Genomic DNA, 121,896 nt, shown 5'->3' on the forward strand with positions numbered 1-121,896 from the left:
TCTTTGAGATTTTACGGCAGTTGGCATCGTTGACGTTGAATTACTGCCATCATCTGGAGTAAGTGAACTCCTACAGTTGTCTCCCATCATTGAGTGTTCCTCGAGGAGTCTCACGTCCTCTTGTCCTCACCCGACTCGTGGAGGCGATGCTTTATAATATCAAGTCTGGAAAGAATAACGATAGAGCGGAGTGCCGTGTCCATATTTGTTTTATTGGCAAAGTTGTCTAATCAGATTTGTTGCAACAAAAAGAACATTATATTTCTTTTCTTTTTTTTTTGTTTAAGGGCAGATTAGATGACTGAAACAAAGACTACCATAAGCAGCATTTGACAGGGTTCAAGCACAATGCACTGTTTCAGGGAAGAAGACAGCCTGAGAAGGAGACTTGAGCCCTGGACATTTGTATCATCGGGTGTGTTGACTGACACACTGACTGTGTGGCATTGGGCCCTATTTAAAAAAGAGGACATATTCTCAACTCTGATTTCAGAAACAGACCCCTGAATCCATGTTTTCATGCGCCTTCTGACATGGCTCAATTAAGGCTATTTAAATTTATGATGCTTCTTCAGCGCCACCCTTTGTTCAAATACTGACTGTTCACAATCATGGCTAGACTAATGAATTGAACATGACCACAGAACATGTGAAAAGATTTTTTTTTAACTCAAATCATTGTTATTGCCCCTTCGGGGTTAGAACCCTTCTAAAATTGTGCCGGTTTATTATTATTATTATTATTTGTTGTCTACCGCTTGAGCCCAAATTTCTGTGAGCTGGAATGGGCCAGAAACTTGAAACTTGGCCCAGTGATTGGAATGATATGCATCAACTTTTACTCAAATATGAGCCCAGTCAGCCACATGGTGGCGCTGTAATTAAGGTTTGAAAATGCGTTTTTAGGTAGGCCACGCCCCTCACACCGTAAGCCTGATAGATTTGAAATTTGACACACAAGTCCAGCTCCATGTGCTCTACAAAAAATCCTCTTGGACCATAAAACTCCACCTACTTAGATTTTTTGCCAATTAGAATAATGTGAAAAACAGTACAATGAATAGAACTTCTGAAAGGTTTACTCTATCAACACTAAATTTGATATACGGCTTTGGGGTATGAAAAGACACATTTATACAATAAATGGGCCAGATTGGTCAAAAAACATGGCCGCCACGAACCAATGTATTTTTCGCAACAGGCGGGGCTTAGAAATGATTGGCCATAACTCCCACACCCTTTGCCCTATAATCACAAAACGTGGTGGGTAGGTTCACAACTGTACTGGGAATCTGCCTACTAAAGCACGTTGAGCTCAACCTATAGAGGGTGCTATAAATGCTACACATGCGTATCTCAAAGACCATTGGATGGAATTTCACCAAATTTGGTATGCATGCTCTAGGCACAAGTATTAAGTAATGTCTTGAGTGCCATGTTGATAGGTGAAAGTGGACATGGCCAGTTTGTCATTAGCCAGCATTGTTTGCGTTTTATTAATTTATGGTGAGCTGGAAGGACCCAGAGACAGGAAACTTGGTACGTTGAGTATAAATGACGTCCAAATGCTGCTCAAAACATTTGATCCCAATACGTCAGATGGGGGCGCTATAACATAGGGTGTGAACTTCAAAACGCTTTCCCCACAAAGCCATAAGTGCCATTGACTAATTTTTCATACACGTCTTCCTGATAGTCCTCTACAAAAAAGCCTCTTGCACCATGAAAGCCACTATTACAGATTTTTGCTAATTTGCATAACGTTAAAAACAGTAAAATGAATAGAAGTTTTGAAAGATTGACTCTATCAACACCAAATTTGTGGTTTCTTTTATTAATGAGCACATTCAGTCAAAAAACATGGCCGCCATCAAGCAAAATATCCTCACAAAGGGTGGGGCTTAGCAGATATTGGCCCCAAATCATTAACCTTTTTTCCGATTGTCACGAAACTTGGTTGACATCGTCATATCTTCAGAAGGGGACTAGGAATACACCCACTAAAACATTTTGAGCTCATCCAGTGGGGGCAGATTGAAGGCACACGCTGCTGTGTGCATGAGTGAATGTGAAAAACCTTACACCCCCTTCGCAGAAGTTTTAATATCTTGTTTTTTCTTTTCTTTCTATTTTTCTTTCTGGCTGGAACTACACAGTACATATATCAATACAGCAGATTTCAGGACTACAGTTGGTCATGACAACCACTACAATGCAACGTGGAACAAGAGATGACATACGGCTCAGGCAATCTCTGCCAGTTCTAGCACACACAACAGACAGAGACAGGTAGTTTTCAGCATCGTCACTGGTCTCACATGGATTTCTTTTGACAAAACAGTAATGCAAGCTGAAAAAAAACATTTACAAAAAAATACATTTGTTCTCTCTAAAAAGAATTTGTATTACAAGCCATGGCAGACAGGAAGGACATATCTGCACTCAGAGGCTTACTGTGCAAATTCTCTCTTCTCATTTGACGACATTTCACGAGAGAGATCGGGTTTGTCTAAATTATGTAGATAAAATTGTACACTCACATTTGCTTCTGTGAAGCCTTACAGAGAATAGATTTTACTGCCTCTCACATACACATCCATTATTATCTCCACATTTCTCCCAGAATTATCATGATCATGGAACTGTGATTACTTAAACATTATAATACCTATTGAAACTTTGAAATATTATCTTTTGAAAGATTGACTCTATCAACACCAAATTTGCTGTATAGCCTTGGGGCATGAAAAGACACATTTCTACAATAAATGAGCCAGATTGATCAAAAAACATGGCCGCCATGGACCAATGTCTTTTCGTAATGGGCAGAGCTTAGAAATGATAAGCCATAACTCCCACACCCTTTGCCCTATCGTCACAAAACTTGGTCGGTAGGTTCACAACTGGACTGGGAATCTGCCTACCAAAACATGTTCAGCTCAACCTATAGAGGGTGCTATAAATGCCATTAGCATGTAGCTGAAAAACCAATTTGGAGAAATCTGGGGCTTGTAATAGGTTAGAACCCGCGGATTGCCGCTTGTGGCCATATTGTTATTGTTTGTTTGTGATTCACTTATGAATTGTGAATGAAACCTGACCATTTGTGGTGACTATTGGTTAATAAAAAAAAGAATAAAACAGAGAGAAAAGGGTCTAATCAGTAGACCACTTTTTCAGCCTTTTTTGGACAGATTGGGAGCATCTGTGTATATTTTCAATAACCTCGACTGAGTGCTGGCCTTTTTGGGGATCCAACTGGAATATTTGTGTCTGTTTAACTTCAAAACACTTGCAACACTCAAAATGTTGGTGAAAAAACTTTGAAAATCAACACATTCTGCTGGTTCCAACATTGAGCAACACAGTACAATTTACAGAAAGATCATCATATTATACACTGCTCAAAAACAAGGGAAAGGGAACACCTGATCATTACAGTGTAAACTGGTGCAGATTAAAGTGACAATAGGTGCAATGCAGACCGCCAAAAAGAGAAGTTTGAGAGTTTTGCATGTGGTGGCAATTCAGACAATTCAAATCCAGTCAGTTTGTTCAGGAATGACATCCTCTCTTGTTAGACCCTCCATAAAAGTGAGGAAAAACTTGAAGCAGAAAACAAAAACATGAATTAGAGAAATGCATTGTTAATCAGAATAAACATAAGATTGTTTCTTGTCAGCAGGACAATGCAAATTCTAATACCTACAGGTAAGAGACTGAGACCAACCCACTGAAGAAACTAGCAATCGAAGGCAAGGACTTAAAGGTTAACCCTCATGCCCCCTTCCGGCATTTCTGTAAATTGTTCTCAACTTTTTTAAAATTATTTGGTGATCATTTTGGCTGTGTTACAGCTTGTGGCATGAATTTTTGCAAGAACAGGTCTTTTTTGTCAATTTTTTTGAAATCCAATGTATTTAACTCTTACATGTCTTTTATACTCTTTTCACGCATTTTGCACCTTCTGGACACCTTTGTGGCAAAAATGTGCATGTGCAAAACTTGAACAACTTCGATGTTCAAAACTACCAAACATTAAATAATTTTTCAGGATTTTAACCCTTTTTAAAGTTTAATTATTTATTTTAAAAAATGAAAAAAAAAATAAAATTCCATGATAAGTAGGAGGGGGGTGGAACTTGATTTGATTGTATTAGTATTTTTTATGTAGTAACAGATACTCCCTCTGGAAATCTTCATGGATAAGAATGCCTCATTGACTGCCATTAAAACCACATTTTGCATTGTGTTTGCATAATGTCAGCATTTAATTTTTAAGAAAGGTAGTGATATTTGACGTTTTAACTGTATTCCACCAGATTCGATCTTTTTCCCATTTTAGGTCCATGCATGAAATTCTTGTATTTTTGGCAGTAATATTATGGAGCCATGCAACTATATATATAATACCATAGTACAGGACATGTACCTATGCAAAGGCTACACCATAAGCATAGATGTAGATTTAACACAGAGGCATAAATCAAGCTTTACTATGGGTGTGTACTTTATGCCAACATTAGCTGCTACAGGAGTGTGAGTTGCTACAGCAGCTCTTATATTTGGCTCGGAGTCTGTGCTTTGTGGTATTCTGTTAGTGGTTGAAAAACAGTCTGTTAAATTGGCATGCTTGTTCTTTGGGCCAGGGACTGTGTGCTTTGTGCTACTGAGTTAGCAAGCTGCTGAAAAGGAGGCTTAGTGGCTCTGCACGGTGAGTGAAGCACAGCGCTGTCATAGCCAAGCATACCCAGCTTCTGTTATGAAATGTCCAAATTTAAGAAAACACCTGACATTTTCAAAGCAAACTTAAAAAAATACCATGGCTATTCTTAGAATGGTGAATCTCTCTGTCAACTCTGAATTCACATTGTCAAACACTGGGAAGACTTTGATAATATAATGAGTGCAAAAGGCAGGCATTACGTAGGTAGGTAGACAGACAGGTAGCCTGTCTTTTCATATGGACTGAATGAGAAGATTGGATGGGTTTATAAGGGCCCTGCAAAAGCCTGAGAAGATTGGATGGGCTTATAAGGGCCCTGCGAAAGCCTCAGTACTATTTTCTTTCTTTTATTTGTTGGAGAATTTGATTTATTGATCAATGTAACCATGTTTAGAGATTATCCACAAATATACCACAAAAGCTTCTAGAATAACTTGCCAACCCTAGCTTTAAACTAACATCACAGTTTGGTTAGTGCACGGACCGCACTCACTTCACAGTAAAGAGCCTTCACTGAAACTGGCTGACCACGCCAGCCTTTTGAAGAGGGACCTTGTTCTCACAAGTTCCCCAAGGAACCCCAACATGGCATGGAAGATGAGGATATTCCTAAACAAGATTCATCTTATGCTCAACACTGGACATGCTGAACCCAACGAATAAGCCACCTCTCATGCTTGATTATGTGGAGGTTGAGCACATGCCTGTGCCTCATGGTTGGGCTATATGGGTAAAAAAATTACCCCAGGTCAAACGGGAAATCAACCTTGATTTTTTTTAAATTAAACATTTAATTTATGTAACATTTCAATAAGTTCTGTATATGATACTAGTCTGATAGTATCAGTGGTGCAGTGAACTAGCGTGAATGGATGAGCCGGATGCGCGTATGGAGGGCGTGTCCATCGTACAGTCTGATAACTGCACAGGTTAGAGGTAGTGGCTGCATATGTTGTGTCCTGCAATATTTATGTGGAGATAACGAGGGCATTCAGGAAAGTTATTTGTATACTAGGTGCTTTAACACTGACTTAATGCAGCTGTGATCATCATGTCCTGGTGAAATAAATTATTTACGACAATATGAAATAAATGAAGCAGAAACTTGAATAATAAAATGAACTGGGTGAAATGGAACCTGTGCAGCAATGATAAAAGCAGTTGTATGGACTTGTCAGTCTATTACAATAATAAAAAATATATGTAGTTTCCAATGTATGATAACCACTGATATAACGTATCACAAAACACAACCACTTAGTTAGCTTATTGCTTGGGCTGTCCCTGCTTATAGAGCAAGTCAGCCCATCCTTGAAATCTAACTGGCCAGCACCAGAAGCCCCATTCACAGTGCCGTTTGGAAGCGGGGATCCTGTGCCAGTTCTCTGCCTCTGCCTCTGTGTGAATGTCTCAGAGGCAGTGAGGGGTGAAATTTTGCTCCGGTGCCGATACACCTCTGGAGGTAGTATCAGGGGTGTAGTATTGGTGAACCGAGCCCGTGTGAACGGATAAGCCTGAGGCGCGGAGCGGGGACGTGTCCAGCTCCCTCCCTACATGCCCTCCCTATACACAGAACACACACTGTGCGTAGGGCCCCACAATTCATGGGAGGCCCCATTTTGAGCAAGGGGAGCATTCTTTGCAAATGGGCAAAGGAAGAGCAGAGCTGCCATGAGGCGCACATTGACCACCAAGTCAGCCTGAGGCAGGAGAGAAAAAATAAAGGAGACGGGTAATCTGACACTGTGGTCAGATGCACTGACAGGCAAGTTGGATGCAGGTGGAGAGATGGCCTCCAAATGGCAAAATGAATCATGAGCAAGCAAAAGACAGCAAAAGAGGGGGCTCGTGCTTCACTTGAGGGTGGGTATGTTGTTGAAATAAAAAGAAAACCTTTGTGGCATAAACATCCCAGCTGCTAGACTGCTAATCATGAAACAGAAGATAGGATATCCAACTTGCTTTGATAGTCTAGATATGGACTGGAGATTACATTTCCAGCAGACATGATTATCATTTATTGAATGTCTTGTTAACTGCATGTACATTCACCTCTGTTGAAAAAGGAGTGGTTAATTGACTAGTTGGTTTTCATATGTTGGCTCAGGTTTATAGCCCATCAAACTATGCTATCAATTGGGTTAGGGTAAGTATTGCGCAATTTTTATGGAAGTAAAATGTTGGCATCTCTTGGTGAATTTAATTCATAACAGTCATAAAAGATTAGATAAATTAAGATAATCCTTTACTTGACACACAGTGGAGAAATCTAAAGCATTGCAGCAGCAAACAGCAGTGTAGGAATACAGAACCTAAGTACAAAATGTAGAAAAAAGTATATAAAAACATTTAAATATAGAAATATCATCAAATCATAATGAATATTATTATTAGTTTTAGTCATATTTGCATTAATTGCATTTTAATCTTTGTGAGGCTAGTATTTACATTAATTCCATTGTGTAATTTACCATTAAGACCAAAACAAATCTTTTATCTTATTATTATTATTTCTTTAATTGATGTTTTGGTCATACAGATACAAAACAATAACTCTTACATTTGTAGTAGTTACATGAATGGGAGTTACATTGTGTCTTTTATCAGTATCTGCCCAGTCTTTTATTTACTTCACAAACCAAAAAGATAATCAATCAAATCAAAAATCGAGGTTCAAGTTTCAATCAAATTAAAAAAAATAAGGCGTTTGCAATCCAGCAAGAATGTACAACTCCAGCCAGATCTCCAACACAGAACATAGATCCACAAAACAAAAAACAGAGAAAAAACACAACACACTACTGAGCCAACATATGAAAACCAACTAGTCAATTAACCACTCCTTTTTCAACAGAGGTGAATGTACATGCAGTTAACAAGACATTCAATAAATGATAATCATGTCTGCTGGAAATGTAATCTCCAGTCCATATCTAGACTATCAAAGCAAGTTGGATATCCTATCTTCTGTTTCATGATTAGCAGTCTAGCAGCTGGGATGTTTATGCCACAAAGGTTTTCTTTTTATTTCAACAACATACCCACCCTCAAGTGAAGCACGAGCCCCCTCTTTTGCTGTCTTTTGCTTGCTCATGATTCATTTTGCCATTTGGAGGCCATCTCTCCACCTGCATCCAACTTGCCTGTCAGTGCATCTGACCACAGTGTCAGATTACCCGTCTCCTTTATTTTTTCTCTCCTGCCTCAGGCTGACTTGGTGGTCAATGTTACACACTCTGTACCTTTACCAAATAAAAGATTATGCAGAGGTAGGTAGCATCATCCTTTCATATCCAGCAATTGCGCTAGGAATGGATCCCAAACTTAAATAAATAGATCTCCCAGCTTCTCTATAGGTGACCCGCTCATAGCCTGCCATTGAGCTTAGCACTTCTATCCATTCCTTAAAAGTGGACAAAATGGGAGATATCCATCCATCCATCCGTACACATTATATGTACGCCGCTTAATCCTCTGCAGGGTCGCGGGGGGGCTGGAGCCTATCCCAGCTGACTTAGGGCGAAGGCAGGGGACACCCTGGACAGGTCGCCAGTCTATCGCAGGGCTACACATAGAGACGAACAACCACACTCTCATTCACACCTACGGACAATTTAGAATGATCAATTAACCTCAGTATGTTTTTGGACTGTGGGAGGAAGCCGGTGAAAACACAGAAAGATCCCAGGCGTCCCAACCGGGACGCGAACCGGCGATCTTCTAGCTGTGAGGCAGCAGTGCTAGCCACTGGGCCACTGTGCAGCCCGCTGGGAGATATCCAGTGGCATAAAGTTATCCTGCACCCAGTTATCATCACGAAATGACACCATGATTTTTGGCGATTTGACATTTGAACATTATCTGGTAATAATCCCAAAAGACATAATTATTGCATTCCACATGTCAATAGTTTTATCACACTCATAACATATGCACCAGAGTGCTCCTTTCTATTACATCTCCGGCATATATCACTGTTTCTGAGTTTTAGTCTTCCTAATTTGGAAGGAATCCAGTAGGATCTATTTAATATCTCATAACAAATGAGTTGTGATAGTGCTTCATGTGACTAACAGTACCATGATTTTTGTAGTGCACATGCACGAAAAGCTGTAGGCTACATGTTACGTTGCTCCAGCCTTTAAGTTCACTTTTTTAACTTTAACTTTTTTAACTCTTATTGTTCATTACTGTTTCTTCACTGTAACTCTGTTAAGTCCTGCCGTCTCTAACCAGGTTGTTTTAGAGAGTTTTTTATGCTTTTTTTTGTCAGGCTTGGGCAGAAAAACAGGACTCAGATGAAGAATGGCAGAAGTAATGACAGGCTTTATTTCCTGAATTGCAACTCTTCAGATAGAATGGTAAATCAAATGCTATGAAACTCTATGGAAGTACAGACAAGATGAACAAGACAAACAACACAGACAAGTAACAAAAGGCGCTCCCAAAGGAGGAAAGACTACACTATTCTTAATTCTAGATTTATGAAACTTTAACAAACAAAAAACACTCCAAAGAGGAAAGCGCACAGGCTATGAAAATTATCTACTTTATATATACATACAAAATTACAACAGAAAGCGCTCCAAAAGGAGGAAAACAAAGACTATGAAAAAGGCTAAACTGAAAATCAAAATCCAAAAAAACCCCCCAAAACTTCATAAACTCAAAATCACTCCTCTCAAGAGGATACAAGACAGCAACTAAAACTTGACAATACTTAACTCTATGGTAATCAAGGCTGTAAACAGGGCTGGATGTACTCGACAAGACGACGAAATACTCTGACAATGCAGACAGGGGAAGTTTGTTGTTTTTCCATGCCCTCATGTGTCCTTTAAGTTTCCCTGTTTATTTCCCTTGTTGAATTTCCATGCCCTCTTGTGTCTTTTGTCCTTTAAGTGTCTCCTTGTTCTCCCCTCTGGATCCCTCTGTCTGTCAGCCTTGTTCCCTCCTGGTCTGCTCCTCCCCTTTGTTATCACACCTGGCTTCCCTCCCCCTCTCTCTCCTCACCTGTTCCTCCTCTTGTAATCAGTGTCTGTGTACTTAGTCTGTGTGTTTCCCTTCACTCCTCGTCCGGTCATTGTTTGTATTCTGTCTTTGGTTGTCCATGCTCTTGTCCATGTTCTTCCTGTCTGGTATGTTTTGGATTTTTTGCATTTTGATTTGAACTTTGCTATTTGGTTTGTACTTTGTCTTGCTTTCTTTTAGTTGCTACTTTGCCTCTTGCCCCCTTTTTGTCTGCCTTTGGTTTTTGTAATCAGCTTTTAAATAAAGCTCGCCTTTTGTTTGTCCCCCTGATCTTGCCTCATGTGTAACTGCATTTGGGTCCACCTCTCCTTTCCATAGTTTTCACCTCTAAACCCCCAACCTGACAAATGCCAGTGTTTCAGATTAACACAGATCTATGTTAACTGGCGACTGTCAGCTGAATGCATCTGTGGTCACCGTAGCTACAACAGATGTTGAAAACGGGAAGAGAAGACATAGCTGTCCTCAGATCTGCCTCTTTGTTCAGGTTTTCTCTGGTCAAAACACTGATGCCTGATACCTGATGTGTGTTCAGGCTGCTGTTTAAATGTGTCTCCAGTCACTGTATCAAAGTTGCTGGTTGTTACGGAAGACGTTGTAAACAGGAAAATGGAGAGTTGCTCTTCCTGTAAACGTGTATCTCTAATAAACCTTTATTAAAAACATGTACTCTTGACTTCTCCCTGTTTGAGTAAACATGCATCACATAGGGGAACTATATAACCCTTCTAAAACAAAAAACAATTAGCCTACAGGACTTGAACTCACATTCACTGAGGGGAAAAAAACACCAGCCTGGTAATCAATCCACTATGCCAATCAAATCATGCAGATGACTTGTGGTATTGTAGTGGGAGACTACCTTCCTTATCTGTCCAATTATTCCACTATCAGACCCTGTGACTCCGCTCAAAAGTTAAAGTCCAAATCTGAGGAGAAACAGCTCTGAGACTAAGTCCAAAACCACAGGCACGACAGCTCAGAGACTAAGTCCAAATTAGAAACAAGACAGCTCAGAGACTAAGTCCAAATCAGAGGTGAGGCAGCAAGTCTTCAGTCCAAAAAGGTGTTTATTCCAAGAGAAGAAGTTATAAATCCATGAGGTACCCCGGGGCAACTGAGAAATCTTCCCTGATCACCCTCTTTTATACTCGGGGTCAAGGTCACCAGTGCCCTCCTGGACCACCCCCCTCGTCATGATCACGTGAGACTGTCATCTTACTATTCTCATTTTTGTCTGACTTTCTTAAGGCCTACAAAGTGTCTCACCCAGGCCCCTATCTGTGGCCTTGGGTGAGCTGTAGCTGCACCTGCTGCTCCCCCACTCCAGCCTTTTTATTATAAAGGGAGCATCAAACCTTGGTCTTTCATCAGGCTCAAATTCCCTGTTAACACAGAACTGCAAGGTGTATTCTCAAATCAATGTATATGCATGATCATGACCCTGTTTATATTTGCCACTACAGTCCCCCCTTTGGTCCTTCTAAAAAGGACCATCACCTCAAACTTCAACATCAGGGAGTACAGTTGTCTTATCATCAAAACAGAAACAACAGCATGAGTATACTGTAAATAAAACACAATATATAGTTTCAAACAGCGTAAATGCAACCCCATCCTACGAGACTGATAATGAGTATCAACCCACAGGGAAGTGCTTCAACTATCAAGACGATAGTTGAGAGCTCTCCCTGAGCCAGAAGATGGCTCAGGGAGAGCTCTCAACTATCGTACCAGCCCTCAAACAGATGACCCAGTGATATTCATTGACAGGTTTCTATTCTGACCTGGCAACATGACAGGGGAAACGTCCTCTCCAATTAGCTGTTTATGAGAGGTAAAATGCCCCACCATGTGGCCCACCAACTGATCTGTTCTGTTGGTGCAAACATAATATGTGTACATACAGCATTAAATCACACATTGTGGTTAACTCTTTGAAGGCACTTGTGACTGTAACACAAGTGAATCAAACTATTGATGAATTACACCATTCAACACCTCAAGGTTTGTTTTTAAGCATGCATAACTAGGTAACTCATGCTCATGTGAATATATCATAGGTTGAAGAATTCTTTTATTTATTTATTTTTTTTCAGAAAAGCATAAGATTACATAGACAAATTCTTAAACCTTTTAGAATTAGAATATTATCTAGACACACTTTGTAAAGATAATCCCTCTTTGGTCAGTTCAGCAAACATTAGATCAGTAATTATTAGATCATTGACGTAAAACACTCATACCACCTTTTGTTTTTGTAAAAAAATTTTCTTCTGGTATTTTTCCAATTACATAAAGACAGGTAAGAGCTCTATCCAATCTTAGCACCTGGACTTAAATGACACGCTTGGGTTATTTGTTAGCCTTGGTGACATATTACCCGTGGTGTTGCCTTGGTTAGTGTGGCGGCCCTAAGGCCAACATTACACCAGAGTCCCTATGAACTTACTGGTTTCCTGTAAACCACACTGGTTTAATACATTTCTTGTGCTTTTTATGGCACTCAGCTTTCTGACGTGACCTTCACAAATGAGTGCCCGCTTTTCTTCATCAACACATTTACAACATTTGACTCTACATAACTATGTTGAATACAAGGGATCGTTGTACAATTGTCGGAACATAATTTATAAACCTGTCAGCCTGTCTCTCTCCTTGTACAGTAGTCTCTGTGTTGATAGCTCACCCTTCTTCCCGGAGGGTGCAGGTACTGACAGATACCTCTGCTCTGTTGTATCCATTTGGATTGTTCCTCTGCAGGAGTGGACAGCAACTTCAGCCAGGCTCACAGCCTTGCTGGCACATTTGTCTAAATTACATTTTGACCTCCATCCATGATGTTGATGTCTTCCTAGCTGATTATCCACGGAGAGCTCATCCTATAGTTGTGGTTGGGCTAATTGTTGAAGGGCTGGATTCACACATTTTTATGGTGGTAGCATTGCCCCCATTGGTGGCCGGATACCAGGTCTCATTGCTGCGCTTCATTAGCCTCACCACGTCAGGTTGGTTGTGTTTCTCCAGGTTACATACTCCAACTCCTCCTCGTGCTACACAGAAAAGGAAGATTAGTTTATCAAGTTTACATAGCTGTCATTCTTTTTAATTTTTCATTGGCATATTTGAGAGTTGGAACTCCATCCATCCAATTTCACTGCCATGTGCACTGCACAACAAGCAAGACATTCAGTTATGTCTGAACAGTCACCTCTGTGACTTCCTGGCAGTGGTATTCTTTGGACGTTTGTAACGTACAATACACTCTTGTTGGTCTTTTTCTGTGCTTCTTAGTTTGGCCAAATCTCTTTTTTCTCAGTTACTCTTTAGCCGAATCCATCTACTGGCTTCCAAAAGTTTCATTTTCTGATTGTTTCTGTGTCCTAACATGATGTGTTTGTGCGTATTACCTGTAATGTCACCATCCATTCTCTTGGCAGTCAGTGGTGTGGGGTAGTCCTACCCAATGTTTACCTGGAGCGTTAGCTATTGTGCCATCGGTGGTTAGTGAACAACCATATATGTCAGCTTTTACATACAGGAGATGTAGTAGTTCTCCCATTTTCACTATGCCCTTGTAATTGTGGCTAAGGTGACCATGGTAAGTGCACAATTAACATGTGGTGTGTTAATAGTGGCACATGTCATTAGGACTTCTCTTTCTACCTCCCCCCTTGCGAAACCTGAAAGGGTTAGCACAAAGAGAAAGAAAACAAACAAATTAATCTGAGTCAGAGAACACTCTGACTCTGGCCAGAATTCAGGCGTGGACGGGTGGTGTATATCTTGCAGGCCGGACGGTCCTGCACGTGCACTTTCCAGGGTGTCACTGCCCGTGGTTGTGCTGGTGGCATCATCCTCAGCAGCCTCTCCGACACTATAGGTCTTTCACCTGTTGGAGGACACATCTGTAGATTTGAGTTAAACCCCGTAAATAGTGCTGCTGAAGCGGTCCCTCTATAGGGCCCCTGCACTGTGGCAGTGGCATTGGGCATCCAGTGAGCATTTCATGCAGGGTTAGATGGGTTAGTCTGTTAGTTTGTGAGTGCATAGACATTAGTGCTAATGGCAAAGCATCTTCTCAGGTGAGTTTACCATTACCATCAGCTATGATTTTGGCTATTTTAGTTTTTGATACACCATTGGCATGTTCTACTGAACCTTGTGACTGTGGACATGTTATATGTATATTTTTATTAGATGCTTGATGTTTCTGTAGTTCAAATGATGATTTTACTTCTTCTGTAACAGGTATGTGAACTTTGATGTGAAAATCATGATGCAATCAACACAGACACTTTATATATATGCTTTTTTTTAAAGGATCTCAGTATTTTCAATATCATTTTATATCAAATTGTATATATCACTTGCATATAGGTATTCACTTCAGACAACAACCACTAATGAGACAGCATGCTGAAAGGAGCTTGAAAAACAACAAAAAAAACCACAACAAAACCTTGATGTACTAAAAAAGGAAAAGTTCACTGAGCTTAGACCCAGTCGACAGCGAGGAGAGAGAGGGAGGGTGATTACGTCACACCGGATGTGCAGTAGAGCGGGGGCGCTAGCATCCCCCTTCTCACACACACCAGGGGAGGAGCAATGGAGCTGCAGTTTGAAACACAACTTTTCAGCACACAACTCCCTCAGCCATCAGCAAGATAGGAACCCGCTCTTAAAATAATATAAAACCTGCCCGGGGATGTGTCTCCTCGGCTGTAACCTCAACTGACCGTCACTTGGATTCCTTATCTCAACGACACTTTACACATGCATTTATAAACTCTTAGCCTGCACGAATAGTATTCATAAGTCAAAAACAACACACAAGAACAACCATCTCATAAATCACATTCAATACTAATATATCTATTAGCCCACACATTTTAGACCAGAACTATCAAGTTTGTCTAATAACCTTCACACCGTTTGAGTACTGCAACAGGCTTAACCACTTATTAACAGTAATACAAAGCTCTTTAGAACAGCAAAAATGTCTCCAATGTCTGACAGTTACATCAGCACCAAATCACACAATACTGCAAAATAGCACAATTTATTTTAGGAAACACTAATTTTTCCAGTAGATTCTTCAACACACAGTCAAGACAGGTGGTTGACAAAACACAGTCAACAACCTCATACACTACTTTTTTACTTTATTAAACCCCCATAAGAATGTTCGAACATTTATTGTTGGTTTAACTGAAACTTTTTGTTGGTCTTCGATTTTTGTTAACAACTATTATCGTTGTTTATTTTCAGTTCAGATTGTTTTTTTTTTTTTTTTGCAGTTTTGGTTCTCGCATGCATTATTCTCACATTTCCTTTAATTTAGACTTTAATTTACTTTGCTTTTTGATTATTTATCCGATGTTTGCCATCCATGGACTTAAGGCTGTATTTTAATCTGCATTTCTCTGTCTTACAAATACCTTTTTCTTTTCTCTTAGCCCAAATTGAAGAGTGCTCTTTTTTTTCCCACCCTGGATAGTCTCTACCCTTTTTAGCCTGAATTGTCTTTATTTTCAGAAGTCCATGGTCTCAAACTCCTAGTTTAATCTTTATCTCTATCAAAAAATGACTCGTTATCAGAATTCATGCACTCCGGCAAACCAAACCACTTTCTTTTGCAGCAGGAAAGGCTTTCCTCACAGTATGGTTTGCACAAAAATTCTGCTAAAGTTTTATCTACTGTGCTTTGCGCATCATGAATGGCATTTACGCCATAAACCTTTCTGGTGGTCTTCTTGAGTGGTTTTAATATCACCACGTTTTAACCACACTAACTGTACGTATGTCAGCCTCCTTCTGGGCTGCTATTAAGGATGGTAAAGTGGTGAGTGGTTCACAGTTTTCGGCTGCCTTAAACCGTCCAACACATGTACCGGTTTCAGCTTGTTTAGCGGCCTCGTCAGCCAGGCTATTGCTTTTGGCTATTAGGGAACTGCTTTTTTGGTGAGCAGCACACTTGATAATAGCTGATACACTTGATAGATGAATGCTTGAATTAGTGTTAAGATGGCTGCTCCATGTATTACTGGTGTGCCATTCCGCTCTGAGAAAACCTCTCTGTTTCCAGATATTTCCATATATATGACACACTGCGTATGCATAGCCCACTGTGAGTATACATTTAACCGCTTGCCTTCTGATAATTTGCTTTGCGGCAGTTAAAAGCTTTAATTTCTGCAAACTGTGCTGAGCATGGTTGGGCAAGATAGATTGCTTGGACTGTGGTAAATGTATCATCTGGCAGCAACTGTACAATTTCTTAACCTGTGTTGTTGCTTGTCACGTCTCTGAAGCAGGACCCATCTACAAAAAGAGAGAGATATGTTGTTATTGGCTGATTATGCATATCTTCACGTGGTTTCAGAAACACATTTGTGGCTTGAAGGCAGTCATGTTGCATTCTATCTATCGGTATCATCATCCATGTTGTGGGATTAACTGTATTGCAGCGTTGGATGTTCAGTTGTTGCTGAGAGCACAACTTCATAACCTAGCTTGTGTAAGCACAAACCTTGGACTGGTGAGGTGGGCATGTATCTGGTGAGATGTATACAGTATTGTTGGGTGTCCTATGGTTCCTGTTGAGGCTCTCTCAAAGCAAAAGCTGCTGCTGCAAGTCCCTGGCAACTGGGATGCAGACCAGCCTCAGAGTTATCTAACTTGGTGCTATAGTATGCTAAATGTTGCTTACCAGTTGGAGCGTCTTGCATCAAAATTCGACAGGCAAACTGCGCCCTATCTGCAACATATTTACTTATCTGTTCTTTCTGGTTTTCTGAGGTTAAATGAAACAGCATGCAGAACACAAACAGTTAGAGGACACATAATTATATCAGCTATGGTCATAACGTTAAAGTTACGGAAAGTTAAAAATAATGATCTATTAATCACTTTTCGTCACCGTGGGGCTACATTTTTTTAAAAAAAATAAACACCTCATTTCAGAAATGTCTTATTTTCATGATTGTTTTCTTTAAGGGACGTCTATGGTCTGGGAGGCCTAAAAGAATAAAAAATGAATGAGAAAAAGCTTAATCTATGGACAACAACAGCCTGCTAAATCCAATAAGGCAATCATTTGTTTTCATTTGCAGTTTTGGAACAAAGTTGGACTGGAGAAGAAAACTATGGCATCCAAATCCATGAACAAAGTTTACCATTGATAGTGAAAGTAACCTTGAACTGTGAGTCAGGATAAACAGGAATGCTAGAATATGCATTTGTTAAATCAGTAACTGAAAACCCACAGTCATTACAACATCTTAATTTATGACCCTAAAGTATTTTAAAAATCTCCACCACCCCCCTTTTTTGGGTTTCTTTTTCGGGCAAGATGGGGGAGGTACATGGGGAAATGAGAGATTCAACAATGGCACCCTGATAAATGAGCAATGACCTTGACAGCCCTAGGGCTGAGTGGATATTTTCTTTAACCTAGTCTAACAGTCAACAACAGGATAACAACAGAATGTGCATCTTTTATATTTCTAAAAATCAAACTTGCTTAGAGCCCTAAAGCTATGAAATACTACCAGAAAGCAAAGCTTAGACTTTAATATTCAATCAGTGTTTCCCTCTTTGTGTGTGTGTGTGTGTGTGTGTGTGTGTGTGTGTGTGTGTGTGTGTGTCTTGTCTATGTGCTGCTAAAAGTCCAGACCTCTGACCTCTGCTGTCTCCTTTGGCTGTGTCAAGGTGAATCCTGGGAAATGAACAGACACCTTTAGCTGGTGCATGTGGTCAGGATTCCTCTGGATCTCTCCCTTCTTGATGATTAAGCTCGGGGTTCCCATAACCTTACTTCTGCAGCGTAGCTCATCTGGTCAGTGCTGTTGCACTTTCCTTGATAATTTGATACGGGCCCAGTCTCCTTTTCCTCTGGCTGTTGTGCAGTGCCTGCCATCTTTGTCCAGGACTCTGTGGCCCACCCGACTCCAGTCTTTGTGTCAGGTAATACCTCTGTAGCCTCCTTCAATTTGTTTGGCTGACATGGCCTGTGTATAAAACACTTCTGGATCTCAATGACAGTCTGCTTCCTTGTTTGCCTCAGCACGGGGGCGGGGAACATCATCCCCTCAGTGATCTCGACTCCGCAGCCAGTAGTCAGTAGAAGCTGGCTGGTGGAGAAAAAGGCTTTTTTGGAGAAGCAAGGTTAATGTGTGACTCATTTTAGAAGAGAGAAAGAGGGCTGAAAAGACAGGGTGTATTGGTTATCCTCCTCCCTCCTTCAGAGAGTCATCCTGGGATGCCTGACCTTGTGTGGAGAAGGTATTGTTTAAAGGAGGGTTGTAGGTGTGGAGACAGCATGGAGGAGGTCCATTCCTAATTCTGGCCCTACATTGTTTCTTCTTTATGTTACTCAAACTCTATTTTCCCATTACTGTTTCAGTCCCATGAAAAAAACTTGTCAGTCTACCTTTTTTTCTTTCCTGCTTTCCTGTTACCTTTTCTTTTAACATATTTTACACTATCTTAAACATTCTGTGCTTAATGTGCCTTTTACTGGAAGCACCCCATGGGTGACATAGTGCCAAAGTTGAACATTTTTAACCACATTATTTCCCCATTTGTCTGCCATTATTTCAGCAGAGCCTGTAAGAGGGTTAGATAGAGCTTATAAATTTCCGGTTTTGTTCCTTATGTTTTCAGCTGACTCACTGGGACAGATGTGCTTAAACTTTCAATGGACTTATCATTCAAACAAATTTCACAATCACTCTGCTCTTCCCATACAGCGTATGGATGGATCTCATCAAAGCACACACTAACTTTGGGTAACTTACTCAGCCAGGTGGTTTGTATGACACATTCGTTCCAAGCAACGCACCCCTGTAGTATACAGGCTGTATACTAGTCACTGAATGTCACCACAAAGTTTATTCTTTATACTTATTTCATATATATATTTTCACTCATACATCCATTTTATTGTAGTTGGGCCTCATGTAATACTGTACTGTATCATATCATTATTACAGTATCTCATATTGGTTCATATTATATTTTCTTCCTATCATATGCTATTATTTTCATTATATTACCCTTTATCAGGTTTGCATAAGTCACTTCCTTTCAATTTTTTTACTCACCTATAAGGATTATCTTGAACTCCTTTGTGGGCTAATTCTCTGAAGAATGTTAGACTCAGTGTGATGAATCAGATCTCTTTAATGCATGCTGCATGTAGGGAAGGTCCAGACTGTTCTCTCCAGTCTTCCAAATGTTACTGACTTAAATATAAGAGTGGAGGTCACATACTTTCACGGCACTTCATATCTTACTCCCTCTCAAAACGATGACCCCTGATGTTTTATTAGGACAGTAAGTGTCATCTAATCTACCTTCATGTAACCCCTCATGTAGAGATAATTGCCTCTCATATGACTTTCTGACACTCCAAACGGGAGTCTCTCCTCCTCCTCTCACATCCTGATCATATTCTTTACAGCACATTGATTACTAACCAGAAGAGTCTGTATTACCAACTTTCGTCAAATGCCACAATGTTTGACTGATTTCTTGCTCAGTTTCCAATGTCCAATTTCCTCCTCATCAAAATATGTTTGTTCAAGCCAAAAATGCGTTCCGACACCTTGATTTTCCATGTCCCGTTTAGTGGCACGATAGTCATCAGTAATTATTTTATTTTAATTTTTATGCTTGTATCTGTGTTATCACCCACCACTTTATCCTCATCATTCAATTTATTATCATATCATATTACTTTATTTTGCCTATAATTATCAGTTATTTTAATTACACTTCTCTTATTACTTACTATTCTTCTATTATTTACTATTCTGTTATTATTTACTATTTTCTTATTGTTTATTAAATATTATTATTACTATTATTATTAGCATCATTATTATTGTCTGTCACCACTTCATCCCTTTTATGGGGTCGCAGGGTTTGTTACTGGAGCCAGTCGCAGTTATCTGTCTGGGCAAAGGCAAGGCACTCCCTGGACGAGTCATCAGCTCATCGCAGGGCCCTCACTGATGGCAGAGGCCGCCATGCAAGGTGCCAACTGCACATCAGGAGCAATTTGGGGTTCAGTATCTTGTTCCGATGACGAGCCTACCTGCTCTACCTGCCGCCTATATTATTATTATTTATTACTTATTTGTCACAGCATCGATTTTAATGCTTGCTCTCTACTCCAAGTCTAAGTTCTCTGCTAAATGCAGAAGGTTTGGCTGAAGTCTAAATTGCAGCTGCCCTGACAGTGTCTCATTGTTTTCTGTGCTGGGCGCTGGCTGGTTTTCAAGGTCTCCCCTGATCTATTTTTGATTGTATGTGTGTGTTCTGCTTCTGGCCCTCTCTCTCTCTCACCTCTACTGTAATTTTTCCCACTATTCTCCCATCTACTTCTCACAGTGGAAATTGTCATGTTTCCTTCTACTTATCCTTATCATTTATTATCATCATTCTTTAGGTCTTTTCTCTGTAATTCAGCCTCTATTCAGTCCCAATAATTCAGGTCAAAGGTCCCGGTTAATGGCTACTTATTGGCTCCAGGGGATACTCTGTGCCACCTCTTCATGCAACGGGTCTGCTGCTTACTGTGCGTTATGCCCATTTTGTTAGACACTAACTGGCACAGCTGGCGCTGCGTTAGTTTTCTCTTCTATTCTTTCTTCCTTGCTGCCGTTATCTTTTTGGATTAGACTGCTCTTCTGGACCTTCCATTATTATTCTCTTTTTCTCTTAAACAATTCCACTGTTTACTTACATATTTTTGTCAAAAACAATTTCTTCTACTACAATTATCTATTTCTTTTAATTTGTCCTGCCTCAATTGTTCTCTTTATAATTTACATGGTACTCCTCTTTTATTTTAAGACATATATTCATGCATATTTCAATTTTCACACTTTATGTACATATATTTACAAAGGCCTTATATTGTTTTCTTCTCTTCTACTCTACAGCTGTTTCACTATAACAGCCCTCTTTCATAGGCGCTATTCTTGGATCCGCTTTATCTCTTTATCGCTCCAGAGAGGGCACAGCGATTTTGGCTTCCCCGCCAAACAGAACTTCTTGCGCGTCTTCTTGCATTCCTGAGAGGGCACAATGATTATTCGTAAGACCGCCAGTTCTCTTGACCCTTCCCCCGGGTCGAATGAGCTCTTTGTTCAAATCTCACAACACAACAACACCTTATTTAACGACTTCCAACAACAACAACAACTACAGATTAGACTTGTAGTTCTTTCGACCCTCTTCACGGGCCGCTACAACCTATAGTCTCAAACCACAGTAACAATTTATATTTCTTCATATTTTTAAACAATAACAACTGATAAGACTTAGTTTCTTCCGACCCTCTACTGGGTCGCAACAAGCTCCTATTCAAAACCACGATAATGATTTACAACAACTTCTCCGGATTTTTTACACAATAATAACAGCTGATGAGACACTTAGACAACAATAACAACTTGTTCTGACATCAACACGCATTTCATCCTCAACTGATCTGTCCCGTCGCCTTACTCCTCACAGCTCAAGCTATTTGTTTCAACAGATAACGGCTTAGTGCCGTTTTCTTGTGCCATTATTCTCAGTACTGCCACATATTTTACAATATACCATTCCACTTCCAAGACTCAGACACATACAAATCCACATGCAAATTAACATGTTAAAAAGCACTCTTTCACATTTGTTTTATCATTAAAAGGTGGTTAGTGCAGGCTATGCATGAACATTAATTATCAGACATAATTCGCGTGCGTACATGAACTGACTTGACTAAATCATACTTTTACATAATATGGCTGAAACATACATATATAATTATCAATCACACATACTCACGATTTTGACCTGAAAGCTGCTGCCATGCCTCTTAAATACCTCAATTCAGGTTATTACTTTTTTTTTTTTTTTTTTTATAAAACCAAAACTAATAATGATAACAATACTTAAAATTATTTTATTTTTATAAAGAACAAAATTACAAGAATAATTTAATTAAATTTACCTTAATTTAATTTTTATTTTTCATAATTATTAGTTTTAGGTTCTTTTGGAGAGGTTTTAGGACAGTACCTGAGACTTATGGGCTGGGAAGGAGTTGACGGCATCACTCGTAAATGAAGAAAAAATACACATATATCCCTTAATGGTGTATGTGGGGCGCGCCTGAGATCCGCTGTCCTGTCCCTCCCGGTCCGCTGCCGCAGGCTGTGTACTGGGCCACCCCTCCTGGCTAGCTCGCCAAAATGTAGTGGGAGACTACCTTCCTTATCCGTCCAATTATTCCACTATCAGACCCTGTGACTCCACTCAAAAGTTAAAGTCCAAATCTGAGGAGAAACGGCTCTGAGACTAAGTCCAAAACCAGAGGCACGACAGCTCAGAGACTAAGCCCAAATTAGAAACAAGACAGCTCAGAGACTAAGTCCAAATCAGAGGCGAGGCAGCAAGTCTTCAGTCCAAAAAGGTGTTTATTCCAAGAGAAGAAGTTATAAATCCATGAGGTACCCCAGGGCAACTGAGAAATCTTCCCCGATCATACTCGGGGTCAAGGTCACCAGTGCCCTCCTGGACCACCCCCCTCGTCATGATCATGCGAGACTGTCATCTTACTATTCTCATTTTTGTCTGACTTCCTGAAGGCCTACAAAGTGTCTCACCCAGGCCCCTATCTATGGCCTTGGGTGAGCTGTAGCTGCACCTGCTGCTCCCCCACTCCAGCCTTTTTATTATAAAGGGAGCATCAAACCTTGGTCTTTCATCAGGCTCAAATTCCCTGTTAACACAGAACTGCAAGGTGTATTCTCAAATCAATGTATATGCATGATCATGACCCTGTTTATATTTGCCACTACAGTATAACCTATTTCACTCCTCACAGCAGACACACAGCCACCTCTGGGTCGCAGAAGAACGCCAGATCAAGTTATGACCGCAGTGTCTGTTCACCGTGTCTGTACGGTGATGATTTATAACACATAAGATTTTCCAAAAGAATATGGTCTCTCTTGGTAAAAACATTCTGTATTGTATAGAACGTGAAAATAAAATGCTTGAATGATGAAAAATAACTGAGTCTATCTTAGATTTTGAGTAGACTCAGTAGTTATTTTCCGTCATTCAAGCATTTTATTTCATAAGCAAGACTTCAGAAGGTCGCCAATTAACATGGACCCGTGTTAATCTGAAACACCGGCCGGCATTGTGGCCAGACCAGCTGACATACCACCTGAACTCTGGAGAAAAACACACCGGGGATGCAGAGGAAGGAGGCAACGTCGGGGGATGAGAGGAGGTTCGAGGCTTATGGAGAGGAGAAGATTTAAGCCGTGTCTTTCCTCTGTTGTTATGGGAAATGTATGGTCCCTTAGCAACAAAATGGACAAGCTAACGGCGCTAACGCAGAGCCACATGGTGTACCAGGAGTGCAGTCTGATGTGTTTTACTGAGACATAGCTGCACAGGGACATTTTGGACCAGAACATCTCCGTGGATGGTTTCCATACTGTCTGGGCTGACCGGGATTGTACTGAAAGTGAGTTAAGCGGAAAGGCGCGGGGCTTGCCATTCTAGTGAATAGCAGATGGTGTAATCCTGATCACATCACAATTAAAGAACAGCTCTGAAGCCCGGAAGTTGAACTGCTGGCCGTTGGACTCCGTCCATACCATCTGCCTAGAGAGATCCCGCATGTCACCATCGCTGATGGTGGACATTGACATTGATGGGCTCACAGAGTGCATCACAGACTACATTAACTTCTGTGTGGGCTGCAATGTCCCTTCCCCCTACTGTTACCCGTTACGCTAATAATAAACCTTCGATCACAACATGAAGGAAGGACATGAAGGCCATCCTGAATGAAAAGAAGAGAGCGTTCAGAGAGGGCAACCGTGATGAGGTGAGGAGAGTGCAGGGGGTACTCAAACTTGAAATCAGGGAGGCTAAAGACAATTACATGAGAAAGCTGGAGAATAAACTTATGCGGAACAACATGAGGGATGTGTAGAGTGTCATGAGAACCATCACCGGGTTCCAGAGGACTGGTAGCATGGGGTTGGAGGGCCATGCGGACCGAGCCAATGAACTGAACCTTTTTTTCAATAGGTTTGATACTGCGGCCCCTCTCCCACTAGACTCTGCTGCTGGCTGCCCAACAACAACTGCAGCTTTACCTCCCCCTACTCCTCCTCCTTACAGACCCCTTGTCTGCCCCCCCACCACCTCAATTTACACCCACCTACTCCACCCCTCTCCCCTGCTCTGCATTACTGTATGTCCTCCACAACCTGAGGACCTCACCTCTCCCCCAAGTGTCACCTCCACAGTGTTCTCCACGCCTGACCTGGTGAGAAGACAGCTAACGAGACTCTACTCTGGCAAAGCTGCAGGCCCCGAAGGTTTTCCTCCCAGGGTGCTTAAAGCATGTGCCTCCCAGCTGTGTGGAGTACTCAGTCAAATTTTCAACCTGAGCTTGCACCCACAGAGGGTCCCTGTGGTGTGGAAGACGTCCTGCCTCGTTCCTGTGCCAAAGACCCCGTGTCCCACCGGCCCTCAGGACTACAGACCGGTGGCCCTGACATCCCACATCATGAAGACCCTGGAGAGGCTGGTCCTGGAGCAGCTAAGGCCTATGATCAGGCCCTTCACTGATCCACTACATTTCGCCTACCAGCCCCGCCTGGGAGTCGAGGATGGCATCATCTACCTGCTGAACAGAGTCTACACTCATCTGGACAAGCCGACGTGCACTGTGGGAGTCATGTTCTTTGACTTCTCCAGTGCTTTCAACATCATCCGTCCAGCCCTACTGGGTGAGAAGATGGCTGCGATGCAGGTGTTGCTCTCTCCCTTCCTCTTCACCCTATACACCTCTGACTTCAACTATTGCAATTTTTGCATTGAGTCCTGCCACCTTCAGAAATTTTCTGATGATTAGACTGCATCGAGGAGGGTGATAAGAATGAATACAGGACTGTTGTGGGTAACTTTGTCACTTGGTGTGAACTGAATCACCTGCAGCTCAACGTGACAAAGACAAAAGAGCTCATAGTGGATCTGGGGAGGGCGAAAACACCAGTAACCCCTGTTTCCATCCTTGGGGTCCCTGTGGACACTGTTGAGGAGTACAAGTACCTGGGGGTGTACTTTGATACTAAATTGGACTGGACTAAAAACACTGAGGCGGTCTATAAAAAAGGCCAAAGCAGACTTTTTCCTAAGGAGGCTGAGGTCCTTTAACATCTGCCAGACAATGCTGAGGATGTTCTACGAGTTTATTGTAGCCAGTGCGATCTTCTTCGCTGTCACCTGCTGGGGCAGTGGGCTGAAGGTCGCAGACAACAACAGACTTAACAAATTGATCAGGAGGGCTGGTGATGTTGTGGGGGAGGAGCTGGACACTAATGATTGTGGCAGAGAGGAGGATGCTGTCCAAGCTTCAGTCCATCTTGGAAAATGTCACACACCCTCTCTTTGACACACTGGCCCAGCAGATGACCACATTCAGTGGAAGACTCCTCTCACCCAGATGCACCACTGAGCGCCTCAGGAAATCATTCCTGCCTGTGGTCATTAAACTTTATAAAACCTCCCTAAGAGAGTCAGACACCCTTCCTTCTGTAACCTGACTCCAACACGGACAGTCATTTTCTTTTTTTGCACTTCTTTCACATTATTTATCTGTATATATAGTGTGTAACAAAATAATTTCCCCCTGGATTCATTAAAGTATTTCTGATTCCGATTCTGATGATGCACATAATTTTTTCCAGTCATTTTCCGGTATCTCCTGGGCCAGGTCCCTATCCCAGCATACTTTTAGACCCTCCAGTTTTGGCACTTGTGTACTCCTAATAAGTTCATAGAATTTTGATGCTACCTTATGTGATATTTTCTGAATTTCAGTGACTAAAAAAATCTTAATAATCTGCTTGTATGATGCATTTCTTGTCATAAAAGGGTCAATGCTGAAGTTTGTTACCAAGGATGACATGGAGCCAGCGCCCAGCACGTCACCAGAGCCATCAAGCAACATCTCTTCAGCTTCACATGCTACTATCACCTGTTAAGGTTGTGTCAGACTTCACTTCCATTGAGAAAAGAGGCTGTTCATTTGATTTGTTCCTACTAATAAAGGTTGTAAACCTAAATGGCATGGCGTGATACAGTCATTTTGTAATGGGGGGAGGGCCTAAAAATAGGATTCTGCTTAGGGCCCCAATTTGGCAAGGGGCGGCCCTGGGCGTGTTGGTCTGACTAGTCTGATAACTGCACAAGTCCTTCACTGAACTAAATACAGAGAAATGTCCCACAAAGCAGCGTTATAGGTCAAAACAAAAGTGACTTAGTAACTGTAACTTTCTTTGGCAACTTATATGAGGAAAAAAATACCGCAGATATATGTGGAGAAGAGTCTGTCCTCCCGCCTGTCCTACCGACTCCTCGTCACATTTCTGCCTAAAAAACACCACCTGTCTCATCCCCAAGCCGCTAAAAGATAGGGAATTCTGCCAAAATTATAGACCCATATCAGTATTAAACGTTGACTACAAAATATATACCTCAATTATATCAAAGAGAATTCAAACATTTATACCGGATTTGATAGATGAAGATCAGAGTGGGTTTGTTAGAAACAGACAAACACAGGATAATATTAGAAGGACATTGCATATTATACATAAAATACATAAAGACAATATACCAGCAGCTTTGATCAGCTTAGACGCTGAAAAAGCATTTGATCGAGTCGATTGGGAATTTTTATATCTTACGCTGGAAAAGTTCGGATTTAGTACCAATTCTATTCAGTTTATCAAGTCAATCTATAATAAGCCCACGGCTAGGGTCAAGGTCAATGGCTCTTTGTCAGAAAGATTTGCTTTGGGGAGAGGAACCAGACAGGGCTGCTGCCTAAGTCCCACGCTATTTGCTCTTTACATAGAGCCTTTAGCTCAAATGATTAGACAAGACATTTCAATACAAGGAATAGAAATTAATAAACAAAAGCATGTAATAAGCCTATTTGCTGATGATATCATGATTTATTTAAAAGAACCATTATATTCATTTACAAAGCTCACCCAGATCCTTGAAAAATTTAGTCTATACTCTGGTTATAAAGTAAATATACTCAAAACTCAAGTTCTGATGTTTAACTCCCCGCCTAATCAGGAACTACGGGAATGGAAAATTGATTGGGATGCAAAATCAATTAAATATTTAGGCATAAATATAACTAAAGACCTTAATCAGTTATATAAATATAACTATGACGATATAAACAGAAATATAAGGGAAGATATTGAGAGATGGAGCACCTATCCACTGGGACTAAATGATAGAGTTAATGTGATAAAAATGATTGATATTGATATGATATTTTGCCACGTCTGTTATATGTGTTTCAATCTTTACCCGTGAATGTACCAAAACACCAATTTTCTAAATGGGATAAATGTATATCTAGGTTTTTATGGGAGGGTAAACGGCCCAGGGTGCGATACACAACATTACAAATTTCCAAAGATAAAGGAGGGCTGGCACTTCCGAATCTGAGGGAGTATTTTCATGCAGCACAACTGCGCCATCTAATCTTCTGGTGCAATGAGGGCTACGTAGCCAGGTGGAAGGACATTGAAGTTACGACACCAAAGAGTCCACTCCAGACGTATATTGGAGAGACGGCGATATCCACGTATGAACAAAATGAAAATGACACTAACCCCGTGGTATTATTTACGCTAGATGTATGGTATTCCACAGTCAAAAGGTTAAAAATAGGAAAAGAAATCGGGCTACTAAAATGGATCGCTTTTGATGACAGATTTATACCAGGTAAATATGATAGTAGCTTTAAACATTGGACGGGGAAGGGGATTACAGCAGTATGCACTGCCACTGAAAAGGGTGAAATGAAGAGCTTTCAACAACTAAAAAACAAACATGATCTAACCAACCAAGACCTATTTAGGTATCTACAAGTGAGAGATTACTTTATTAAACAAATTAAAACCAACGAGGATGAAACCCACCCAATTGTCAAATTAATTGCACAAGCCTATAACAAGAATATTCAGAAACCAGTGTCAGTTTTGTACCATTGTTTGATGACTTCCAAAAGGGACTCAACATTATATTTGAAATCCAAATGGGAAAGGGAGTTGGGCGAAGGAATCCCGGATGGGATGTGGTATGAAATGGTGAAAACACACCAGACTACATCACAATCATTGATTTGGAGAGAATTTAACTGGAAGAACCTGATTCGCTATTTTATAACACCTAATATTAAGAGCAAACAGATGAAGGTTCAACAGCCATGTTGGAGACTATGTAACCATGTAAACCCTGATCATACGCATGTTTTCTGGAAATGTACAAATATACAGCCCTTTTGGAGGAATGTTTATTCTGTTCTCTGTGAGGTTCTGGGATATAAGATCCCCAATTCTTGTCTTGTTTTGTATCTTGGACACTTGGAAGGACTCGTGCATAAGGAAGATCAGTATCTGGTTAAGATTCTTCTGGCAGCAGGGAAAAAGGCCATTACTAAGAACTGGCTGAGGACTGACACTCCAAATGACAAACAATGGATGTTAATAATTGACGGTATACTTGAGATGGAACGCTTAACATATAAGTTGAGATTGAAGGAACATTTATTTTTGAGAGACTGGGGTAAATGGTTGACATACAGAGGGAGACATAATCAGTGAGGTAACCTGAACGGTGCAGGCTTTGTTCTATATTTCTTAATTGTTTACTGTTTGTTTTGTGTTTTGTGTTTTTTTTGTATGTTTTTGTTTTCATATTGTATGTACCTTAAATTGGATCCGAGTGAAATGATCCTACTGTCTGTCATTTATGAAAATATAATAAAAAAAGATTGGGAAAAAAAAACACCACCTGTCACCGGAAAAATTTTTTAACTCACCATGGGTTTGTGATGAAAAAAAAAACAAAAAAACCCCACTGCAACTGTCAGCCCTCTAGACCAAGACTTAAGTGAACTTTCCCCCAGAAAACAGCTTCTGACCCCGCAAGTGGCAGAGCCAGACAGCGTCCAGTTTACTGATGACAATTATGTAATTACATAATTTAGAGCAGAAAAACATAACTTTGTCACCAGGGCCGCTTCTGTCTTTTTGGGGGCCCTATGCAAGATGCTGTTTGGGGGCCCTTATTTTGTCAAAGTTCAATGGAAGGATTCCTAACCTTTCCACAAAGATTCAACAGTCTATTACATTTTAAGAGGAAAACAGGCTAGAGGCGTAAAACCTCTCTCAAATTAAAATCAAACCAAAATCAAATCAAGTTGACCCACCAAAGAAAGTTGAACTGAAAATGATAATACAAGGTAAACAATGGGGATTCTCTGTATGCCAATAAATGTAGCTGATGCAGTGTCCCTCAAGAATGTTTATTTTACATTGTAAAATGAGGGTTCTTAAACATTAAACATATATATTATATATGTTTAAGATTTCCAATTTGAAACATTGTCACATCTATGACAGAACAACAAGCAACAGAGTGCTCACTAAGAGTGGTGTGGATTTTGGGTAAGCACAAGAAGCCATTCTCGGATGCAGAAATAATAAAAGAATGCATGACTGAAGTGATGGACACAATGTTCATAGGCAAACAAAAAGAGAAAATATTCAACCATGTTAATTTTAACTAATCTTAATTTATGTCAAAATGGAAATTACATTTTATTTTATTTCGTATTTTTGTTGTTTTGAATGAAAATGACATTTTGATTTGAATATTTCAGTATTATTGCATGTGGCCTGACTGACCTCAATACATGGACCTTTGAGTCACTGAAAAAAATCTTATCTTTGCCTCTGTGTCTATATATGATTAGCAGTGATTAAGTAAGTAACCCACGAATAGGAGCACTACAATAGTCAACATAACATAAAGCTACAACATGGGTACCAGGATAAATGATGCTGGTTCAACAATGTCAAATTTCATCAGGCCACTCAAAACGCACTCAGATCAGTCACCTACTAACGTGAGAGACATTTAATGTAGGATATATTGTCACAGGTAAAAAGCCAAATATTGCAAAATATTGTGCTAATGCTGGGAACAGCCAGATTGCATTTTTTATAGTTGGCCATATAATGTGACAGACTAGGTTAATATTTCACCAGTCCGAGGGCATTTTATGGCGAGGTTATATTTTAGGAACCAAATGCAGACAGAGACCGGAAGTAGTGCAGTGAAGATTTAATTAACAAACGGTGATGTGGACGAGATGATGGGGGTTGGAGGTACGCAGGCAGAGCAGAACCTTGCTGGAGATCTAGAAGGCAATAAAGAGAAAAGCATGAGCGCAAAGGCACGAGATACAGAATACATGAGATAGCATCACATGAGAGGAACAGGAACCAGTCTTGGTCTGGCCGCAGACTGGGCGCCACTGCCAGGTGTCAACTGGACCACTGATAGTAGCAGGAACAGGCATGGATGGATCACCAACAGAGAACCACTGGCAGATGTGGCAAGAACTGGACTTGGCCGGGCCTCAGACAGAGGGACAGGAACCAGTGTCAGTCGGGTTGCTGATTGGGGGCCACGGGCAGGTGCCGGCTGGTCCGCCGACAAAGGGGACACTGGCAGATGTCAGCCTGGGAGCCAACAGAGGGATACTGGCAGGTGTCAGCCTGGGAGCCGATGAAGGACCAATGGCTGGAAAACCTCTAGTAGGAACTGGACTCCCTTTACCAAGGGACTGGAACCGGGTTCTGCCAGGCCTCCAACCAAGTAACAGGAACCGGTGTCGGTCGGGCCGCCAAATGGGAGCTATTGTCAGGTGTCGGCTGGACCCCCAACAGAGGAGCAGGAACAGGTACTGGCTGGACTGCCGACAGAACCACTGGCAGACGTGGACCGGGTTGCCGACCGGGAACCACTGGCAGATGTCGGCCTGGGAGTTGACGGGGGACCACCAGCAGATATCTGCCAGGCCGCTGTCAAAGGAGCAGGAACAGTTGTCAGCTGGGGTGTCAGCCATGACATTAACAGAGATGACATGGCAGTTGAGCTGGGGCTCTGGGCAGGCATGGTTCTTAGGTGCTGAACAGCAGTGAAGATGAAGCCCAAGGCTGCGGCGAGGAACAGCAGAACAACACCTTGTAGGCAAGGTGGGTTCCCCAAAAAGGGTCCACTGAGGGCATGTCTGGGGTTGAGACCGAGGCATGGGCTAGTAGTAGGGCTGGCGCCGAGGCGTAGGCCTGAGATGGTGGCTGGGTTTGGGCTGAGGTGTCGGCCAGGGGCCTGAGGCCCGGGGCTAGCAGGCATCTGACCAGCCCTACTAGAGTGATTCACCAATAAGTCCTGAAACCAGTAAATCATCTGAAGGCCGGTCACTGCTGGGTCCATGTTCTGTTATGATTATATTTAAGGACCCAAATGCAGACAATGGAGACAGGAAGTAGAGTAGTTAAGATTTCATCAACAAATGATGCTGGGGGGTGATGTGGATGAGATGACGGGGGTTGCCAGTAGCCAGACAGCCAGGCAGGAAGGCAGGCAGGGAAGGAGGGTTGAATCGAGCTAACGTGGAGGGACTCAAGTGAACAAGAGCAGAGCAGAACTACGCTGGAAATCTCTGTGGAAGCAAATAAAGAAAAAAGCATGAGTACAAGGGCACAAGATACAGAATACACAAGATAGTATCACCTTGAAGTCACTATATAGGACGCACATCTAGCACCAAAATGGTGGCGAGTCCAGGTAGATATAGGCAGTGGATGACGAGTTGATTCTCCTCAGGTGTGCCACTGTTCTGCTGCTGCTTCTGCCATGCCCACACACACACACACACACACAGAAGGAGCAGGTGAGGGAGAAAGGAGGGAGAAAAGGCAGAACACAAAAAAGTAGCAGGAGATTAGACTATACGATGTTCTAAATTGAAGACCCAATCAAAATTAAGCTAGCTCTATTAAAACATATGTGGCATTTTCCTGTCACAGGTTTGTATCCACTTTCTCACGCTTCAGCTCAGGTCCTTTGGAGTGCAGGGGGCACTCCTGACCTCTTTCTATGACTCTGTGGTGGCATCAGCCATTTTCTATGGAGTAGTCTGCTGGAGCCGCAGCATCTCGGCAGCAGACAGGAAGAGACTTGATAAAGTCTGTGGCCCAGACTCAAACCAACAGCCGTGGGGGCCTTAAGAGTGGTGTAGCCCTTTTCAGGAATAGGGCGGTGCATGAGGTGTGTGTGCGTAAGGTGTGAGTGGGCAAGCGAGAGTGAGGGAGCGTGCGGACAGTGGGAGGAGAAGCGAAAGTAGTAGCAGTAGTAGTGACAGCAATAAAGTGTACTATATAGTCTGCAGTTTGTCTGTGAATAAAGGCGACGGTTCCTCCAGATACAGCAAAGCTCCCTGATATTATTTCCCAACCAGCTTAACACTTGTAAGGGGATTCACCCCAAAGGTAAACACAAACTTTTCCCCTGTGCTTCCTGACCATGGTCCGGGAGTCGATCAGGAATGGTGTAACACCATGCTATTGTTTGGCTGGCTGTAGCTAATAGCTACTGGCTTAGCTAGTAGCTAAGCTAGAGGAGGTTGATTTCCGGCACTTAAACACATGTTTTTTTCCGCTTGGCAAGCTGACCAGACGTGACGTGGCATCCACGATCCCGTTTTTAAATTCAAAGTTCGAGATTGTGATTTAAGTTCAGACGATTTCGATTTAAAGTTGAAATCATGACACCCTTACTTATAATGTAAATATAAATTGTTGTTTGCTAAATTTGTGCATCAGTTTCTGAAATTTACAAAGTTACATGTAACTATTTACATTTAAGTGTAGGCAATGCCTTAGGCTCAGGGATGAAGCTCAACATTCAGCAGTTTCCTCATTGTTTTGACTCAAAACACAAAAAAACGACTCCATTACACACTGAACACACTACACCAAACACTACATTACATACTAACTGTGATGTTTCTCATAAATTAAGAAACCGGGTCTCACTCAGTGTGCCGTTTATTTCCATTCACACACACTAACACATACAGCAACCACTTCTTCTTCTTATCATACATCCATAGCATACCCAAAACAATTAGTACAGCTTACTGATGTTACTGAACTCACTACTGACCTCTAATGGTCGGAGTATAAACAACTCTTATCATTACATCCCCTTTTCTTCAGATGTAAGCTGTACACAACAAAATGTTTTGTTGTATGTTTTTAACATATCAAACAAACATCACTGTGTGATAGTGTAGTATTCTTGTCAACCAAAGATATGAACAACAAGTCCCTTAGTTCTAAACTGTACAACAAAATTCCTTACAGTCTTGTTTTATACTTCCTTTTTTTTTTAACAAAATATATATCCTTCTCTTGCTATATCTTTTAACAAAATAAACAAACCTTTCCTTTGTTTTGTTTTAACAATAGTAACAACAAACCGTTTCCTTTGGTATGAGGTAGAATTATGTCCATTTAGTTGAACTCATTTTTTTTTTTTTAAACAAAAGAATACATTTGGTCTTAGAGGTTCAGTCTGTCAGGTGCTTTGACGTTACGTGTAGACCTTCTAAGAACAGGTGACTCAGTCTGCTCAGCTGACGTGATGTCCTCTGGTACTAGTGGTGGCTCAGCTGATTTGGGGTCAGCTGGATTTTCTTGTGTTGTACGTTCTCGGAGTGTCTCTCTTGTTTTCAGCAAGCTCCTACGATTCCTCCTCAGGATTTGTCCATCCTCTGTTTTGACTGTATAGGATCTTGGACTTACTTCCTCCAGAACCGTGGCCTTTTTGCTCCAAATGTTGGAATCCTCAACTCTTACTGTGTCATGTCTTGCCAGTGGCGCCAGGCTTCGTGATGCCTTGTCATAGTTCATCTTTTGTCTCATTTGTAGATGTTTTTGTTTCTGTCTCACCTTGCTGTGCCACTGTTGTTTTTCAACATGGGGAAGGGTGGTGCGTATCCTTCGTCCCATCAGGAGCTCAGCAGGAGACATGCCATGTTCAAGAGGTGAAGCTCGGTAGCTTAACAATGCCAAATATGGATCTGAGTTACTGTCTTTTGCTTTCTTGAGCAGTTGTTTGACAATGTGAACTCCTTTCTCTGCTTTGCCGTTTGACTGGGCATAAAGGGGGCTTGAAGTCACATGTTGAAAGTCATACTCTTCAGCAAAGCTCTGGAATTCTTTGCAACTGTAACATGGTCCATTGTCACTGTAAACAATCTGAGGGATGCCATGTCTTGCGAAGACTGACTTCATGTGTGTGATTACACAGGTAGCAGACATGTTTTGCAGGAGCGCCATCTCTGGGTAGTTTGAGAAGTAGTTAATCACCAGCAAGTAATCCTTTCCATCCAAGTGAAACACGTCCATTCCAACTTTCTGCCATGGCTCCTTTGGAAGGTCTGTGATTGACATGGGCTCCTTTGGCTGTTTTGTTTGATGCTTCAAACAGGTCTCACAGCTTGAAACTACTCTGTCAATGTCTGCATTAATTCCTGGCCAATAAACTGCCATTCTGGCCCTCCTCTTACATTTCTCCATCCCGAGGTGCCCCTCGTGCAGCCGCTTCAGCATTTCTGGTCTCAGTGACTGAGGGATGACGATTCTGTTCTTTCTGAGTAGAAGGCCATTAACAACACTCAGCTCTGCTCTGATGTTGTAGTACTGCTGGCAGTCCCCTCTTGACCAGCCCTCATTCAGATTCTTAATGACTCTCTGTAAGACTGTGTCTTTCTGTGTTTCAGCTGCAATCTGCTTGGATTTCATGTCAGACACAGGTAGTGACTCTGCTATCAAATTCACATGGAGATTCACATCAGTCTCTGTTGAGCTCTCCCTGGGTGCTTCGCTCAGAGTTGTCGCTCTGGACAGGGCATCCGCCAGCACAATGTGTTTACCTGGCGTGTAGATCAGTTCAAAATCATAGCGCTGTAGCTTCATCATCAGTCTTTGGATTCGTGGTGACATCTCACTGAGGTTTTTCTTGATGATGGCTACAAGTGGCTTGTGGTCTGTCTCTGCCACAAATGTTGGTAAGCCGTAGACATAGCTGTGGAATTTCTCGAACCCATACACTAGGCCCAGGCACTCCTTTTCGATTTGTGCGTACCGACATTCTGCGGCGGTCATTGTTCTTGACGCATATGCGACTGGTCTCCAGTTCTCCCCGTCAGACTGTAGTAGCACAGCTCCAATGCCGTTCTTTGATGAGTCTGTGGAGATCTTTGTCTCTCTGGATGGGTCAAAGAACATCAGCACCGGTTCAGTTGTGAGTGTGGTTTTCATTCTTGTCCATTCCTGCTCATGGTCACCAGTCCACTTGAACTCACACTTATCATGCAACAGCTGTCTCAGGTGCACTGTTTTTGAGGACAGGTTGGGTATGAATTTTCCAATGAAGTTAATCATTCCCAGCACTCTCAAAACACCTTTTTTATCTTTGGGCCGAGGCATTTCCAGTATCGCTTTCACTTTACTTTTGTCTGGCTCAACACCTGCCCTGGAGAGCTTATCACCCAGAAATGTGATTTCAGTCACACCAAACTGACATTTTGCTCTGTTCAGCTTTAGTCCATATTTCTGAATTCTCTGCAGCACTTTGAGGAGCCTCTCGTTGTGCTGCGCCAGTGTGGATCCCCACAGCACAATGTCATCTATGTACACACGTACCCCTTCAATGCCTTCTATGATGTGCTCCATGGTCCGGTGGAACGCTTCAGGAGCAGATGAGATTCCAAAAGGCATCCTTTGGAAAGAGTAACGGCCAAAAGGAGTGTTGAATGTGCAGTACTTTGTGCTGTCTTCATGCAGTTTCATCTGCCAAAATCCCTGAGATGCATCCAACTTACTGAAGAACTGAGCACCTGCCATCTCACTTGTTATTTCATCTCTAGTGGGAATCTGGTAGTGTTCTCTCTTTATGTTGGCATTCAGGTCTTTAGGATCCAAACACACACGTAGGTCTCCTGACTGCTTTGTGACACATACCATGGAATTCACCCACTCTGTAGGCTCCTCTACCTTTTTTATTACTCCCAGTGACGTCATTCGGTCAAGTTCCTGCTTCAGTTTATCTCGTAGTGGTGCTGGGACACGCCTTGGAGCATGGACGACAGGCTGTGCATCATCTTTTAGCTGTATCTTGTAGGTGAAAGGTAAAACACCAAATCCTTTGAATATGTCTGGATACTGATCCACTACTGACTCTATGCTCTTCTGTGCATTTGTGTTGACGCAGTAGACCCTCTTGACTAAACCTAGTCTGTCACAAGCATCATCACCTAGCAGTGATTCATGTACATCTGGAACAACTACAAACATGAGGTTGTGTTCTTTTCCTTTAACTTTCACCTTGAGCCTGCACTTGCCTCTGGTTTCTATGGGCTGTCCATTGTAGGCTTTGAGTGAACCAATATATGCACGAATTCGTGGCTTTATTTTCATTGCTCTGATGTCCTGCTCACTCACCAAATTAGCCTTTGCTCCTGTGTCGAGCTTGAGAGGAATGACAGCTCCATTTACATGTAGGGGGACAGTCCACTTGTCCTCCTTCACTTTGTTCACACTTGACTGTTTGGTCTCTTTATGTTTGGACTCGTCCCGTGTTACCATGCCCACGAAGAATGTGTCGGAGAAAGCAGTTTCTTCCACAGTGTGCACACGTTCACCTTTGCCCTGTTTCCCTTTTGAAAAGCATTGCTTTGCAAAATGATTCTGTCCTTTACACTTGTTGCACACTTTGCCATATGCCGGGCACTGTTTTGGTGCGTGTTGAGTGCCACATCTTTTGCAGTTAAAAGTCTCTGAATCCTTGTGGCGTTTAGGTTGCCATATTTTCTGTTTCTGTGGCCTTGTAGATACTGTGGCGATTGCTGTGCTGTTCTTGTCAGCTCCATTTGCACCATTGCTGAAGGTTTTTGCATGCTGCAGGGCTAGTTCACTAGCGTGGCATATCCTCACTGCTGCAGCTAATGTAAGGTCAGTCTCTCTTAGCAACCTCTCTCTCACTTTCTTATCCTCAATTCCAAACACAAGCTGATCACGAATCAGTGAATCTTGCAGTACTCCGAAGTTACACGTTTTTGCTTTGAGTTTCAAGTCAGTCAAGAAAGCATCAAAACTCTCACCAGGTTGTTGCATGCGTGAGCGAAACACATAACGCTCAAGTGTTTCATTTTTCTTTGGTGAACAGTGTTCATCAAACTTCTCCACGACAGTGTCAAACTTGTCCTTATCCTCTCCGTCGGTGTAAACAAACGTGTTAAAAACCTCCACAGCTTGAGGTCCCGCGACGGTGAGAAGCAGTGCAATCTTCCGTGCGTCTGGTTTGCTATCTAGCCCGACAGCTTGTAGGTACAGCATAAAACGTTGTTTAAACGTCCTCCACTCGCAGTCAACATTTCCAGTCCAGTTAACAGCGTCAGGCGGCTTCACACTTTCCATAACGACTGTTTTCGGACCACTCCTGGTACCATGTGATGTTTCTCATAAATTAAGAAACCGGGTCTCACTCAGTGTGCCGTTTATTTCCATTCACACACACTAACACATACAGCAACCACTTCTTCTTCTTATCATACATCCATAGCATACCCAAAACAATTAGTACAGCTTACTGATGTTACTGAACTCACTACTGACCTCTAATGGTCGGAGTATAAACAACTCTTATCATTACACTAACTATATACTCCAAACACGCTAAATGTCACAAATCTCTCAACTCTCAGAAATCGCTCTCTATCGCTGTCTCTCTCACCGTCACTGCTGCTGTCACTCTTCACCTCCGTCTGTCCCACGACTTCGCCTGTTCCTCAGCAAACAAATCACGTGGTTTGCCATATAATTTTGAGACTGGCTGGTGTGGTGCCTCTTTCCATCAATAGGAATGTGTTTTCTTTCTTGCAAACACTTGCTGCTTGCGGACACTTTCATGACAAAAGCCCGCTTTTACAGTTTCTTCCTGCACCAGACACAAAGCAAACGTGACAGCAATGTTCGCAAAAAAACGTGGACTTATTTATCCTAAGTCCGGTTTTGGACGTGCCGGTGAGTCTGTCGAGTCAGGAGGTGGGGGCTGGGGGTGGGCTAGCAGCTAGTTACACACGAACATCCACAGATTCTGATTCCAGTTTGTTGTCCTTCCGTATCCGGATCTCCTCAGACCCGAACAGACTCGGTCCGGACTTGTTTTGTCTCATTAATTCACAACAGTCAGTTTAGATGCATAGAACGGGACCGAACTGCCAGCAAAATCCCGGTCCAGCTTTGCACCGCTGCAGGTAGAAATCCGCGTCTTAAGATGTGTCATGGGGATGAGCTCCGCAGTGATTGGCTCTGGTGCGCATGTGACTATGGTGTGCAGTGATTGGCTCTGGTGCACACGTGGCTATGGTGTGCAGTGATTGGCTCTGGTGCACACGTGACTATGGTGGCTATGGTTGACAATTCTAGCGGAACTGGTAAAGCATTTATGAAATAATTTATTAACGATATTATTGTAGTCCAAACAAATCTGACGTTGCACACCCTTTAACCATGCAGCAGCCATGTTGAAAATCTCAGGTCAGTCTGATGCTGATGTTTGAGGCACAGACAGACAGACAGACAGACAGACAGACAGACAGACAGACACACACACACACACACACACACACACACACACACACACACACACACACAGATTTCTTGCTTTTATAGAGAGATACCCAAATTGTGGATAAAAATTTTATGCTGTTAATTTTGTACTATATCATGTTTATATGTATATATGTCTATTCTATTTATTACTTTCTTGTCTATTTTTGCTATTGGTTTTGTCTTTTGGAATATTCTGTCAAATATTCTGTCATTGCTGCTGGTGCAAAAAAAAAGAAAAAATCATTTGCCTTTGCATTTCTCGATTTGCGGACTAAAGGATTTCTGATTCTGATTCTTGGCTGCCCACATATTATTTCAGAAAAAAAAAAAAAAAAAGATTGCAGTATTAGTCTAGAGCTATTTCCCACCCAGAATACTACATGTTAGTCTTATCATACGGATTTTACAAACCCCAATTCCAGTGAAGTTGGGATGTTGTGTAAAATGTGAACAGAATACAATGATTTACAATCCTTTTCAACTCAATATTCAATTGAACACACTAAAAAGACAAGATATTAAATATTCAAACTGATAAATATTTTTTGGTGTGGTTTCTGGGCTGTCTTCCTCAAAGGTGTTGGCATGTAGTATGTTGATAAAAGAATTCTGTGGAGGCAAGGCTGGGTGGAATGATAGAGCAGTCTTCATTAAAACTAAATTAACTAACTAACTAAATTAAGACTTCAGGTAGCCTAGCATCCGAGCAGAGTGTGGCCGCACATCTGGTGTTCTCCAATCTAAGGCAAAGCAATGCCAAACGCTTTGCCCTCTGCCCTATCAGAATTCCTATGCCTTCGATCTTAGGAATTCTACCAAATGCCACCCACCTTGCTCTGGTGTGGGGGCCTTTTTTAAAGTCTATTTTCCATAACCACCTACTTCTCCCAATTGGTCACTTCGTTGGATTAAAGGTACATCCATCCAATGGGAAAGAAGAGAAAGATGGGTCTGCCTCACATCCTCTATGAAAAAACTCTTGTGTGTGTTAAGTAACCACTTTGCTGATCAGCTTAAGTGGACAGGACAGTCTCTCTATACTTAGATGACAATTTATATGTTGAGTCAGCTCTAAACCTCTGGTGTGGGCACCTTCCAGTAGCTTATCTCTGATGCCCACCTCAGGGTTGATCAGGGCTCCTGGTCATGGGGACCTTCACACTTCACACACATTCTTGCAGTTGTCTAGGGGGAGCATCTGGTCCCATCTCATCCTGTCTTCTCCCTATTCACTATTGTCTTAGAACCCAGGATGTGTTAGAAACACACAGACACTACATAATTCCCCCCTTCGAGACCCACTAGGTCTCGAAAAGGCCTCCAAGCACATCTGTAATAATACACCTTCGACCAACTCCGCTTGTCTGTTTTCAACTAAGTCCTCCTCATCCAATCCTGTTAATAACTTCAGTCTTTTTTTTTTTTTTTTAACTTCAATTTAGGGAAAACTAATTACTTAACTTCTTATTATGCCCTAAAGAACATTATTTTAAGTTACTTTATGACTAGATAAGCTCATTATTTATCCTAATTAGGTCAAATTCGGCTACCCTTAGCCTCATCCGCAGGACTCCCCTCAGGTACACTTTTTCAGCGAACTCTGAAAAATAGTTCTTACTCTCAAAATCTTTGCTTATGGCTTCTCAGGTGTAGTTGTAGGGGAATCTCACAGATCAGCTGTTGCATCCCATTCCAAAAATATACCCCTCCTAGGGAGTATCAAAAAGAAATAGGAAACCTTACTAATCAACTATGGAGCATCAACGCCTTCAAGCCAATCCAGGCAGGGAGACTCCTTTGTAATTTACAAGTACCAATTACCCATGTGAAGGTATAAGAAGTAAACCCTGATTAAAGTATTAACATTATTGCTCATTCCATTGTTCATTTGCATACATCACAGGCTTAAACTCCCTGAAACAGTCTATCCTGCTTGCTCTGAATCATGTTAGCAATTGGTGTCACTGGATCTTCTTTCATATTCATTTGCCTGTGAGGACATTCCTGACATCTTCCCCTGGTGCTCCAGTACTTCCAACTTCTTGCCCTTGGAGAGATAGATGTAAAAGCAGCTAACTTTGGAGCTGCACTGGGTCAGCAAAACCAATTGGCCACTTCCAGATATGGATGTGGTTCCACATCTGGACCTGCAAGAAGCAAATCTAGTCTTTTAAGGACAATACAGTAACATGCGAAATTGTTAGTAACACCTTTGTTAGTTCCACACTCATGCTTTGGTTAAAAGAGTAATTTTTCTCCTCCAGGAGAAGCATGCAAAACACGAATAGTTAGTTAACACATGATTATATCAGCTATGGCCGTAACCTTTGACAAATTTTCAAAAAACTTCACAAGAATATCAATGGTTTGAGAGGCCTAATCAAGATTGATCTAAGTCAGTAAATTTAAGTCAGTAGAGGATATCTCTGCCTCACAAGTCAGTCAATGTCAGTCTTGGTCAAATGTTACCCCCATGTGTAAAGTCATACATGGGTTGGGAGATCTCCACAAAATTATAAATCCATGGACAACAATAGCCTGTTATATCCAATAAAGCAATTGTTTGTTTTCTTTCACAGTTTTTGAACATCCATTGTCTGGATGTGATCAGAACCCAATTTACGACCCTCCGGAGTATAATAGCACCTTATATTTTGTGAAATAAGTTGCAACTTTGTCCTTCCATGCCCCTGTACAGGAATACTATACACAACCCTGAACATGTGCATTATCACACACTGACCACTAATGTTCCCCTCTCAGTTCCACAGCAAACAGAGATAAACTGGAGAAGAAAACCCTATGGCATCTGCATCCAAAAATAAAATTCACCATTGATAATAAAAGCAACCCAGAACTGTGAGTCAGGATGACCAGGAATGCTAGAATATGCATTTGTTAACTCAATAATGTTAATGTTAATTTTTTAAAGTTAATATTACACCATCTACTGGATGCTAACCAGCTTAATTTATGACCTTAGGATATTTTAATTAACTCCACCCAAGACGATACATGGCGAGATCAGAGATTCAACAATGGCACATTGAATTATGATAGACTGAACAACAAAAGCAATGACCTCAACAGCTTTAGGGCTAAATGAATACTGTCTTCACATAATCTACAAGTTGATTTTGACTGGACAATAACAAAATTTTCTTATATAAATCTCTTACATTTCCAAACTAAACTTTTGCTTAAGGCCATCAAACTATCAGATATTGTTAAAAGCAATGCTTAGTCTTTAGAGATCAATCACTATTTCTGTGTATGTGTGCTCCTCATCATTATTTAAATATAATTGTGTTCTTATCTATGTACTGCTCAATGCTCTGACCTTCTTTAAACATTCTATACTTACTTTTAACTTTCAATGGTAACACCCTACTCATCTGTCCTTATTTTGGCAGTGCCTATAATAGGTCAGATGGATTTCCTAACTTCCCCTTTTATTCCTCATGTTTTGGTGACTCATTGGGACAGATTTGCCTAAACTTCCAGTGGGCTTATCGTTCCCACAAACTTCACAGTCTCTCTGATCTTCTCATACGCTGGATCTCATCAAATAAACACATAATGTAGTCTATTCAGCCAAGTGAGTTGTTTGACGCCTTCATTTTAAGCAACGCCAATTTATAGCACGCAGGCTGTAAACTAGTCACTGAATATCACCAGACTCACACTGTTGGTCCTGTAGATTGACCCAGGCCATGTCCTCTTTTACTCTCAATTTGTAAATCCTAATAAAAACACTTATATTCTCCTTGGTCTTCGGACTATACCCTACATATAGAGGTAAGGAGGCCATAATCTCCTTCAATCTTCACCATCCTGTGGCCATTGAACCATTTCCTTCTAAACTCCTTCACAAACACCTTTTCTCCTGGTCTCCCTCTGTCTCTTTTTTGTCTTCTCAAGCCTCTCTAGCACCTCCTCCTGCTTTTGCCCGTCAGAGACATATGTAAATAAACTCCCATGTAAATCAGTCAAATATTTAACATACACCTACATTTTTTCGTCCAAAAGGGATAGAATCTCTCGTAATTTTCTTGAGTGACATGCCATCAAATGCGAGTGGAAGTGCTGCTACCCAATTTAGACCTGTGTGTTGGCAGATTTTAACAATGCGGTTTTTCTGAACGCTATACATTTTTCGCAGATGTCTTGGTTTTGAGGATATGATAAACTGCTCCCACGCGTTGTTGAATTCCCGATCTTTGTACAATCAAGTTTACAATTTCATCCACAAATTCTCTCCCATTATCTGTAAATATGTGATCTGGAAGTCTCCATCGGCTTATGACCTCCCAACATAAGAACTTGGCAACCGACTGAGCATCCTTCTGCTTGGTAGGACAAACCTCAGGCCTTTGCTAAAATTTGTCTACACCTACTACCATGTATCTCTTTTTCCTTCAATTGATTTTATCATATCAACAAAGTCCCTGACTAGCTCACACATATAATCTCTTGGAATCCGGATATAACCAGGAAGGACCATCACCCCTCTCCTAACATTGTTTTTCAGACAGACTGTACATCCACCTATAACATGATCAATTTGTTCCAGTAAACCCTGCTCCTTTGGATTTTTCTTCTCTTAACCTCCCCCCTTGCAACATGGGCTTGCCCATTTGCTTCTTGACACCGTCAGGTGGTTTTTCATCCTCTGGAGTTGGCAAATATTCAACAAAATCTACTGTGGTGCGTCCTGCTAAAATGACATCCTCCCATTCCTATAGCCCATGATGTTCTACAAATTTATCATGACCCTCCTTTACCATGCTTGTATTGAATATTTTATTATTTTACCTTGCAGCCTGACTTTGGAACCTCTTTTGGAAAATAAAACTCATTCAATCAAATAGTAAACTGGTCTAACAGGCTGGTTATTGAGCCATAGCTCAACTTGGAGACCTTGTATACAAAACAGCCATAGTGCCTATGTGGTCTAATTCTAAATGACAATTCCTGTCCATTGCACACTAATTTTCAGCTTCTTTTCTTAAGCACAGCTCAGCTTGCTGTTTTCAGTTGTTTACCCATTGCTGTATTTATTTACTAATTACTTATAGTTTAACTCTCAACCTGAACATTTACTTACATTACATTTACTGATTTTTTTTTTTGTTTTATTTTTCTTTTCACTATTGGTATTTTAGTTCCTTTCAATATCTTAGTATGATCTGGACCAGTAAAAACTTTTTTAATTCATATTTCGTCTTGTAATTTTCAAAAATTACAAAATTTGATGTGATGTGTGAGGTGTCTCTATGTTCTTTTTCTTGTATGTAAAACCAAACAATTAGGATTCAACACTAAGGGGAATGCTGCAGAAGTTTCACACAAATGTAACACTGTCAAGTACACAGCCTTTGGAGGAGTTCAAGCCACCCAGGCATGCGGATCAGGTACATCTGCTGGAAAGTCAGCCAATCTTCATTCACTGCTCTTAAACTATGCACAAAGAGATAAGAGTCATCCGGTTTCTTTACAGGCAACAGCAGTGTGTTGCTCTGAGGACTCTTAGTTATCGACAAAACATGTGTTTATAGTAGCCCATTCATTTGTGATATCGTCCCCTGGATTACCTCCTCCTCTGTTGGATACTAGGTCTTCCATGGAGGCCAGGTTCTGGGTTGGAGCTCGACTTCTGCCGGTTGGGCTGACTTCCCGAGTTCAATGTCCGTGCTGTGTCCGTAGACAACCATTTGTAGTTGTCCCAGTCCTTGGGCAGAGATCATCATTTTCATGAGCTCCCAGTTTTTACTTTCCCAAATGGCAGAGTTTTCCCTTGTTGGAACAGAAGCGGCATCCTCTGTTTCTGTCATCATTTCTCTCACATGTTCTTGTCCTTGACTATCATCAGAGTCACATGTAGGATTCCTCCTTCAATGTCATGTTCTTTGCCAAGGTATCATCCTTGTTTGTTTTCATGGGTGCTTCTTGTGGTCCCACAATTATGCAACTGGAGCTGAGCAGTTTGTTTTGAGTGGCAACTTACCCATTCATCTTAACCTGATTGAGCCGCACACCTAAAGTACCTGATTTCTCTGCAAGCTTCTTCCTCTTTTCTTTCTATCTCTGATTTTCAAACAACTCCAAGATACCGAGCTTTGTCTGTCTCTCCTCTTATAAACAGTGGTATCTCTTTATTAAATGGGACTCCTGTTGAAAGGTTGTCCAGTTAGAAATATCTGAATATCTGGATAGATGATAAGCTATCTTTTAAGATTCATATTACTGAACTAACTAAAAACTAAATGATCACTGATTTATTATAATTGAGCTTGCCTTACTTTGAAATGTAAAAAACAACTTATTCAGAGTACCTTTTGTACTTGTTCTAGATTATGCTGATGTCATCCACATTCATGCTGCTCTCTCAATTTTGAAACCCCTTGAGGCAGGGTATCATTCTGTTTTGTTACAGGTGAGGTTTTAGTACGCATCACTAGGTCCTTCACGACAAAGTTGGATCACCATCTTTATCTGGGTCATGATTTGTATCTACAAGGCCCTGCTGCATGTTTTATCTAATTATCTTACCAATTTTATCTCCTTTAGAAATTTAAATTTTTACACTTGTTCACTAGAGTCCTTCATTTTTGATATTCCTACTATAAGAACCATATTGGGAGAGACTGTTTTCCAGTCCGTGCCCTCAGAAGTGGAATGACTTATAGTCCGCTCTTAAGCTGAATCATCTTATCACTTTAGATATTTCCAAAATACCTATTGTTCTGCAGTCTGAATGTTATCGTGATTTATGATCATATTGCATATGTGTATTCATATATTTTATACTCCGGGTATCTTTAGAAAAGACCGTTTGTGCCCAATTGAGCTTCCCTGGAAAAATTGCGGATTAATTAATTCATTAAGGGTTTCATTCACCAGTCAATTTCCAGCCAGCGCTTATGCCATTTCTTTGATATGTCTGCAATCTCTTTTATGAAGACGTTGCTTTTCTGTACCACGCCAACAGGGGTAGGTGCTCTTGAAATTCCAGAGCATCAGGATTGACATTGTGAAATTCTATCCTTCTACTCTCTTGTTCATACATTTTTAGATACTGTTAAAAAAGATAATTCACCCGTTTCAGGAAGTTACTCAAATCCAAATAAATCAATTAAAACTGTGTTCCCAGAACACTGTGTCGCCTGAACACTTTTTAAGAAACAACGGAGTAAATTTGCGAATGCAGAGAGAGCCCGTAATGTATCGCCCTAAAAAATTGTAACTTCTCTGGACCCGACTGTCTGTGAGGATAGAAGGAAAATAGAGACCTAAAAGTCCACCAGCTCCCTCTGAGAACCGATAACTGTCTGTGCCAGTCTTTCCACGGTTTATGTCCTTCAATAATTATAAAGAATTCTAAACTATATACTCAGATAATAAAATCACTGTCAACAATTAATGACATATTATGGTTGGTCAGTCAGTTGCCAAGCTTTACTTGTAATACTTCTCTGATAAGAACTCCACAAGTTTGTGCAATAACACTTTGTGTGCATGTAAATGTTGTAGCCTTAAATGTCTGTGAGTTTATAAGCATGTGCATCTCTGTCCTCTTAGGGTTATCTCAAGGGGGTGTATCTGTGTGCGTGTCCTTAAGGGGTTTGTGGATAAGATCGCACTAGCCTGACAGATTTAGCGTGGGACACGCAGGCAGATGACACGAGCATACGTAACCGGTGTCCAGTAATTGTCGTATGTCTCCCGACCTTAGATGTTATGCCTTCTTTCTCGGACTCTCGCGTCCCCAGTATATAGAAAGAAGAGGAAGAAAAACACAAATGAAGACTGTTTCGTCCATAGAGCAAGCTAAAAATATCAATTCTTTATCATCATCCAAATAATATAAATAATATGCAGGTTTAGTTTCACATCATTATCATGTCATTAAGGCAGATTTAATTTATTTAAAAAAACTCAAACGTAAAATCATTAAAACGATGCTCTCTCTGTGTCCGCGCGTTCACACGCAAGCTGTTTTCTCTGTGTCCTCTCTCTCTGTTATGCGGACACGCGCCATCTGAACTCCTCTCAACCGCAGAGAGTCAAAGACAGCTGGACCAGCTCATTGTCAATCCTAAATCAACCCTTTTTATCTGCCTACATTCAAACCGCCATTTTAGGTCAAAAACTACGCCTTAAAGAAATATTGCTAGACTCATGACCACTTTATCATTTATAAAATTTCAATTTAATCATTTGCTCTGAGGAGGTATTTTAGAGCAAACTCATTGTGTATGATTTGGTTTTACTCCCTGTACGAAAATATCCGAGCTCTACTACATATTTGTCTAACTAATCGGCTTTGAATAACCCAAAATTCCCCAATATATTTAAATACCCAATCCTGTCAGTACTATGGTTTGGTGTTTGTCACACTACTCCAATCATGCATTTTTTGCTGTCTCCTGTCTTCAGCTCTTTCTAACGATTTATGTTTTAACTTTTACGTCAAATTTCTTTTTACAGATATTTAGGCTTGAGATATTACTTTTCTCTAATTCAACAAATTTTCCTTTACTTCGCATCAGGGCTCCCCCCTCTAATATGTGTGGGCTACCATGCATAAAGGCCAATTTCATACTTTGACCAGCTAAGGGCTGGCCAGACCCAGAGAGTGCAAAATACAGTATATCAATAGAATACAAAAGACACATAGAATAAAAGACATTCGGTTTCAGAACTTTTGCTAAAAAGGCACAAAAATCATGCCACAAGATGTAATGCAGCCAAAATGATCACGAACTCAAAGTGTACAAAAATGCCGGAGGGGGGCATGAGGGTTAAAATTTGTTTACCACCTAAAACCTAGGAATCATAAGAAAGGGCATTTATTATTTGCAGTGGTGGGAGTCACATGTGTGCAAGTCATAAGCAAGTCTCAAGTCTTGACCTACAAGTCTCAAGCAAGTTACTGTGATCAAAATCAAGTAAGTCAAGTCAAGTCATTGCTATTACTCAAGCATGTCAAGTCGAGTCATGGTTATGGTCAAACAAGTCAGAAGAAGTTCGTATGAATGTATTCTTTATATCTGTTGACACAGTAAACAGAAGAGGGTGGTTAGTCAATAATATGATGTAATTGCATAGTTGATCAATTTTATAATTTTTTTTCAAACCCATGAACACAAGAATAAGATTAGATTAATATCAGCCCTGGAACTGTACCATACCGCACATTCTGACAGCTGAGAATATTACTCTCAGGTATTGTCCTAGCAGTCTATAACTGCGGGCTGAAAATCACAGGACATGTCTGTTCTGTCCTGAAATGTGTGTTTCTCTTCTATAAAACACATTCTACATCTCGGAGGTGACGTCTTTACACATGCGGCCGCTTCTCCTTTGAAACTGAGCAGTAGTGATGGGAACAGAAGTTCTTTTTACTGTACTGAATCTCTAGAATCCATTCATTAAAATGATTCATTCAAAAGATTTGTTCACCGAATCGTTCACTGCTCTCCAACTCCCTGAACTGATAAGCAGCCAAACGATCGGCCATTCAGTTAATAATTCAGCCCTGAGGTTCACGTTCACTTACTGAGGGACGGTTCACTATCATTTGCGCGAGATTCAGTGCTGCTCTGAGTGGTATACATGCACTAAAATTATTACACGGTGAAAGTGTCCTCTGTGCACAGTAAAATCGCTTAACATGATGCTACACGGATGTTCATGAGTGAGAGACACAGCGCCACTTTCATCACAGTACGTGAACGAGAATCACGTCCTCAGCGTCAGTTCTCTGCCTGCAGTAGATTGGCAAATCATGAACGAATCACAGGGCGAACGTTATTCACGTCCTGGCATCCCTTGTTCGCGAACGAAATGCTGAGGACGTGAATAATTTTAGCAGTACAGTTACTGAATGTGAAACATCTCCTCTGCCCTGGGTGAGTGACACCACGTCATTTTCAGCACAGTACCTGAATGAGAATCATGTCCTCAGCGTCAGTTCTCTGTGTGCAGTAGGTTTGCAAATCATGAACGAATCACAGCGCGAACGAGAATCACGTCCTGACAGTTCTCTGAGTAAGTCACGGCAGTTCCACTCCTGGCCGGCATGCTCGTGGCTGAGCTCAATTGAACTAAGAAAGGAACGAATCAGTCCATGAAGTGATCCCGTTCACTTCGTTCACTGAAAAGATTTGTTCATTCGAATGACATGTTCGCGACCAACACCACACTACGGAGCAGAGCTCCAACAGCAGGAGAGACACCGACACAACACCTGAGGGAGAAGCAGGTCCGCCGTGGACGTGCACGAAGAAACAAGTGTGTCACACCGAATGTGTGCCAGTACGGTGTCGTATTGGGTTGTAAGCGTGCATAATGCGTGCCTACATTTAAAATAATGGTTTTGTGCGCACTGAAGACGCTGTATCTGAAACACACACACGCTTTAACCAAGATGGCGGCCAACCGCGTCATACAGTGGCAGAGGGCAAAGTATCAAAAACGAAACTAATGTCTCAATGTGCGCAAAAAAGAAAGAAAGAAAGAAAAGCCAAGACTTTTAAGTCATCTGTATCAAGTCTGAGTCAAGTCTCAAGTTATGAATGCCAAGACAAAGTCAAGTCGAGGCTTTCATCAGTGTTAGTAAAGTAAGTCTCAAGTCCTCAAATTTGCGACTCGAGTCAAGTCATGTGACTCGCGCCCCCCACCTCTGATTATTTGATGTTATTGTTGAAGCTATAATGTTAATGTTAATTGTTGTGTTTCAAAATAAAAGTTTTATTACTGATCTGCTGACTTAAAAAACAAAACATTATCCTCTTTGTGGTGCAGTGCTGCAAATCAAGATTGACTGATCAACATTATGATCAACATTATGATTGATCAACATTATGTAACTTTTTTTAATGTAACAGTATATGATATAACAGTTTGAAAATCATTGTGATGGAACAGTGTCTTGTTAGATATATTAGATACATATTTATATATATTATATGTATATTTGTACTTGTGTATGTTAGAGTCTTGACCTTTATTTGTCCAGCTTTTGTTGTCCTTGTTCTTCTGTATATATATATTACTGTGTAAGTGCATTAAGAGCAATGAAAATCCAGAGTGTTATTCCTTGTGTCTTTACACATAGGCTAATAAAGCAGATTACAATTCTGATTTCAAAGTACTTTCAATATGAAGATCAGAAGTTTCTTTTATCCCACTTTATAATCAAAAGGCTGGGGCTGGAAAAAGAGCTGGAAGTTAGCTCTAGATGCCCTGTCTACAACTGCTGCAGTGTTGTCTATGTTAAAAGTTAATGTTAGTAATTTTCTTGTCTCTCTTTGTCTGTTGGCCAAAAACACTGCTGTTCTAGCCTAAGCATACAGGCCTTTGATGGACCTGGCTACTCCGGGCCGCTGTGCGTCAGCCTTGACGTCAGTGCCTCCAAACACACAGAGCTCTGTGTGGTGGAGAGTCCTGCTGTGGGTGGGTTAGCTGGGCCTGTTAGCTGTTGCATCTCTGCCTGAAGCTTTGCTTATTAGCATTACACCCAGAAAAAAAGAATGAATGGAGCCTGCCAAGGGGGAGGGTTAGAGGGAGGGGGAGCAATAGAGACAAGAGGAAGGAGTGTGCATGAGAAGCAGGGTTGTTATCAATTGTCATTTTACTTTACACATCTGATACAGCCTTTTATGTTCATCTACTATACAGCTGCTGCTATTTGACATTTGTATTTAATGCTGAGACTTGAGTCATTTTCGCATTCAGAGTTGAATTTGATGGGAGTTGCAGATAGTTGGTCCTGCTGTGAGAATAATCCATCTTAAAGTCACTGCTGTTGTGTGTGACTGAAAAGCAGCAGTCACACAAACTGACACAACCATAAATTTCAGAAAAGGGATCTCTGAAAAATTCTTGAGAATAATCGAAAAAATTTGTTACCAAATTCAATATTCAGAACGTTGTTTAAAATAGATCTTGTATCCAATTTGACTCTGTGTACATGACAAATCACCTTTTGTTATTCTGTAATATGGAAAGAATACAGAAATCTTCCAACAAGCTGATTTTTTTGTAAAGCCACAATGATGCTGGACAGCAAGCACCTTAACTATGGTTATTCCTTGATTTATCTTGTTATTCATTTTTGCCCTTTCCACAACATGAATAGTCAGGATAAACCATGTTACCACAATGTGATAGAGATTAACTTATTGCATATCGACATAAAATCTATTCCTTTAGGGTTGCGGTCTGGGGTCCAGGTCAGGTTGTAGAAACATGCAAACCAGCCTAACCAAACCAGTATTTTTTTAGAAAATGTCCAGTCACTGGCTTAGAAGCCTGATGACCTTGCCAGCTTAACACTTTTTTAGCATGACGCTAAGAACTGTGATGGCTTTCATAAAGACCAGCCCGACCCTTTGGTTCTTGTGTTGGCCACTGTTCAAAGGGGGGCTCTCCATCCACCACCAGGGGGACCAGACAATAGAATGATGACAGATCCAGGACGGAGATGTATGCTACCTGATAAACAACCAGTGGTGCTCAGTTGAGGAGACCACCAGCACTTTCTGAGTGGATGCTGACCATGTTATCTGCCAAGGCAGTTTACATACTTGATCAGACTGCAGTGTACATTCCAACACACAGAGACATTACCCAGGCCCTGGCCAGAGATTTTTACGATGCCAACCTATCAGCAGTCCTCTGTGCAGCAGCTGGACCATTTTCAAACTCCCCTCTGGATCCCCCCTCCCCCACATTACATTACAGAGAGAGAGAAAGAGAGAGAGAGAGAGAGAGAGAGAGAGAGAGAGAGAGAGAGAGAGAGAGAGAGAGAGAAAGAGAGACTAAAAGACTTAAGACTAGACTAAGACAAACTAAACTAAGACTAAAAGATTTCATATGACTGAAATATGACTAAAACTAAATGGTGTGTTATTGAAAATACTAAGACTGAGACTAAATAAGAATTTGCCATCATAATTAACACTGTAAGTTAGTAAGTGCCGTGGAATGTTCGGTGGAATGAAAGGGCTGAAAAAGATTATAATTAATTAGGTAGGATGAAAGTTGCTCATAAACAACTCTTTCTAAAAGTTCAAAGAAAAGAAGGGAAGGTTGAATACTGGTCTCTAGTTATTTACAGTCACTGGATCAAGGTAAGGCATCTTAAGGCTCAACCACAGTGGTCTTTAAGCTAGTAGGGACAGCACCTGTCATAAGTGATACATTTACAATGCATTGTAGGTCCCAGAGATGGCTGAAGCTCTTAACCAGTTTTGCAGGTAGGGGGTCCAGGAGGCAGGTAGTTAATGGAGACTAGATTTTTTTTTTTCCCAAGTATGTTAATCCCAAATTTGGAAATTCTTTTTTTCCACTCACATTACACAAAGGCGTGCACACACTCACACACAAACACACATGCAGTGTAGAGGAGATGAGTGAAGGGGCTGCCATTTTATGGCGCCCAACGAGCAGTGTTAGGGGTCGGTGCCTTGCTCAAGGGCACCCCAGCAATGCCCAGCATGTGAACTACCATTCTCCAACTGTCAGTCCACATCATACTTTTTTTGAACGGATGACCTTCAAGTCCCCAAGCCAAGTCCCTACGGACTAAGCTATTGCCGCCCATAGAGCTATTGCCACCCATCAAGCTATTGCCGCCCATGAGCTATTGCCACCCATAGAGCTATTGCCACCAATGATCAGACAATATCCAAAATCAATATATAGATGTTTTACAAAAAAACAACAACTGAGAAATCATTTGCAGTACAGTGTGCACAGCTAGCAGAATGTTGTATCTGTTTAAGTTTAGCAACACTGTCTGAGATAGATCTAGGACTGAGTTTATTGCATATTAGGTCAGAGAAATGTGTTGTTTTTACAGCATTAAGAGCATATTTAAATGATTTACCGATAATGCAGCTGTGCTGGCTTGTAAGCAGTGACTGTTTGGTCTCCACCCAAGTCTGGACACAGTGTGTGAGAACAATCTGTGTTGTCATTTTGAAAGCAAAGTATGTGTGTATGAGTTTTCCATTTACAGCCCTGAATCCACTTACTGTTAAACAATAGTTTGAGCATCTGTCGACCAGGAGCCTCCCTGGATTGCTGTTTTACCTGTTCTGCTTCCTCTTTGTACTGTTACAAAAACCAGTGAAAGTGCCTGTATGTAAAATTCCTTTCATCTCTCCTGGCAACGGCATCTGTAATTCCCCATACCAGCATATTTGCAGCTTCTTGAGCTACCACACACAGTGGGATTCATACTGAGCACAGACAGTGGGATAGCTAAGAGCAATTGAGAAATCTTTCTCTGGCCAATCGAACCAGTGTTTCTTACCCCCTTAACTCCCCCTACCAGCTTTGTGAGCTAATGCAGCATGGTGCAAGTAATCCCTCTTGCACCCTTGCCATCTTCCCAAAGGTGCCCAATGAGCCTGTGTCAGGCCCACGCAATATGGCTGAAAAGTGTAGGTGAGAAAAAGGTTGAATTGAACCTCTTTATTTTGAAATGAAACACTTTATCAAGGCACACAAGTCATGATTTGTGTTAACACCAAGGAAAAGGAAAAGGAACTGACCTGCCCTGACCCTTATTCACAATAAGGGTCAGGGCAGGTCAGTTCCTGTGTTTTTTTCAGGGTTGGTTTTTTAAAACGCTTGGCCACCAGGCAGATTGTGAGCTGTAGTTGTCTCTGTGGTCACTTTAACAGTCACAGTTTCAGTGTCTGGTAGGCAGTGCAAACAGGCTGGTTGGCTGAGTAGAAGTAGCCAGAGCTGGCCTGTTTGCTCTACCTAATAATCCTAGACTCCCCTACACTCCTGCACCGAAGACCAATGGAAGAAGGACACTGAGAAACACAGTAGAGGACTGGGACAGAGGCAGAAAAAGTGGTTGTGTATGCTGGCAGGGCTGCGGCTTGTAGACTGCCATTTCAGAAAGCAGACATTACCACAGCCACTGTGTCAGTGGAGCTGGTCTGCACTGCAGTGGATCTATGATAATGGTTCACTCCACGCATTTCTTTTGTTGCCAGTCACATGGCAATGGTGCAGCAGAACTACACACCTGTTAAATGATTGGCTGTTTGTGTGTCGTTTGTAGCTTGCTCTCTTATCAAGGGATATGACAGGCTGTTTATAAGCCAGGGTGTATTCTTATAGGCTTTCTATTGCTTTATGTGTAATGCATACATTTGAAACTATCAAATATTTTATCTATTTTAACTATTTTCTTTTTTCTATCGATGAAGTGTCCATCCAGGCCTAGCCTGTGTCCAAAGAGGTCCCACAAAACCCAGGTCATTATTTTTAAGGGGTTTTACAGAGCCTTCTGCTGGCAGTGGGACACACAATAACATAGCCACTTACTTAAGCCAAGTGGATCCCTACTTAGCCACAGCCCAAGACATCCTGCTGTTCTTGCAGCCCAAGGTGGAGGCAATGAAATCTGCTGTTACTCTGCAAGGTATGGCTCCAGCACTGAATGAGGATAACTGCTTATCGATTTCCCAGTTCCTTTGTGTTGCACAGACTTACTCCACGATTCCACTTGATGCATGTCCGCTGCGTTCTGGCTGTGGCTCTGGTTTTGCTCCGCCATCATCTGTCCGGCAACCCCCAAAAGCTACACTTTGAGTCCACCACCATGCACCACTGCCACACAGCTGGAGTCGCTAGACTAAGGAGTTTCCAGAACTAGACCCTCAGTACCTCCATGGCACTTGGATGTAGTCCTTGGTGCACTCCAGCATTTTCATACTGTATCTTTTCCCAGATGGCAGCAGGGTCCAAAGTGTGTGGCTGGGATGTGGCTATATCCCTGATGCTAGGTGGAGACCAGTGTTGTTCTGTTCACCCAGTACAGAGCCTTCCTGTCCTGGGCTGTGCAAAACCATGCCAGTTTGTGATGTTTCCAGTCAGAATTTGGCTCCTGAATTTTTAAAATATAAAGGATGAAAAAAGAGAAAGTGAGTTTACAATTCTATGTGGGGTTTAGAGACAAAGTCTCAGACGACATGTCATGACCATGGTCATGGTCAATTAAGAATTGCCTCTTTAATAAGATTAGAATTTCTTCTATCTATCTTCTATCTTTGGAACTTTGGAACTGCGTTAAGATTGGACATAGTAGACAAAGTACAGTAGTTTTTCTGTAATAAGGACCCCAATTCCAATTTTTCTAGCTTTCGAGTATTTTCTATTTGATTGATAAAATATTGGAAGACCCAAGTGCATTTCATAATTGCACCCCCCCAGCGCCCCCTCCCCCTAACACACGCGCACACACACACACACACACACACACACACACACACACACACACACACACACACACACACACACACACACACACACACACACACAACCCTAAACTCAGGTTCCTTCCTCAGCAACCGGACAGTTACTAAGAGACTGATCGCAAAGAGGCACTGTTTCCATGGCATCAGCAATAGTGGCTGAGTCATCTTCACTGCAGTGCATGCTCTTATAGGAGAGTGCACATGTGTTGTTTGTGTCTGTTTGTGGATTAGTGTTCATTCATTCATCTTCACACAGTTTGAATGTGATAATTTTAATGCTTAGAACTCAAATAATGACATTTAAAAAATGTCTGTGGAACATTCACCACTCTTCTGATCGGACATGATTGTTGTTTCAAGCCTCCTTTGGTGTAAAGCAGGGTATCTAATGTATCCAAGCAATGTGTTGCAGAGCTCCTCTACCACTGAAGATATGATATGATTAAAGAGACACTAACACTAAAACAAATCTCACTGATTGAGTGACTGGAGAAGAATTATGTGTCTTTTTATGTTTGAACTAATGTCTGACAGATACAATATTGTTATCATTATCATCATCATTGTTATTATTATTATTATTATTATTATTTTACCGTTAAAAGTAAAATAACAATCTAAACACATTCAAATTAAATAAAAACAAATCAAGCACAAACTTTCTGCGGTCAGCAATTCTGGTGAAACCTATCATATCATCAGAAATATTATTCAAATGTTAAAAACTACAATAATGTTAAAGCAGCTATCGTTGTTTCACTCTCCAGCCAACAGCTGAAAGAGAGTGAATATTTGACTTTGGGCAATATTCTTTGGCTCTGGGGCTGTGTGCTTCGTGCTAATGTTCCGAGGCTGTGTGCTGTTAGCAGTTGTAATCGCTGACCTCATGTAGCTATCACATGAAAGAGAACACTAAAGATGATTATAATGAATGTAAACCACGAAAATGGCTATTGTTAATATTCATGCCCATCAAGCTAGCATATTAAAATTGGGAAATTCTGGCGGCACTTTCTCTGGCATTCTTGTGCCACAAGCTTGTCACTAGCTTTGGCAATACATCCATGTAGCCTCATGGAAACTCTGGTCAGACACATTAAGGGGAGACTGCAAAGATCAAAGTGTGTGTAAGCAGGCAGGTATCTAAGGTAGTCATAGAGGCTGGCTATCAAATCTCTTCAAACAGGCTGAATGAGACAATTGGATGGGCTTATTAGAGGTTGGCAACAGGCACTAATTAGGGATGTGCTGATATTGAAATATGGGCCAATACAATGTTTAAAAGCAACCCCTGAAATGGCCTTCTTTCCCATGTAAAAGACTCTCTTTAGGAAAAAGATCCTGCTATTAAACTCAATGAGAAATGTTTCTGTACTTAGCCCACCAAAAACAATCTTGTTGTGTAACATATATACATGTAAAAGCAATTAGAAAATCTGTTAAATTGCTGTAATGCCCTCCTACTTTCCTGGCACATTTTGCTCCAGAATCTCCTCTAATATGCAGAGTGGACCAAGCCCTGTCCATTCATTCCTTCTTTCTCTGAGAGTGATCAGCTCTCTCTCTATCTTGTGTCCTATTTTTTCCAGCTCCGGCAGCGGGCCTGTCCATCTGTTGAGCGTAAAGTCCTACTCTTCTTGTTATTTAACATCCACATCAAAATAGTCCTTATATTTAAGGTTTAGTGAGGTTGCGATGCAGAATATGGGATTGGACTCCATTACAGCAAAGTGTTTATCTACAGCTTCTAATAACATGGTCTTTGTTGTATTCCACTGTGGTCTGTGTCAGCATCCACTGAAAAGATGTCTCAGTTCCCTCATCAAGGCGATCACACCAGAACAGGCCACTGATATAGCTTGCAGACTGCAATTCATTGATCATTCTCCAAGACAGTAGCCCATAAAACTCTCACACTGCCGTCAGTTTCTTTGACTTTTGTTTGAAAACAGACCTGATGCATGATGTTAGGGTTGTAGAGAAAGTAATGGCTGCTGTTCGCGGGAAAGATGGCTGAACAATGCATGTACCCAGTGCAAAATGAGACACAACAGATTGACATAGGCCAATGACATCAGTGAATGTCATCATATTTGCTGATCAGCCAGTGTCTGTCAACCACCTGCATATTGACTGAGACAGGTGGTGGGGCAATAAATGAATGCATCCCTCCTACTAAAACTGTGGTTTTGATTTTATTTGACAGAGCCTTTGGTTTATTGATTGCTATCAGGATGTTAAGAGTTTTTTTTTTAAATACATATCAAAAAATCCTTCTAGCATGATTGACCAACCTTATGTATTTCAACCTCATTGTAAAATCACTGAATTAACTACGTATGTTTACGCCCCTATTGGAAAAAGTATAGAAATATTATTCAAGGTTTGAAACATAATCAAAGATAACTACAGTTCACCACATGCTGTTTTCATTTTTCATTGAACTAGTTCAGTAATCCACCCAATCAAACAAAAATACTAGAATACCATAACGGACACATTATACTCTTCTCCTTCAAACTGTAAGTTTTGTCTTTGACTTGTGGATCTCAGTGGTGGAACATTATTTGACAGACTAATTCCTGTTTAACTGATGAGGGATTTTATATTTCTAGCTGAGATAGCTGGTAGAGGAACAACCCACACAGCTCATTATTTTTAGGTAACTCCACTTCAGTATCTTTGCTGCTGGCTTTGCACATACTACCAAACCACAATGCCATAAAGCTAGAGGTCTGAATACTTTCGGGAGAAACAATGAATGGAAACACAACTGTGACTGTTTACAGGACACTCCATAGGGTAGTCACACTGGGCTGAAACACTGCCATGTTCAATGAAACCACACAGTCCTTTGTAGAATACTCTGTCTAGCTATGTCTAGCTATCTATGATATGCACACAAGGATAAATCCTTCCAGTACATGTTGATATGACAAACAAGATCAGGTTAGACTATAGATTACAGATGCAGCTAGAAGATGCTATTTTCATTTGTTATGTGTGGTAAATGTGTCTGACATTGAGTCAATGGTTCAAGTCCAATGGATGAAACAGACAGTTGTTATTGCTTATTATTACCACACACACACACACACACACACACACACACACACACACACACACACACACACACACACACACACACACACAAATAATTGTGTGGGTAATTGTAATACTCATGCTATGTTGGAGAACCCCCCCCCCCCACCCCCCCATTCATTACAATACTTTCTCCACTTAGAATCCCTGCATTTATAAAACTCTTACATGCACACCAAGTAAAAGAACACATTCACTCTGTTTCATTGTGCCTGTGTGTGTGTGTGTGTGTGTGTGTGTGTGTGTGTGTGTGTGTGTGTTTATGTGTGTGTATATATGTGCTTTGTACAATATCATGCAATGCCCTGTGTGTTGTGCTTGCACACGTGTTGTCCATGGATGCTTTGTGTGTCTGTGGGTGTAACTCTTTGTGCCGAAGGGGATGGGAGCCTGAACAGGCGGGTAGGATTCTATAAATAGAAAGCTCTCCAGCTCCCGGCCTCTTTGGAGAGAGAGACACACACAAAAAGAAAGACATGGAGAGAGTCAGAGGCAGCTGCGCTATGCTCGCCTGGAAGATATAGAACAAACAGTGGAGGAGCGGCAGTGAGCCATAGCGTCACTTCCTGATAGAGGTGATGCCCATAACAGGAGAAACCCCCAGAGATCTTTATGGCAATGATTCCCAAGCTGATTGGCTTGCAGCCCCTTCAAATGAAGCAACGTCTGCATTGTGACCTCACATCACAGGTTATGGGATTAGGGTGGGCACGATGTGTGAGCTGTTTAAAGAGATAGATTAAAAAATCTCAGAGACCCACACCTGTAAATTTTTCCTAACATATCTCTTTAGGCCCTGTCCACACGAGACCAGGTTATTTTGCAACCAAGGTTTTGTTAAATACGAGTGGTGTAATAAAAATAATAGAATAACTCTGTACACATACAACCGTAAAATCCACCACCAAGTGATGCAATATACGTGTAATACATATGCCACAGCAATAGGTGAGGATGTAAGGTAAAACCGGAAGGCTGTTTTAATCAATCAAAATAGTTTAAAACAGGAAAGGGAAAGTGTGGCAAATACCAAAATACAAACAACAATGGCGACTTGCAAGGGTGCATCGTTTGTTTGCTAGCAAGAGGAGCAGTCTCCTTCGTTGCTCATCCAGGCGCTGCCATTGTTGCATTAGGTTGAGCAGCTGGACATGACAGCCGAACACAGCTGACAGCAAGCCAATAAACAACAACTTAGTCACGTCCATTTTAGTGAAGTTATCAAGTGAAGCTAGTTAACAACTTCTAACCACCTTCTAACTGTCGTTACTCTCTGTGTTTACATATTTACAGAGGCACGCGCTCAGCTCTGTCGTATAAGCAATGGAAATATTTGGTTGCTGAATATTCGCAAATATTCAGCAAGCGTTGAAACCTGAATTGGCTGAAAACCTCACCCTGGACTCTGGTTTCAAACGGCCATGGTTTCAGCATTCCAAAAGCACGGTTGCATGTGGACAGAACAGTAAAACCGGGAACATAACTTCATGGTTGCAAAATTAACTGGGCTGGTGTGAACAGCTCCTTAGTCTTCTTGATTTCCATTTTAATTCTGTTTCCACCCCCCAACCTAATTAATTTAGTCTTTAATTTAATCAGTAGTTTTGAGTATTTCTAGGTGTATTAGGACTAATAAAATAACTTTTTACATGTCATACCCATGATTTGATGACAATGATTTTAAGCACAATCATGAACAGTATTTCCTCCACTGAATAACCTGCTTTGCTGCTGAGGACAGGATCTAACAAAACTATAGATGGACATGTGCATATATAGTATGTAGTTGTAGTTGTGCAGTATCTACCAACCATGCTTTGTCACCCTTGCTCTCTGTGAGTTGAAACAAAGACACATAAAAAAAATCTAAACTGATGTCTGTTTGTATGTGTCAGTTTGTTTCACTTATAATGTATTTTATATGACAACCATTAACGCATTACAATGGAGCACTGACGGTCAGTGTTCAGTGGCCAGTGTTGTACACATAGACTGGTCCTATTTGTGTCAACTCACACAACCACCTGGAATATAATCTGAAAACGAGCCTGTTTAGCATCCTAAAGCACTATTTTCTCTGTATGTCTGTATATAGTATAGAACGAGCGGCTACATATTGGCTGGTCACCTGTGGTTAATGGACGGTGTCAGTGTGTCTGTGCTGCAAAACCAGCAGAAGCTGCTGCTTACATAAGAAGCAGAGGGGCTGTGCACAGCGCTGCTCCAGTTGCCCTATCCTATCTCTTTAAATGAGACGGAGCTGCTCCGCTCTGCGTGTGTGTAGGAGAAATTACGAGACAGAGAGGGCCACTCTGTTGTGGAGGAGGACTAGGCGATCGAATACACATCAGATTTTCATTATTTTTTATTTTTTTTTAAATAGACTGCAACGGTGTTGCAGAGGAGGCTTTGTGTCGGTTTTCTCTACGCTGAACTGATTCTGATTTTGGACCTTGGTGCTCTTCTTGTATCTATGGGCTCGGTAGGCGCATCTCTCGCCTCCCGATAGGACATAACGGGCAGGGCTGCGTCCTAATAATTATTTATTTCGCATCCGCTGCGCCGCAACGTTGGGAGAAACGTGATCGTGAGGCTGCGATAACGGCTCGGTGATCATGGATTAATACCCGAGTAAATTTTCTTCTGAGAGGTAAGGGATGCTGCGAAAAAAGGCCGGACGAGGAGGATGTCTCCATGGGTACAGATTGTGTGTGTAAAGCATGTCTGCGCTTGTGATGGATGATGGGCTGGTGGGAAATGGCAGCAGCATCCACACTGCGGGTCCTCTGCCCAGACGAGGCGGAGGGTATTGCGGGGAGATCGGCGTGATGTGGGTGAATGGCGCTGGGTGTTCGAGCTCTTTGTGTGCATGGTGGGGCCTTTGGGAGAAGGAGCTGATCAGCCGCATCGAGCTGCGTATTATTAACTAACTCAATGACGTCAGCGTCTGTCAGTGACGCAACCTCCTCCGTTCTCCTTTGCACAGCAATGTGTGTGTTGGCTTTTAATCCTCGTTTTTAATCAGGTGCTGGACTCCGCTGCTTGTTGTGGTTCCACCCCTGATGTTGGCCAGCTCCTGTCCAGTCTCTGCAGGCTCCACAACAATTCTATAATTCCAAGTGCTGAATATGATCAAGTTAATGATACATGCAACTCCTCCCCTCCCCTTTTGTCCTTAAGTGGTTTTAAGGTTGAACCAAAACATCTTATGTTTGAAAACCTGAAAGTTAATTGGGAGTTCTGTTGATATTTGCTGCAAAACATACATTTGTAACTGACCCTGATGGTCGTGGTGGGGCAAGAGGGCTAGACTTCCCATTAGCTTAATAATGTATATTTGGATCATTTTCTGTAAATGTCATCATTTTAACTCATCATAAGATCACTGTAGTGCTTCTATCACGCCTGACAAAACTCCTAGAGGAAGGTGCTCCATGCATTTAACAAACCTATAAGCTGTGAGTCTATCATGTTCCGTGGCCATTGAAACAAGTATGACTATGGCTGTGTTTATGATTAAACCTAAGCAAGTTTTGCTAGTTTTGGTGCCTAACTACAAGCAAACTACGACCATCTGACAACATTCATAACATTCCAAAAGTCTTAATATGGCATACTATACAAACTGTTTGTCATCAAGCTCTATTACTGTAGTTATTACTGCTCACCCTACGACACAGCCAATTCAAAACTGTAGAGGGCAAGGTAGAGCTTCATAGTTTGAAGCCACTGACCAAGCTGCCATATTTATTGACTTGAGATCTTGTTGATAATAGAATGCTGAAAGAGAAGATGATACAAGTTAAAGAGGACCAGAAGTAGGTTACTCTGCCCCCCCCCAAAAAAACCCCCAAAACAATCACTGACCAGAGCAGATACATCTTGTTCTGTGCAAAAACAAGACTATCAGTGGCCGTTAACCTACGTTATGTGAGCAATTGTTGCTATCAAATGCTTGCAGATTTATAAATCCTGATTCTGGCATGTAGTGTAATTCTTCCAGTTGAGGCTTGATGGATTTGTGGATGTTTTTCTGATCATAAAAATATTAGACAAAAAAAGGCGCTAAAAGCTAATTAAAGACATTATTGAATATAAGATATACAAGGACAGTCCAGTTACTTTCTTAGGGTGGAGAAAAAATCATGTTCTACACCGAAACATGAACATGGAACCCTTGTGGAACCAGGATGTAATGATAAATGGACATAGAAATGTTATCTTCTTTTTTGAAGAATCATAATATATCCCTAATTGTATATGCATAGAGAATACATGGGCAGAAAGGACAACAAACATAACAGTGAAACAGGGTTTCAAACCTTAGCTTTAAACTTAGTTTGGTCCAGTAAATCAACAGGTAACATTAAAGTTTAACCCTTTCTTACATTTTAAAACAAGACCTGAGCTACTTCAGTTCTTTAGGAGGATGCTGTTTTGCTGATCTAGAAATGTTTTGTGGACTCAGAAACTGACTAGATGATGACTAGCTTTTAATTTTGGGTGGGAACTTATCCTTTAAGGAGAGGAATTACTTAATATTAGTCAAATAATCTGTCCATATATTTACATGAGGGATAGGCCTGGGCGAAATGGCTGAAAAAGTCTATCATTGGTTGATATTAATAATTACTGATAATTTCCAAGGACCTGTCCTATTATAATCATTTTTAAAGACCAGATGAAAAGAGGCTGAATTTAACCTCTTTATTTAGAATGTAACCACTTTATCAAGGCACACAAATAATAAGTCTTATGTGGAGCTGGTATGAACCTTGTAATATTGGTTGTTTTGTCATGTGGTGTTGCTGCTGAGTACCTCACCATTGTGGAAGACCTGTGGGTAGTTGCTTGAGATGAAGCAGTAGATATAGTACATATACTGTAGATGGTTTTGGCTGACAACATGCTGTGTACCCCTGCACCTAAGGTGGTACAATAAGTTTGTCTTTCAGGACAGTCTTCCTTGACCATTTACATAAAACAGTGTTTTGATATGGAAGAATGTACCCTAAAACTAGTTGGACTAGATTTAAATCAAAATATAAGATTCTGGCAATTGCTACACTTCACTAGGAATATAGTGCAAGAAATTCACTGAGCATTGCTTGACATACATATTTTTGTCTTGATATACTAGTGCTTAAAGTAAGTCTTCCTAAGTGTTTTACAGACTTGTCACTTTTAATTAGTTAAAAACAAGATTGTCTGGCCAAGGTGTGGAAATGTGGCCAATTCAGTGACAATGACAGAGCTCATTTTTGTTGTGGCCCCCATAATATTTATTGTTAATCTGCAATGAAGTAGCAGATCACATGTCATCTTAATGCATGTAGTCAAAAAAGCATATATCACATATATCTCTAAGTTAAATTCTTCTCTACTGCTTTTTCTAATTAGGTCTACACATAGAGCATCTTCATAATAAAAAACATGAAATTATAACATATAGCATTTAATGTCTTAATCCTTAGATAAGCAGGATGTTGCTTCCTTTGTAACAATTACATTAAAAAGACTATACGATCTGCAGGGATGTTTTTTATGCCTGCAGTCTGTAACTTTGTCTTTGCTTGTCAGATTTGCTAGCCGGACACACACAGAATAGAATAGGTGTCAAAATGATTGCTGCAGATCATAGGCCGAGCACAGAGCATCATGCTCTGCGGTGCCCCTGTCTACTGTGTGTCCTTTGCAAGTGAAAAACACAAATGTCAATAAAATGGAAAGTCTCACATCAAGTTAGATAAAATTTGGTAGAATATTTTTTTTACACTTACTTGATTTGCATCACTATGAAATCATGAGGTTAACAGGAGAAATTATCAGGGTTAAAAATAAGGGAGACTCCCGCAATCGTGAGTGTTGGCAGGTATGCCCCCTGGTGATAAAATAACCATTTATGCTGATTATATTTGAAAGGGCAGGAAATGGTAAGACTCGACTACCTGGACCAATGGTTCAACTCTGTTGCCCACTCAGTCACTGACAAACGTGTTTGTAGGGCTGGTCCCGCTATTGCGGTCCAGCCAGTAACTCAAATGAATACAAAATAAGACATCAAGACAAGTCAAGGTACATTTACCTGAAGTCAAAAGGTATTCCTTTGAAAGCAGAAGATAATCCATTTATACTAAAAACAAGATCAACTACATTTTGAATCTAAATGAATTATAGGATTATTACACTTATTACACTATTACAGAGGTGTTATTGATAACACCTATATTACATTTTAGTTTCCAGTTTACACATACACATACATGAGCGTAATGAAATGGATTTGTTTGTGTTTTGTTCTTTGACACTAGCCCTTTTCACACAGAGATGCCGCATTATCTCTGCAGGGTGTTTTGCCAATTCTCTGCTGTTGTTTCGCTGTGTAATTAGAACAGAAAGCTGGAGCTGCGACTCCTAAAGTGGCAAGATGGTATATGTCATGATGATGATATCTGTGTGTTTTTTTCAAAGTGTTTCCCCTGGTGTCCTCCTGTTAATCTAATCCATCTAATCGCTGTGATTTTTTTTCAGCACCAACACTTGGTGAGTTGAAGTTTTTTGCCAGTGACAGATGCTGTTTTTCAGGCAGAAATATGACAAAGAGTTGGTCGGACAGGCAGGAGGATAGATACTTCTCCATGTATAACTGTGGTATTTTTGCCAAAAATACAGTGTTACAGTCTCTATGTTACTTTTGTTTGGTCATACAACATTGCTTTGTGGGACATTTCTCTTTATTTTGTTGAGTGGAGGACTTGTGCAGTTATCAGACTGTCAGACCAACACGCCCTCGCTCCGCATCACCGGCTTATCCATTCATACTGGTTAGGTTTGCCAATACTGCGCTGCTGATACTACCTCCAGAGGCGTATCAGCACCTGAGCGAAATTTCCCCCCTCACCACCTCCGAGACATGCACACAGAGGAGGAGGCTGAGAATTGGCACAGGATCTCCGCATTCAAACTGCAGTGTGAATGGGGCTAGTGATTGTACCTTCCCACAGCAGTTGAGCAATGGCTTCTTTTGGGATAAAGCAACACCACTTGGACAAATAAACAAGGGTGTGCCCAATGCAGAAATGCGGTACACAGTTACACCAGAACTGGTTGCAATATTAATATAATGGTGGTTTGGTGATGATTACATTCGCTTGTATTTATTTTTGCCAGTCACTACTTCTTTCAGATTTTTATATTAATACGTCAGAAGGGGCATTTGAGCATATTTGAATATTGGGGGAATGTGTCCTCCCCAGCGTATATTATTATTACTGCCATGATGTGCTTAAATCTGCTGTTGCTCTAGATACAAATGTCAGGTCAAGTGTTGCTTCTGTGTTTTGCACAGTTACACTGTACTTTGTTTTCATTCCACTAGACATTTACCACAGTAATAATATATCAATTCTTCAGCTACACCATTTGCATCTGTGTTATTGCTCCCCCATAATGGATAATATAAATTTAAAGGCCATTGCTTTCAGAAGATCACATATTAGGGTCTATTTCATTTGCATTTCTTCGTGATTTCAACACTAAAAAAGTGCAGACTATTTGGGTACGTAACTTAAGGCCATGATCATCTCAGGCTTATTCATGTGCTGCTCCCATATTGTCTGCTTTGACCATTGTTATGGTGGTGCCCCATGTCCTGAAACCACACGATCTATCAAATTCTATGGACCTCCATGCCCCCCTGGTTAGGTCCTGTAAATCGATAGCACTAATTCTAAGGCCCACTTCCTCTGTGCCCGTCAACTTATACACTGTCTGTCATACTGTGGTCCAGAGCAAATCAACATTATGACTTCAGAATTTCAACTTTGGGATGGTTCAAGTTTTTCTATTGAGATTGTCAGGGCCATTTCCTGAACCATGTCCCTTATGTGTGGTTACATTATCTGCTGCAAACAAGGTGTGTACACACTTCCAACTCAAAGGTGGCTAGTGTCAAGTCAAAAATGAACAAACTGTGACTCAAAAAGACTTGAGCAAACGTTCATCAGGTTTACTCAGATATCCCTACTTTGATGCATTAAATAATTTAGCTATTGGAGCTGTGCAGTGTGTGAGCTGTCTTTTATGTCAGGGTTTTCATTATCCCCTTTCAAAGATTAACTTGGAGCCACGGTAAATATCTTCACTAGTACCAACTTGGCAGTTCAAGCCAGTGTTTGCAGCCATTTTCATGGGAGCACCATCCCAATCTTCAGACACATTGCATTTTGCTGGATTGACCCTGCTGCCGGTCATCTTGTTAGAACCCCCTCTTCAGCCCAGTCTTTCTGATCTCGATTGCACTGTCCTTTCTAGGACTGCCTTTAGGTGTTTATGATAATCTGCATTAAAAGGCTTGGCGAAGACAGTGGCTCCTACACCAAGTCACTTCCTTTTAGTTTACGTCATTGAAAAGGCCCTCCAATACCATCAGGTTCTCTGCCTTTGGTGCACGTGATATGTTTTGGCCAAGTGCCAGCTGGAGTAGCTTAGTTATGTGTGTTTATCATGTTCATCAGTGTGCAATATTAGTGCCACTCTGGTGTTAAATGTCACTGTTGCTCTGTGCTTGTTGCCGGTGGCTTGTTTAAGATCATAATGCATGTAATCGATGTGATCAGCGCCTAGTGCTTCTGCTCTCTCTCTCTCTCTCTCTCTCTCTCTCTCTCTCTTTCTCTCTCTCTTTCTCTCTCTCAATTCAGTTCAATTCAAAATTGCTTTATTGACATGAATGTTATGAGAACTATGTTGCCAAAGCATCGAAAATCAATTAAACAAAACAAAAATAAAATTTGTAGGTTAAAATACAAATAAATGAAATGAAACTTAAAAAAATCTCTCACTCACACATACACACACACACACACACACACACACACACACACACAATTGTGAATCTCTGTTCTGAACAGGGCTTAAATTGCCTGTATGTATGATTTTCAGTCTGAATAACTGTTGTCTCTGTATTTCAGCACTGTGATGAACTGGCAACCTGTCTAGGGTGTATCTCACCCCAATGTCAGCCAAGGTTGGCTGAAGTCCTTTTAGACAATAAATTTTGAAATGATTTTCTGCACAGGCTATACTGTACATCTACAGTGCATGTACACTGTTTCACGACACTGACTTCTTTTATGTTTATTTAATGTTATGAGTGTATGGCTGACTAAAGTGCCTGCAACTTTAACAAATAACAAATTACCAGTTGTGCTTTTTAACTAATACATGTTGCCAAATGGTTTATTTTAAGTACTACAACAAGGTGCAATATTATGGATCTTCATAGCAGAGTAATGAACTATTTTTAATGTACACACATTTGGTAATGGCTTTAGTAGTGAATTCAATCAGGAGAAGACTTTTTTGTGAAAAGTGAATTATAATTGAATAATGAATAAATAATTAGATTTACTATTAAACACCTAGAATTGTTATTATATATATATATATATATATATATATATATATATATATATATATATATATATATATATATATATATATATATATATATATATATATATAACATAACATAACAACATAACATAATAACATATATATATATCTATATATCTATATGTATCTATCTATCTATCTATCTATCTATCTATCTATCTATCAATCTATCTATCTATCTATATATATATATATCTATATATCTATCTATCTATCTATATTTCTATATATATTTATATATATATTTATATATATATTTATATATTGCATTTATATTATATATATTATATTGCATTTGCATGCATGCAAGAAGTGCATTTTGGGTGTGTCCAATTCCATTTTGCTAGTGACATGACAGAAATAGATGTCTTCATAGGTTTTTTTTTGGTTTATTGCACTGGACATAGATAGAGGATAGATAGAGCCCTCTGTGTGATCAGCCTTTTGTAGTTTGTAGCTTGTTATCAAATCTGTGACTTCAGCAATTTCCTGCTCTGTGTCCGGGCTGTAATCAAGGAACAGATAAGATGTGTGTTTTACTACTGAACCTTTTTTTTGCTCAGCCCTTCACTTGGCCTTGAGAAGCTGCTGCCTCTGTTTATTGATAACATTGGCCTTCACTCTACATTTAAGTCGCTGCAAAACTACAAACTTGAAGCTAAGGACCCTCCTTCCCAACCCCTTACTTCTCACTCTCTAGCTCTTGCTCTACCACTCACATCTTACCTACACAGATCAAAGTGCTGCCTCTTTCTTAAAGGAGTCAGGCCCCTCTTGTAACATGTGATCTGAAGTTTAGTTTAGTGTCCCTGTTTTTACTAATGTATTTGTTTGTTTCTTCGTGTTCGCTCTCAGCTGTTTCAGGAGTCGTTTTATGTTACTGCTGGTGATAGCTAAATAACTGACTTTTAACTTTTATTTTAAAGAATTTATGGGAAATGAAATGTGTTTGCCACCAATAAGTACATCATCAATTAAAGACACAAAAATTAATTGGAATAAATAACTTATAGTTATTATAGAAATATCTCTCTAAAAAAAGCAAGGAATCTGTCTGTCTGTCTGTCTGTCTGTGTACGTGTGCCTCAGATAGCTCTGCAGATCACGATCAGACTGATCTGAGAGTGTCAACATGGCTGCTGCATGGTTCAAAGGTGTGCAACGTCTCATTTGTTTGGACTACAATGATGCTTTACGAAATCCGCTAGCATTGTTAACTGTAGCCACCATAGTCACGTGCACACCACAGCCAATCACTGCACACCATAGCCAGGCGAACATTGCCGTCACGTTTGCTTTGTGCCTGCCTGTGTGCTTTGTGCAGGAAGAAACAGTTAAAATAGGCTTTTGTCACAAAAGTGTCCGCAAGCAGCAAGTTTGGTTGCTGAGGAACAGGGGAAGTTGTGTGAGGGATGCCGGCGGTGATACAGACAGCGACAGAGATGGCGAGTTTTGAGAGTTGAGAGATTTGTGACATATAGTGAGTTTGGAGTGTATAGTTAGTATGTTATATAGTGTTTAGTGTAGTGTGTTTAGTGTGTAGTGTAGTCATATTTTTGTGTTGTAAGTCAAAACAATGAGGAGATTACTGAATGTGGAACAGGCAGGAATGAGCTGAGGAGCTGGCATTGCCTGCATTTAAATGTTAATAGTTACATATAACTTTGTAAATTTCAAAAACAAATTTAGCAAACAACAATTTATATTTGCATTATAACTAATGCAATTGGCTCATTAAACATATTTGTGATTTTCACAGTAAAAAAATCTAACTTTTTCCTACTGTGATTTTATGTTATTTTGTAATTTTAAGTCTCTCTATAAAAGCAAGGAATCTCTGTCTGTGTGTCTGTCATTCTGTGTATGTGTGCCTCAAATATCTCTGCAGATCAGGATCAGACTGACCTGAGAGTTTCAACATGGCTGCTGCGTGGTTCAAGGGTGTGCAACGTCACATTTGTTTGGATTACAATGATGCCATTAATAAATTATTTCATCAATGCTTTACGAATTCCCCTAGCATTGTCAACCATAGCCACCATAGTCACATGCGCACCAGAACCAATCACTGCACACAATAGCCATGTGTGCGCCAGAGCCAATCACTGCAGAGCTCACTTCCATGACATACCTCAAGAAACAAGCGGATTTATACCTGCAGCGTCGCGAGCTGGACCGGGATTTTTCCGGCTGTTCGGTCCTGTTCTGTGCATCTAAACTGACTGTTGAGAATTAATGAGACTAAACGAGTCCGGACCGAGTCTGTTCCGGTCTGAGGAGATCTGGATACGTGAGGACAACAAAGTGGAATCGGAATCTATGGATGTTTGTGTAGCCAGCTGCTAACCCAACCCCACAGCCCACCTCCCGAGTCGACGGATGCACCGGCACGTCTAAAACTGGACTTAGGGAAAATAATGTCCGCCAGGCTTTTTCGCAAACATTGCTGTCACAAAGCTACTTAACCTCCCACTTTTCTATAGGAATACATGCTTACTATGGGCAATGCAACAGTAATCAAAATTAAAAATAACATGGATCATTTTAACTTTTTCTTGTACAATGTTAAGTGATAGGGGGTTAGGATTCATTTTTAGGGACGAGGCTTTTATCACAGAAATTTGGATGTTCGCTTATTGTTGCTTCTGATAGATCACAGGATGCAAAAACTACAGATGCTTTGACATTCCTGCCTGACAGTGACAGCATACCCCACTGACACAACAGATAAATGAGTGGTAAATATAGTTTCCCTGTAGCTGTGCATTCATTACTTTATTATTTTAGCATTTTAGCATTTTATTTAGCCAGGCCGGTGATAGCTTCCGTGATGGCTTAGTGTGACATTTCCTGAAACATGTCAGTTTTTTAAAATGTTTCACAGTGCTTGTGTAGCCAGTCTACTTGACAACATTGCTGAATTATGTAATGGATGAACCTTGATGATGGTACAGTGGAGATAGAGCCAGTTTCCATCTGCTAAGGGACCAACAACAAATGCTTAAAAGTGATAAAACATAAAATGCTGCCAGAAGTGGCTGTATTGAAAAGTGTTCTTGATCATTTATAGACAGTATGTAAATGTATATGTGCAAGTGAATGTGAAAATGGATGTAGTAGCTGTTAATAGCACAACTGGCTTTCATTAGATTGGGAAAGAGTGATGCTGCTTTGTGTGAAGCCCTGTTGTCAGCATGTTACATAATTAAGTGTTTTGAGCCTGTGAGCTCTCCTTCTACTGCTGATACAGTGAGATCACAGGAAACAGGCTGGGTGAGTGCATGGCCACAGCATTCATTTACACTATGATGTGTTTTTCTCTTGGATGCAACATTCAGCTCTGTTGAATGCAAACAACAAAGGAAAAGCAGCCTATCCAAACAGAATGCTGATAGTTACAACAGTATCTGACTCAGCTGTTTTCAATCCTAAAATATATGTGCTCGTAAAGAAATTGTTGATGTTTGGCTCTGATTAAACCAGTGAATTAAAAACCTGACAAAACAAGATCCTTCATATCAGTGCTGCAAAAATACCATTAATCAAATAGTGCCATAAATGAAAACCACTTATTGATTTACAACATTTCCATTAATGGCAAAGCACAAACATAGCTAAATATCATAGAACATGTTTTCTATGGCAAAATTATAGTCATGGTTTTATTAAACAATAGATATTGTTTTACTGATAACCAAGTCACATCAGATAGATAGAATCCGATGTGACTTGGTTGTTAATTCCTCCAAACGATTCTTAACATTATTAAAAAAGTGAAATTTAAAATGCAAAAGCTCTAATTGAATTGCTGAAACTGAAAGCTTAAATTGAAGATGCCAATGGAAATGTAACAAACAAATGTCAAATGTGAAACTCAAAATAGGGAATAGATGTAAAAACTTCAAATTAATATTTTTTTTGTTAAAGACCAGGAGAAATAATCAATCACAGCAATCTGTCATTTTTAGTAACTTAAGTTAGAGTTTTTGTTATAAGCTGTCACTGTAATAAGTAAAATATATAAAACAACTAAAACTCTTGAATTTATCAGAAAGAATATCTTTTCCTTAATTATTGTGCAATGATGTAATATGGTTACTACTACATTTAAGGGGTACAAATACTTTTGGAAATTCAAACCCAGATTTACAATATGAATGAGGTTATAATACAAACTGAGAAATGATTCTCGTTTCCTTAAGTGAATCAACAAGCTGTTCTCAGAGGAAAATAAGTTCCCAAAACACTGTTTGAGGCTCGGAAGGTGGCAAGGTCCGCCACATATAAAAGTTAAACAGTATAAATTGTGCTGTCCTTTAAGATCAGTTGTTTATTCAATTATGAAGACAGAGGCACTGCTCTCAGTTGTCAATCGTGCCGTCACATCAATTTTTGATGAGATCAGATAACAAATGAAAATCAGACTTATAAGAAACATTAACACTTGAGCATACATAAGCGTGATAAGAAAAACCTTAAATGACAGAAACCATCATCAAATGCACATTAAAAGAAATGATGTGCACTTCTGCAGCCGACCACCAGGGGGCGGGGTGATCAAGATGTTTTGACTTCACATTTGGGAAGCTGACATATTGTCCAATTTTTAATTAATTAATTTATTTTTAGAGTCAGTGGGCAGTGGCCTGAAAACAAATAACACATACATGACCATTCAAGTACAGTGGGCACATGCAAGTCTGTGTAGCCAGAAAGTAAAGTGACAGAACAACAAAAGGAGGAGGAGAAGAGTTATGATGCGGGGATGACTGTTCCTCACCTTCCTTAAAAAAGAATAAATAGCACTGTGTTTTTGTGATTCTTTCCCATCATTCACAACATTTGCAAGCAATGATCTGGGACAATTGTTTTTCTTTCAATGTGTGGTTTCTGCCCTTTCTTCATCAAAGGTGTCGGCGTGTAGTATGTTGATAAAAGAATTCTCCCACCATTTGGCGTGCAGGCCAACCTCAGGTTTAGTACTTTATGATGGCCTGCCGCCTGCTAACCTTTAGCACTCACACAGTTGAAAAACTACTCGGACCCCTGGAGCTGTGAGCCTCACTCTGTCTGCATTCCTTAACTCACATGAGGAGAAACAATTAGACATCATTCAATCTAAACTAAGTAAACTCAAAAATCAGAATGTGTTGCCATCCAGATACTTCATAATTCCCCCCTTCCAGTCCTGCTAGGTCTTGAAAAATACATACAAACACCTTCACAATGATTTTTATCCTTGTCCAACTCCTGTCGCTGTGCTTATCTGGGGCTCCTCATTCAATCCTATTACTAAGCTCAGAGTCCTATTTTAAACTGAAATTTAGGGAAAGCTAATGAATTAATTTCTTATTAGGCCCTATAGCACCTTATTTTAAATTACTTTATGACTGGATAAGCTCATTATTTATCCTAATTAGGTCGAATTTGGCTACCCTTAGCCTCATCTGCAGGACTCCCCTCAGGTACTCCTTCTCAGTAAACTCTGAAAAGTACCTCTTACTCTTGAAATCTTTGCTTATGGCTTCTCAGGTGTAGTTGTAGGGGAATCCCACAAATCAGCTGTTGCATCCCTTTCCAAAAACATACCCTCCTAAGGAGTATCAAAAAGAAATAGGAAACCTTACTAATCAACTATGGAGAATCCGCATCTTCAGGCCAATCCAAGCAGGGAAACTCCTTTGAATTTACAAGTACCAATTACCATTCATCCTCTAATTGAATAACCATATGCCAGTCAGCCATTGAACTCCAAACCTGTCACGGGTCCTATTTTCAGCTATTAATAAGTGTACATTGCTATGTGATGGTATAAAGAGTAAAACCTAATTGAAGTACAATATCATTAAGATTATTGTTCATTCCTTGGTTCATTTGCAAAAATCACAGGATTACAACAAAACACAACAATTTGAGAACATAGAAATTTGTCTTATTCTATATAACATATCAAATCAACTGAATTCTCGCTCTTAAGCAGCATTGCCATCTAGTGCGGCATGTTGTCCGTAACACTCTGAATCAATTAATTCTCTCCATCCCTTCTGTCCTGTCTCCAGACAGGATCTCTCCGCTGTCATCCTGAGAAGAGAAACCCAACCATTATCTTTGCAAAAAAAAAATCAGATTCTTTATATTATGAATACAACATCCATCACTATTGTTGTGTGCTCTAGATCAGGCATGTCCAAAATCCAACCCCAGGATCAGAAATGGCTCTCACTTAATCTCCCCTCTGTCTTGCTTTGTATGGCATGTCCTGTATGTCTGCTCACATACATCTGTCATGTCATACTAATCTCCTAATGTAGCCTAAAATTAGAACTTAATAACTACTGTGCAACCCCAATTTCTTCAGTATCATACATTTTCCAAATTTCAACTTTTTCAGTTTTGCTTCTTACATTCAATCTACAATTTTGCATTAATATTTTCTTTATTCCTTCTTCCATTCTCCCCTTTGTCCATACTGATCCCCATTCAAAGTTTGGACACCTCTGCTTCAGGCAGCACTACTGCCTTCCTCCATTCTTGTCATCAACAACTCATCTGTTTTTTCATTTTCAAACTAAGTAACATACATCAAACACCATTTTTATTATATTGTATCTTGCTTAAACTCCCTGGAACAGTCTATCCTGCTGCCTCTGAACATGTTATGAATTGGTGTCGCCGAGTCTTCTTTCTTGTTCATTGCCTGTGAGGACATTCCCAACATCTTCCCTTGGTGCTCCAGTACTTCCAACTTCTTGTCCCTGGAGAGATAGATGTAAGAGCAACTGCCTTTGGAGCTGCACTGGGTCAGCAAAACCTGTATGAATGTTATATTTGCATACCATTACACAGACATATAGACGTTAATGATATTTGAAATTTAGTCCTTTCCTGTTCCTTGAAAGAAAAACCTCAAGTTATCGCCACATTTTCAGCTGCCTGTTTTTCAGCAGAATCATCTGAAAAGAAAATCGAGTTAGGGTTAATGAGGGTTGTGTCAATAATGCTTTGTTGGTGTGACACAGTATTAGTCACTTCCAGACATGGATGTGGTTCCCCAGCCGGATCTGCAGGAAGCAAAAGTAGTCTATTAAGGACTGTACATCATTTACATGTGACTTTGTTAGTAACACCTTTAATAGTTCCACACTCATGCTTTGATTAGGAGAGTATTTTTTTCAAGGATATGTATGGTTTGGGAGGCCTAAACAAAATTGCATCAAGCTTGATTTAAGTTAGTATATTTAAATCAGTACACATTGTCTCTGCCTCACAAGTCAGTCAACGTCAGTCCCCTGGGTCCACGCCTGCATCCCAACCCCCTTTCCTGATAAAGAACTCACCTAAATCAAATCAATTAGAAATGTGTTTTCAGAACACCATTTCACCACAACCACTTCCCCATAACAATGGAATAAATTTGTCAACCTCAGAGAAAGCCAATAATGTATTGCCTTAAAAAATGATAACTTTCCTTAACTCAACTGTCTGTGGGGATACAAGGAAAATAGAGAACTAAAAGTCCACCAGTTCTCTCTGAGAACCGACAAACTCTGACATCTGTGCCAATCTCCTCACCGTTTATGTCCTTCAACAATTATAAACCAATTCAGACATCAGATACTAAATCATCCAAGATAAAATCAAACTCTATACTCAGATAATAAAATCACTAACAACCGATGATCTACGATAGCTGATCAGTCAATTGCCAAGCTCTACTTACAATTCTTTCCTATTTTGTATTCCCCATGTGTGTGCAATAACACTGTGTGTATGTGTATGTAAATGTTGTAGCATTAACATGTGAGTGTATGAACGTGTGTGTTGGCGTGTGTGTGTGTGTGTTTCTGTCTTCTTAGGATTATCTCAAGGGTGTGGGTGTGTGTGTGTGTGTGTGTGTGTGTGTTTGTGATTGTGTCCTTAAAGGGTCTGTGGATAAAACTGCACTAGCCTGGCAGGTTTAGTGTGGGTCACATAGGTGGATAACACCAACAGATGTAACGGATGTCCGGTGACGCTTGTCCGTCCCTCGACCTTAGATGTTATGCCTTCTTTCTTGGACTCTCGTGTCCCAGATGTATAGGAAAAAGAAGAAAAACACAAAAACTATCATGTTGTCCATACTAAGCGCAAACCAAAAACATCACTTATTTATCATCACCCAAATAATGTAAACATTATACAGGTTTGGTTAAAGATCATTATTTTGCCATTAATGCAGATCCAGTTTATTTTAAATTATGTAAAATCATTAAGGCTTTAAACAGTTATATTGGTTATCTGTATCTAAGTGTGGGAGGGGGAGCAACTACACACTTGCAGCGACACTCTCTCTGTGTCCCCGTGTTCACACACCAGATGTTTTCTCTGTGTCCTCTCTCTCTGCTCCACAAACATGCACTCTGAGCTCCTCTCTATCACAGAGAGCTAAAGACAGCTGGATAGACTCATTGTCAATCATAAATCAACCCTTCATCTGCCAAAATTCAAACAGGCATTTTATATAAACTACGCCTTAAATGAAAAATATTTCTATATTTCACCCCCACGTTATCATTTATTAATTTGATTTAATCATTTGCTCTGAGGAGTCATTCTTAGAGCAAAATCAATATGTATGATTTGGTTTCAATCTCTGTAGGAAAATATCTGCACTCTGCTACATATTTGTCTAACTAAACGGCTTTTGGATCCCCCAAACTTCGCCAATATATTTGAATGCCAGTACTTTGGTTTGATGTTCGTCACACTACTCCAATTTATGCATTTTGTGATTGTGCTATTTATGCATATAAGTAATAATGTAATTAATGGGTAAATTTCCAGACCACCAAGTTTTCATTTCCTTTATACAGCCAATTAAGACCAATTAATTTTACCTCTATGTGAGGTCCTGTATAGTTCTACTTTTTAAAATTTTTAGTTCATCTATATTTGATCAGGCAGGTCTTTTAAGATCTAGTTCTAATTTACAGTGACCACCTTGGCTAAAGGTAAAAACACATCTAAAGCATACTACTCAATTTAGAATGGAGGGCAAGGAATCGTATTGCTAAATAACCTTTTTCACTCACCCATCCACATTTCAAAAAATATGACAGTGATGAGACTCAAACTGTCACTTTCTCAGTTGTAGGGCAAAAGTACAACTCCCTTAACTGCGTCACATCAATTCAGTTGGAAAATCCCACATTAATACATTCCTATAATTTATTTATCTATTGTTATATATCACATTGTCAATTAAAATACCTATGCATTGTATATGTTATATTCAAATAATGCACATGTATATAGATTACTTATAATTTCATTCTATGGACAAACAATCAGATTTAACATCAAATTTAGCTGAATCTCATAGCCCACACAGTTTCACAGGACACAATAAGCACAAACAACACTAAACACTTCACACCACCAGGCCAGCCCCCTCTTTCTTTCTATGCTCACAAACACTTATTCAGCTGACTGTCATCACAACTCTTAAACATGTCACATACTGCATATTGGTTGCTGGACTCAGAATACGGAAAACCGCCTCTAACAGCCCACCACTTGCCACACCACATTATTTATACTGGAGTCCATGGGTGTCACACGCATCCGTGGACTAGCCAAATTTTATACTGTCACAACCATAAGTTTGATTTGACATCTCTCTCACTTAAATTGTTCTTTGTGGTCTTCTTTTTTTTCCTGCCCAGTCTTTTCTGTTCTTTTCTACTATTTGAGACAACTGAACCATGCAGCTAATGAAAACCAATGCCCCACAAGTCTTATGATAATGTAAGTTCAGCGCATTGCCTGTCACTGTCTGCATTGGATGGCCATCAGCACAATTATTGCTGCCACAGCAGTTTCTCTTTTTTCGCTTATTTATCTTCGTCTTTATTTCTCTTGTTCTCATTCCTCTTATTCTCAATATTTCTCCTCTCTATTTGAGACAACTTGGCCCATAGGAAATAGTGAGGAATCTCACGCATGACTTCCAACAATGTAGGCTTAGCGCCATACCTGCCACTATCTGCATCGTATTTCCAATTAATTCACAAACCTCTACTGTATCAGTTTCTCTTTAATTCCCTTAATTTGAAAATTTAGACAGAACCGTATCAACAAACCCACAACACCCACTTCTCCTAATTGGTCACTTTGGTAAATTATCCAATAGATTAAAAGAGGAAGGGTGGCTGTAGCTCAGTGGGTAGAGCTGGTGGACTGGTGATCAGAAGGTCACGGAACTGAGCGGAACTGGGCGGAACTGAGCTACATGTCGAAGTATCCTTGAGCCAACCCCAAAGTTCATCTGCTCCTGATGTGCAGATGGCACCTTGCCATCAGTAAGGGTCTTGCGATGAGCTGGCAACTTATACAGGGTGTATGCCCATTGTGTGAACTGGATTTGGCCCTTTAAGCCCCTTAGGGGGAAACGGCGACCCTCACGGATAAGCGGAAAGACAACGAAACGAAAACTAAAACAGGAGTTGACCTGTCTCCCCTGTAACTCATCTAACTTGGCTGCGGTCAACTTTATGTTTTGTCCCCAAAATTACCCAATTACCTGGGACATTACATAAACGTTTAAGTGGAACTGGAACTGTTGTTGGTGGTGTTGGTGTTGTTGTTTCAATGTATGTTTCTGTGCTTTCTTCATCAAAGGTGTCGCCATGTAGTATGTTAAAAGTATTCTCCCACCATTTCGCGTATGGGCCAACCTCAGGTTTAGTACTTTATGATGGCCTGCCGCCTTCTAACCTTTAGCACTCACACAGTTGAAAAACTACTCGGACCCCTGGAGCTGTGAGCCTCACTCTCTCTGCATTCTTTAACTCAAATGAGGAGAAACAGTTGGTCATCATTCAATCTAAACTAAGTAAACTCAAAAATCAGAATGTGTTGCCAACCAGATACCTCAGATGTTTGTGTTGATCAGCAACCATTATAACACTATGGTGGTGATGTGTCTGGGGCCTGTTTCAGAGAGCAGGTGAGCATAAATCTAAAAACTGATATGAATACATGTAAATGTGGACCATGATTTTTATCTTAAAAAACAGGAGTGGAGAAAAAATGACACTATTACTGCACATTTTGTTATAGCATTCATCATCTACCAGCCTTGAATTTCTTTAAATGATGAGAAGTGCTAGAGTCCTATCTTATTTAGCCATTCTTCATCAAGTGAAGATGAAAATATGGATCAAACATTAATAAGAAATACTTTAACTAAAAACATTTAGTCAAAATATTTTAAGATCAGGTACAAGCAGCCTTTATTAAAAATACTTTAAACCACATTTTATCCACCTTTATATTCTTAAAGGCTATTCGGCAGCACCATAATTGCCTCAGAAATATTCACACAATCTCCTTCATGCTCCAAATCCAGTGCAGGGGAACAATTGCCTTAATGTTGGCTTTTGTTATTAGAAGTACACCAGATGTTGTTCTACATTTAAGATAATGGGATAAAACCACAATGTCCAGATGTTGCTGTCTCTGTCCTACATGGTTGACAGATTGATCATAAAGGTAACCAAAAGCTAGGTTAGTAAGTTATTCTGGAAGCATTTTTTGTCATATTTGTAGAAAATCTCTGTTCCAACCGCAGTCAATCATTCCAATGCTCTGACAAATAATAGAAGTCCAGCAACTGTGGCTGTTGCAGGCCTCTAATATGCCCGTCCAATTGTCTCATTCATACGGTGGCCCTGATGTGCAAAATACAACGACAAATCAGGAAACACAACAGTAAATCAGAAAACATGATGACAAATCAGAAAACACAACAACAAAACAGAAAATGCAGCGGCAAATCAGAAAACACAACAACATTAACCAAACCCTAAAAGGTAGGTACCCTCGGGTGACATGAATCGTTGCTGATTGGACTGGTCTGTCGCCAGTGACGATGTACATGCTGCTATTACAGTTTTTCTTGATTGCTTTGATGCAGCAGTCAACTCAAGCTCCACATTTTCAAAACAGTTAACAGACAGACACTCATGGTCAAAATGAAACATTTTGTTTGCAAAAGGCTCTAACCGTGCTGAAACATTTAAAATATGCAACAAAAGCAAATTTTGCCCTCAAACAACACGACTTGCAAACAAGTGTATGAGCTCTTCCAATCAACCATTACACAGTGGACAACAAAATATGAATGCAAACAAAATACAGCACTCAGTGCGAAACAGTGCACCATTGCTTGTCATTGAAGCCTATTACTATAGCTTTCATGCCAGTACCATTTGTTGTCAAATTTGCCTTCTTGCAAAGAATTGGATCCAGAATCCGAGATGCTTTGATGCCGATCTTGTTGATTCCATTGATTCTTCAAACTGTGGCTGAAAACTGAAATACTGTAAATATTACACAAAATACATGTAAACCAAAATAAAATCTATTAAGAGTATGAGATCCATAGCTATGCCCAAGGCATCACAACGCACCAACCCTGCAAACACAATATATGCTTTGCACTGTGTTTGAAATTCTCCAACACACTTTGTGCAAAACACTACTCACTATTTTGTACATAAGACACATTGTTCAAAAATGAAATCTCAGGCAATAATTGGGAAAAAAAACATCTATTTATGATACAATACACAACTAAAATTGGAAAAGCGCACAGACTCACACACATGAAAACATTTAAAATCTAATTGTTGACCAACCAGTCTAAACCATTGCACTACAAATACACCTGATGTGAGCTCAGCTCCTTTGTGCCAACTTTGGAAACATGGAGACAGAAAGAGGAAGAGGGAGAGTAAGAGCAGCAGCAGGATGAGGATGAGGAAGAGGACGAAGAAGGGGAGCAGACAACCATAATAGATTTATTGCACTCAACTTGCCACCACACACCCCATTTTTGAATCCACTTGAAAAGTTCTTTTCAGCATGGCGCTGGAAAGCTTATGACCATCAGCCACATGCCTCTTCCACAATCCATGGAAGAGGCATGCGGCGACATGAGGTGAGGTCCTTACAGGCTTGGATATGGCATGCAAGGAGATATTTTCCCCCATAGCTTGGCAAGGGAGGACGTTGCCTGTGATGTGGATGAGGTGATGTGGCCAAATGCCAACAACAGGAGACAGGATCCATAGCCTAAATGTCTTCCAATAATTCCCCCACAACACTATGTTTTGTAGAACATTGTAGTTGTACCATGTCTTTATGTTTTTTTTTTTTTTTTACTTTTGCAATATCCTGAAAAACAAAACAATTCTGAAGCGCTTCCATTTTGTTTTCATGTGTCTAGATCAACAGTAGTGGATCAATCTCTCACAAAAAGAAAAGAAGATAAAGATAAAATCTAATACAATTAACTAAAAAAATTCTATTACTGTAGAGTATATGAGATAGATATTTGATATTCAATCTCTTCTCTCTTGATGATGGGGCCGCATGGCCTCATCCACATCACATTCAACATCCTCTCTTGCAATGCACCGAGGGAAAAATCTTCTTGCATGCCTTATCCAACCCTGACATTCCTCTGCACCAATTTTTCACTCATCTGCCCTAGACCACCTCCATCCATGTTGGCAAAGAACAACACAGATGCAGCATCTTTTCAGGCCTGTAGACTGATTGCCCATTGAAGATTTGTGTGAAGGAGTGTCAAACAGGTGCTTCAGTGATTTCATACTGATGTAGGCAGTTAGGAACAGATGGTTTCTGTTTTGTTACCATAGCTAAAATGGATTATGGACTGCTTAAATGACATCTGTGTTAACTGTTCTGCAAAAGGGTGAGGAAAATGTTAACAAAGGGTTAACACATTTGCAAGAGGTGTCTTGGTGTCTCCCAGTTTCTTTAAGCAGGTCAAAACAATCAAGAAAAACTGCAATGTAATAAACCCACAAATGTAACACATTTTCCACAAATGTAATAGCTGCTGCCTACTACCAACACAACACGCAATTTCCGACAAATGTAATAACTTTTATGTTTGCAGGGATTTATTATGTTAGTTGAGAAGTGAAAATCTTATAATAACTAAGTCAATAACTTCAAAACAAATGTAATAATACAATGAATAATGGTAGTTGTGGTTGTTTGTTTTTTTGCCCACACATCTACTAATAGTACTGACTGTGGGTGCAAAATCCTGCTGCTGACTCTATGTTATCACACAATGGATCCTCGAGGTCAAGACCTGCTCGGGCTCTAATAATGAAAATGGCTGACTTACTGTTGGAGTGACAGTTTGGTATTGTGATGTTTTTTGTGTGTCTGGTGATGATACATATGCATACCGAATTTGGTTCATGTATGTGCATGTAGGAGGTGGGGCTTGGATTGTTAATATTCCAGGGGGCACTATAGAGTCCCCTGGTAATGCCTTTCATCAGGAGGGCATTGTCAATGATTCTACCAAGTTTCGTCATAATCCGACCAACTGATGTGGAGATATGAAATACTTAAATTCTAAACAGCGCCACCCAGTGGTCATCTGCCAAAATTTTGCACAGAGCCTCTGGGGCTCATGGGGAAGTAGTCACCTGGGTTTCATGTCCTTCGGACAGACCAATGTAGAGGTATGCAACACTTTGTGTTTTGAGCAAAAATGTACAGGAAGTTGTTGTTTAATAACTTGAGTATTGTTTGGAATATCATAGTTCTTTTAACAACTTTTGTCAGGAGAGTCCACAGATGCTGTGTGCAAAGTTTCGTGGAAATCGATGAAATCGCCTGAAAGAAGTAAGCTTGTGACATTTCATGAATTTGCGAAAAAAAAACCCCAAAACAGTAGGCGTAAATAGGCGTAGACTATATCACAAGATTCAACACAATTCAGTGAACGTGTGGATGTAAGGTTTTTGAAAGTGCGACAGTATGTGAGTTTTAAGCTAAAACACATTTTCCTTGACTATAGCACCACCTAGTGGTGAAAATGGAGGACAATAATAGATTATGAAATTTTTCGGCAGGTGTGATTTATATTCCAAGTTTGGTGAGTTTTGGGGTATATTCAGGCAGTGAAAAATGCGATAATTTGGGACGAGAAAGATGTAATTCTAAAAATAATAGTGAACATGTGAAGTTTGGTCCAGATAGGAATGTGGAAGCGGTTCCTTTATGATTTGGTGGCCTGCCCCTGCTGGTATTAAATAATATACTCTGAAGTCAGAGGAACTCTCCGCAATCTACATAAAAACAAAATGGACAACAGGTGAAAAATCCCTCAAACAAATTTGTGGCCAAGTGTGTTTTGATTATTGACTGGCGGCGACCCTGTCGGAGGGTGTGCTCACCTTTTTAGTAGCATGTCATCTTGTAACGTATGAAATGGAGGAAAAAACCTATAAATGTAATGTAAATGGGATGTTTGTCTGAATTCCTGTCTCCAGTAGGTGGTGCTATAGATATGACACAGTACTGATGCATGGAGGTATTCAGGGCAACATCATATACATGTATAATGAATTTGGTATACATAGGAAATTGTATGTTTAAGTTATAAGGGCTTAATGCTTTATGGTGAAGCATGAAAATGGACTGCACCATGTTTGACGTTGGCACAAGCTTTTGATAACTCTTGTGGTGGAAATTTCTGTCAATAAAAGAGTAAAGTCAGATCTGTCTTTTCGGTAAGTTTAATCCAACCATCTGCAGATGGACTCACCACACAGTCAAATTCATGAGCTGAGTGAATGAGCCCCGAGTAAAGGAGTGTTCACAATTTTATACACAGATTCCAACAAGGTCAGGGGAAGAGACAAGCACTCTCGGTGCCAGCAGTGATTAAGCTACACACACACACGTACATACGACTATCCCAATCAGACAGGCTTCTCATCGACACAAGACGTAAAGTTAAAACTTCATGACGCATGACCTGGGACTCTGTGTGAAGCATAAAATTATCAGACATAAAACATAAGACAAGAAGACGACTTTCTATCTGAGTTTTGGCTGGTTCATGACTCTGTTACAATCATATAGGGCAGAGGTTAGGTGTTCATGCATTTGCATAAGATATCAGTCACATGAAGCAAGTTAGAGTTCAAAAATCCATCAACCCATAATGAAAAGGAATTTTTCCATCACACTCTTCATGTTCAAGGTTTGAGGATTGTACTGAGTGAATTGAAAGTCTGTAGGAGAAGTTCGTTAAAGTGAGAGGCATGGAAATGGATCAAAATAGGGGTGAAATGGGAACTTTGAATCAAAATTTCAGACTTCCTGTTGGAGTGACAATTTGGTACCCCAATATGTTTTGTGCATCTGGTCATGATACATACGCATAGCGAATGTCATTCATGCATATGCATGTAGGAGGCGGGGCTTGGATTTTTAATATTTCAGGGGTCGTTATAGAGTCCCCTGTTAACACCTTTCATCAGCTATCCTCAGGAGGAAGTTTCGTGTTAATCCGACCTACCGATGTGAAGACATAAAATACTTGAATTTAGAGAGAGCCATCTAGTGGTAATTGGCCAAAAGAGTCTTAGGGGCTCATGGGGAAGTAGTAATCCGAGTTTCATGTGATTTGGACACACCAATGTGGAGATATGCAACACTTCCTATTTGAAATATGCAGGAAGTTGTAATTCAATAACTTGAGTATAGTTTGAAATATCAAAACAAATTTATGTCAGGAGGGTCCACAGATGCTGTGTGCAAAGTTTTGTGGAAATTGGTGAAATTACTGGGAGGAGTGTGGAAAAAGTAGGTTTGCGACATTTCGCGAATTTTAAAAAAAAAGGAAAAAAACCAACTGATAGGCAGATATTGGCGTGGCCAATACCATGAGACACAATTCAGCGAACATGTGGATATAAGGTTTTTGAATATGTGATAAAGTATATGGGAGTTATAAGGCAACACACACTTTCCTTGATTATAGCACCCCCAGTGGTGGAAATTCACAATGGCAATAGATTGTAAAATTTTTGGGCAGATTCCAAGTTTGGTGAGTTTTGGGTTATGATCAGGCAGTGAAAAATGCGATGATTTGGGACAAAAAAGTCGTTACTACTACAAGGGACCTCGCAGGTTGATACTTGCTCGGGCCCTGCTGAATTTAATGTCATTTTCTTAAACATTTCTGCTACACTGACAGAAATAAAGTAATCAGTTTTTTATAGAATGAAGTATGAGTTCAGGAGTCTCACTCTGGAGAATGAAGCTGCTCTGTAGTATGGTAGTATGCTTCGCACCTGTGTCTTTAGCCAGTTAGTAACAAGCTGGACAGACTATGGCCGGGTGGGTGTTGTCTTTCAGTATCTTTGGGCTCTGTGTAGACATCTAACTTCAATGATGTCACTCTCTGTAGATGGTACCAGTGATGTTTTGGGTGGTTTAACCAACCGCAGGAGAACCTTCCTGTCCTGGGCCATTTTTTTAAAATCATAAATCATGTCATAGTTCCAAAACCGTCTTAACGCACACTGAGGCTTGATATATATGTCAACAATTTCAGTGTTTAGCAGCTCATTGTTGATCTTTCTTTCTTTCACTAGGTTCCCAATGTTGAACATGTCCACCCCTAGCGAGCTGAAGTCTCCCTGCGTGACTCGCAACGGTCTGGTCAAACTGCCCCCCAGCCAGCCTAACGGTCTGGGCAGTGCAAGCATCACCAAGGGGACACCTGCTGCCAAGAATCGTTTGTGTCAGTCCTCCTCAGTACCCTCTATCCTACCCCCTCCACCATCATCCCTTCCCTACCACCACCACCTGGACGGCCCTGGCATGCCCAACTCAGCAGCCTCTCTGTTGGGCTCTGACCTGGAGCCTGGAATGCCTCTGGTGGGCTTGAAGCCATCTCTTCGTCAGCTTCCCCCTCTCACTCTACCAAAACCCATGTTGCTGGAGCGCCAGCTTGTTCTTGATGAGAAGCTACTCAACAGGTTGCTCTGGTACTTCACCACAGCTGAAAAATGTATCTTGGCGCAGGTATGCAAAACATGGCGCAAGGTGTTGTACCAACCCAAGTTTTGGGAGGGCGTGACACCCATCTTGCATGCCAAGGAGTTATATACCCTGCTGCCCAATGGGGAGAAGGAGTTTGTCAGTCTGCAGGCTTTTGCCCTACGTGGCTTCCAGTCATTCTGCTTAGTGGGTGTGTCAGACCTGGACATTTGTGAGTTCATCGACAACTACCCGCTGTCCAAGAAAGGTGTTCGCTCAGTCAGCCTCAAGAGGTCAACCATTACAGATGCTGGTTTGGAGGTGAGTCAGGTTTTGTTTTTTATTAATTGCCTGACAAATTACATCACTGGTAAATTTACCCTTCCTTAATCATTTTTACTGGTCCTTACTAGCCAGTTACTTGTGACTGTCATTATTATTCTATCATTATTATCAACACTGGCTAAAATTTTAGTATGGTTAGTGGCCTCATTTATGGGCTGGAGGCTACATTTATTGGGGCACAATGGAGAGGACCTGTAAAAAAAACCTCTTATACCAGTCACAGTATATATGTGGATATGGAACAAAGGTAGCATAGGTAACAGTTGTAAGTGTTAACAAAGCATGGTAGGCAGCAGTATCAAAACATTGAAAGACATCATTATTTCCTCTTTCCTGCATATTTCTCTCTTAATCTCTGCCTTTATACTATCATATTCCATTGCTAGGAACAAAAGAGTGAAGTGTTTCTCAGATGGATGTTCATACCTGCAAGGCCAGGCTGCTATTCTTGGATGAGTGGTCTGCTGCCATGGAGAGAGCTCAGATTGTTAGCAATGTAATCTATATATGGACTTTTCTGTTGTTGGGGGCTGATTTGTGCCTTACCATTTTGTTGCATATTAAATCAGAAAATTCCTAATGCAAAAATGTCAGTTTGACAGCGTAATATTGTAAAAATCAATTAAGTTTTTAAGTCCTCGAAACTTAGCTCTGCATTATGAAATGTTTTGCTGCTTTTCCACAGTAACACAGTTTATTGCTGCTCATTTTATTGAATTCTAGAAGTTTTAATTACAAAGTGTTCTTTTCGCAATGATGGTGTTGCAGTTTTTCTATACAGACATACAGGCTTGAGCTTGTGTAATAATGTTATAGGCTGTTTCTTTGGTTTTACAAGACAAAAAACGGATATTATAAAAACAATGAAGGGAAAAAAATGTTTTGATCCTGCTGTCAAAATAATAACAATTTGTGCTGCTTAATAATGTCCCAAAAATCTATACATACATGCGTGTGTACGTACATACATACAACTGTAATCAAAGATTGTGGTAAAAAAATGTCTGTGACTGAAAATACATTTGTCCACTCCAGTGGCAGTTATACGCCAAAGGATATATTCTACCTAATTAGACCTGCCATATTTTGTGTGTTTTTAAAAATTACAATATAATTTACACTTGAATAGTTAAATCAAACAGCAATAATAAATAGTCTGCTCAATAGGCAGAATATGCCCTTTGGTACACAATGTCTACTGTACTTGAAAGATGTATTTTCAGTTAAGGAAAAACGATTAAAGATTATAGAGAAAATAGTAATACAATTTGAATAAAAGTAATCCTAACATCCTATTTAGTTGTTTTTACCTGTCTGGTTTTCCAAGAATAAATGGATTGAACAGGTTCACAGAATCATGCTTTTACTGGTGAGGCATGGTTTCCATTGCAGTGGACAGTCAAGTAGGTCCTTCAAAAAAATAATTAAAAATGAAAATATGGCTTTGCCTGTATCTGATGTGTCTGTAGATTATTATCCTTGGTGTTACATTGAGTGAAACCCTGAGGTATTTACATTCACCAGACACTAAGAATACTGTATATGGGCAAACACAGTTGTGATCAGATAATCAAGACTAGGAAGGTATTCAAATACATAAGGGGATAGAGTTTTTGGAATGTTATAGCCCTGAACTGTGGCACTACTTTAGAAATATTGTAAAAGACATTCAATCGGCAAACATAGAGGATTCAAGGATGACAATATCTATGTCCCCTTTTAACTCTCAATACAATATAAAAACGAAAGCTGCAAGCAGCGATGAACGGGCCCTCACAGTGCATGCATGTCGGGGCATGCTGCTGTTGGGGTGTGCCACGTAGATGTATTCAAGGCAAGACCCTCTGCATGTTTGAGCAATGAGCCTTAGTGGCTCATGGGGAAGTAGTCACCTGGGTTTCATGTCATTTGGACAGACCAATGTGGAGATATGGAACGCTTTGTGTCTTGAGCAAAATGCACAGGAAGTTGTTTTTAACAACTTGAGTATTATTTGGAATATCAACATTCTTTTAATAACTTTTTGTCAGGAGAGTCCACAGATGCTGTGTGCAAAGCTTTCTGGAAATCTGCCAGAAATAACATTCAACCACATCATGATATAGAAATATGTAAATGTGGAGAGATTTATAGGAACTCAAAATGCATGTTATTATTGAATTCTTGTCTGAATTCACTGTCTATCAGTGGCTTATATCAGCTGGCAGTCTCAGGAATATTGCAATCTTTTATTTTCCTTTAATTTGGGGAGTCCTTGAATCTCGGACTCTGCTGCTTTTCTGATGAGTCAGATAATGTCTATTTAAACTTTATCTATGTGGAAACACATTTCCCTATCCAGATCAGTGGATCAAAGGTCTGCCCTTTATCTTGCAGGTTATGTTGGAGCAAATGCAAGGCCTGATGCATCTTGAACTGTCAGGCTGCAATGACTTTACAGAGGCCGGCCTGTGGTCCAGTCTGAATGCCCGGCTAACTTCCCTCAGTGTCAGTGACTGCATCAATGTGGCAGATGACGCCATTGCTGCTATCTCACAGCTCCTTCCCAACTTATCAGAGTTGAGCCTCCAGGCCTACCACGTAACTGACACAGCAATGGCTTATTTCACAGCCAAACAGGTAGGATGTCAGAACAAAAGAAACCAACTTGGTACTCTACTGTCTATACATTCAGACACCTTAGTTCTCAATGCAGATCTTAAGTATTCTGTTTTCAAGTTGACACATCCTATTCAATCACAGGCCGAGTCATCATAGGTGTGATTGGCAAAGGACAAAAAAGCAGGAAAATATACGGCACTTTCGTTTTCTGTCTTGCTTAATTCGCATCTTGGTGTGACGTATATCACATTACTGCATGAAAATATCTATTAACCACAAGCCAACCCCAAATTTTAAATGCAATTATTTTCTCCACTGTCTTGTCAGGTCAGGCTACCCTGAACATGCATTTTCTCATTGTGTGGCTGGCTCTAGAGGCAGTTTTTTCTAACCATGTCGGGGGAGTTATTCTTATGTGTTTTAGAATAATGTCACTTGCCAGGTCATGTAAGGGGTAGAATACATAATATATTACACTTGTCAAAACGAAAATAGGAACTCCACTATGTCTCTCTTTACATCTATTTTGTCCCGTTGACAGCTTCAGTTAAGAAAGAAATAGTTTTGCCCCGCATGTCCAAAATTCTTAGAACACATCAAATAACCTTCCGCAAGGATTGCAGGCTCTTTGGTGGAGCTCTGCTTTGAATGAAGTTCCATCATGACAAATGAATGTACTACTTTCGGAGCGACATGAAGACATGAATCAGAGGTACAAAAAATGTTGACAGTGGTGAGCGGACCTTCTCATTTAATGTTTTTTCTTTATTTTCATGACTTTTTACATTGTAGATTCTCACTGAAGGCATCAAAACTATGAATGAACACGTACGGAATTATGTAGTAAACAAAAAAGTGTGAAATAACTCTCAGAATGTTTCATATTTTAGATTCCTCAAAGTAGCCACCCTTTGCTGTGTTCACAGCGCTGCAAACCCTTGGCCTTCTCTCACTGAGCTTCATGATGTAGTCACCACAAGTGGTTTTCACTTAACAGGTGTGTCTTGTCAGGGTTCATTTGCGGAATTTCTAGCATTCTTAATGGGGATGGGACCATCAGTTGTGTTGTGCAGAAGTCAGGTCAGTACACAGCTGACAAACCTATTCGACAACTGTAAGAATTCATATTCTGACAATCAGCTAAGTAAAGAGAAACGACAGTCCATCATTACTTTAAGAACTGAAGGTCAGTCGGTCTGGAAAATTGGCCCTGAGTGCAGTCACAAAAGCCATCAAGCTCTACGACGAAACTGGCTCAGATGAGGACAGCCCCAGGAAAGTATGACCAAGAGTCACCTCTGCTGCTGTGGATCAGATTAGAGCCCAGATGAATGCCACACAGAGTTCTAGTAGCAGACACATCTCTACATGAACTGTTCGGAGGAATCTGCATGAATCAGGCCTTTATGGTCAAATAGCTACTAAAAACCACTACTAAGGAAAAGCAACAAGCAGAAGAGATTTGTTTGGCCAAGAAACACAAGGTGGACATTAGACCAGTGGAAGCCTGTGCTTTGGTGTGATGAGTCCAAATTTGAGATCTTTGGTTCCACCCCCTGTGTACCCCTGCTACAAACATACAAGCATAGAGGAGGAGCTGTGATGGTGTGGGGGTGCTTTGCTGGTGACACTATTCAAAATTGAAGGCACACTGAACCAGCATGGCTACCACAGCATCCTGCAGTGATATGCCATCCCATCTGGTTAGCATTTAGTTAGACCATTATTTATTTTTCAACAGGACAATGACCCCAAACACACCTCCAGGCTGTGTAAGGACTATTTGACCAAGATGGAATGTGATGGAGTGCTGTGCCAGATGACCTGGCCTCCACAGTCACCAGACCTAAACCCAGTCGAGATGGTTTGAGATGAGACCATTTCAGGCGACTACCTCATGAAGCTCATTGAAAGAATGCATAGAGTGTGCAAAGCAGTAATCAAAGCAAAGGGTGGCTATTTTAAAGAATCGCAAATATAAAACATGCTTTGAGTTTTTTCACACTTTTTTGTCTACTACATAATTCCATATGTGTTCATTCATAGTTTTGTGTCCAAGCTTTTGACTGGTTGTGTATATATACAGTCATGGATCAAAGTATTGGCACCCCTGGAACTGTTCAAGAAAATGCACCATTTCTCCCAGAGAAGTGTTGCAATTACATATGTTTTGGTATATACATGTTTATTTCTTTTAAGTGCAAAAAGCAGAAGAAAAAAGCCAAATTTGACATCATTTTACACAAAACTCCAAAAATTGACTGGAGAAAATCATTGGCACCATATTAAAACTGTGTGTAACTGAAGCCAGTTAGATCGTATTGTATTGTTGACTCAGCCTTTGTGTTGTGTGCCTGTGTGTGCCACACCCAGCATGGAGAAGATAAAGAAGAGCTGAGAATTGTCTGAGGACTTAAGAAGCAAAATTGTGGAAAAATATCAACAATCTCAAGGTTACAAGTCAATCTCCAGAGATCTTAAAGTTCCTTTGTCAACTGTGCACAATGTAATCAAGAAGTTTGTAACCCATGGAACTGTGGCAAACCTCCCTGGACGTGGACGGAAGACAAAAATTGATTGAAGAATGCAATGCAGGATAGTTCGAATGGGGGATAAACAACCTCGACAACTTCCACACAAATTCAGGCTGTTCTGCAGACTCAGGGTGCAACAATGTCAGCTCGAACCATACAACATCATCTGAATGAGAAGAAGCGCTATGGCAGGAGACTGAGGAGAACCCCACATCTGACACAGAGGCATAAAAAAAGCCACACTGCAGTTTGCAATAACTTACTTGAGTAAGCCTCAGTTCTTCTGGGAGAATGTTTTGTTGACAGAGGAGACTAAGGTAGAGCTTTTTAGCAAAGCACGTCATTCTACTGTTTACAGAAAACAGAATGAGGCCTACAAAGAAGAGAACACTACCTACAGTCAAATATGGTGGAGGTTCAAAGATGTTTTGGGGTTGTTTTGCTGCCTCTGGCACTGAGTGAATTAATTGTGTGCAAGGAATCATGAAATCTGGAGACTATCAAAAGATTTTCGCCCGTAATATAGGGCCTAGTGTCAGAAAGCTTGGTCTGTGTCAGAGGTCTTGGGTGTTCCAGCAGGACAATGACCCAAAACATACCTCACAAAGCACCCATAAATAGTTGGAGACAAAGTGCTTCAGAAATCTGAAATGGCCAGCAATGAATCTGGATCTAAATCCAATAGAACACCTATGGAAAGATCTCAAAATTGCTGTTGCAAGAAGGCACCCGTCAAATCTGAGAGACCTGGAGCAGTTTACAAAAGAGGAGTGGTCCAAAATTCCAGTTGAGAGGTGTAGGAAACTTGCTGATGGTTATAGGAAGCGACTGTTTTCAGTTATTATCTGCAAAGGGTGTGCAACCAAATATTAATTTGGGGGTGTCAATGATTTTTGTCCGATCCAATTTTTGAGTTCTATGTCAAATGATGTCAAATTTGTCTTTTTTCCTCTGCTTTTTTGTGTTGTCCCAATGCACTTAAAGGAAATAAACATGTGTATAGCAAAACATTTGTAATTGCGCCACATTTCTAGGAGAAATGGTGCATCTTCTGGAAAAGTTCCAGGGGTGCCAATACTTCGTTCCATGACTGTGTGTGTGTGTACATATATACTGTAAAGAAGGTATTTGAATTCCTAATTGAATTTGCATCCTGGAAAAGTTTTTAACTGATTTTTTTGGGGATTTAAGAATTTAAGTGTACTTTCTTAATCTGAAGAACATTGTCTGCATAGAATTTAAGACATAGACATACATAGGCTTTACCTATTTTGCCATTCATTCATACAGCACACCCCTTGAGAGTGGTTAGATAGCGAATGGTAAAGCAGAATGACAGCATTTTCAAAATGACATCCTATCCACAGGGCTACACCACCCACACTCTACGGCTTCACTCCTGCTGGGAAATCACCAATCACGGTGTGGTCAACATGGTGCACAGCCTTCCCAATCTGACTGCCCTCAGCCTCTCTGGCTGCTCCAAGATCACTGATGATGGTGTGGAACTGGTTGCTGAGAACCTGCGTAAGCTCCGGAGTCTTGACTTGTCCTGGTGCCCACGGATCACTGACATGGCCCTGGAGTACATCGCCTGTGACCTTCATAAACTGGAAGAACTGGTGCTGGACAGGTCAGTATGTTTATGATAATTTAATTTCAGCCTTGCGAATAGCAGATAAAGGGGTAGAGTAGCCATAACTTTACTCAATGTAGCCCTCCACCACCTTGTACAAAAACACAGAGAAAAAAGGACAAAAAGTGACTTGGACCAGTTTAGACTTGGATAATAGGGTGTTTTGGGTTCGAGTTGTTTTAAAGGTAGCTACCCAAAGCTTTACCGATGTTGGGTGTTACAATACCCTATTAATATATGCAGAAACCAATGTAGCATTCAAATCGCTCTACCTCAAATACACATTTAAAATGACTGACCCGACTCAGTCATTTATGATTAATTTGTCTTAATGTCTGAGTTAACCAGACATAAAGACAGCTGCCTGAGCAAGGACACCCAGGCTTCCCTCACCCCAGACACTTCCCCTAGCTCCTCTGGGAGGATCCCAAGGCGTTCCCAGGCCAGCCGAGCGACATATTCACTCCAGCGTGTCCTGGGTCTTCCTTCGGGTCTCCTCCCAGTGGGGCATGCCAGGAACACCTCCCGAGGAAGGCGTACAGGGTGCATCCGATATAGATGCCCCTCTTGATGTGGAGGAGCAGCGGCTCTACTCCGAGCTCCTCCCGGGTGACAGAGCTCCTCACCCTATCTCTAAGGGAGCGCCCCGCCACCCTGCGGAGGAAACTCATTTCGGCCGCTTGTATTCGGGATCTTATTCTTTCAGTCATGACCCAGAGTTCACCTTCACCTTTCGGCTCAGCTCTCTCTTCACCACAACAGACCGATACAACGACCGTATTACTACTGCTGCTGCATCAATCTGCCTGTCAATCTCAAGCTCCATCCTTCCCTCATTTGTGAACAAGACTCCAAGATACCTGAACTCCTCTACTTGAGGCAAGAACTCTCCCCCAACCCAGAGGGAGCAAGCCACCTTTTTCCGGTCGAGAACCATGGCCTCGGACTTGGAGGTGCTGATTCTCATCATCCCAGCTGCTTCACACTCGGCTGCAAACTGCCCCAGGATATGCTGGAGGTACCGGCTCGACGGAGCCAACAAGACAACATCGTCCGCAAAAAGCAGAGATGAAATCCAGTGGTTCCCGAACCGGCCCCCCTCTGGCCCCTGACTGCGCCTAGAAATTCTGTCCATAAAAATTATGAACAGAACCGGTGACAAAGGGCAGCCCTGCCGGAGTCCAACATGCACCGGGAACAGGTCTGACTTACTGCTGGCAATGCAAACCAGACTCCTGCTCCGGTCGCACAGGGGCCATACAGCCCTTAGCAGAGGGCCTCCGACCCCGTACTCCCAGAGCACCTCCCACAGAATGCCACAAGGGACATGCTCGAATGCCTTCTCCAAGCCCACAAAACACATGTGGACTGATTGGGCAAACTCCCATGAACCCTCGAGCAGAGGCACTGTCCCCGACTGCCACGTGATGCTGCAGAGACGTGTCAGCCAAGACAGCCCCACAACATCCAGAGACTTGAGGTACTCAGGGCGGATCTCATCCACCCCCGGTGCTTTGCCACTGAGGAGCTTCCCAACTACCTCAGTAACTTTGGCTTGGGTGATGAATGAATCCACCTCTGAGTCCCCAGCCCCTGCTTCCTCTATGGAAGGTGTGTCAGTGGGATTGAGGAGATCCTCAAAGTATTCCTTCCACCGCCCAACGATATCCCCAGTCGAGGTCAACAGCTCCCCACCTCCACCGTAAACAGTGTTGGTGGAGACCTGTTTCCCCCTCCCCTCCCGGATGGTTTGCCAGAATTTCTTCGAGGCTGACCGGTAGTCCTCCTCCACGGCCTCCCCGAACTTTTTCCAGACCCAAGTTTTTGCTTCCGTGACCGTCCGTGTCGCAGCACGCTTGGCCTGCCGGTACCTGTCAGCTGCCTCAGGAGTCCCCCAAGCCAGCCATGCTCGATAGGACTCCTTCTTCAGCTTGACAGCATCCCTTACTTCCGATGTCCACCACCGGGTTTAGGGATTGCCACCACGATAGGCACCGGAGACCTTACGGCCACAGCTCCGAACAGCTGCAATAGAAGTGAAGAACACTTGTCCCCAGCTTCCTTCGGGATCTGGTCAAAGCCTTCCCGGTGGGAGTTGAAGACCTCCCTGACAGAGGGTTCCGCCAGATGTTCCCAGCAGACCCTCACAATATGTTTGGGTCTGCTGAATCTGTCCAGCTTCCTCCCCTGCCAGCGGATTCGACCCACCACCAGGTGGTGATCAGTTGACAGCTCAGCCCCTCGCTTCACCCGAGTGTCCAAGACGTACGGCCGGAGGTCAGATGACACGACGACAAAGTCGATCATTGACCTCTGGCCCAGGGCGTCCTGGTGCCACGTGCACTGATGGACACCCATATGCTGGAACATGGTGTTCGTTATGGACAAACTGTGACTAGCACAGAAGTCCAGTAACAAAACACCACTTGGGGTCAGATCGGGGAGGCCGTTCCTCTCAATCACACCCCTCCAGGTAACACTGTCGCTGGCTATGTGAGCATTGAAGTCCCCCAGTAGAACGACGGAGTCCCTGGTTGGACCACTCTCCAGTACCCCTCCCAGGGCCTCCAAGAAGGCCGGGTACTCTACACTGCTGATCAGCCCGTAAGCCCGAACAACGGTGAGAGACCTATCCCCGGCTTGAAGGCACAGGGAAACGACCCTCTCTTTCACCGGGGAAAACTCCAACACTGAGGAGGAGCTATAAGCAAGCCCACATCAGCTTGCCGCCTCTCACCGCGGGCAACTCCAGAGTGGAAGAGAGTCCAGCCTCTCTCAAGGAGTTGGGTTCCAGAGCCCAGGCTGTGCGTGGAGGTGAGCCCAACTATCTCTAGCCGGTACTGCTCAACCTCCCGCACTAGCTCAGGCTCTTTCCCCCCCAGCGAGGTGACATTCCATGTCCCCATGGCCAGAGTCACCGTCCGGGGATTGGGTCGTTGGGGCACCTTCCCACGACCGCCACCCAAATCACATAGCACCGGCCCCTTCTGAACCCTCCTGCGGGTGGTGAACCTACTGGAGGGCGGGCCCAGGTTGCTCTTTCGGGCTGAGCCCGGCCAGGTCCTGTGGGCTAAGACCCGGCCACCAGGTGCTCGCCTGCGAGCCCCAACCCCAGGCCTGGCACCAGGGTGGGGCCCCAGTAACGCCATTCCAGGCGATGTGAAAGTCCTTTTTTTTCTACTTGTCATCGGGGGCATTGGAACTGCTCTTAGTCTGACCCATCACCTAGGACCTGTTTGCCTTGGGAGACCCTAGCAGGGGCATTAAGCCCCAGACAACATAGCTCCTAGGATCATTCGGGTACTCAACCAGGATAAGGTGGCGGTTCAGTGGAGGAGCCCCTCAGAGCCAATCATCCAAAATAAATAAAAGTGCACTGACTGACTATACAGATGGTCCTGTAGCTCTCGCTAGCCAGATGTTTTAAGCTCCAAGTTCTTTACATTCAGTACCATCTCTTAGACTGAAAAATACATGAACAAAAATGATCTGTTAAATGCCACTATGCCACAATCATATAAACATAAGCAAAAATAGCTATCATGAATGTACCTCAGTCCAAAAAGCCTACCTAGCATGACAAGTTCTCCAGGTGTATGCTATCATTAGCTGCTGAAAGTGGATAGTGCTGCTACTGCAGATCTGTTCAGCTCAGGGACTGTGTTTTATGGTAATGTTAACTGCTACACGAGTGTGTTGTTGCTGCAGTGGCTCTTCTATGGGGCACAGGGGCTGTGTGCTTTGTGGTACTTGGTTAGTGTCTGAATGGCAGTCAGTTATTGTTGCTGCTCACTTGTCCTTTGAGTCAAGGGCTGTGTGCTTAGTGCATTATCAAGCTGCTGAATAGCAGGCGCATTGGCTGTGTGGAATACTGTAAAAACTATTTGTGATTTTAAAGTGCTGTTTGAACGTAGCCAGATTTTTAAACTAGTCAGCATACTTAACTTTAATACATGTCATAGAATCATACCTGAAAAGGCGCAAATACAAGTTACTTTTGTTTCCATCACAGCCAGTCGTAGCTAGAGCCATTGAAAACCTGTTACAACTGCAGAGTGATTTGACACCATTGATACCATTTTACATATATTAACATTAGTGTGTAACAAAAGTGTGTAAGAGTGAGACGGTATCTGGCTTAAATTAACTGTAGCAAAGTAGTCATATATCATGAAAATATGTCATGAAGCAAGCCCAGAATCAAAGCCGGGAGGGTGGAGGGGGTCAGGGGGAGGGCCAAGGTCCAAATAAACAAGGAGGTGGAGGCGAGGACTGGGGCCCACTGGGGACCAGGGACGTGGACTGAGGCGCACTGGAGACTGGTGACGAAGGCGTAGTTGCAGGCTGGAACCCACGGGAGGCCGGCGACGAAGGCGAAGGCGCGGCCTGGAACTTGCTGGAGGCCGGCGACGAAGGCGTAGGCGCGGCCTGGAACTCAGTGGAGGCCGGCGACGAAGGCGTAGGCGCGGCCTGGAACTCGCTGGAGGCCGGCGACGAAGGCGAAGGCAAAGGTGCGGGCTGGAACCCCCTGGAGGCTGGCGATGTAGACGAAGGCGAAGGCGCGGGCTGGAACCCCCTGGAGGCCGGCGACATAGACAAAGGCAAAGGCGTAGGTGCTGGAGGCTGGCGACTGGGGGCCACAGGCGTAGGCGAGGGCTGGAACCCGCTGGAGGCTGGCGGCAAAAGCGTGGGCTGAGACCCACTGGAGGCCGGTGGTGAAGGCATGGGCTGAGACCCACAGGTGGCGAAGGAGTGGGCTGGGACCCACAGGTGACCAGACCACTGGCTGGGAAACCCTCCAGGGTCTTGGCCGGACCACCGACAGAGTTTTGCCGGGAGCTGGTGGCCTGGGAGCCGATGAAGGGTCTCTGGCAATAAACAACCTCGGCCGGACCCCCGACCGAGGAGCAGGCACTGGACCTGGCATGGGACTCGGCCGGTCCTCCGGACGAGGAGCAGGCACTGGACTCGGCCGGGCCTCCGACCGAGGTGCAGGCACTGGGCTTGGCGTGGGACTTGGCCGGTCCTCCGACCGAGGAGCAGGCACAGGGCTTGACGTGGGCCTCGGCCAGGCCTCCGACCGAGGACCAGGCACTGGACTTGGCGTGAGACTCGGCCGAGCCTCTGACCGAGGTGCAGGAACAGGCACTGGACTTGGCATGGGACTCGGCCGGGCGTCCGACCGAGGCGCAGGAACAGGCCTCGGCCGGGCGTCCAACCGAGGCGCAGGAACAGGCCTCGGCCGGGCCTCCGACCGAGGTGCAGGAACAGGCCTCATCTGGACCGCCGACTGAAGACCACTCGCAGGTGTCGACCGGACCGCCGACTGGGGGCCACTGGCAGGTGTCGACCGGACCACCGACTGGGGGCCACTGGCAGGTGTCGACGGGGTTGAGACTGAGGCCTGGGCTGGGAGCTCGGCTGTGGCCTGGGCTGGAAGCTCGGCTGTAGCTGTGGCCTGGGCTGGGAGCTCGGCTGTGGCTGTGGCTGCGGCCTGGGCTGGGAGCTCGGCTGAGGCTGGAGCTGAGGCATGGGCTTAGGCCCGAGCCTGACTTCAGGGAGCCAGGACGTGGACGGGCTTGTCGCTTTCTCGGTGGGGACACTTTGTAGGCAAGCCGGGTTCCCCAGAAAGGAGACACTTCGGCTGTGGCATGGGCTGAGGCTGGAGCTGTGGCATGGGCTGAGGCTGGAGCTGTGGCATGGGCTGAGGCTGGAGCTGTGGAATGGGCTGAGGCTGGAGCTGTGGCATGGGCTTGAAAGAAAAGTTTGCTCGCGGCTATCTGATGAGCCCTGCTAGCAGGATTAGTTACAAAGTCCTGATACCACCGGATTATCTCCAGGCCATTTACTGCTGGGTCCATTTTATAAGTTCCGGTCATTCTGTCAAGTTGGGGTTTAAAAGGGAAAACTATGGAAGGGAAAGGAGGACCCAAACGCAGTACACACGGGAGGCAAGGATAAAGAGGAACAAAAAGCGAGCTTTAATATAGCAAAAGCCGAATGCAAAACACCAAGGCAGACAAAACGGAACAAAAAGCAAAGTAACAACTGAAACAACCAGGCAAAGTAGCAACTTAACGGCAAGACAAAGTACAAAGAAAAAAATCAAAGTTCAACTCAAACATGTAAAAAATGCAAAATAAATCCAAAACCTACCGAACAGGAGCAAGGAACAGGAGCAAGGAACAGGAGCATACAGAAAACAGAAAACAGAAAACAATGACCGGACAAGGAGTGAGGGGAACACAGAGACTAAATACACAGACACTAATGACATGACGAGGAACAGGTGAGGAGAGAGAGGAGGAAGGAAGCCAGGTGTGATAATGAGGGGGAGGAGCACAGAGGAACAGACCAGGAGGGAACAAGACAACAGACAGAGGGAGCCAGAGGGGAGAACATAGGAGAAACTTAAAGGACACATGAGGGCATGGAAAATCAAAACATGAGACACAAGACATAGAAAAAGCAAAACATAACACAAGACAAAGAGAAAGCAAAACATAACACAAAACATGATACAAAGATGTAAATCAAATACAAGAAACCAAAAACCAGACACAAGAACAAACAAAAACAAGAGTCCTGACACTGTTCTGATATGTGCATTTATGAATAGGCATCTAGGAATAAAATGGATTTTAAATTTGCCCACTGGGAGGACGTTGATATTGACATCAATGTGCAATAGAGAGTACTGTACATACTGCGAACAGCAGTTTATTAAAAGGGTAAGTTGTGAGAATGCTTTGCTCCCACCAATGTTTCTCATTGCAATGAGGAAAAATGGAACTTATTAAAGTGTATTGTTGTGCATTGTGTCCATTTTTAGGTGTGTGCGGATCACGGACACTGGCTTAGGCTACTTGTCCACCATGTCATCATTAAGGAATCTCTACCTGCGCTGGTGCTGTCAGGTAACACGCAAACACAAACACACGCACGCACGCGCGCACGCATGCATGCATGCATGCATGCATGCACTGATGATAGAGTTTATTTGGACTACTACTGATAGTCATTGCAAACAAACAAACAAAAAATGTTATGCTATAATGATTTATTCAAACCGTGATGTAATGGTCTTCAGTTAAAATACTGTGTGTGTTTGTGTGTGTGATTGCAGGTGCAAGACTTTGGGCTGCAGCATTTGTTTGGAATGAGGAGTCTTCGTCTACTGTCTCTTGCAGGTAGGATTTATGGCAACGTCTCCCCCCCAAATCATTACTACTACTTACTAATACCTGACCTTCCTGTATTCTTTTTACACAAAGACAAGAAATTAATATAATAATGTCTATTTAATTAACCTTTATATATAAAGGCATGTGCTGTTCTTGCATGCATTACATAATGTGTAATACACTGTTAGTAAGCAATAACATGCAGTTCATGCATATACAGTTGAGTGTGTGTGTGTATAGGTTAATATAGTGCTGAGGTAACTAATTTGACTTGAAAGGAATCCATAAACTCAGTTAGTCTTTCAATGTCAATGTTGATCCTACAATGAGATGTTGACAGCTCATGTCAAGGAATTCAACAACAAAGATACTATGCACCCCTGTGCAAACATCATCAATGAACTAGATTTTATTAATTTAATCTCTGTATACAATTTAACCAACTGAACCATTTTACGGTGGGTATGTTCTGTTCTAGAGCCCTATAGTGCAATCTAGTGCCTGTAATTCTAGCAAGTGGATCACTTTTGTATACACGCATTTTGTATTAATTACTGACCATAAAATGTCAAATATGCAAATACTGAATATGTTCTCATACGGAGTTAGATTTGTGTCTTTATTACATGCGAGAAAATAAATGATCTGAGAGAGAGAAAAAACTGTTTGCGAGAAAAGGTTTCACACTGATAGCAAAAAAGCATTTTATGGGAAAAAAAAATATCTGAGAGAAAAAATGTTCATACCAATAGCAAAAAAATAATAATATTTGAGACTAAAAAAGTTTTGAGAGAAAGTATTTTCTCAGAGAAAATAAAAAAATATGAATTTGAAATTTTTTAAATTCCTGAGAGAAAAAAATCTCTCTAAAAATACTTTTCAGAAGCCAAGAGCGGCCATGGATTTTTCTTTTTTTATGCACTGTTATCTCGTGATTTTTAAGTTTTTTTTATTTACGTTACATTAGCTGAAGCAACCAGATAGATAGGAGTTTGTGAGCCTCTCATCTGCTAACTGGTAGCCCCTAAACAAACCCAGTCAAGTAAACAAACTAACGTGAAGTGTAACTTCACAGCTACAGCCAGCTATGTAAGCTGTTCAAGGCAGCTCTTGTAGGTTGAAATCAAGAAGAACCCACTATTAATTAATTCATTATCATGAGAAAACAGTCTTTATTATATTGAGATAATGAGATGAATTAATTTGTTATTTAGTTTATCTAGTTAACGTTAGCTAGCTAGCTATAGGGTTGCAACCTTCCATGCAGACTAGCTGAAAGTTGTCCAGGAGGTTGTATATCATGAACAAGCAGTATCTCTTCAGGTACTTTGAGGCTAGCAAGTGCAAAGATAGAAACTAACTCACTCCTGACTAAATAATGAGTGAAATTACCTAAATCAACATATTCATTTGGCATTTGATTTAAAAATAGTACAAACCAGGTGAGTTTCCAAGTTTACCTAGCATGATGGCAATTAGCTTTACTAGCGATTAGCATGCTAATAATAAAGCACACATTTATGAAAATGAGTGCTATTCTTTGTCCATGACAATCTGACAAACACATCAGTAATGGCAAACTAGCTTACATTTAGGACAGCCTATTTAATGTTTAATCTTCAGTGAAGTTAGCTGAGCTAAACTCCACATTACTAACCAGTTAAACATCCTTTAATACCTCTGATCTGTTAATCTCTAACCTGTTAGGGCTAGACAGTCATTGCTATGATGGGAATGATTTTGATTAGCAACTTGCTCAGCCAGCTACCCATCGAGTTGTGTGTGTCATCATCTTGCCCAAACATTGGAGTCTCCGCTCTCGACTAAGGCAGCGCATCTATGCCGGTGAATCGACAGTGGTGTGATGATTCAGTTCAACTCCCAAGACGATTCTCACCCGACTGGCCAATAGGAACGTGGCCCTGCCCATGACATTATTTTCACAGGGAGAGCAAAATCCTGAGATGAGACCAAGAAATTGCATCGAGAGCAAAGACTTGGGGTTTTGAGAGAGAGAAGAAAAATGTTTTGAGAGAAACATTTTTTTTTGAGAGAATGTTTTCATAGCAAAAAAATATATTTGAGAGTTAGAGAGTATTTTGAGAGAGTTTTTTTTTCTCAGAAATAATTTAAAAATGTTCAAATTTATATTTGTTACGTTCTATGAGAAAATACTTTCTCTCAAAACTTTTTTTAGTCTCAAATATTATTTTTTGCTATTGGTATGAAAACTTTTTCTCTCAATTTTTTTCTCTCTCAGATCATTTATTCTCTAGCATGTAATAAAGACACAAATCAAACTCCATATTCTCATAGATGGTGAATACACTTAAAGCTGCAGTCTGGAGTTTTGAGAAAAATGTAGACTTAGCCAGAATATTTTAATGATACAGCTTCTTCCTCTATGCTGCCCTGCAGCCCTGCCTTCAAAGCCCCTACCCACACTGGAGCCTGCTGTGCACGAGCAGGCTTGTAACTATGGTAACAGAGAAAGCCAGATAACCAAGATGGCAAATTCAAAATAACAACAACATAAGCCCTGATCTGTTCTATTTCTGCACAATATAACTAAATAACAATGACGAGTGCCTCATGCAGATCACAGTATATATCCAGAGTAACAAACACTATTCCTCACATCGCCGTAGACGAAGTTACCAGCTAATCATTCAGGTAATCATCATCACCATGCTGCCTTTCTGAAGCATGAGTTACATTATTTCTCTAAACCAATTCAACCACTTCAGAGCGTCCTGAACACAATCACATTATAACTGCCCCTGTCACTTGAGATAAACTTTGCTAATCAGTAGTCATAAATACAAAGTTAGACACTGGACTTAGCATACAAGCTAACAGGCTAGATTTAGCAACAAGCTACATAGCTCGACAGCAACATCGTACGACTATATGTGCTTTTGCGAGTATTATTGGAACCACTGCCACCTTGTGATTAAAACATAGAATTAAACATATATAAAGCAGGGTTCCTTTCTTGTCCAGCAGAAAAGCAGCTAACTCTGCATTGCTCTTGAGTCCTTACAAATCCTGCAGCTCCCTCCACCTCTGAAATGATGCGCCAAAATTGATCCTTGTTTTCTCTCTGGCTCAGTCCAATTTTTTGTTTTTACATTGCTTTTCTTCCTCAGTCTTCTTATTTCTTCTCCTTGACGTGGGCAATGGTGGAGCATTTTTCAGCTCTATTGTTGTTGTCTATTCTCCGCCATTGTTTCTAATTTGGGCATGAAAGTATCTGACCAGGTAAGAGAAGGGGAGGGGCACTGTTCCTGCGTGGGGGAAGAGCACTGCCAAGTACGTGCGTGAGGGAGGTGGGCTGCCAGCAGCATATGCACAAGAGTGATAGAGAGAATAAAACTGTCCTTGGCTCTGATTTGTTGTATTTAGCTGGAGGTAGAGGTAGATTCTTGCAAATCAAATTACAGCCACTGGGTGGAGCCATAGACAGTGGATTTTTACACAGCTGACCTGTATCATATTCTACTGTCATATTATAATGACAATTTAAGCGAATATAACAAAAAAAAAAGTTACAGACTATAGCTTTAAGGGCAGAAAATTTTAAGTAATTAGGAAAATGACAAAATAGAAGAAATGTTTCCTAATTCAATTTCTATTTTGTGAGGATTTGCTGCTTTTGTTTGTCTAATCAGTATACTGAATATCTGGACTGCTGATGTGTATTTTTAACAATTCACTGACAATTTATAGAGCAAAGATAAAGTAATTAATTGACAAAGTGAGTAATTCTATAGTTGAAACACATACACTGCAGATCCACTTGGCTGGATCCGCACCCTTCTTAATCAGCCCGCAGATAGACATTGTCCCCTCTGCTGTGTACCTGCAGGCTGCCCCCTGCTGACTACAACTGGTCTGTCAGGCCTCATCCAACTGCAGGAGCTGGAGGAGCTGGAGCTGACCAACTGCCCTGGGGCCACTGCTGAGCTTTTCAAATACTACTCCCAGCACCTGCCCCGCTGCATGGTCATCGAGTAAGACCACTGACCCATCCCACCTACCTACTGACCGACCGACCGATTGATCACCATACTTCTACCTTCACCCTCCTTCCTCTTCCTCATTCTTTTTGCAAATGCTAGTCAGGAGACTGACCTCATTACCTGCCCCCCCCCCACTCGCCCGTCTTCCTCCACACCCCATTGAGTAGACTGACCCATAGGCAGACAAAGAGGCGGGAAGACAGATGATGGTAGATGCCAGATCAGAGGATGATGGGATGGTATTTGAGCTTCATTTGAGATGATGCTTGAGTGAAGAGCTTGGTGTGACGTCTTGTCTGACAGCAAGTTTCTCTTGCAGATCAACACAATGATTTGTTTACAGGGGAGAGCTTCTCTAAAGACGCTGATGATTATTTTTGCAGCATAGAGGAATAAGGAAAAGCGAAATAAAGACTTTTGTGTTTGAGCTGATATGGTGGAACTGACACATGTGCTCACACACATACACACACACACACACACACACACACACTGTATATGGTAAGTGAACACATGTAAGTCCTGATGACCATGAGTACTGACGTTTCTATTGCCACCACTATGTGTAATATAACTGCTGTTATTTTTTTTTCTCAGAAAATGTCAAAGGTCAACTTTTCTCTTGTTTAGAGAGACACCATACGCCAGCTGGAGAAACAAGAATCAGAGAGAACTAACGATACAGGTCAGGAGGTAAATGACAGGGATGGGACTTCTCTCTCACTTTTTCTCCCTTCCTCATGTGTGTGTTATGGACTCACAGGTTCCTGTCTTTTTGAGATAACACCATGTTTTTCCATCTCTGTGTCTTAAAAAAAATCCAGAAAATAACAGTTTACAGTGTTTGACTTGATTGGCTCTTTATTTCACATTTCCCCCTCTCTTCTTCATTTCTCGACGATTTAATTTACAGATGTGGATGATAAGCTATTGTAAACTGTGAATGTTGTGTTTGTAAAAGGATGACGTATCACTGAGGCAGTGCAACATGAACAAGTCAGTCAAATGGAAAATGGAGTGTGCAGAAAGCATTAGACTTTAATGCTTAAGAGTTTCTGCTGGGGATACAATGCATTTCTATCAAACGAGGAAGGATAATAGCATCAAGATTAGAAAATAAGGGAACTGTGGGACTCAAACTGACAGTGATATATTATATTTCTGGACTCAAAGTAATGAATTAACTTAAGTAACATCATCAACATCAGAGGGAGTATGGAAACCAGGTGGTGGTGAGCTAGCTTGGTCTAAATTACAGGACATTTGGTTTAGGAATTTAAGTCTTCTTCTTCTTTTCATCTTATTAATATAAACACATGTTGACCAGTGCGTAAATTTGAACTTGTGTGGTCCTAAATGTGGAATTTAATTTTGTGACCCCCCCTTGGTAAGGTTACATCTCATTTGAAAAGGAAGAATAGGGGATTTCAGTATTTAATACTAGACCAGCTCTTAAAATGCCCACTACAGGCCAGGGCCATTGTTATGTGGCACATTTTAAAACACAGTTTAGTTTGTGGAAATGTTACTATTTTTTCTACAAAACCAGAGCTTAAGAAAGTTATGAATGGCCTTTCTCTGTTTGAAATCATGTTAAGCCTTTGCTTAGCTCAACTAATTGATGTCAGTGGAATCAAGTAGCAGCGCCTTAGTCCTCAACCCTGCAATTGTTGGCTAATCCAACTCTAAATTTTGATTTAAGGTTTAGATTAATGGGACATATTTGATGAAACAACAACTGACATGAATGTTTTTTTTTTTTAGCTAATTGTGAACATTCTTTAGCAGTAGCCTTCAAGGCTCTACACCCCTTTTGGGGAATCAAGAAAAGTCCAGCCTATCCAGGGTTAAAGACAAACACAGGTGTACATAAACACAATCTGTGTTTACATAATAATCATAATAATAGCTGCAATCAGGATAAAAAATCCTCATGTACCCATCACTCAGGAGACTGAAAATGTCCTCTGGTTGGAATAAGTACTGTGTATTCTTTCTGTGCATGTTTGTCTCATGTGGGACTGACATAAGGTGACAGAAACATGGCAGCGAGTTAATACAGTTAGAGATCTTAAAAGACTGAACAGATCCGTAATTTTTGTTCCCAGGACACAATGTGGGTTAATTTGAAAACTACATCAACAAGCAGAACAAATGCATAAGTGAACGAATGAATTACAGTTTCTTAGTGAAGTTGTAAAAAATATGTCCTCTGCTGTTATATTTTTGGGATGATAGGCATTTCACAGGAGGCAGAGACACTTTGCATATATTCAAAAAGTGGTTCTGATTAGATGCCTTGGGGCCATATGAATGGTGAAATTTTTAAGAAACACAAACACACATCCTTAAACTGAACTGAACCGCTTAACTGATACAAAAAGGCATCTGCGAGTGCGTGTGAAATTGAGTAAGAAGAAAAAATAGTACAGTTTCCCATAAACCAAAACATTTATTCACCATGGAAATAAGTTAGTTGTGGTTTTTTCCCCACAATTCTCTGATATTAAAAGGAAATGAATGAGCCAAACAGTGAGCTGCTTTTTGCCTGTTGTGTGTCCTTAGATGTGCTGACTGCCAACTGAAGGGTCTTGGATCAGTCTCAGCCAGTATTACATTGTGCCAAATGCATCTGCAGCAGCACATAAAATGTGGCTGATTGCCTGTAGCTGATCACTGACTTCACTAAACAGACTGAGTGTGTGCTGTGTGGATATGCAGACCATGCATGTTGTTAGTTGGACTGCGTTTTTGTTTCATGAAGGGTCATTTTAGAGGTTCCTCTGAATCTCTTCTTTGTACATACATTTATTTATTTATTTATTTATTTATTTATGTATTTATTTATTTATTTATTTATTTATTTATGTATGTATGTATGTATTTATTTATCTATCTATCTATCTATCTATCTATCTATTTATTTCATTAAGTTAATTTCATTAAGTCGTGTCTTGTGTTCTGTTTTATGGAACTTGCTTCAAATTTGGGCCTGAATTATCTTATGCATTGATTTGCTAATTGATTTATGCTAATTGATTTGTTTTCATTAATATGGTTATTATTATTTCCAACATGTCAGAACCTAAGTGAAATAATCTACCTATTACACATTGAACATATACCACCATTAATGTCATTAAGACTGACTTAAAGTTTGAATCCTCAGAATACGCAAGATTTTTCTCTGTGCAAATGTGTGTCAACTTGTACTGCTGTCAGGTCCGTCATTAAGAATATGGTGATAAACACTGGTGATATGATATATTTACTGTCATTATCCTGAATGTGGAAATACGGAGTATGATGTATACCAATCATCCACAACATTAAAACCACTGACATGTGAAGTGACATGCAGATCATCTTTTTACACTGCAGTGTTCTGCTTGGAATGCTCCTAGCATTCATTTGGATGCTGCTTTCATATTCAACACCCGCCCAAACATCCAATCCACAGAGGCCCAACACAGTACCTCCGAGGATGTCCTGAGGTGTCTGTCTCAGTGGATCAGATACGCGATGAGATTGGGATCTGGTTAATCTGGAGGCTAGGGTGAGCTATTTTTTTTCACATGTCTTGGGCCATTCCTGTGCAGTTCTCACAATGTTGTGGAGTGGACTGTCCCGCTGGTGGTGGCACTGACTTTGAGGTGCGTACATGATCTGCAGTGGTCTTTGGCGGGCTGTTGGCTATCAAAGTGGCATCTGCATTAATTCCTGGACTAAAGGTTTCCCACTAACACATTACATTGTAACAAGATCATCTGTGATTCACCTCACCTGTTTGTGGTTTGAATGTGGCTGCTGAACGGCGCAAATAGAGACATTTGAGATGTGAGATTGACCTCTGTCATGGCTAAGTAATGTTTACACTGTCGACTAAAATGACAAAGGGCAGGATATCTGATCTGATGATGTGGATAATGAGAATTCTGTGGAAGCTTATTACTGGCACAACTATTGAAAATGGGACAAACAACATATCAGAAAAAGTTTTGATTCATCAAGCTAGCTTCAGCTCTAGCTGTTTGCTCACAACAAACAAGCCAACTTTGGTTGGCTTAAGAATTAACACAACAGTTGTGCTGATATGTTAATGTTAGTTAGTGTCACCTGATGGCAACACTTGCAGTACTTGATAGGTGTTCACTACTGTGCCATCTGGAGCTGAATTTCATCGTGTTTTGTTTGGCCAGGTCATAGAATTATCATACATTAGCAGCATCTGATCAAATTCTTCTAAAGTTTTGTTTTGGAAGAACTTATGACTAAAATGTTGATTTCATCAGAAAACACAAAGCAAAAGGACCAACAAGGAACTTGAACTGAAGGAACTTTTTTATGCTGTTCTGTGGACAATAACAGTATGATCACCACAATCTCTTGTCATACGGATTACTTATAGATACATAGTGAAAGAAAGAGGAAAAGTATTTTTAACACTATTTCTCAAACAGCTGTTTGCAAGATAAATAGTTATGGGTAATGTATCTATTTGTGGCTAAGTACTGTAAGATAAATTACTGTAACATGAAGATGATAATGAAACAAAGTAAATGGTTTTAGTAATGTCATCTTTCAGACACCTGAGTTACATGATATGTAAAAAACTGAACCACATTAAAAAAAAAAAACTGAACCAAATAATAGAGTGTATGATTATTTGGTTCAGTTTTTTCAGCTGAAAATTTGACTTAGGCCATTCTTTTTAAGAGGGTGGTGATGTTATCCAACAGTTTACAGATTTGGTTGTTATGAAATGGCAATTTTGTTAAAATAAAAGTAAAGAGCTAACATCCCTAATAATGTCTTCATAATGATAAGTCAATAAGACAGCTCAGCTCAGTAGCAAGGGAAAATATCTGCTGCTACACCACAAGACTACAGAGCAGCTTCTGTGAGGTGTTAGGCAGTGAGGCCCCCAATTAGTCCTCAGCACTTTTCCATAACCAATTGTTTTGATTATCTGAATGTGACCCGGTGGCAGCCATTAAGATAAAGTATGTAGAAATCCTCTTACTGTTAGTCTTCTGTAGGTCACATCGAGGAATCAGCAATAAATTGAGTTGTTTTGTAACCAATTAAAAGTTCCTTGTAGTATGTTTCACAGTTGTTTACTTAGTTAATACAGTAGATATACTTGTTAATACAGTGTCAGATAAGCATGAAACATTTTTCATGCTGAAAAAAGTCATTTTAAATGCCAGTATTGCAGAGTTGTCAATTATGAATTGATCAAAGTAACTGCTCCCAGTTCAACTCTATCACCTGAAAAACATACATTTCAAAATGTGTTCTGCACAAACAGCTCTGTTCCTGTACACTCACACCCTGACTTGGATTCTGACTTTCAACACAAATGTGTCTTCTGCTCTTTTACTATTTTTGCTTTTAAGGGGCTTCTAACGGATTAAAACATAAGTTTGCATATCATGAACTCTGACATGCACATACATTTCCCAGCTACAAACAACTAACAACAAACCTTTCTAAGGTACATTTTTTTAAGGTAAATAATTCCTGTCACTTCTTTTACTGTCAACATCTGTCACCATTTTGTTACAACCCTTGTACAGCACAACTTTAAGTAAGCAGCAAAATAAATATGAACAGTTTACTGATAATGGTGAAATGGGTAGAATTTGTGTGCTCTTTCAGTGTCACTTTAGTTAGACGATCTGTTCCTGTTCTGATAGTTATTTGACTGAACACCTTGTTTGCACTGATGACCAAGCCTTTTGTGCTTTGGTACCTGCAGATGTTCACTATATTATATATATATATATATATATATATATATATATATATATATATATATATATATATATATATATATATATATATATATATATATATATATATATATATATATATATATATATATATATATATATATATATATATATATATACACACACACTGCTGAGCAGGTATCGGTCTTGCTGATGGCTTGAGGACCTTCTACGGCCCTGTCCAGCTCTCCGAGAATAACCACCAGTCTCCTGAAATCTCCTCCATGTTCTGGAGATTGTGCTGGGAGACACATTAAACCTTCTTGCTGCAGCACGTGTGGATGTGCCATCCTGGAGAAGTTGGACAACCTGTGCAACTTCTGTAAGGAATCGCCTCATACTGCCAGTAGAGATAATTACTCAAGCCAAAACCAGCATGAGTGAAAAATCCGCCAAAAAAGATAAAGAGGGAGAAACTTGAAATGACCTCCACATGTAAAACCAGTCCTGTTTTGAGGGTTTTCTAATTGTTGCCACTGTGGTGCACCTGTTGTTAATTCCATGAACACCAATACAGCTGAAAGTGATTAACGATGCCCTCAGCTGCTTAACCAACCAGAAAATTATCAGACAGGTTTAACTGATTTCATGCCAGGCCCAATAAAAAAGTGTCCCTTTCATTTTTGTGAGCTCTGTGTGTGTGTGTGTATATATATATATATATATATATATATATATATATATATATATATATATATATATATATATATATATATATATATATATATATATATACACTGCTTACTGCTTGTACTTTTGATTTTATGCTCAGATCACAAATATTTATTTATTATTTACAGTAGTCTAGCTCATGAGCTGCTCTGTACAGCAGTTAATGTGCTCACTTAGCAGATAAACACACTGATCTCTTAGGCCCTTCTCCTGCTGGTCTCCTGCTGCTTCTCTTAGGGTCATTCATCTTCTGAAACTGCCCTTCACTGCAACATCTCTGAGCTCCAGGCACGTGCACACATCAGGCCCAAAGGGTGCTTGAGCCCCTGCCCTTTTTGCCTTGTATTAAAATGTACCCTGTTTGTGTGTGTTTTTTTAATGAATAAATAAATTCCTGTTGTGCATAGGGATGTAAAAACAACAGCGGTATACAAACACCTGGGTTATCTACCATATGCATTTCCGTGTAATATGGTGTTGTGTTGAACCTATAAAGCTGGGTCTGTGTCCGCTCAGCTCTGTCTCTCAGAGAGAGAGAGAGAGAGAGAGAGAGAGAGAGGGAGAGAGAGAGAGAGAGAGAGAGAGAGAGAGAGAGAGAGAGATTAGCTGCTGCCTCATGAAGAACTCCACTGCGCACATAGATGAGACGTGAAAGTGGAGCGACTTGAAACTTTGAGAGTTTTAAATTGATTAACATAACTTTCTTGTGGGGGCTAACAAGTTGCCTTCCACTTATTCAGCGTGCTTAAATATATGTCATATTTCAGAAGCACCCCATTTTTGCTGTTAAGCTAACTGCTGTTAATGAGAGTTAAGAATAATCTAATATGACAGCTATCTGTGTCGCTGTTTATCTGGCCACAAATCTTAAACTTCCTCCAGATACTGAGTTTATTGTGGCTTTGCTGTGTTAAATATTGCTGTTCCTACTAACAGTCACAGTAGCAGTCACACTAGTATTTTCTTGGTTTTCTCACATTTTTAGGTGTGTAGCCTGTATTTCTAGTTTGCACTTGCCCTCCAACAAATAGCCCAATAATAAACCAGTGTTTGTCTTCCAAACCTCAGTATTATAATAATGTAAATAAACTCATGTTGACAAAAATTTGTCAACACAAAAGAAATGGCAATTGCATATCACTCACAGCTACACAGGCTACACAGCTAAGTAGTTAGCTTTCTGTAAGTACTTTGTTTATTAATTTTAGATTGATTAATCTACATATTGTGTTATTAAGGCCTTTAAAAAATGTTGGCGCAAGCTGTGCATACACATGCACTGCCTTTTTCTGACTTGGAGCCCCTGCTCCTCTATAATCATGTGCATGTCCCAGCTGCGCTCCTTAGGTAGACAGGCTGGAGCCGCGACAGGGCAGCTCACTTCCATCTTCTGGCCTGTTTGCTGTGGTGGCAAAGCAACTGACTCCATTACATCAGCTCTGCTACTAGCTGCTTGAACCAGCAAGTAGCTGAGCTGATGCAAAGGATTACCACAACCAGCCTGGTTGTTTTTAAAAACCCACCATGAGAAAAATGCAAGCACTACCTATTAACACCAGACAACCTTTAGGAGAAAATAATAATAGATTTTTCCTTGGCCCTTGTAATGTTAATTTGCTGGATAACAAGGGGAAGGAAGGGTGCCCATGGCCAGTTACCTGTTCTCAGCTCTCCTTGGCCGTTCTCCATACCCCTGGGGTACAAAAAAAAAAGTGTCATTTGCTTTATTGTATCACATTCAAAAACAAAGAATGAAAAAAAGGAATCACTTTTTCATTTTCTGATTTTGGATTATTTGCTGAATGAATGAATAATACAGGGACCACTGAGCAAACTAAAAATATATTAATTCTTGATCAATACAATATTTTTAAGTTTATCCAAATGAAGGCAATCGTGTAATATGGACTTGAAAATTATACCTTAAGGCTACATACTTTGCATTTGTCCTTTCAACAGATATCTGTAGTTTTAAGATAATACATTTAAGATCAATCAACTAAAACATAAGGTTTTCATCAAACCTATTTTTTTTTTATTACTCACCAGGTTCCTCAAAATAATTTGGTGCACGCAACAAATTTCCTTTATTTAACAACACAGCAGTTAACAATTTATTGCAACTATTAGTCACTTATTCAATTAGTTGATTGACATAAAATTACATTTTCTGGTTACAGTTTCTGAAATGTGAATATTATCTTAAAGCCAGATAATATAAAACCCAGCAGTTTTATGCAAAAAAGTGTGTTTACAGGGAGTATGCATATCTGAAAAGGTAAAACAAAGCCTTTTGTGGCTCCTGAGGAAGCTGCATATAATCTGATAAATAGAAACAATTTTCAAGCCCTCGTCTGAGCAATATGGCTGCTCTTTATCAGTGATACCTTAAAAATATAAGTGCACTGGGGTGAGTGGTCTGACCAGTGTTTGGAGGTAGATGGGTGCAGTTCCATTGACAGCCTTGAAGGCAAGCACCATCGTCTTGAATTGGATGCAGGCTACAACAGGAGTCTGTGGAGACCACCGAGGAGGGGTGTTACATGGGAGAATTGGAGTATTTAGAAACGAGGTGCGCTGCAGCCTTCTCGATACGCTACAATGGGTTAATCGCAGAGGCTGGGAGTCCAGCCAAGAGCGTATTGCAGTAGTTCAGGTGTGAGATGACCCAGGATGAAGAGGAGTTAAGTTTTTTTAAGATTGAGCTTGAGGTGATACACAGTTGTCCAAATGGAGATGTCTGCCAGACACTCCGAGATATGCAGATGACACCCAACTGTTCCTCCCTTTTCTGTTATTTATTTTTATCATTGTTCCTCCTTCGACACCCACATTGCATTGGACAACGGTGGTAAGAGAATCCATGTCATGTGATTGCAGAGCCTAGTCATCAACTGCATTGTTAAAACAGAACCTGAAAGGTGCAATTTGTCAGGCATGATGTTAACCAGGTTAGAGCTGAGTAATCAATAGCAAGTCCAGCCAGAGTGCAGAGGAGGATTTGGTGGTTGACTGTGGCAAACGCAGAAGATTGAGGAGCGTGAGGACGAATGAGTGGGATGAGTCTCTTGCGGCACAGAGGGACTCAGTCACTGTGAGGAGGGCAGTCTTGGTGGAGTGAGCAGTCCTGACACTTCACCGGAGGCCACTGGATTAAATGCAGACTCTTCTAGGGCCACAGAAGGATTTATACAACTTTTTTGATACATGAGTAGGTTGGGTACGCCCCAATTCCTGTAAACTTGTGTCAATGTGAAACAATGGTGAAAGTACACTTGAAGGCCTCTAAAACAGAAAACTTAAAATCCACTATACAGTATAAAATACAGAACAGTATACAGTAATATGGCCTAACCATCTAACAACACATTTGCAGTTGCCAATGTTAAATATAACACCAAAATGTTTGTTTGTTTTTAACTAAGTTACTAGTTTGATTCTTTTTTTATCGTCAATAAATGCAACATGATGTGACAAATATCCTTGCAGTTGTTTTTGGTGCAGCTTGGTGTAAACAATTTTGGGGCAGCACTATTCCAGACATCATTCAGCAATAGTTGGCCCAATCACAGTTTGTTCTTGAGGATCCATACTTTGGTTGAGTATCTGCAAGCATCTAGTTGACAAAAAGTTTTAGAAGTACCTCAAAGAAGGATTACTTGTTCCAACTCCCTCTCAACAACTGTAGTATTGGCATCCTTAAGAAAAGAAAGAAAGAAAGAAAGAAAGAAAGAAAGAAAGAAAGAAAGAAAGAAAGAAAGAAAGAAAGAAAGAAAGAAAGAAAGAACTAAACATGAAATCAGACACAAATTTTGCAATCTGGTGATTTGGTATGTCTCCTTATGATGAACCAGAGTCACTATATCTCTCAGATTACACAAACACACGAGTGAAAACTCACCAGTAAACTCACTGAGTTGGTGTAGGTTAAGTTGCAGCTCATCAGCTGTTTATGTAGCTTGTAGTATAAAGCCTTGTTTTGATCCACTGCTTTTGTTTGCCTTGTTAAAGATACTGCTAATACTATTACTACTATTAATACAAGTTCAATACTATGTATTCATTTAATTAAAAAACCCTCTGGTGGTTTAGTGGACAGGAACAGTTGTTTCTATAAATAAGGAATTCATAGTGAAACATTAAATGGAATGTCTTATGCACAAGTCATTGATATGCAGGATTCACATACAGTATATAGACAACTACTTAAAGTGTTTTAAAGAAAAAACATGTCTCGATGTATCACAGTTGACCTGACGGACGTAGTTCTCCCACATTCTCATTCATGGGATTTCATTATGTTCCTACTGGGAAAGGCTAAGGTGTGACATCTATTGTATAAAAAGCAAAAAAAAAGATGTTTATAAGAGAACAAAAAGGTATATCAATAAAGGAAACTTAACTTCTCAAAGCATTTTGTTTGAATATTAACAGAATATACCACATGCAAGCTAAGCAGTGTTGCCTGCATCACATCACTGAAGGAGGGAGAAAAGAAAGACTATCCCGGCCAGGATTAGAGACAAAATATGTATACATTTGTATGGTCGCTAGGGGCTAAATTAAACCAACCTGGTAAATGCAGTGCTATGTCCAAGACCCACCTGCTCAAACTACACAAGCACACAAGGTCAAGGTGAGGCCTAAGCAAATGTGTCTGGAGTGTTTTGCAGAAGATGGAGTTCGTTCTACCACTGAGGCTACAGAGCAAGAGTCACAACATTGCTAAGTGAACTTTGTTTGCTCTCAGTGATGGCGGTACCAGCCGGCCAGCTGATGTATGATGGGAATCGATATTGATTACTGATTATTAATTGATTTATTATTAATCAATTAAAATCATTATAGTTGATTAATGAAACAAGTCATTAATGAACACGGGGCACCAACCTGAAATCAGGGATCAATAATCAAATGATTTGCCTTTTAGTCTCAAAGCCTGAAAATTAGTCAAAATGTCAATATTATAAAAATATCAATAATTAGATAAAAGGGAAGGCGTGAATCCGAGTACTGACCATCTCAACCAGCAGTTATTACAGTATGGGATTGTGCAACACAATCACAGATGCTGCTCAGTTACAATCAAAAGTGTTTATTAAAGCTTTCTTCCAAGACACAAACCACCTACTTTAACAAACAACAGTTGCTTCCACAAATGGCAACATAAAAAAAACCAAAAAAAAAACATAAACAAGCCAAACATATAAATGGGTGAAGGCGTGTGTGTGTGTGTGTGTGTGTGTGTGTGTGTGTGTGTGTGTGTGTGTGAGGAAGTCCCCTATAAAGACTACAAAGATGGCCAAACTTGACTTGGGAAGTCACATTCGTTGGACTACAAATTTGCGGGCATGACTTAGAAAGTTTTGTTTGTGAAATCACGCGTGAAGGGGGATTCCGATTTGATGCATTAGATTCAACTGAAAGCATCAGAATCAGAATCAGAATCAGAAAAAGCTTTATTGCCAAGTACGATGTTACACATACGAGGAATTTGTTGTGGTGATATTGGTGCATGCATCAAATAACTATTAAGTGAAAATATAACAAATTAACAATATAAACTATTTAAAGAATAGAAAATATAACAAATTAACAATATAAACTATTTTAAAAAGTAGAAAATATAACTATACAATATAAATATATATACACAATCTGTTTTTTGGGTAAAAGGATAACATGTACTTGGGATTCAAAAATGGTGGCAGTGACTGTATTGACCAAAGGTGATTACTAAACGTGTGCGTGTGGAGTTTGAACAAAGGCGACGGTTACATTATCTTTGGTCTGTGAAGACCTCCTGCTTTAGCAGAGCCTGCTGTGTGTGTGTGTGTGTGTGTGTGTGTGTGTGTGTGTGTGTGTGTGTGTCTTATGTTTCTGTCACCCTGCAGGTTCCACGTAGGCGGAGTTATAATCACTAGGAGCACCTGGTATCGGTAGTGTCTACTCCTCGGACTGTGGCTGCTGGGGTGGAAAGATAGGTTGCCTGGTCTGGATGCTGCTATGTTGGAAGCCCATTTAAAGAACTCTGAGTCGCTGTGCAGGTTACAGGTTTTGCTGGATCACTTATCAGAGGCAAAGCAGGCAGATTTATCTGAGCTCATAAACTCTTTTCCATCGTTGTTTGGTGACATTCCTACTCAGACGCACCTTAGCGAGCATGATATCAATGTCGGAGTCCCTCCACCAATCAGGCAGAGGTTCTATCAGGTAAATCCAGAGAAACGTAAGCACCTGCATGCTGAAGTTGAGTATATGCTGGGCCATGGCATTGCTGAGCCCTCATTTTCGAGTTGGGCCTCATCGTGCCTTCTGGTACCCAAGTCGGATAATACGTTTAGGTTCTGTACTGATTTCCGTAAGGTGAACGCAGTAACCAAACCAGATTCTTTTCCGCTTCCACATATGGAAGATTGTGTTGACCATCTGGTCAACACAATCTTCCACCATGCCAAATACGTTAGCAAGTTTGATTAACTTAAAGGGTACTGGCAGGTCCCACTGTCCACGTGGGTGCGCGAGATCTTTGCGCTTATCACTCCAAATGGTTTGTACATGTATAATGTTATGCCTTTTGGGCTGCGTAACGCCCCGGCCACATTCCAGAGGCTTATGACCAAAGTCCTTGGTGATTTTAAGGGTTGCAATGTTTATTTGGATGACATGGTGGTGTATTCCGACACATGGGTTTCTCATTTGGAGCGTATCCATGCGCTGTTCAGCTGCCTGGCTGAGGCGCGTCTCACCATTAATCTTGCGAAGTGTGATTTTGCTGTGACGTATCTTGGTTGAGTAGTTGGACAGGGTACAGTTTGCCCTTTACAGGTGAAAATCCAAGCTGTCAAACGGTATCCCACACCTACCACGAAGAAGGAGCTGATGCACTTTCTGGGTCTGGTGGGCTATTACAGAAGTTTTTGTAGGAATTTTTCTGAGGTAGTATCGCCCCTTACCGACTTTTTGAAGGGGCAATCAACATTTGTTTGGTCTCCTTCATGTCAAAAGGCTTTTGATGCAGTGAAATCACTGATCACTGTCACCCTTTTTCACGTCAGGTGGATGCCAGTCACGTGGGGGCGGGTGCAGTTTTGCTACAAAAGGATGATTTTAGCGTTGATAAGCCAGTGAGCTTCTGTTCTAGAAAATTTGATTCGTACCAACTGAATTATTCTACTATAGAAAATGAAGCTCTTGCTTTGATCTGGGCCCTTAAACATTTTGATGTGTATGTGTGTTCTGGAGTTGTGCCAGTGGTGGTTTATACAGATCACAACCCTTTGACTTTCCTCAATTTGTTGCCGTGTCCAGACCAGAGACTCATTAGATGGTCCCTGTTATTGCAGTCATACTAGTTAGATATACAATATGTAAGAGGTTCTGACAATGTGGTTGCAGACGCATTGTCCAGAGCTCCTCACCAGTAAAGTTATGTTTGCACATCACCTGTCCATCTTATTGATCTCTCTTTTCCTCTTAATTTGCTTCCCACTGGTACCAGGTTGCTGAGGAGTTGAGATGAAGTTTGGTGGCAAGTCTAGAGCGGCGATGGATGACAAGCACCTGATGAGTCAGTCTTACAAGGCATGGGTGAAAAATAATTCAGCCTTATTTACACTAGATATGGATAATCTAAAAGAATAACTGTTATAATATGGTTAAATCAGTTGGTTCCGGGGTTGGGACCCTGTTTCTATGGGGGAGGGTGTGACGGCCTCCTGCTTTAGCAGAGCCTGCTGTGTGTGTGTGTGTGTGTGTGTATGTGTGTCTTATATTTCTGTCACCCTCCCACGTAGGCGGAGTTATAATCACTGGGAGCACCTGATCAGTCATCTGTTGGATCCCTTCTGTTGAGCTCTTTTGTTAAAAGCACTATGTGTTTGGTTAGTTGGCCTCGACCTGTTTGCTTAGGTCTGGACTTTAAGTATTGGTTGGTTATTTTAGGTTAATCATAGGTTGCTTATTTGGGTTAATAAATTATTTTATTTTTTCAGGTTACCTTGTGTCTCTCTTATTTTGTTTATGGGTCAAGAGCTGGGCCATAACAGATCTCACGAGCAGTTTGGTTGCACGAGAGGTGACTTTACAGGGATAATACCCACAATTCCAATAAGCTAGTGTTTGGAGGTAGACGGGTGCAGTTCTGGGCAACCATTGGGATGGGTTAAATACAGAGTTCCAATTTCACTGTGTCAATGTTGTACATTGCATGAGATGTGACCTAAATAGTCATTCTTCTTGGTTTACTTCTTAAATACAAAAACATGAACAATAATGTGCATCATTTAAATCAGATTAAGACTTGGTTGCACCAAGAATACATTTTTATAACTGATTCAACAATCTGTTTTTATATTAAACATTACAATATGCAGTATGGTGTCCCTTTAGGGTTAGCATGCACCCAATTTCAAAGTTCTCACTTTTAAGCAGATTTTGACACATTGTACTTGTTAGAGTTATAAAACAAAGATACATGACTGATGAGCACTATGTGATATTGACAGAATATTTTGTGTATATTTCACAGGGTATTATAAAGTGGATTACTTGTGCCAAACTGATGATATGGTTTTAAACTATATTCTGTAGGCAGAACTAACAGTCATATAAAGTATAGTTTACTTTAAATTGACTTTAATTTGAAAGTTATTCTTTTGAATAAGTAAGTGATACATCAGAAGCATAACTAAACTGTAGGAATGTAGGGTTAAAATGTTATTGTCACAATAAATATTCCAATAAATAAATACATTTAAAAAAATACTAACTCAGTAGAGTTAACAATAATCCACTCAGAGCAATAATCCACTGCAACAATAGTCCATAATAATCCACAATAGGCATGATATGTATTATGTGTTGTGAATTTTTAGCCCTTTCCAAAAGCAAACAAGCTAGATAAAGATGAAGCATTAAAGCGTCCCTCTAACATCATGAGAAAAAAAGTTTATCCATTTAGCATTTTTCTTCATCTAGTTTCTTTTTTCTGAAACAGATGAAAAGATTTTTGATGCCATGCCGTGGATGACCGGTACCAGCGGCTCTGCGCAACTCGCCTCACTGCTCCTAGCTTAGTAGTACCGATCGTCATAGCATTTGCCGCAGTAGAGACCACATCTGACCAATGCGTGCCATACGTATCGCCTTGGCTTGCTTGGAACCTCAGCAGAGGTGCTACAAATAAAAATACCAGGTACTTTTCACACCTTTTCTGTCTGGTCCCTCCTCAGATATATTAACCCCTAGTGGTTTAGGGGCCCTATGTACCCACACAGTCCGCATATAGCAAGAAATGGCTCTGCACCTAAATACTTCATTTGAAGTGCACTGTATTTGTAGTTTGCATTTGTAGTTTTTACATGTTGCTATGATGACAAAAGCTTTTTTCTCGAAAAATGTCTTTTAAGTCTAAGTTTTTAAAATAAAAACCATACATAGACATTATTTTTTTGTTAAACATTTAATTTATGTAACATTTCAATAACTTCTGTATATGATACTAGTATGTCAGAGGCACAGTGAATCACTGTGAATGGATGAGCCAGCTGCGCGTATGGAGGGCGTGTCCATAGTACAGTCTGATAACTGCACAGGTCCCTCACTCAACTGAATAAAGACAAATGTCCCACCAAGCAACATTTTAGAACCAAACTAAGGTAATGTAGTAGCTGTAAATGTCTTTGGCAATGAGGGAGAAAAATACCACAGCTATACACAGAGAAGCGTCTGTCCTACCGACTTCTTATCACATTTCTGCCCAAAAAACAGCGTCTGTCACCGGCAAAAAACTTTAACTCACTGAGTGTTTGTGATGAAAATAAATCGCAACCGTCAGCCCTCCCGACTGAGACTGTGAACTTTTCTCCGGAAAACAGCCTCTGTCCTCACCAGTGACAGAGTCAGACAGCGACCTGTTCACTGATGGCGATTATGTAATTATGTCATTTAGAGCAAAAAACGTAGTAACTTTGTCACTTTGCAGGATGTTTGGTGGGTCAGGATCTTAATCACAACACATTAAAACAGCATACATATGATTATAAATTATCTGCAGGTTTAGATTGATGGGGGGGACATCATGGCATGTACCCTCACGTCTCTTTAGGAGTTGCAGCGCCGGCTTTTTGTGTGAATTACGCAGTGGTTAGTCTTCACTCCAGTTGTGCTTCGCTCCGTGTGAATGACCAACGACAGAGAACTGGCGATCCACCGCTGGGGTGTTAATGCAGCATCTCAGTGTGAAAGGGGCTTCTTATTGCTCATAGGGCTGGATCTAGACTAGAAGTTGTGTCACGATTCTGCCTTGTCACACTGCGAAACAGGTTCATGGATCTGCATGTTGCGATTTCGGTTTTGATATGTGAGTCGTTACAGCCCTAATTTTAATACATGCTACTGCTCTCTCTTAAAAGTGGGAAGTCTTGTCATGGAGGAAAAATACATTTGTAAAGATAATACATTTATATCATTCTCCTTCTTCATTATTCCATTTACTCTCTTCAAAGCAGCAGGTCCACTGGCAACAAAACAGACTCAGCACCATGTTTCATAGTGTTTCAAGACCCATTCGTGTGGACCATGTCTGCGTGGTTGTTGGAAGTTGGAGATTGGAAGTTGACTGAGATTAAGCTAGCAAAAAAATTAATAGAGGCATCAAGTGACACAAGGGCAGAGCGTAGAAAAAGAAAGAGAAATCTAAGAGAGCACTGTTGGCTGGTGGTGAAAAATGATTTGTTTTTAAAATCAAGTGCAGCTTCAGCTAGCATTACTGCTAATACTGCTAGCACTAATGTTAGCGACACAGCTGAGTCAGCACACCAGGGAGAAAGACAGGACAGTAAGGAATATGAGCAAGATTTTTTAGGCATTGGGGTTGTGCATTGATAGGTGTCCATGTTGTGATGCAGTTGTTTATAGCAGGGGATTTTACATTCACCATATGTATATGCTGCTCCGTCTGATTTTGTTGCCAACTTTATATATGTTTGTTGCCAACTTTATTATTACTTTATGTATTTTCTGGAGTTTATGTAATAAAGTGTACTTTTCATTCATTTACCTGCCTGCCTCCTCGTGTCTTGCATTTTTTTGTGTTAACCATGACAAAACTCCTCATTGTGGAGCCTAAACATCTTAATTAGGAAATTTAACTAATATCCATAGTTTCAAATCAAATCAGTGTTTATTTATATAGCCCAAAATTGCAATCACATTGCCTCAATGGGCTTTACAATCTGTACAGTGAACAAAATTCTCTGTCATGAGATGTGCAGCATGTTAAGATGCTTAAAACACAATGTAAAGTTCTGACCATATGCTGTTAGCTGTCAATGCTAACGCTCCGTTCACAGAGCCCTGTAATGGTTGGACCAAATGTATTCGCGTCTTCGGTACTGGCAAGCCAAGGGTAGCTTGAACAATGAAGCTGCATGATTAAATCGACCGAAGTTCTTTAAAATGCAAACAATTAATGGACTATTTATGGTGCCATGGTCTCCGTCTGTGGTGACACTCTGGCACAGCATGAACTGGCAGGGCTCAAGGAGGGTGTTGGCTTTGCCTACAGTAAATGCAGACACTGTGAGTGTTCTTTTGAGGACATGCAGTCACACTTAAACAAGGATGCATTTACTAAAAGAAACTGATGAAATAGAAAAGGCAGATACAGACTTCCTTCACAACAACCTGAGAACAACATATGTGATCAATGGAATTCCCTGCCTTTGACATTTTACAACAAACTCATCAAGACATTATGCATGTAATTCTGGAGGGTACAACTCCTTTGGAAATCAAGATTGTGTCGGACTATCTTATTCAGTCAGGATAGATCTGGACTCTGTGAATTCTGCTATTCTGGGTTTCCCTCATTCCCCTCTGGATGTGAGAGATCGGCCATCCCCAATTTCACTGAGTACATTAATGTCAAGTGATGGTAAATGAAACAGTCGTCTGGGCAAATTCTTGTCCTGCTAAGGAT

At 40.9% G+C, this 121,896-nt stretch overlaps 2 protein-coding genes and 1 long non-coding RNA gene across 4 annotated transcripts in view; 2 read left to right on the top strand and 1 right to left on the bottom strand.

Annotated features, from left to right (window-relative positions):
• The window catches only part of smg1 (SMG1 nonsense mediated mRNA decay associated PI3K related kinase), a 134,809-nt gene extending 134,721 nt beyond the window's left edge, over window positions 1-88 (bottom strand). For both annotated transcript variants that reach the window (XM_037091662.1, XM_037091661.1), the window contains exon 1: window positions 1-88. This exon is cut by the window's left edge and continues 226 nt beyond it. The gene's annotated coding sequence lies outside the window, so the exon portion shown is untranslated.
• A 59,976-nt stretch (window positions 89-60,064) lies between these two features.
• Window positions 60,065-107,035, top strand: fbxl16 (F-box and leucine-rich repeat protein 16). Its single transcript, XM_037090467.1, has 7 exons — window positions 60,065-60,453; window positions 84,737-85,445; window positions 87,846-88,088; window positions 91,972-92,237; window positions 99,073-99,157; window positions 99,367-99,430; window positions 103,293-107,035. The coding sequence occupies exons 2-7, from the start codon at window positions 84,744-84,746 to the stop codon at window positions 103,439-103,441; spliced, it is 1,509 nt and encodes a 502-aa protein (XP_036946362.1). The 5' UTR covers window positions 60,065-60,453; window positions 84,737-84,743; the 3' UTR covers window positions 103,442-107,035.
• An 8,844-nt stretch (window positions 107,036-115,879) lies between these two features.
• Window positions 115,880-117,911, top strand: LOC119014985. The gene is made up of 2 exons (XR_005073134.1): window positions 115,880-116,126; window positions 117,415-117,911. It is a non-coding gene; the product is annotated as an uncharacterized LOC119014985 (long non-coding RNA).
• Window positions 117,912-121,896: the final 3,985 nt, after the last annotated feature.

This window comes from Acanthopagrus latus, chromosome 24, assembly GCF_904848185.1.
Source record: "Acanthopagrus latus isolate v.2019 chromosome 24, fAcaLat1.1, whole genome shotgun sequence".
Taxonomy (NCBI): domain Eukaryota; kingdom Metazoa; phylum Chordata; class Actinopteri; order Spariformes; family Sparidae; genus Acanthopagrus; species Acanthopagrus latus.

Excerpts from the sequence above, each read along its gene's own strand:
- fbxl16 (XM_037090467.1), top strand. The coding sequence starts at position 84,744 with ATGTTGAACATGTCCACCCCTAGCGAGCTGAAGTCTCCCTGCGTGACT. Across the intron at positions 85,446-87,845 it reads TTACAGATGCTGGTTTGGAG|GTTATGTTGGAGCAAATGCA; the intron begins GTGAGTCAGGTT and ends TTTATCTTGCAG. Across the intron at positions 88,089-91,971 it reads CTTATTTCACAGCCAAACAG|GGCTACACCACCCACACTCT; the intron begins GTAGGATGTCAG and ends TCCTATCCACAG.